The sequence below is a fragment of the Symphalangus syndactylus genome, chromosome 5 (assembly GCF_028878055.3).
Source record: "Symphalangus syndactylus isolate Jambi chromosome 5, NHGRI_mSymSyn1-v2.1_pri, whole genome shotgun sequence".
Lineage (NCBI taxonomy): Eukaryota > Metazoa > Chordata > Mammalia > Primates > Hylobatidae > Symphalangus > Symphalangus syndactylus.
Window position 1 is genome coordinate 146446757 of NC_072427.2, and position 125553 is coordinate 146572309.

General features: G+C 42.6%; 3 protein-coding genes and 1 pseudogene across 11 annotated transcripts; 1 reads left to right on the forward strand and 3 right to left on the reverse strand.

Annotated features, from left to right (window-relative positions):
* Nucleotides 1-588: 588 nt before the first annotated feature.
* Nucleotides 589-22571, reverse strand: KLRG1 (killer cell lectin like receptor G1). Its single transcript, XM_055280743.1, has 6 exons — nt 22490-22571; nt 19923-20027; nt 16968-17137; nt 1516-1616; nt 1067-1166; nt 589-591 (listed from the first exon to the last, which is right to left on the reverse strand). Exons 1-6 carry the CDS (start codon nt 22569-22571, stop codon nt 589-591), a joined length of 561 nt encoding a protein of 186 aa, XP_055136718.1.
* Nucleotides 22572-52895: 30324 nt separating this feature from the next.
* Nucleotides 52896-62492, forward strand: M6PR (mannose-6-phosphate receptor, cation dependent). Of its 2 annotated transcripts, XM_055280741.2 has the most exons (8): nt 52932-53380; nt 56042-56150; nt 56460-56642; nt 57264-57430; nt 58939-59048; nt 59314-59444; nt 60309-60435; nt 60914-62492. In XM_055280741.2, exons 3-8 carry the CDS (start codon nt 56461-56463, stop codon nt 61034-61036), a joined length of 840 nt encoding a protein of 279 aa, XP_055136716.2. In that variant the 5' UTR covers nt 52932-53380; nt 56042-56150; nt 56460; the 3' UTR covers nt 61037-62492. The 2 variants fall into 2 exon arrangements, with proteins under 2 accessions (XP_055136714.2, XP_055136716.2); XM_055280739.2 differs by lacking the exon at nt 56042-56150 and having other exon boundaries at nt 52896-53733.
* Nucleotides 62493-62539: 47 nt separating this feature from the next.
* PHC1 (polyhomeotic homolog 1) lies at nt 62540-88908 on the reverse strand. Of its 8 annotated transcripts, XM_055280737.2 has the most exons (16): nt 87639-87801; nt 85914-86071; nt 83834-83944; nt 82622-82702; nt 81935-82084; nt 80900-81055; nt 72112-72373; nt 71881-72033; nt 69468-70255; nt 68800-68947; nt 68325-68536; nt 67561-67675; nt 65828-65936; nt 65467-65617; nt 64784-65015; nt 62540-63540 (listed from the first exon to the last, which is right to left on the reverse strand). In XM_055280737.2, exons 1-16 carry the CDS (start codon nt 87640-87642, stop codon nt 63386-63388), a joined length of 2985 nt encoding a protein of 994 aa, XP_055136712.1. In that variant the 5' UTR covers nt 87643-87801; the 3' UTR covers nt 62540-63385. The 8 variants fall into 8 exon arrangements, with proteins under 8 accessions (XP_055136712.1, XP_055136710.1, XP_055136711.1 ...); XM_055280735.2 differs by lacking the exon at nt 87639-87801 and adding an exon at nt 88185-88509 and having other exon boundaries at nt 71881-72373; XM_055280736.2 differs by lacking the exon at nt 87639-87801 and adding an exon at nt 87809-88175 and having other exon boundaries at nt 71881-72373.
* Nucleotides 88909-111867: 22959 nt separating this feature from the next.
* LOC129483405 (proline-rich protein 13-like) lies at nt 111868-112782 on the reverse strand (annotated as a pseudogene).
* Nucleotides 112783-125553: the final 12771 nt, after the last annotated feature.

Genomic DNA, 125553 nt, shown 5'->3' on the forward strand with positions numbered 1-125553 from the left:
ATGGTCTCCTTCATTACTGTACCTTCTGTCCTTCTGTATGTCCAAACTCTACTAAGGAGAAATAATAAAGTTTTTCTTATTTTTGAGGCCTTGGTACCTAAGATAATTTGGTGATCCAACCACATAAACTGTTTCTGTAAACTTTCCTCTATGAAAATGCCTTATCGAATTGACTGCTATCTTGAAATTAATATACAGGTCAAACAGTCACAGAATGGAAAAGATACAGTCACACATTGGTTCATTCAACCACATCTATGCATACTCAGAATAAAAACAAAATCAATTAAGACCAGGTTTTTGCATTACGTGTGAAGAGCTCAGAAGGAGGGAAGTACCACCTTGCCCTCACTCACTTCCCACAATTTATATTCTCACATTAGCATTTTTTTTTCTTTTTTTTAGAGATGGAGTCTTGCTCTATCTCCCAGGCTGGAGTACAGTGGCACAATCATAGCTCACTGCAGCCTCAAACTCCTGGGCTCAAGTGACCCTCCCACTTCAGCTTCCCAAATAGCTAGGACTACAGGTACACACCAGCATGCCAGCTAGGTTTATTCTTTAGAATAAAGCTTGATCTGCAAAGGGTCACTGTTAGGATAGAAATATACCATCAGGGATCAGTAATGTACAAGAGGAGTACAGCAATAATATACTTCTCTAATACATAAGCAATAGTATATATTGGCATAGATTTTATCAGATTAGTTCAGAATATAATATGAAAAAGGTATATTTTTGACAGAGATGGTTGGGATGGGGATGAGAGTGGCAGCATTAATTGCCATACTGAGAAATACAAAAAACAAACATCTATTTCAAAAATTTGCTTAGATCTGGTCTTTAAATTGCTCACATAATATCTAAATAGTCTCAAAGAGAATCCATCAGTTAGGCATCAATCCCTAGGAGGTTGTCTTGCATCTAATGCCATATCTGAGAAAGTTCAGTATTTGCTAACTATATACTCATGGCTTTCCCAACAGCCAGTGGCCAGCTCCCTCCTTTTAGGGATACATGACAGATCTGAGGGTCAGGACAGAGTGGTCACCCATCAAGGTCTGACCTTCTTACACACCCACTGTAAAGGAACTTCACAGCTTGAGGCTTGAAGACCATTTTTGTTGATGGCACCGCATGTCTGCACCAAGCTGTTAGAAGAAATCCTGTAAGAAATCAGAAAAGTCAATCACTTAAGGCCGCATGCACAGAAAAGGAGTTGAAAGGCATGAAGGGATAAAAATTAAGCAAATTATTTTTCCCTATTCAGGCCCCTAATTCCCCCGAACAGCAGAAGAATTAAAATTGTTCAACAGCATCTCTTTAAAATGTTATCCCTTTTTTTTTTTTTTTGCCCTTACCCATTGTTCATTCCCTTCCTTGTTCCCTATTTCCTCTCCTTTTCACTCTTTCCTCTCCGCTCCATCTGCTCTTCTTAATCTATTCCCCAAGTATCATAATTTGGCTTTCCTTTTTCCTCTCTCTCCTTTTTTGCATTCCTTTGAAGCCCCTTACCTTGAGAAGTTTAGAGGTGATCCGTCTTCCCACCTCCAGCCAGAATTGTTCCTCAGACCAATCCAACGAAAGGACTCACTGAGGAAAACTTGGAGCAGGCTCTAAGGGAGAGGTTGAAAACCAAAAAAGGGACCTAATGTCACAGTCAAACAATTATTCCTTTCCACATTGGATTCCTAATACTAAGTTAAGTAATTAATTAAAAGACAAACTAGCATTCCTTACACCCTCCATCATCACCACTCTTAAGGACTGAATGCTTCCTAAAATCGATATGTTGAACCCCTAACCCCTAATGTGATGGTATCTGCTGGTGGAGCCTTTAGCAAGTAATTAGGTGTAGATGAGGCCATGAGGGTGGGGCCTCCATGATGCAATTAGTGTCCTTATAAGAGGAGGAAGAGATCAAAACACTCTCTCTGCCAAATGAGGATATAACAAAAAGGCAGCCATGTGCAAGCCAGAAGTAGGTCCTCACCAGGAGCCAGAGAACCTTGATGTTGGATTTTCCAGCCTTCAGAACTGAGAGAGAGAAACATCTGTTGTTCAAGCCATCCAGTCTATGGTATTTTGTTACAGCAGCCCAAGCTAAGACAATTATTCACTCTAAATAACTAATTTATCATTTAACATCTAATTCTAAAGATGTGTTAACTGTAGAGAGGAGCAGCATCCTAGAATTGACCTTTCTGTCCATAATTGGATCCTTATAATGTAGCAAATAAGATAATATTACATCTCTACCTTCCATTGCAATTTTCTCCTTAATTAAAGGGAGCACCTGATAGGTATTCAGATTATTTCAAAAGAAAGAAGCTAAACATTTGCTGCAGAAGTGGTCATCTTTCCCATCATCCTTAAGTACATAAATTATGATTAAGCCTATAGCAATATTCTTGGTTTTTTTCCCCACTGAAGTCTCATTTTCCATGTCCTCGTCAATCTTGTATATGGCAAGAAAAAAACAGTTCTTAAGGGAACAAGTTTAAGGTAAAGGTAAATTGGCTACACCACTTATGTGTGCCATGTTACCCAACAGAACAGAGATAAAAGATGATTTGATCTGCAAAGTCTGACATTCAAATGAAGAAGTTTATATCCTAAGAGAATTGGCTCTATAAATAAAATAAAATGTTAAAGATTAAAATAGATTAAAATAAAAGGTTAAAAAGATAATCCAAGGTAATTTTGTTGTAGGATTTAGTGTTGGTGTAATTAACAATTATACTTTCAATATTTTCTAATGACAGCTTAATTGGTTAAATACTTTTGGAATAAAATATTCTTTTTTATCTAGAAACTACTAAGAAAGCAATACAATTTCAACTGCCTATGGTGATTATGATACTACCAGATGTCCCATTTCGATGTTGTTTTTATTCCACTCCTGAAAGACGGTTGCTGAAGAGTAAACATTTATGGGCTCTGCTCTTTTTTTTTTTTTTTTTATTATACTTTAGGTTTTAGGGTACATGTGCACAATGTGCAGGTTTGTTACATATGTATCCATGTGCCATGTTGATTTCCTGCACCCATTAACTCGTCATTTAGCATTAGGTATATCTCCTAATGCTGTCTCTTTCCCCTCCCCCAACCCCACAACAGTCCCCGGAGCATGATGTTCCCCTTCCTGTGTCCATGAGTTCTCATTGTTCAATTCCCACCTATGAGTGAGAACATGCTGTGTTTGGTTTTTTGTCCTTGCGATAGTTTACTGAGAATGATGTTTTCCAGTTTCATCCATGTCCCTACAAAGGACATGAACTCATCATTTTTTATGGCTGCATAGTATTCCATGGTATATATGTGCCACATTTACTTAATCCAGTCTATCGTTGTTGGACATTTGGGTTGGTTCCAAGTCTTTGCTATTGTGAATAGTGCCGCAGTAAACATACGTGTGCATGTGTCTTTATAGCAGCATGATTTATAGTCCTTTGGGTTATATACCCAGTAATGGGATGGCTGGGTCAAATGGTATTTCTAGTTCTAGATCCCTGAGGAATCGCCACACTGACTTCCACAATGGTTGAACTAGTTTACAGTCCCACCAACAGTGTAAAAGTGTTCCTATTTCTCTACATCCTCTCCAGCACCTGTTGTTTCCTGATTTTTTAATGATGGCCATTCTAACTGGTGTGAGATGGTATCTCACTGTAGTTTTGATTTGCATTTCTCTGATGGCCAGTGATGATGAGCATTTCTTCATGTGTTTTTTGGCTGCATAAATGTCTTCTTTTGAGAAGTGTCTGTTCATGTCCTTTGCCCAATTTTTGATGGGGTTGTTTGTTTTTTTCTTGTAAATTTGTTCGAGTTCATTGTAGATTCTGGATATTAGCCCTTTGTCAGACGAGTAGGTTGCAAAAATGTTCTCCCATTCTGTAGGTTGCCTGTTCACTCTGATGGTAGTTTCTTTTGCTGTGCAGAAGCTCTTTAGTTTAATTAGATCCCATGTGTCAATTTTGGCTTTTGTTGCCATTGCTTTTGGTGTTTTAGACATGAAGTCCTTGCCCACGCCTATGTCCTGAATGGTATTGCCTAGGTTTTCTTCTAGGGTTTTTATGGTTTTAGGTCTAACATTTAAGTCTTTAATCCATCTTGAATTAATTTTTGTATAAGGTGTAAGGAAGGGATCCAGTTTCAGCTTTCTACATATGGCTAGCCAGTTTTCCCAGCACCATTTATTAAATACGGAATCCTTTCCCCATTTCTTGTTTTTGTCAGGTTTGTCAAAGATCAGATAGTTGTAGATATGCGGCATCATTTCTGAGGGCTCTGTTCTGTTCCATTGATCTATGTCTCTGTTTTGGTACCAGTACCATGCTGTTTTGGTTACTGTAGCCTTGTAGTATAGTTTGAAGTCAGGTAGCGTGATGCCTCCAGCTTTGTTCTTTTGGCTTAGGACTGACTTGGCGATGCGGGCTCTTTTTTGGTTCCATATGAACTTTAAAGTAGTTTTTTCCAATTCTGTGAAGAAAGTCATTGGTAGCTTGATGGGGATGGCATTGAATCTATAAATTACCTTGGGCAGTATGGCCATTTTCACGATATTGATTCTTCCAACCCATGAGCATGGAATGTTCTCCGCAAGGCTGGTTCAACATACGCAAATCAATAAATGTAATCCAGCATATAAACAGAACCAAAGACAAAAACCACATGATTATCTCAATAGATGCAGAAAAGGCCTTTGACAAAATTCAACACCCCTTCATGCTAAAAACTCTCAATAAATTAGGTATTGATGGGACGTATCTCAAAATAATAAGAGCTATCTACCACAAACCCACAGCCAATATCATACTGAATGGGCAAAAACTGGAAGCATTCCCTCTGAAAACTGGCACAAGACAGGGATGCCCTCTCTCACCGCTCCTATTCAACATAGTGCTGGAAGTTCTGGCCAGAGCAATCAGGCAGGAGAAGGAAATAAAGGGTATTCAGTTAGGAAAAGAGGAAGTCAAATTGTCCCTGTTTGCAGATGACATGATTGTATATCTAGAAAACCCCATTGTCTCAGCCCAAAATCTCCTTAAGCTGATTAGCAACTTCAGCAAAGTCTCAGGATACAAAATCAATGTACAAAAATCACAAGCATTCTTGTACACCAATAACAGACAAACAGAGAGCCAAATCATGAGTGAACTCCCATTCACAATTGCTTCAAAGAGAATAAAATACCTAGGAATCCAACTTACAAGGGATGTGAAGGACCTCTTCAAGAACTACAAACCACTGCTCAATGAAATAAAAGAGGATACAAACAAATGGGCTCTGCTCTTAACTGTCTCTTTGCCTACTTGGATCCTGCATCAGCACAAATAAAGAGTTGCTCTTCTAAAGTTAAGGGAGGGCCAGGCACAATGGCTCACACCTGTGATCCCAGCACTTAGGGAGGCCAAGGCTAGTGGATCACTTGAGGTCAGAAGTTTGAGACCAGCCTGGTGAATGTGGTACAAAAACCCCATCTCTAATAAAAATAAAAAATAAAAAAATAAATTAGGCGTGGTGGCGGGCACCTGTAATCTCAGCTACTTGGGAGACTGAGGCATGAGAATCGCTTGATCCCAGGAGGCAGAGATTGCAGTGAGCCGAGATGGCACCACTGCACTCCAGCCTGGGTGACGGAGTGAGACTCTGTCTCAAAAAAGCAGAATAAAATAAAGTTAAGAAAGGCAAAAAGCCTCTTTGCACTTCTAGTAGAGAGACTACAGGAGAGAAAAGGAGTCTTTTGTGCTGTTTCTCATGGTCAGAATAACCTCTATTTTCTCTTCACTGGGTTTCAGTCCTGTTTCCATTCAGGACACGACTGTGGTGGCTCCTAGACGAAGCATTTGAAAAATCAGTACAACTTGTTTATCAATGCTTTTCTTCCCAAATAACCTATTCCTTATGAAAACTTTGTCTCTCAGAGCCCAGTATCCTGAAAACAATTATCTCTTACATTTGTATTGTACTCTAAGGTTTGCAAAGTCCCTTTGCGTTCATTCCCAATATCGTTTGAAATACTGGATATGCAGTATGGCATTTAGGAAAACAAAACAGAAACAAAATTCTGGAGCCTCCTAGACCTGTCCTCCTAGCTGAAGATGAGCAGGTGGTTTAATCTGGCTGAGCGTCAACTTCTTTATGAGGATTTAGCTTAGATATTTTCTAGGATTCTTTCCAGTTATGAAATTCTTGACAGTCTTGGAAGGTAGGCAACTATTATTATCCTCACCTTTAGAGATGAGAAGACAAGGTCATATGGGTGAAAGAATTCACCCAAGTCTCCTTATCAAATAATCATCCAAGTTTTCTCTCCCAGTGCTAAACTTTTAATCACTCTGTGCCCCTGATTAATGTCCTCCAGTAGTCTCACTTATCACACAGAATACAATCTAAAATCCTTACTGTGTATGCACAGTCCTACATAATCTAGCCCCTGCTAACCATTTACTCACTTCCTAGATTCCAGCCACGTGAGCCTTCTTTCTTTTCCTTTAACATGCCAAGGTCATTCTTGCTTTAGGGTCTTTACATAGTTTTTCCCTCTGCCTGGAATATCTTACCCGAGATTTCTATATGGCTGTCAATCAGGTCTAGATATCAACTCAAATGTTCCCCCCACAAAGAGGCTTTCCTTAACTAATCAATCTAAAATAGTATTCACAGTTACTATTATATCATACTGTTTCATTTTCTTTAAAGCACATATCACCATATTCATTTGTTTAGTTTCGTCTGTCTCTTCCGAAGAAAATGAAAGCACACGTAACATGTATGCAATGTGTAATGATCAGAGCAGGATAATTAGCCTATCACTTCAAACATTTACCATTGCTTTGTGTTGGGAACATTCAAAATCCTCTCTTCTAGCTATTTGAAAATTACAATAAATGGTTGTTAACTATAGGTTACCCTGCAGTGCTATAGAACAAGGGTCCCCAACCCCCAGGCCATGCAAGGTGCCGGTCTGTGGCCTATTAGGAACTGGGCTGCACAGCAGGAGGTGACTGGCTAGGGGAGCCAGCATTACTGCCTGAGTTCTGTCTCCTGTCAGATCAGCGGATCAGTGGCGGCATTGGATTCTCATAGGAGTACAAACCCTATCGTGAACTGCGCATGTGAGGGATCTAGGTTGCCTGCTCCTTATGAGAATCTAACTAATGCCTGATGATCTGAGGTGGAACAGTTTCATCCTGAAACCATCCCCCAACAACGGTCCATGGAAAAATTGTCTTCCACGAAACTGGTGCCTGGTGCTAAAAATGTTGGAGACCACTGCTATAGAACATTAGAACTTATTCTGCCTATCTAGCTGTAATTTTGTATCCTTTAACATAAGTCTCCCTAACCTCCCCTTCTCCAGCCTTTCCCAGCTTCTTCTATCCTCTGTTCTGAGGTCAACATTTTTTTTAGTTTTCACATAAGCGAGAACATGCAGTGTTTAACTTTCTGTTCCTGGTTTATTTCACTTAACACCGTGTCCTCTAGTTCCATCCATTTTGCTATGAATGACAGGATTTCTTTATTTTCTACGACTGATTAGTATTCTATTGTGTATACATACCACATTTTCTTTATTTCATCTTTCATTATTATACTTTAAGTTTCGGGGTACATGTGCAGAATGTGCAGTTTTGTTACATAGGTATACACGTGCCATGGTGGATTACTGCACCCATCAACTAGTCACCTACATTAGGTATTTCTCCTAATGCTATCCCTCCCCTTGCCCCCCACCCTCCACAGGCCCGGTGTGTGATGTTCCCCTCCCTGCATCCATGTGTTCTCATTGTTCAACTCCTACTTATGAGTGAGAACATGCGGTGTTTGGTTTTCTGTTCCTGTGTTGTTTTCTTTATCCATTTATTTGTTGTTGAACATTTAGGTTGATTTCATATCTTGGCTATTGTCAATATTGCTACAATACATATGAGAGTGAAGATATCTCTTCAACACACTGATTTTATTTCCTTCGGATAAATACCCTATATATATAATTATTATGTGTCAATTTAAAAAATGTTAATAACAAAATTAAATTTAAAATATCATTTTCCTTTAAAATAATAAGTAAACATTATAATAGCAACAACTCTTGACTACCATATCCCTAGCACCTAGAAAAAGATATAAAATTATACTCAATAAATGCAGACCAGGCACAGTGGCTCATGCCTGTAATACCAGCAATTTGGGAGGCCAAGGTGAGAGGATTACTTGAGGCCAGGAGTTTGGGACCAGCCTGGACAACATAGTAACACTCTATCTTTACAAAAAGTAAAAAATGTAGCCAACCAGGCATGGTGGCATGTGCTTGTAGTTTCAGCTACTTGGGAGGCAGAGGCAGGAAGGAGGATCAATTGAGCCCAGGAGTTTGAGGCTAAAGTGAGCTGTGATCATGCCATTGCTCTCCAGCCTGGGTAACAGAGCAAGATCCCATCTCTTTTTTAAAAAATTATGTTTAATAAGTATTTATAGAAATAAAGAACACACAATCAGGCATTATGCTGCAAGAAGTTAAAACCCTCTGAACACAAACTCTGTATTTTTTACTTTCTGTCTGTGGAACACTTAACTGTGCATGCTGGGGGTAAGGAGGTAGACCGGAGAGTGAATGAAGTATACGACAGATGAAATGACACTGTAATTTTCAAGATAGCTTAAAAGTTTTGCATTTCTTTAACCAACTTGTTTAAAGAATTATTTAAATTAGGAAAAAAAGAATGGATTTTTTAAAAATATTTTCACAAAATTGGTGTGGTAACGATAGCCATGATCTAAAAGATTCAAAAATAAATGTTACTGCATTCAAGGTATATAAAATTTGAGTATATTCAAATCAAAAATTGTAAGCTAAATATTTGAAAAAATAAATAAAATTAACAAAAGGAAAAAAAAGAGTGATTCCCCATTTCTCCACTGATATTATGAGAAAAATAGTCCATTTCTGTTTCTTTCATTTCAAGAGGAGGAACGGCAGCTAATGAAGCACAGAAATTGATAAAGATTTGCTCAGAAATTTCAATTAGAATCTGAAGAGCTAGGATTAGCTAATGCCCATGTACAAACCCCAATCCTGTGCTCATTTACTACCCTCAAGACCCATAGAATTCTAAGTCACTTGATCAGTCGGTCCTTCTACAACTTCTCATTGGTGAGGCTGGATATTAAAAATGTTTATTATGGCACTTTCACTCAAAAACCTTCCCACTTGGAAGAGGCCTTCAAAACCATAGTGCAATAACCTTATGTTCTATGTACTCATGGATAATGTGTGTGTGTGTGTGTGTGTGTGTGTGTATTAGAGAAAGAGAGAGAATATAGAAGCAGCATGAAAGTACAAATTGGTCTGGTGCAGTGGCTCACATCTGTACTTCCATCACTTTGAGAGGCCAAGGCAGGAAAATCTCCTGAGCCCAGGAGTTTGAGACCAGCCTGGGTAACATGGCGAAACCCCATTAATACAAAAAATATGAAAATTAGCTGGGCATGGTGGCACATGCCTGTAGTCCCGGCTACTTGGGAGGCTGAGATAGGAGGATCATTTGAGCCTAGGAGGCGGAGGTTGCAGGAGGATCATCTGAGCCTAGGAGGCAGAGGTTGCAGTGAGATGAGATTGTGTCATTGCACTCCAGCCTGGGTGAGAGTCTCAAACAACAACAACAACAGAAGTATAGGTAAAGGTGGTAACTGAGAACTCTTGTCACCCAGAGAGGGTGTGAGCTAGAACGCTTAGGTGTTATGTCACTTAGAGTTTGTAATGTTTGCTTATATTTTAGAAAAAATGCAAACCCTAAAAGCAAAGTGAAGATAAAACCCAAACAAATAAAATCAGGTGCACTTTTTCTTTTCTTTTCCTTTTTTTGCTTTTTTAGTTCAACATTTATACCTTCCACACACACTTCTGTATGTAGTATTTTTAACTGAAACTAAAATATCATTAAGGCACAAAGCATACCCCTTAAACTTCCAAATTAACATGGTTTACAGAATGTATGTAAGTGATTTCAACCCATATTAATAAAAACTAATAATACATCAAAACTATAAAATCATATCTTTTGATTAGCCAACTTAATTTTAGGGAATATAATGTAAATAAATAACTGCAAGCAAAATGATTTCTATAAATATGCTCATAGCTCATGACAATTGAAAATAAGGAGAATTTTATCTAAGAATATGAAAAAATTTAAGCAATAGTGGAACGATGCAGGATGTGTAAAAATAATTCTTAAAACTAAATAAAAAATAAAATCTGGTTGCAACTTTTTGTTACCTGGAAATAATTTAATGCTTAGCAAAAACCAAGAATGAAATAATGCTGTTTGATAAAAGCAGAATATAAAATAATGGGTTCCAAAACACCTAAAAACATAGGGTAAGTGTATTTTTAGGCAGTATATCTCTGTTTTGTCCCACCAAATCCATGGCTGAAATCATCCCAAAAGCAGCGACGGGAATTCCCACAAGGGAGAACCCCAAATCATCATGAGATGGGGTTGGTTGGGACCCATAGAATAAAGCACTAAACGTCAAGGTGATCTGTGCAAAGCATCTATTAGGGGAACTTACAGAAGGCTGCAGCAACACTCACGATGGACAGCCAGAGAAAAGCAGCATTTGACCTACGTATGTCCACAGCCAGGGGGATGAGAGATGGAGATTTTATGAGGGTTTAAGGAATCTGACTTAGGGCTGGGGCTAGTTTATTTCAGTGTTTTGAGTGGCAACCTAAATACCTTTATCAGTGACTGGAAATGTTCAAGGCCGGGGTTTGGGTGGAGCCTGCAGGGGAAAAACCTGTAGCTGGGTGGGTCACAGAGCAGTCAAGGCCCTCTGCGATTTTCAGCCAATACACAGAAAGAAAGCCAGGCACTGGGGAACCCTACAGTCTCATATTTTCAAATATCATTAATATGTTTTTCTTCAGACACTTTTCCAGGTGAAGTGTTTAAAGCAAAGGATGTAATTACTAATTTGAAAAAATTACACTACAGAGTACTCATAAGGTCTAAAAATAATTATATCTATTGCTTTAAATTTAGATATGTTTCACTTGAAAACATGTCTCAAGATTGAGTAAAAATATAGAGCATATTACTTGAAACTGTAACTAACATACTGTTTAAAAATAAGTTTAGCCTGTTTCCAGACTTTTCAGATATCCTATAATATGAACACATTAATTACCATCATCTAAAAACATGCAAATAACATTAAGAAATTTCAAAGGAAAATTTGACAGGTTACAAATTACTAGAGCTTAATATCAATAAGAATTTTCCCTATAATTTTGTGTAAGTACACAACGCTAAAAGTCAATAAGCCCTGCTCTGTAAACCATCATTTGCTCCTCTTTTTAAAAGCTTGTGGAAACAGTGTTTGTCAACAGATGGATATCCAAGTTCACAGCAGCCTTACTCTCAACAGTCAAAAGGTGGCAGCATCCCAGGTATCCACTGATGAATAAATGGACAAACAAAATGTAGTATATCCATATAATAGAATGTTATTCAGCCATAACTTTGATACATGCTACAACACGGAAGAACCTTGAAAACAGTATTCTAAGTGAATAAGCTAGACACTAAAGGACAGAGTAGGCAAATTCATAGATATGGTAAGTAGAATAGTGATTACCAGGGGCTAGAGGGAGGGGAGTTACTGTTTAAGAGGTACAGAGCTTCAGTTGGGGATGATGAAAAAGTTCTGGAGATGATGGTAGTGATGGTTGTACAACAATGTGAATGTCCTTAATGCCACTGAATTGCACACTTGAAAATGGTTAAAATAGTACATTTTATGTTATGCATATTTTCCCACAATTTTTTAAGTTAAAAAATAGTGGAAATATCCTAGCTTATCATGCCCATCCCTTGTTATGCAGTTCACACTAGCTGCTTAATCTGATTATAAAGAAGCATGACAAAAGACACACATTACCCGACTGTGAAGACCTCCAGAGTAAAATAATTCCCCTGCCATCTATGCTGTGTTTCCAGCCATTTCTTTGAATCTTCTGACATATCATCTCAGATTTCCTCATAAACAAAATACTTAATTTAACAAGTCATAATTTACTCTGTGATGCATATTTTACTGAAATTGTATGTCTTGGGACACAGAAGAGTAAAGTAAAAAGTTATTTTTGGCTCTAGGCTTTATATTGTTTTTTGAGTTTTTTGTGTTTTTGAGACAGAGTATCACTCTGTCTCCCAGGCTGGAGTGCAGTGGCCTGATCTCGGCTCACTGTGACCTCTGCCTCCAGGGCTCAAGTGATTCTCCTGCCTCAGCCTCCTGAGTAGCTGGGATTACAGACACGCACCACCACACCCAGCTAATTTTTGTATTTTTAGTATAGATGGGGTTTCACCATATTGGCCAGGTCTTGAACTTCTGACCTCAAATCATTCACCCACCTCGGCCTCCCAAAGTGCTGGAATTACAGGCGTGAGCCACCGCGCCCGGACAGTCTAGAAAGTTTTATCTTCACTTTGTACATGAGGAAACTGAGAGTCAAAAAGGTTAAGAAAGTTGCTGAAGTTTGCATAGCTAGTAAGAAATATAGTAAAAGCACACTCATGACTGTCTGAAAGAGACCAAGCTGTTTTCATTACCTGATTAAAAATATACAGAAAAGTGACCATGTTACCATAGTGTTTGCATTGCTGCACCCAAAGAAGGAAACCTTGGGTATTATTAGATGTAAATCCTAAGTATGTGAGAAGCCAATGTCAAAAGTTCGGGGAATCCCAAGGTCAGGAAGACAGGTAAAGTTGAATGAGAGGTTGTTGCAACAGTAAATCTGGATCATATAATTCCAAATTATGATAATGAGGAAGAGAGATATTACAGGGCAAGGAGCATCAGAATAGATTTAAAGAAATCAAAGCAGTTTCACTGGGAACTCACTAACAAATGCATACTTTAAAATAACATACCAATAACTATAAGGAACCAGGGCTAACAACATCCAGGATGAACTGAGCTTGATGGGGGAAAAATGGCAAGAAAAATCAAGAATTTGAATACATCCAAACATCTAAAGATATACTCAAAGGGCAAGAAGAAGCAAGGGCTGACACCATAATGTTAACACAAAAATGAGAAAATAACAGAGCAATTTAATTTCCATTTTATTTTCTCTATCAAGAATAATCTTGAAGTCCCAGATAGAAAAAAAAAAGAGATAATAAGAAAACATCTCACTATTTTAAATATATTTAAGCCTATAATCCCAGCACTTTGGGAGACCAAGGCGGGAGGATCACTTGAGCCCAGGAGTTCAAGACCAGCCTGGGCAACATAGTGAGACCTCATCACAATAAATAAATTTAAATATCCACAGTCATACAATGTACATTCTGTATGTCAATTCAAAAAAGTTTTAAAATATGTATAGAAAAGAAACCAGAAGACAATTAGTAGAAAAAGTTATCTTGTTGAACATGTGCAAAATGGATTCTGGAAGCTGTCAAATACAATATTTCTATAAGTGACTTTGAAGGTGAGTTGATGTGGATTTTTTTTTTTTTGAGACAGAGTCTCGCTCTGTTGCCCAGGCTGGAGTGCAGTGGTGTGATCACGGCTAACTGCAGCCTCGACTTCCTGGGTTCAGCGGATTCTCCCACCTCAGCCTCCTGAGTAGCTGGGACCACAGGTGCGCGCCACCACACCCAGCTAATTTCTGTATTTTTTTGTAGAGGCAGAGTCTCCCCATGTTGCCCAGGCTGTTCTTGAATTCTGGGTTCAAGCAATCCACCTGCCATGGCCTCGCAAAGTGCTAGGATTACAGGCGTGAACCACCGTGCCCACTGGAGTAGAATTTAAAATTTGGCTCTGCCAGATTTGTAGCCTTAGACTTATACTCATTAATTCTCCAAGTTGTTTTTTTTTTTTTTTTTTTTGAGACAGCGTCTCACTCTGCTGCCTAAGCTGGCGTGCAGTGGTGCAGTCTCAGCTCACTGCAGCCTCCACCTCCTGGGTTCAAATGATTCGGGTGCCTTAGCCTCCCAAGAAGCTGGGATTACAGGTGCACAACAGCACACCCAGCTAATTTTTATATTTTTAGCAGAGACGGGGTTTCACCATGTTATCCAGGCTGGTCTTGAACTCCTGACCTCAAGTGATCCACCCACCTCAGCCTCTCAAAAGTGCTGGGATTACAGGCAGGAGCCACTACGCGCAGCAAATTCCTCTGAATTGTATTCATTCACCAACAAAATGGGGATGTTGAACTCTACTTTTTAGAATTGCTGTGACGATTAAGAATAGTATACATAAAGGCCAGGCATGGAGGCAGGCGCCTGTAACCCCAGCTACTCGGGAGGCTAAGGCAGGAGAATTGCTTGAACCCCAGAGGCAGAGGTTGCAGTGAGCCGAGATTGTGCCACTGCACTTCAGCCTGGGCAACAAGAGCAAAACTCCATCTCAAAAAGAAAAAAAAAAAGAATACTATACATAAAACATCTGGCAAAAAGCAAGTGCCCAATCCATGGTAGCATCTGTTACTATTGTACACTTTGCCATAAGTGATCTAAGATAGGAGGTGAACTCTACTTAAGTATCTCACTGAAAGATGACCGTTTAACAGCATGAGAGGGATATTTTCCATAAGCCTGTAGATTCTACATATAGCAACAAAATTCTCTAGCTGCACTCTCCACCAATGGAATGTCAGTTTGAAAAACTTCAGTTTTAATAGATCCATAGAGCTCTCTTTTTTATTTTTACTTCTTGCTTTTTTGGTAGTGGCTCAGACCCCAGTATGATACTAGAAACATTGTATCAAAATAGTATGTAAATCTCGTCCTGAGAACAAAAGAATAATAACACTAGAACAAGAGACGCAGCAGGGCATGTAAAAGTCAATTTGGTTCTACAGAATCTGGCAAAAGCCGGAGCAAGAAAAAGAATTAAACTAGAGAATCAAGTAAGATTCCACAGGAATGTTAAAAGTAAAACTTAACGACATCTAGCAGGGACATTCCGCCGTCTCCAGCACTGACTTGGCCCCAAGGAGCCTTAGGAGAAAATAAACTCAATTTGGAAATGCAGTTGAGTGTAACTCTGCTGGTTTTACTCAACAATAGTCTCAGGGATGGGGGCATGTCAGGAAACAAAGGAAGGACAAAATCCCTCTAATGATCCTGCCCTTCCTCTGGGTACCTCAGAGAAACAGAAATATTGCCATTTTCCCAGATACTCTATGCCCTTCATCCTGTCCCTCCTCATCGCTCATGATCACACTGTGAAATTTATAGTAGCTGCTACACCACAATTTTCTGTGGCAGTGTCTTGTGCTATGACTCACGACTCTTGTTTATCAGTTTTGCCCTCAATGTTTCAAGTTCATGGCTCACTTCTGCTACTGACTTTAGTCAGTTCAAATCCTCGGAGCCACTGTATCAGAATGAGAATAGGAGTTGCTACAACAAGGTCCAGAAAGCAAGGCTATATTGCTGGAGGCCATAAAACTAAGAACACATGTTTAATGAATACAGCTCAATGCATTCTGCCACCTCCCTTACAGAAGGCTTTAAAAAAAAATGTTAGTCACAAATGTGGAATGATTTAGAGTTTAGATTCTATGTGGAATTCCAAAGGAGTAAGTGTTCCTTTGACAGAAAACAAGAATCTGTATGCTTTATATAGATAGTTATATAGGTAGCTATAAAATTTAGGAACTATATGTTCTCCCCAACTGCTTTAGAGTAACCTCTGGATTTTTCCCAAAGTAAGTTAATATAGTTTAATTCTCAATAAACTGTTCTCTGTGACTAGATTCTACCCAAAAAAAGAAAACAGAAAACAATAGCAAAACACAAAAATCAGTATCAAATTAGCACTAAACACGAAACTAAGATTTCTTGTTTTCCTTATAGATGTTATTTATGTTGACAAATTAGAATTTGATTGATTTTTATGCTAGGCAACCTCAGTATGTCAATTCCTTGTATTGCCTTGAGATGGTCTAGGACTAATAGCAAGCTCTTTTCCAAGAGATTACTGGGTGGATAGGAAGGATCTGAGGGGCCTGAAGGAAGTGGAGGCCAACACACACACACACACACACACACACATGCGTGCATGTGTGTTTTCTTCCTTATATCCCAACTTTCTCGACATTGCAGTCTGGAACTTACTGGATTCCAGTGAATTAAGGGAAAACTTTGTAAAAGAAGGCATTTAAGCCCTTGCCATAATCACTGTCCCCGTGATCTCTATCTTTCCCTCCCTCCCAAGTTCCACTATATAAGGCCTGGCACAGTGGCTCACGCCTGTAATCCCAGCACTTTGGGAGGCCGAGGCGGGCAGATCACAAGGTCAGGAGATCGAGACCATCCTGGCTAACATGGTGAAATCCCGTCTCTACTAAAAATACAAAAAATTAGCTGGGCATGGTGGCACGCGCCTGTAGTTCCAGCTACTTGGGAGGCTGAGGCAGGAGAATCACTTGAACCTGGGAGGCGGAAGTTGCAGTGAGCCAAGATCGCGCCACTGTGCTCCAGCCTGGATGACAGAGGGAGACTCCATCAAAAAAAAAAAAAAAAAAAAAAAAAATCTGCTGCCTTGTTGTTGGACCTGTATGTTTCTGGACCTAAGACTTCTTTTAACTAGACCTGTATTTCAGGTCTCATTCCTCTCCAAAACATTCACCATCCTTCTGCCTCCTTGCCCCACATATGCACTTACATCCTATACAAGCATCTGGGTTGCTGTAACTGAGGTTTGTTGGGTCAGACAGCATAAGGGTAAAGAGTGGGGAGGGAAAGGGAAGAAGGCAGAAGTAGAAGAGGAAAGAAAAGAAGAGGGAAGGGGAAGAATATAGTATCCCCCCCAAATCACAGATTCCTTCTGTTCCTCAAAAGAGGATACATGATACATTTAAATAGCAGTTTAAAAAAAAAACAAAAACAAACAAAACAAAAACCCTACATTTTCTAAATGTTTGCATTTACCATTTCTTGTTTGTCCGTTATCACAAGGAGGTGTGAGTCTCTGGCTAGGCAGAATTCCAGACTAGAATTCCAGTCCTTTTTCTCCACTGAGAAATAATAACAATGGTTACCATATTTCATCCAGTGGTCTGGGCAGCTAGGACAGCTGGCACAAGTGGAGTAGTTGGAGCCTAGGAAAGAAGAGGACCTGGTTCACATCTTTATGGACCACTCAGTCTTGGAAATGAAATGGGAGATAAAATGGAAGATGGCAGCCCAGGGTCTTCCCTGCTCCACCACTTTTCAGATTAAGGGTTAGAGAAGTGTGTAACAATGCATGGTGTCAATTTGAATACCTCATAATGTCCAACCCCATCATCTACTAAGTATATATTCCACTACACAAGAATATTACTATAACTGAAGGAACAAAGAAGAAAGCATACAACAGTCTGCCTGAAAACTCTGGAGCAAGTACTTCACTTGTGCTAGAGATCTCTGTGCACATGTAATATACACACAACAGATAACTGTGAATTTGTATAATATGCATCTGTGTACTGTCTTTGCTCAGTGTATCTATTGCATAATTGCATAATGTATATTGCTTAAATCAGGCAGAATCATTCAGAATGCCCAACCGAAAATGCCAAAAATAAATTACGAAAAGCAAACTTAACTAGAATGAAAGGTTTTGCTTTTTTATTATCACAGATGTAACTGTCTCTCACCATTGAAAAATGGAAAAAAACACTTATACCTCAGCAAAAAGAACTTACTTTGATATTTTTTCAAGAGTTTTCTGGCAGAGAAGCATAACAGGTGCTAAGGTGAAAAGTGATAGAAAGCCCTAACCGAGCTCTTTGAAATACAGAAGATCTGCATTCCTTTAAAATGGTTGGCTCACAGTTCTGTCGAGATGAAAGGGAACTGGCCAGGTATGGTGGCTCACTCTTGTAATCCCAGCACTTCGGGAGGCCGAGGCAGGTGGCTCACATGAGGCCAGGAGTTCAAGATCAGCCTGGCCAACATGGTGAAACCTCATCTCTACTAAAAATACAAAAAAATCAGCCAGGCATGGTGGCACCCGCCTGTAATCCCAGCTACTTACGAGCTGAGGCATGAGAATCACTTGAACCCAGGAGGCAAAGGTGGCAGTGAGCCAAGATCACGCCACTGCACTCCAGCCTGGGCAACAGAGAAAGACACTGTCTCAAAAACAAACAAAGATGAAAGGGAACTGAATATGCTTTCAAGGTAATTCCAACCAAGATTCCAAAATTCTATTGATTTTCTACTTCAGTTTCAATACTTAAACATATGTGCATAAACTCGCCGTAAGTACAATTCTACAGTGAGCAAGTATGAGCCATTATACTCCATGAGCACGTGTGTAGATATATAATTGCAGAATAGAGTATACATCTACTCTAGATTTGGGAGTTACAAAGTGGGGAAACTAGTACTTTTCATATAAATATTAGATAATTGTTCTCTAGGAAGGCCTGGCATACACCAATATAAGTTCTGGAGATCAAGCTGTTAAATTGGCACCTTATAGATTTGTGCTTTTTCCATAGAACTGTGACATTACTCAGCCTGGATTAGAAATTCCCAACTTCCCTAGGAGTTCCTTTTTGTCAAAGGTCGGAACTGGATCTGAGGTAGAAGCCCTGGAGCTGAACTCTTAGAACCCTAATAAATTGGCAGAGCACGGTGGCTCACTCCTGTAATCTCAGCACTTTGGGAGGCCAAGGCAGGCAGATCACGAGGTCAGGAGTTCGAGGCCAACTTGGCCAATATAGTGAAACCCCGTTTCTAATAAAAATACAAAAACTTAGCCAGGCATGGTGGTGGGTGCCTGTAATCCCAGCTACTTGGGAGGCTAAGGCACAAGAATCGCTTGAACCTGGGAGGCAGAGGTTGCAGTGAGCTGAGATCACACCATTGCACTTCAGTCCAGGCAACATTGCGAGACTCTGTCTCAAAAAAAAATTTTTTTTAATTAAAAAAAAGGATCCTAATAAATCACTGCTGTGTAATCTGTCACTATCATCCCCTAAAAACATAAACCTAAGCTAGGACTCTAGACTGTAAAACAACAAACTGAGAGTCCTCTAGATCACTAGATTTAAGGACCTAGAAGAACTAAACTTAGAAAAATTAGTTTTAGAAAATGTGAAAGCACCCGAATGGCAAAAAAAAAAAAAAAATCAGACTATGTTTAATTACATTATGGTATATCTATTATGTGAAAAGTTAAACATCATTAATATTATAACTCAATCATCACAATAAATATGGCAGTAAGGAAATGTTTCTGGCAACATAAAATTAAAAAGCAATATACAAAATTATGAGCATACTACGATAAGAACTACTCTCAGCCTTGCATTAAAAGAAAGGTGGGAGAAATTTTAAGAGGACTTGACTGCAGTTCTATTAAGAAAATATGATCAGGTGCAGTGGCTCACACCTATAATCCCAGCACTTTGGGAGGCCAAGAAGGGCAAATGGCTTGAGCCCACGAGTTTGAGATCAGCCTGGGCAACATGGTGAAATATCTCTACAAAAAAAAAAATAATAATAATACAAAAATCAGCCAGGCATGGTGGTATGTGCCTGTGGTCCCAGCTACTCGAGAGGCTGAGGTGGATCACTTGAGCCTAAGGAGGTCAAGGCTGCAGTGAGCTGTGATTGTACAGTGGCACAGGATCCACTGGTATAGCAGCACACAAATCTGTCACCCACAGCCTGGCTGATAGAGGAAGACCCTGTCTTAAAAAACAAAAAGAAAAAAGAAAATACATGCTTATACAAATGCACGTGGTCAAAGGCTATACCCAGGAAATAGTTGTATACAGATGGAGATTTATTTTGTTTGAATTATTTTTTGATTTTTCAAAGCTTCTGCTATGTTATATTGCTTTTATAATATAAAATGAAAGATTAATTTTGGTTTAAGTTTGCACTTACCCTGGCACAGGATCCACTGGTATAGCAGCACACTCATAAGAACTGCAGTCAGAAGCCCCAGAGCTATTGCCACAAGGCAAGAACAAGAAGGCCTGGAAGAGGAAGCTGCAACAACAGAGTCAAAGCACACTCCTGAGTCAGAAGACAGGTTGAAAGAAAAGAGAAAGTCAGGGAAGGATAGCGCATCTTAAAGCAATTTGGCCTGATGGGAACTGAGATCCAGGCCATAAAGATTCCTTTTCTAGATGTGTCAGGAACTTGCTCTAAAGTCTAAGGTAACCACCAACACCTGTATCAGAGAACTTACTCTATTTATCAAGATAAAGAGAATGCTTTTTTCCTTTGAAATTGTGACTTACACTGTCTCATACTTAGGTGGTGAGAATATAAATTGGTACCTCTTCAGAGGACAATTTGGCAATATCTACCAAAATGGCAAAGGCATGTATCCTTTGACCTAGAAATTTCTCCTTAAGAAATTTTTCCTGCAGATACTCACAGGTGCAAAATGTCATATTTATTCATGGCAGCAATATTTGTAGGAGGAGAAGACTGAATACAATCTACATTCTATCAGTAAAAGGCCAGTCAAATACATTTTTGATACATCCATAAAGTGAATATATAGCTTCTAATAAAGACTGGCTTTTTTTTTTTAACTGATATGGAATATTTTGTAAGTTATATAGTCAAGACAAAGAAACGATTCTGCAGAACAAGATATACAAATATCTCTGCAAGCACACCCAAGAATCTGATAACATTGTTTGCCTCTGGAATGGAAAAAACAGTCACTGGAGACAAAATAGGAAAAAGACTTTTTACCTTACTTTCTTTTGTACCTTTTGAATTTTGAACCATGTAAACATATTATCTACTCAAAATTTAAATACATAAAATTTAAATAAAAATAATCTACATTTCAGAAGTGCTTTGTAAACTGTTGTTACTAAAAGAGCAGTAAGTTTAAGTTGATGCCAAGTTTAAGAATAGGATGCTACCTCATGTTAGCTATGTTGCATACAACCTAAATCTAAATTTTAAATTTGAAAAATGGAAGTATTTTCAGCAAATCTTTATTTTAAAATCAAAGGTATCTCATAGTGCAATAGTGTAGAAATTACGTGTAACGAGCAAAAGTTCTAATTTTGATTCCTTTGCTTAATAACATTTAATTAGGAAATTAAACTTGCCTATTTGGACTTCAATTTTCTGTTTAAATTTTAGATAAATTATTCTATATATGTGTGTATCTATGGAGTATTCTGAACTTCTTAAAGAAAAAAATTTATGAGAGATGCCTTCATAAAGAGAGAATTCTGCATAATAAATATTTGGACTGATGAATCCAAAAGCATTAGATTTCTAGTAAAACTTTTAAAAATACATTTGCATCACAAGAGAACATTTAATGAAATACACAAATGTTCATTTTTGTGTTATGCTAAATTTTAAAAAGATATCAAACCATAATTGAATTTGTGTAACCACAAGCCAATTCAAAAAGTAAAGTAAATTTTTAAAATTTACTTTAAGTATATATTGAAAGCCTCTAAATAGTTCCAACTAGGTTCCAATTTATCACCAGTTGTGTGTGTGACCTTGAACATATACTTTGAGGTATACATTACTTCTAACTTAATATTTCTATTCCTTAGAAATTAACATAGATATGATGCAAAAATAGGAAAAGATTACACAAATAAAGATGTCCAATGCTGTATAATTTATAGTAATAGAAATAGGTCTAAATATCCCAAGTATACTAGAATGATTTAGCAAATTAAGGCAACACTCTCAAAAGACATTAAAAATTATAATAGTAAAACTATGTCATAAAAAGAAAGCTTAGGGAACTACCCTAAAGAATATACCTCGTGAGAGTTTACTGCCTATGATACAAAATCAAGGATTAATTTTGGCATTTACACTATTACCTGTCTGTCTCAGATAATATTCTCTCAAGGCTCTATGTAAAAATGGCTCTTTTGCCTTCAAATCCTCAGTCACAGAGACTATTATCTGTAGTGTTCTTGATACTTTTTCTTCCCTGTCACCTTTCTAGTGCAACACTGTGAAGTTAAAAGAAAAAAAAAAAATCTAGATATGTAAATCAGTTTCTTTCCTGACAAAAATCTTACTAGTATCCACCAGCAAAACTATTGGTGTCCTCCTCATTCCATAGTCAGAAAAACAGCCATACCTAGAATTTAAACAGCTGGTCCAAGGTTACTCCGAATACAACTAAAGAGATAAAGTTCTCCCAACAAAGTTCCCGCTTTAGCTAGGAGCAAGAAGGAATAACAGCAGTGCCCTAGGTTGGGTTTCTAAGATGCGATTAAAGAAGTGAACGGTTAGAAAAGAGTTTACCTGAGACCTAAGATCAGATCCTGTACCATACACCAACTTTCCATATTCCAACTCTGGACTTTAAACTGAACCAAAAGTATTTCCTCAAATTATCCTTGATTCTTCTGCACCCTCTGCTTTAAACTTACTCTACTCCCCATTCATCCATAGCCTACTGTCACTATGCATTGTCTTCCATGCTACCTTGGTTAACTCACATTTTTGCTGTGGTCCGTGGTCATTCTGGGCTTGGGTTGCCGTAGGCAACTCTAACATGGAATAAATAACACTGTCAGTCATCTTCAGCTAAGATCTTTCACATGCAGTTGAGAGAGTTAAGTTATAGAAGTGTGAAGGGATATGTATCAGTGAGGAAACAGCCCAATCTCTAAATTGCTAGCAGGAAACTTGACAAAAGCAGAAGTAATTTTTCAGGAAATGATTCAAATTTGGGGGCTGCCTATAGAAATTAATATTTTAAGTTGCTATTTTTTTGCCCCATGACACTCTAGATGCTCATTAAATATATATTAAATTGATTCCCCATCTCACCTAATTCTGTTGAGCAAGGAAAAATTGCTCTCAAGTCCAGCAATTTCAGTTATGGAAACTAAAAGTGAGAGGGGTTACTAGCTATGAATTTCTCTCAGAATTTTTTCTCTGCTTTGTTTTCTTCTGAAAAAGTAGATGTATGCCAAATGAGACTGACTTCATCGTTTCTTGGAACTTTTGGGTAGTGATAAACAATAACGAAATGGACTGTTGGGTGCGTATGCCTGGAATCGTGGGAGAAATGGACTATTGCCCAGATATGTTTTGTGAATATGACATAACGACATCTTCCCCAAAACATTGTCCAAATTGTGCTATGGTCTTTACCCTTCACAGTATCAGAAATTCCATTAAATTTTTTCTCTTTGTTGTCTTTTTTTTATTATTATACTTCATGCAAAGATAACTAAAAAGAAGAGCAAAGTAAACAAATACATTCTAACGTCTTAGTAATTTATTTTTAGTGGGTGAAAAGTGAATGAAAAGTTAATAAAAAGTTAAAGTAGGCCGGGCGTGGTGGCTCACACCTGTAATCCCAGCACTTTGGGAGGCCGAGGCGAGTGGATCACCTGAGGTCAGGAATTCAAGACCAGCCTGGCCAACATGGTGAAACCCTGTCTCTATTAAAAATACAAAAAAATTAGCCAGGTGTGGTGGTGGGTGCCTGTAATCTCAGCTACTCAGGAGGCTGAGACAGGAGAATGGCTTGAAACTGGGAGGCGGAGGTTGCAGTGAGCCGAGATTGCACCATTGTACTCCAGCCTGGGCAACAAGAGTGAAACTCCGTCTAAAAAAATACAAAAGTTAAAGTAAGGAAAACAGAAAGGGTACTGAAACTCTTAAGAGTGGATAAGATCATCAAGATAGACTGCATAAGGATAAAAGAAACAGGGAGTGCATATTAATAAAAACAAATATATTTCTGCTTCCAGCCATGACAGAATGGCATTAGACTTACTCTCCAATCAAAATATACCACATGGCAAAATACACGAGGCAGCTATTTTCAGGAACACACAGGCAACATTGTGATCCTTGAGAGAACACAAAGTTGAGTGCAATGATCATTCTAGCTTTCTATCTAGGACCACTTTCTAGTACAGGGCACAAAAATGAATCCTAAACAGAACAGCAGTCTTACTAAAGTGAGGAGGCAGAGATTGGAGTTTTGAGCTGCTTAAATGGCTGGAATTTGCAGGACAGGGAAATTCACAAGAGAGAGGCACCCTTAAGACTGTGTGGGAATTCACTGTATGTCTGTGGCTAAGTTCTAGACTGTGTAGACATAGGACAAAACTCTGCCAAGTCCAAGCTGAGATAGTTCCTGCAGGGCCAAGAGCTGAACAGAGAGAACAGAGGTGATGCATTGCCTAGTAGCACCAACCAAAAACAAAACAAAACTTAAAATCGCCAAAAAGAGTCACCAGTAGTTTAGCTGCCTCTGAGAACAAATTTTCACGCCCTTAATATAAAGGCAAAACAAACAAAATGTGGTCTATACATACAATGGAATATTAGTCTTAGAAAGGAAATCCTGTCATACTTTACAACACTGATGAACCTTGAAAATATTATACTAAGTGAAATGAACTGATCACAAAATGACAAATACGGTGTGATTCCACTTATATGAGGAATCTAAAGTAGTCAAACCCATAGACAAAGAAAGAAGAACGGTTACTGAAAGAAGTTTGGAGGGAAAAGGAAAAGGAAGTTGCTTAATGGGTACAGGGTTTCAGTTTTGCAGTGTGACTAAGTTCTGGAGATAGGGTACGCAACAATGTGAATATTCTTGTATTCACTTGCTTGGACTATCACAACAAAATACCATAGACTAGGTGACTTAAACAACAGAAATTTATTTATATTTTCATCATTCCACAGACTGAAAGTCTAAGATCAAGATGCCAGCAGAGGTGGTGTTTGGAGAGTGCTTCCCCTGTGGGTTGCAGACTTCTCACTATATCCTCACGTGGCCTTTCCTCAGTGTGTGCACAAGGGAAGAAAGAGAGTGGGCTCTGGTCTCTCTCTTTTTTTTTTTTTTTTTTCTTTTTGAGATGGAGTCTCGCTCTGTCACCCAGGCTGGAGTGCAGTGGCGCGATCTCTGCTCACTGCAAGCTCCGCCTTCCGGGTTCACGCCATTCTCCTGCCTCAGCCTCCCGAGTAGCTGGGACTACAGGCGCCCGCCACCACAGCCGGCTAATTTTTTGTATTTTTTTTTTTTTTTTTGAGACGGAGTCTCGCTCTGTCGCCCAGGCTGGAGTGCAGTGGCGCAGTCTCGGCTCACTGCAAGCTCCGCCTCCCGGGTTCACGCCATTCTCCCGTCTCAGCCTCTCCGAGTAGCTGGGACTACAGGCGCCTGCCACCACGCCCGGCTAATTTTTTGTATTTTTAGTAGAGACGGGGTTTCACCGTGTTAGCCAGGATGGTCTCGATCTCCTGACCTCGTGATCCGCCCGCCTCGGCCTCCCAAAGTGCTGGGATTACAAGCGTGAGCCACCGCGCCCGGCTAGTCCTTTCTTATAATGTTGAGTGTGTCAGGCCTCAAGGGGAAGGCCTCTGGCCCTCTCCTGCCCTCCTTTCATCTGCCTCAAGGCAGGACTCTAATTTTCCCCTGGCTTTCTGATTGTGGGTCTTAAAACCTTCCCCAGAGAGGGTCCTGCCCTTTACTGGGGTGATGAGGGGGAGGGGGTCAGGGGCAAGAATGCTGATGTGCTGAAGCTTCCATAAAAACCCAAGAGAACTGGCCGGGTGCGGTGGCTCACGCTTGTAATCCCAGCACTTTGGGAGGCCGAGGCGGGTGGATCACGAGGTCAGGAGATCGAGACCACGGTGAAACCCCGTCTCTACTAAAAATACAAAAAATTAGCCGGGCGTGGTGGCGGGCGCCTGTAGTCCCAGCTAGTCGGAGAGGCTGAGGCAGGAGAATGGCGTGAACCCGGGAGGCGGAGCTTGCAGTGAGCCGAGATCGTGCCACTGCACTCCAGCCTGGGCGACAGAGCAAGACTCTGTCTCAAAAAAAAAAAAAAAAAAAACCAAGAGAACTGTGTCAGAATGCTTCCAGATGACTGAATCTGTGGAGATTTCTGGAGAGCAGCCTTCCCAGGGAGGTCATGGAAGCTCCGCACCCCTTTCCCCATACCCTGCCCTACAGTTCTCTTCATCTGTATCTTTTGTAATATCCTTTTTAATAAACCGATAAACATAAGGGTTTGCCTGAGTTCTGTGAGCTGCTCCAGCAAATTAATTGAACTCAAAGGGGAAGTTGTGGAAATCCCGACTTGAAGCTTATTGGTCAGATGTTCCAGAGGCCCGGACTTGTGACTGGTGTCTGCGGGTGTAGGGCGCAATCTTGCATATTGAACCCCTGAACTGTAAGATCTGACACTATCTCCAGGTAGATAATGTTGGAATTGAATTAAAGATACCCAGCTGGTGTCTGCTAATTGGTATGTGGGGAACACCCCTACCACATTTGGTCACACAAGTCTTCTTCTGTGTTGATAATTGTGGTAGTGGTGGTGTGAAAGCAGAAGAAAAACACAGTTGAAGAAAGTTTTCCCCTACACATTCAATCTAAATATGCAGAAAAAAATCAAATAATTATAAACTGAGTGGTACTCTTAAATATCTGACCAATACTCTTAAAATATATCAAGTTCATGAAAAATAAAGAAACACTGAGAAACTGTCATAGACCAGAGGAAAACAATAAATATGACAACTAGATGTAATGTGGTATCCTGGACTGGATCCTGGAACAGAAAAAAGGGCATTAATGGAAAACTGGTAAAATTCAAACAATGTAGCAATATTCATTTCTTACATTTGAGAAATGTGCCATGATTTTTAAAGATGCTAACATTAGGGGAAATGGGGTGAAAAGTATAAAGAAATGTTCTGTGCTATCTTAAAAACATTTCTGTAAATCTGAAATTATTCCCCAATAAAACTTTTCTTCAAAAAAGAGGATACATAACACAGATTAGCCATAATGCATCATATTTAATGTCTAGCATACAATAAAATATTATTAGAATCCAAAGAAATAAGAATATATGGGCCATGCATCAAAGAAAAGTCAGTAAGTAGAAAAGAAACTTATGTGACATAGATGCTGGAACTAGCAAACAAGGACTTTAATATCTACATAACTATGTTCAAAGACTTAGAAGAAAATATAGTCATAATGAATAAAAATGTGAAGAATCTCAGAGAAGTAGAAACTACAAAAAAGAATCAAGTGACTATTCTAGAATAGAACAGCATTCACAATTTTTAAAAATAACTGAATGGGGGCCAGGCACGGTGGCTCACACCTGTAATCCCAGCATTTTGGGAGTGGGGGGCAGGTGGATCATTTGAGGTCAGGAGTTTGAGACCAGCCTGGCCAGCATGGTGAAACCGTGCCTCTACTAAAAATATAAAACATTAGCCTGGCCTGGCAGCGCATGCCTATAGTCCCAGCTGCTCAGGAGGCTGAGGCAGGAGAATCACTTGAACCCAGGAGGCAGAGGTTGCAGTGAACTGAGATTGCACTACGGCACTCCAGCCTAGGTGACAGAGCGAGACTCCATCTCAATAATAATAATAATAATAATAATAGCTGAATTAGATTAATAGCAAATAGAAGAGGGCAGATAAAAAGGTCAGTAAACATGAAGACAGATTGCTAAAAATAATCCAATGTGAAGAATAGAGGAAAAAAATGGGAGAAAAAAATGAACAGAACCTCAGTGACCTATGAACAATGCCAAATAGTATAACAAAAGTGAAACTGAAGTCCCCCAGAATAAAGGGGACATATAATGAAATTGGAAAGGAATTTGAAAAAGTAATGGTCACATACTCCCCAAATTTGGGATACAACTTACAGGTATAAGAAACTCACTGAATCCGCATCAAGATAAACATAAGGAAAATCACTCCTAAGAACATAATCTAAAACTGATAAAAACCAAAGATAAAAAGAAAATACAGAAAACAGCCAGAGGAAAATAAATAACACAATAATGGGAAACAACAACATGAATGACAGCTAAATTCTCATCAGAAACAAGGAGAAAGGCAATGAGATGCCATCTTTAAAATGGTAAACTTGGCCAGGCACAGTGGCTCACACTTGTAATCCCACCACTTTAGGAGAACAAGGCAGATGGATCACCTGAGCTCAGGAGTTCGAGACCAGCCTGGCCAACATGGTGAAACCCCGTCTCTACTAAAAATACAAAAATTAGCTGGGTGTGGTGGCAGGCGCCTGTAATCCCAGCTACTCTGGAGGCTGAAGCAGGAGAATCGCTTGAACCCAGGAGGCAGAGGTTGCAGTGAGCTGAGATCGCACCGTTACACTCCAGCCTGGGCAACAAGAGCAAAACTCTGTCTCAAAAAAAAAAAAAAAGGTAAAATGGTGAGACTGCCAATACAGAATTCTATATCCAGAAAAAGTATCCAATAGAAATGAAGAGGAAGTAAAAATATTTTCAGAGCAGAGAAAATAGAAAATTTGTCATGAGCGGGCCAGCACTACAAGAAATGCTAAAAGAAGTTCTTAGAAAATAAGTATCACCAGATAAAAACATAGATATACAGAAAACATTGAAGAGCAACAGAAATTGTAAATATGTAAGTACATATAAAGAATTATATTTATTTTCTTTTCCCATCTTAATTTCTTTAAAAAAAAAAACAAAGTAAAACATAACGCAAATCATTTTAAAAAACAGAAAAATGATAAAGCCAATCTTGTCAATAATTGAATTCATCATAAATGGACTGCTGCACCAAATAAATGGCACAAATTGTAAGACTAGAAGAAAAAGCAAGAACCAATAAGATATTGTCTGTTCTGGCTAGGCATGGTGGCTCACACCTGTAATCCCAGAACTTTGGGAGGCTGAGGCGGGCAAATCACCTGAGGTCATGAGTTCAAGACCAGCCTGGCCAACATGGGGAAACACTATCTCTACTAAAAATACAAAAAATAGCCAGGCGTGGTGGCAGGTGCCTGTAATCCCAGCTATTTGGGAGGCTGAGGCAGGAGAATCACTTGAACCCAGAAGGCTGAGGTTGCAGCGAGCCAAGATCGCACCATTGCACTCCAGCCTGGACAACAAGAATGAAACTCCATCTCAAAAAACAAAAAAGATATTGTCTGTTCTGGCTGTCAGATATGTACTTTAAATATAATGACAGATTAGAAGAAAGGTATACAAAATATATACAATGTGCAAACCAATATACACATTACAGTAAGCACCTGGAGTGCTTATCACTGCTGTGACACATTACCTAACACAAACTTAGTGACTTAAAATAACATATATTTATTTTCTTAAAGTTTTGTAGGTCAGAAGTCCAAAATCAAGGTTTTGGCAGAACTGATTTCCTTCTGGGAAAGTCAAGGAAATGTTCTCCTCTAAAGCCTCCAGAAGGAAATCAGTTTTGCCAAATTTCAAATTTCTTGTCTTGTGGATTCTTCTGCCACCTTTGAAGTATATAATTCCAACCTTTGCTTTTATTGTTACATCTCTGTTTTCTAACTTTGACTCTACTCCTTCCCTCTTATAAGGACTCTCATAATTACACTGAACCCACATGAACAAACCAGCATGATCTCTCCATCTCAAGATTATTAGCTTAATCCTATCTACAAAGTATCTGTCATATAAGGTAACATAATTATAGGCTCAAAGGATTAGGATTTAACATATTTGAGGTGGGGAGAGACATTATTCAGCCTTCCACAAGTGGTCATACTAATATAAGACAAAAATGGGTGAGTATAAAGAGGTACATTTCACAATTACATGAGTCACTGATTGCATCAAGCATATATAACAACTATAAATAAGTATGCACCTAATTTTGAACTTCAAAACATATGAACAGAAGTAAAAGCTGAGTTAAAGAAAAATAAACATCAATACTCATAGTTGGATATTTTAAAAACCTTTTCTCAGTAACTGATAAGACTATTAAACAAAATTCAGTAATAATACAAAAAAATCTCAACACCACCATCAACCACCTTGACCAAATTAAATTAACCCAACAAAATGACATTCACCAATTAAAGAATACACGTTTTTAGGTGTAAATAAAATGTTCGCAAAGATATATTACATACTCAGCCATAATATAATACATCTCAAAATATTAAAATCTTAGAGATATATTTTATAACCACAATGAAATCAATAACAAGAAAAAAATCTACATAATTCCTAAATATTTGGAAATTAAAACACACACTTCGAAAAATAACCCATGGGTATCGCTTCTCGGCCTTTTGGCTAAGATCAAGTGAAAAATAACCCATGGGTAAAAGAAAAAAAAATAATTTTAAAAATTTAAATATTTTACATTAAATGATTATGAAAATAGAATATGAAAATGTATAGAACACAGCTAAAACAGTCTTACAGTGAATACTGTAGTTTTAAATGAATAGAAAAGAAAAAATTAATAAATAATCCAAGTTTATAATTTATGAAGGTTAAAAAAAGAAGAGTAAATTAGAACCAATGTAAGTAGAAGACAGAATTTTAAAATGGAAAATTAATAAAATCATGAAACAAAAACTAGAAAAATTAACAAAGCCAAAATTTGGTTCTTTGACAAGATTAAGACTGATAAACTTCTAATAAGATCGAGCAAGAGGACTAACACAGCAAGAGAGCAGACTAGGATATACTAGTCCTTATATATCCACAAAAGCAACAATTTAGCAATTATCCACAGATGAAAATAGCTCTGGGAGAGTTCTAGAGTGCAATTAAAAAGCTGCTGCAACTCAGTGAAACAGAAAAACTGAGGATGGTCATGCAGAAAAGTGTAGAAAGCACTTTACCTGTGTAACCCCATTCCCCAGGCTGGCACAGATCAAAGCCAAGAGGAATACCATCAGCTGTGACTTTCTCACAAGGTGAAAAGGAGAGCAGGAAAACCCATGCAACCTTTGCCACTCAGGACTCTAGCAGCCATCCCCACTGCCACAAATACCCACAGCCTTAACTGCCAAGGACCCCCACAGTCTTCAAGAATGCTGACGCCAGCCAATGGAGCTGCCCAGAACTCACACTGCTGCACACCCCTCCAAAGCCAGAGCCTCAGCCACATCCTCTAGAACCAGGGTGAATGCTGCTTATTCACCCCAAGCCCAGCATTGCATGTGTGCACTCATCTATCAGACCCAATGCCATGACACACCCTTTAGAACTGGTGCCCATATGTGCCCCACAAGTCTCCAGTCCCATGCTGACCCAGTGCACCATGCACCTCACCCAGCCACTACCCTTGCAGGCAGTAAGAGGTAACTGCTCTTTCAAACGCATTGACACCACTGCAAGCCTATAAGGAACATAAAAAATTAAGAAAATATGACATCACCAAAAAACGCAATAAATTTCCAGTAACCAAACCCAAAGAAATGGAGATCTATGAATTGCCCGACAAAGAATTCAAAGTTAAAGTGTTTTGAAGAGGCTGAGTAAGCTAAAGATAATATAGATTGACAACTTAGTGATATCAGACAAAATGTATTAACAAAACTAGAAGTTCAACAGAGAGCTAGAAATCATTTAAAAAAAAAAAAAAAAAAACAGGGCCAGGCATGGTGGCTCACACCTGTAATCCCAGTAATCCCAGCACTTTGAGAGGCTGAGGTGGGCAGATCACCTGAGGTCAGGAGTTTGAGACCAGCCTGACTAACATGGTGAAACCCTGTCTCTACTAAAAATACAAAAATTAGCCAGGCATGGTGGCAGGCCACTGTAACCCCAGCCACTTGGGAGTCTGAGGCACAACAATCATTTAAACCCAGGAGGCAGAGGTTGCAGTGAGCCGAGATTGCACTACTGCACTCCAGCCTGGGCAACAGAGTGAAACTCCAACTCAAACAAAAAACAAAAACAAAAAAGGCAGAAATTATGGTGCTGAAGAATACATCAGTAAAATAAAAAATACAGTAGAGAGCTTCAACAGCAGACTTGATCAAACAGAAGAAAGATTCAGCAACCTCAAACACAGATTATTTGAAATTATCCAGTCAGAGGAGAAAAAAAAAGAATGAAAAAGAAAGCCTCCAGGATTTGGGGGACATGAATGTGCAAACCAATATACACATCATAGAAGTCCCACAAGGAGAATAAAGAAAGAAGCAGAAAACATATGTAACAAAATAATAATTGAAAACTATCCAAACTGAGGGAAGAACATAGACATCCAGATTCAGGAATCCTAAAAGATTCCAAATAGGTTAAACATAAAGAAGTCGGCCAGGCACGGTGGCTCACACCTGTAATCCCAGCACTTTGGGAGGCCAAGGCAGGTGGATCACGAGGTCAGGAGATCGAGACCATCCTGGCTAACACGGTGAAACCCCGTCTCTACTAAAAAAAAAATACAAAAAAATTAGCCGGGCATGGTTGCAGGCACCTGTAGTCCCAGCTACTCGGGAGGCTGAGGCAGGAGAATGGTGTGAACCTGGGAGGTGGAGCTTGCAGTGAGCCAAGATAGCGCCACTGCACTCCAGCCTGGGCGAAAGAGTGAGACTCCTTCTCAAAAAAAAAAAAAACCATAAAGAAGTCTATACCTAGACACATTATAATTAAATTGTTAAAGGTCAGACAAAGAGAATTTTTAAAGTAGCACAAGAAAAATGACTCATCACATATAAGACTATCAGTAGATTTCTCAGCAGAAACCTTATATGCCAGGAGGATGGAATGATATATTCAAAGCACTGAAAGAGAAAACAGCCAAACCAAGAATACTATACTTGGAAAAATTATCTTTTAAAAATGAAGGACAGGCTGGGTTCAGTGGCTCACACCTGTAATCCCAGCACTTTGGGAGACCGAGGCAGATGGATCACCTGAGGTCAGGAGTTCGAGGCCAGCTTGGCCAACATGGTGAAACACTGTCTCTACTAAAAATACAAAAAAAATTACCCAGGCATTGTGATGGGCACCTGTAATCCCAGCTACTTGGGAGGCTGAGGCAGGAGAATTGCTTGAATCCAGGAGGCAGAGGCTGCAGAGAGCTGAGATTGCACCATTGCACTCCAGCCCTGGGTGACAGAGCAAGACTTATCAAAAAAAAAAAAAAAAAAAAAAAGACAGGCCAGGTGAAGTGGCTCACACCTGTAATTCCAGCACTTTGGGAGGCTGAGGCAGGTGGATCACTTGAGGTCAGGAGTTCAAGACAAGCCTGGCCAACATGGTGAAACCCTGTCTCCCTTAAAACTACAAAAATTAGCCCAGTGCAGTGGCACATACCTGTAGCCCCAGGTACTCAGGAGGCTGAAGTGGGAGGATCGTTTGAGCCCAGGAGGCAGAGGTTTCAGTGAGCCAGGAATGTGCCACTGCACTCCAGCCTGGGTGACGGAGAGAGACTCCAAAAAAAAAGAAAGAAAGAAGAAAGAGAGAGAGAAAAAGGAAGGAAGGAAGAAAGGAAGGAAGGCTCTCACATATAAGACTATCGGTAGATTTCTCAGCCTAAACCTCATAGACCAAGAGGAAGGGATAAAATATTCAAAGTACTGAAAGAGAAAACAGCCAACCAAGGTATACCTAGAAAAATTATTGTTTAAAAATGAAGGACAGGCTAGGTGCAGTGGTTCATGTCTGTAATCCCAGGACTTTGGGAGACCAAGGCAGTAGGATCATTTGAGCCCCATATCTGGGCAACATAGTGAGAATTCATCTCTACTAAAAATGTAAAAATAATTATAACATTTTCAAAAATTTTTAATGAAGGACAAATTACATTTTTCTGGATAAACAAAACTTGAGGGAGTTCATCACCACTAGACCTGCCTTACAAGAGATGCTCAAGGAAGTTCTTCAAGTTGAAACATGCTAAACAGCAACATGAAGTATGCTAACTAGCAATGTGAAAGCCTAAATCTCCTGGTGAAGGTATATAGACAAACACAGATTCATATGACACTGTAATAGTGGTACATATAGTTTTAATCCTAACATAAAAGTTAAAAAAAAATAAAGATTTGTTAACCAATGCACACTATGAAAAGAATGAAACTCTTAATACAAAAATTAGCCAGGCATGGTGGTGCACACCTGTAATCCCAGCTACTCAGGTGGCTGAGGCAGGAGAATCGCTTGAACCCAAGAGGCAGAGCCTGCAGTGAGCTGAGATGGGGCCACTGCACTCCAGCCTGGGCAACAAAGTGAGACCCTGTCTCAAAAGAATGAGAATGAAACAATACAGAAACACAAAATTCAGGCAGAGGAAGTAACATTGTACAGATTTGTATGCAATTAAATTATCAACTGAAAATAGATTATTTTAACTACAAGTTATTTTATTCAAGACTCAAAGTAACCACTAAGTGTTACAGAAAAGAATCAAAGCAACTCACTATAAAAATCATCAAATAAAAAAAAAAGGAAGACAGCAAGAGAGGAAGAGAAGAACAAAAGAACTATAAAACAAAAAACAACAAAATGGCAATAGTAAGTCCTCACTTACCAAGAGTTACTTTAAATGTAAATAAAATCCCCAGTCAGGCATACAGGCTGATTAGATTTAAAAATTCAAGATCTAGGCTGGGTGTGGTGGCTCACTCCTGTAATCCCAGCACTTTGGGAGGCCGAGGCAGGTGGATCACTTGAGGTCAGGAGTTCGAGACCAGCCTGGCCAACATGGTGAAACCCCGTCTCTACTAAAAATACAAAAATTAGCCAGGTGTGGTGGCACATGTCTGTAATCCCAGCTACTTGGGAGGCTGAGGCAGGAGAATCGCTTGAACCTGGGGGTTGTGGGTGGGGTGGTGGGGGGGTTGTAGTGAGCTGCTGCACTCCAGCCTGGGCAACAGAGCAAGAATCTGTCTCAAAAAAATAAATTAATTAAAAATAACAAAGAGAAAAACACAAATTACCAATATCAAGAATGGAGAGGCTATATTGCTGAAGATTTTAAAGACATTAAACGTATAATAAGGTAATATTATGTCATGATCTTTATGTCAATAAGGTAATCTTTATGTCAATAAATTTAACAAGTTAGATTAAGTAGACGAATTCTTTATGAAAAATAAACAGAATTTCACAAATGGACACAAAAAGAAATAAAGTTTTGAATAGCTCTTTACCACTAAAAAAAAAAAAAGAATTGGTTAATACAAACTTACCCACAAAGAAAACTTCGTGCTCAGGTGACTTCAATAGCATACTACATTAAACTTGAAGAAATAAATAACATGGCTCCTTCAAAAAACAGAAAATGTAAGTACACTCTCCCAATTTGGTTTAGGAGGCCATTACGACTCTGATACCAAACCTGACAAAAAATTGCAAGAAAAGAAAATTACAGACACTCCGCCTTCAATATTATAGACATGAAAATCTTTAACAAAATATCTATGACAAGTTGATGGGTGCAGCACACCAACATGGCACATGTATACATATGTAACTAACCTGCATGTTGTGCACATGTACCCTAAAACTTAAAGTATAATAAGATATATATATATATATAATAAATAAATCATGACAAAGTACAGTTTATCCCAGAAATGTACAATGTTGGTTTAACATTCTAAAAGCAATGTACTTTGCCATATTAACATAATGAAAAAGAAAAAAGATATAGATCACGTGAACTGAAGCAGAAAGAAGCATGAAAAAAAAATTCAACACCCACTCAGAATAAATAAGGTCTGCAAAAGAACAGAAGGAAACTTTCTCAATGTGATAATGGCTTCTACATAAAACCTACAACTAACCAAAGGCCGGGCACTGTGGCTCACGCTTGTAATCCCAGCACTTTGGGAGGCCGAGGCGGGCGGATCACGAGGTCAGCAGATCGAGACCACGGTGAAACCCCGTCTCTACTAAAAATACAAACAAAAATTAGCCGGGCGTGGTGGCGGGCGCCTGTAGTCCCAGCTACTCGGAGAGGCTGAGGCAGGAGAATGGCCGGAACCTGGGAGGCGGAGCTTGCAGTGAGCTGAGATCGCGCCACTGCACTCCAGCCTGGGCGACAGAGCGAGACTCCATCTCAAAAAAAAAAAACAAACAAAAAAACCAAAAAAAACCTACAACTAACCTAACACACTTAAGGTGAAATATTGAATGTTATCTCAGTAAGATTAAGAACAAGGCAAGGATGTCTTATTTCAGCAACTCCATGAAACACTGTACTGAAATCCTAGAGAAAACTAAATAAATAAAAGATGAAAAGGAAGAAGTGGAATTTACCAGTGAAGCCATCTGGGCCCAAAGCTTTCATTGTGGGAAAACTTTAACCATAAATTCAATTTTTTCAGTGGATAGGGGAATATACAGGCTGTTTCCTTGAGTGACTCTGGTAGTTAGTGTCTGTCAATGAATTTGTTCTTTTCATCTAAGGCAGGGGTCAGCAAACTTTTTCTGTAAGAAGCCACATAGTAAATATTTCAGGCTTTTCTGGCAATGTGGTCTCCCATAACTACTCACTTCTGCCACTATAGTACAAAAGCAGCCATAGATAAAATGTAAATAGTTGTGTCTGTGTTCCAATAAAACTTTACTCACAAAAGAGATGGCAAGCCAGATTATGCACACAGGCCAGATTTTACCACTTATTATCATGGTTTTTTTGTTTTGTTTTGTTTTTTGGGGTTTTTGTTTTGTTTTGTTTTGAGACAAGGTCTCCCTCTGTAGCCCAGACTGGTGGAGAATGGCACAATCACAGCTCACTGCAGCCTCAACCTCCCAGGCTCAGGCAATCCTCCCACCTCAGCCTCCAGAGTAGCTGAGACCACAGGCATGCACCACCATACCTGGCTAACTTTGGTATTTTTTGTAGAGATGGGGTTTTACCATGTTGCCCAGTCTGGTCTCAAACTCCTGGGCTCAAGCAATCCACCTGCCTTGGCCTCCCAAAGTGTTGAGATTACAGGCATGAGCCCCACCATGCCCAGCCCTTAGTATCCTTTTCATGGCTTAGAATCTGTAGTGATTTTACCTCCCTGATTCCTGATATTGGAAATGTGTGCCTTTCCTCTAGTCATTTTGTCAACATTTTATCAATTTTATTGATCACTTTAAAAAACTAGATTTTGGCTTCATTTTCTCTGTTGTTTTTCTATTTTCTACTCCACTGATGTCTTGTGCCTCTTTATTAGATTCTTCCTTTTGCTTACTTTAAGTGTAATTTCCTCCTCTTCCTCTCATTCCTCAATGTGAAAGCTTAGATCATTGATTTGAGACTTTTTTTAAACTAAAATAAGAGAGCTCAATCAGAAGTTCCACACTTTCACCTGCTACGGTAGCCAGCCCACTGCCAAGGAGAAGCCTGCAACCTCAGAGCTGGAATGCCTTCAAATCCATGACACTGGGCTCTTCCCCCAGAACCCCTGAGAATGGCTGACTGCACTGAGCAACAGCCTGGGAGCCCAAAGAACCACCCAATGGCAACTTCCAGAAAGAGGTGTGAGTACCACGCCGGACTGGCCACTGCATGTAAACATCTCACTATTTTCACACTCCACTTTGGAACTAGCTAGAAGCCAGTGCACCCTCCTCTTTCCCAAGGCCTGGGCAGGGAGGCACAGAGGACTCAGCCTGGCTGGAGAAGCCAGACACGGTTTTGCCTGGAAGCCCAGGGCCCTTACTTGTTTCTCAGAGGCCCCTCAGCCATTGGAGCCACATCTTAGCCCCCGCCTTTTCTACCCTGTCCGAGGCTGGAGATGGGAGAGGAGAGCTTTGTTGAGGACAAACTTCACTCTATGGAAATAAAAAATAACAATGCTATAAATTTTAGCATAATGCTAAAATTTTAATGCTATGAATTTCCCTGTAAGCGCTGCTTTAGCTGCATCCCTTGATGTTGATAATGTTTTCATTTTTGTTCAATTCAAAATATTTGATAATTTAATTTATTATTTCTTCTTTGACCCATGGGTTATAGAAAAACTGTTAATTTTCAAATATTTGGGGATTTTCCAGGTATTGTTTTATTAATGATGTCTAGTTTAATTCTGTTTTGGTCAACTATACTTTGCATGATTTCAATCCTTTTAAATGTATTAAAACTTGTTTTATGGCCAGAATATGTGCTATCTTGGTAAAAGTCTGTGTGCACTGGAAAAGAATGTACATTATTCATTTGTCGAACTGTTATATTAATGTCAATTAAACAGTTTAACTGATATGCTGTTCAAGGCTCCTATATCACCACAGATTTTCTGTTAATTACATGGGGTGGGGGTGTTAAAACCTCCAACTATAATTATAGATCTGTCTTTTTCTCTCAAGTTCGCTTAGATTTTGCTTTATGTATTTTGAAGCTCTGTTATTAGGTGCAAACACATGTTCTCCTGATTATCTGACCCTTTTATCCTTATAAAATTATCACTCCTTATCCCTTATAAAATTGTCACTCTATTTTAGAGCAAGGCTTAGTAATATTTCTTGTTCTGAAATCTACTTTGTCTGATTAAGATAGGCACTCCAACTCTCTTTGCATAGCATAGCTTTTTCTATTATTTCAGTGTGTGTTTTTTTTTGTTTTAGATAGCATACACTTGGACCTTTTTAAAAAATCTAATCTGACAACCCGTTTTAATTGGAGAATTTTGGCCATTTAGATAATGTGATTTTCATTTTACTTGAGTTTATGTCTACTACCTTGCATTTATCTTCTGTATGTTCTCTTTATTTTCTGCTCATTTTTCTTTCTTCTTTTTTAAACCAAATGTCTTTCATGATTCTACTTTATCTTTATTATTGCTTATTATTTATCTTTCCCTTTCTTTATTCTCTCCCTCCTCCTTCCTCCCCTTTCCTTAATTTTCTTTCTTTCTTTTCTCCCTTCCTTCCTTCTTTCTTTCTTTCTGTTATGATTGCTCTAGGTTCTCCATTGTACATCTTTAATCACATTCTGCTCTCAAATAATACTATACTACTTCATGTATATGAAGTGAACTTTACAATAGTATACCCATCTCCCTTTCCCTGGCTGTTTTCATACATTTTACTTCTATTGTTATAAATTCCAAAATAAATTATTTTTTCTTTTTTTTTTTTTTGAGACAAGGTCCAGCTCTGTTGGCCAGGCTGGAGTGCAGAAAATACATGGAACCATTGTTCCATATATTGAGCCTTGAACTCCTAGGCTCAAGAAATCTCCCATCTCAGCCTTCAAGCAGCTGAGACTACAAGCATGCACCACCACGCCTGGCTAATTTTTTAATTTTTTGTAGAGACGGAGTCTTGCTATGTTGCCACGGCTGGTCTCAAACTCCTGGGCTCAGAGGATCCTCCTGCCTCAGCTTCCCAAAGTGCTGGGATTACAGGTGTCAGCCACCTGGCCCAGCCTGGTTATTAATTTTTTAGAGATATCTTTAAAAATTTGAACACGTGTCTTTTACACTTATACACATATTTAACATTTCTAAATGTTCTACATTACCTTGTATAAACCTAACTTTTCCCTTGGTGTTATTTTCCTTCATGCAGAAGAAATTCCTTTAATATATCTTTTAGTGGTCTGTTTGCAATGAATTATCCTAGCATATGTTAATGTGGAAAAAAATTAGTTTGCCTTCATTTCTGAAAGGTATTTTTGAATGCATAAAACTCTAGGTTGACAGGGTTTTCCATGTTCACCCCAGTGTTTTAAATATATCTAACTTTTTCCAGCTTGCATAGTTTCTGATGCAAAGAAACTATGCCATCGTGTATTTTTTTCTCTGGCTGCTTTTAACATGTTCTCTGTCATTGACTTTCAACAGCTTAATAATGTAGCTTGGTATATATAATTTTTCATGTTTCTTCTGCCTAAAATCTATTGAGCATCTTTGATCTATGAGTTTTTAGTTTTTACCTCATCTGGAAAAATTTGGGCCAAATTTGTCCTCTTTCTGAAACCCTAATTATACATGTTAGATTGACTGACGTAGTACCATAGGTCACTGAAGCTCTGATCTTTTCAGAGTTGGGGGAGGTATCTTCTGCTTTCCCTTTGTGTTTATTTTGTTTGTTTCCTTTACTTCTTTTTTTCTTTTTTTTTTTTTGGGGGGGAAACAGGGTCTGGCTCTGTCACCCAGGCTGGAGTGCAGTGGTGTGATCTCAGCTCACTGCAACCTCCACCTCCTGGGCTCAAGCTATCCTCCCACCTCAGCCCACTGAGTAGCTGGGACTACAGGTGTTCACCACCACGCCCAGCTAATTTTTGTATTTTTTTGGTAGAGATGGGGTTTTGCCATGTTGCCCAGGCTGATCTTGAACTCCTGGGCTCAAGTGATCCATTCACCTCAGCCTCCCAAAGTTCTGGAAATACAGGTGTGAGCCACCACTCCTGGCCTCCATGTATTTATTTTGGATATGTTCTGATAATACGTTTTCAAGTCAGCTAATCTTTCCTTTGGCAGTTTCTAATCACTGTTGATCCCATCCATCATATATTCATCTTACCATTTCAGATATTACACTTCTCATTTCTAGAAGATATTATTTGAATATCTTCCATTTTTCTCTTCACCGTGTTCAATTTTCCTCTATTCTCTGAACATATGGAGTGTATTTATAATACCTGATTTATCATCCTTGCTGATAATTCTATCAGCTTTGTGATTTCTGGGTCTCTTTCTATTAATTTTTTTCCTCCTCGTTATGGATCACATTTACCTCCTTCTTAGCAAGCCTGGCAAGAGACGGGGTCTCACTCTGTTGCATATGTTGCATAGGCTGGAGTGCAGTGGAAGGATCATAGCTCACTATAACCTCCACCTCCTGGCCTCAAACAATTCTCCCACCTCAGCCTCCTGTGTAGCTGGGACTACAGGTGCGTACCAGCATGCCTGGCTAATTTTTAAATTTTTTGTAGAGATGGGGTCTTCCCATGTTATCCAGGTTGGTCTCAAACTCTTGGCCTCATGTGATCCTCCCACTTTGGACACTCAATGCACTGGGATTACAGACAACAGCCACCACACCTGGCTTGTGTGGCAATTTTTACCTGGATGCCAGACATTGTGAATTGTATGCTACGGAGTGCCAGATATCGTTGTGTTCTTTTAAAAATTGCCACCACAGGCGGTAGCTCACACCTTAAATCTCAGTTTGGGAGGCCAAGGCAGATGGATCACCTGAGGTCAGGAGTTCAAGGCCAGCCTGGCCAACATGGTGAAACTCTGTCTCTACTAAAAAAAAAAAATACAAAAATTAGCTGAGCATGGTGGTGGGTGCCTGTAACTGTAACCCCAGCTACTCAGGAGGCTGAGGCAGGAGAATCACTTGAACCTGGGAGACAGAGGTTGCAGTGAGCTGAGATCGCACCATTGCACTCCAGTCTGGGCAACAAGAGTAAAACTCCATCTCTAAAAATAAATAAATAAATAAATAAGTAAAAATTGCCATCTTTTTTTATGGGACACAGTTACCTGTTATCAGTTTGATCCTTTTGAGGCCTGCTTTTTATCTAGAACTGTGAAGAATCAGAGATTTTATGCTACTTCTGAGCAAACACATTAACTTGCCAAGTTTCACAAATATTAGCTAAAGACAAAAAACTCCTGGCTCAAAGGCAAAGGACATTACTATTTACAGTATAGCAAGCAACATGAGATTCCTGTTTGCATTGGTTTTTCTTGCCTCCCAAGTCTCAAAGCAGCAATATGGAAAAGGCCAGATGGATGCTGTGCAACCAGTGGGTCTACATCACAGCTTGAGCAGTTTAATGTCTGTGAACCTCAGTTTCCTTATGTAAAATAGAAATAATAATGAAACCTAACTTGCTAAGTTGGTACAGGGATTAAAGGAGATGACTCTTGGTATCTTTGATAATCAGGGAAGAAATGTTCTTTTTCTCCTCTTCTTTGCCATCTGCTACACCTTGTCCCCTCAAATAACCTAACTACCAGAAAACATTGAGTGGGTCAAATGAAAGAAGACCTTAGGGAATCTCCCTTGAGCTTAGGGAATCTGAATTTTTATAATGTGCTACAAGCAGTACTATATTTTGTCCCAAAAGAATACATGACCTTTATTATACTGGACAATAAACAAATCTGCCCTTGGCCCCAGAAGGAGACTATTTCTGTATTCTAAGGCTGTTCACTATTCAGATATCCTTGAAAAGATAGTCCGGAACAAAAGGTCAGTTAGTGCCTCTGCTTGCAAGACATGCAAAAATGTGAGCAATCCATGGATCCATGCTTCCCACCATATTAAAGCTTTATCAGGGCTTTATATAAGTCTAGAACTAATTTGAACATGCTAATGAGTCAAAAGTCTTCTCAGAACTTTACTGAAAATCCCCTATTAAGAACATCTTTCCACTCTGGCAGGTGAAAACACTATTCTAGCCCTGTGTGAGATCTAGGAGTTGTTCTGCCTACTCCTTTCAAGTGGTTCAGCTCAGAACTCAACCAAAGGCTTGAGAGGATTCCTCTGTAGTTATCTAGAGCTCACTCTTTGCGCATCTCTCTTTTCTCTGGTACTCTGACCCACAAATCTTAGCTGCCTTAGTCTTCTCAAACTCCACACTCTCTCCCTCCAAAGCTCAGTGAAACTGCCAGGCTCTGTCTGGGTTCCCCCTTCTGTACTGCACCTTGGATAGTCTCTCCATGCATTAAGCAGGGGGAATTGTGGGGCTCACCTAACTTATTCCCCTCCTCTCAGGAATCACTGTCTTGTGTTACCTGTTGTCCAATATCAGGAAGCCATTGTTCCATATATTTTCCCAGTTTGCCAGTTGTTTAAGATAGAAGAATAAATCCAGTCCCAGTTATACCATCATGAACAGAATCCAGAAGTCTGAAAATAGATATTAAACTAGCAGACAAATTTATTGTCTAAATATAAAATCCTAACAAATCTAAAAAGCAACTGCCAAAATAAGTGGCAAGCTAACAGAATACAGTTACAAATACAAAAACCAATTGTGTTTCTACATACTACCAGTAAACATTCACGAAATAAATTTTTCACAATCACTTCAGTTATAAAAGCATCAAAAAATAAAGCACTTCAGGACAAATGTAACAAAAGACATGTAAGTCCTCTACACTGAAAACTGTAAAACATTGCTGAAAAAAATTAAGGCCTACATAAATAGAGTCATATCCTATTTGTCATAGCCCGAGGAGTTCTTCTTGCCTGCTGCCCTGAAAAAAACAATGAGAACAGCAGGTGTTGCAGCAAAGAGTTTAACAACTGCAGGGCCAGCCAAGTGAGGAGAAGGACAGACACTTTTCAAACCCAACCCCCAAGAATTCAGCGGCTAGGGTTTTTTAACTACTACTTTGGCAGGCAGGGGGCTGGAGAACTGAAACAACTGATTGGCTGGGGATGAAATTGCAGAGGTGTCTAAAACTGTATTCACACAGCCAAGTCATTTCCTGGGAAGGGGTCTCAGGACCAGGTGGTATCTCTTGGTCTCCTGAAATGCTAAATCTGAAAAATGTCTCAAAGACCAGTTCTTTAGGTTTTACAACAGTAATATTACCCACAGGAGAAGTTGGAGAAGCTCTAAATCTTGTGACCTCAGATACATGACTCTGGGGCAGTAAGCAACTTATATAACAAAAACAAGCTAAGCAATGGCAGGTCATTGTTCAACTATGCCTATTCTTTAGCAAAGTTCAAGCCCCTACCATAATTTTAACTTTGTCTTATGAATGTGGCTTCAATCTCTGAACAAAATTGGGGTGAGTTTTCTTTGTCTCAAAGTTTAACTGTAAACTAAATTCCTCTTACAGTTATCTTGGCCCCCACATTAGATGAACAAAAAAACAATTTAACCTGTGAGGTTAGAAGCAAGATGGAGTCAACCATATTAGACTTCTCTCATTACTTATAGTTCTGCAAAGTTGGTTTCATATTCATGAATTATAAGACTAAACATTAAGATGTCAATTTTCCCCAAATTTATCTACAGATTCATATCAACCCCAACTGTAACCTCAGCAAGATTTTTTTTTTTTTTTGATACAGGGTATCACTCTGTTGCCCAGGCTAGAGTACAGTGGTGCAACCACGGCTCTCTGAAGCCTTGACCTCCTGGGCTCAAGAGATCCTCCCACTTTAGCCTCCCAAGTAGCTGGGACCATAGGCACACGCCACCACGCTCAGCTAATTTTTAGGGTTTTTTGTAAAGACAGAGTCTCGCCATGTTGCCCAGGCTGGTTTGAACTCCTGAGCCCAAGTGATCTTCCCATCTCAGCCTCCGAAAGTGCTGAGATTACACGTGTGAGCCACTATGCCTTGCCCAGCAGGATTTTTTAACAGAAATTGACAGGTTGCTTTTAAAGTGTATATGGAAATGCAAAGGACCTAGAATAGCCAAAACAATCTTGAAAAGACAAGAAAGACTTATAATACCTTTCTTCAAGACTTAATATAAAACTAGAAGAATCAGGAGTGTGTTATTAGCATAATAAAGATATCAATTAAACAGAATTAAATCCAGAAACAGAACTACATTTATACAATCAATTGATTCTCAACAAATCTCTGAAGCAATTAAGAGAGGAAAAAATCGTCAAATAATGTTATAGGAAGTCATTATATATCCATATGGGGAAAAAAAGGAACCTCAGTCCTACCTCAACCATACACAAAAATTAACTCAAAATAGATCACAGGCCGGGCACACTGGTTCATGCTTGCTAATCCCAACACTTTGGGAGGCCATGTTGGGAGAATCACCTGAGGCCAGGAATTTAAGACCAGCCTGGACACTATAGCAAGAGCCTGTCTCTAAAAAATTTTAAAAATAAATTACAGACATAAACATAAAACTATAAGGCTTCTTAGAAGAAAATACAGATGGAACCCAAATGCCCATCAAAAGAGGAATGAATAAGATGAGAAATACAATGGTTCCCCACCCTTATCTGCAGTTGTGCTTTCTACAACTTCAGTTACCAGTGGTAAGCCAAGGTCTGAAAATATCAGATGAAAAATTGCAGAAATAAACTACTCATAAGTTTTAAATTGCATGCTGTTCTGAGTACTGTGATAAAATCTTGCACTTTCCTGCTCCATCCCACCTAGGACATGAATCACCCCTTCGTCCAGTGGAAACACGCTGTGGACACTCCCTGCCCGTTAGCGTCCCTCTCAGTTATCAGATTGACTGCCGCAGTATCACAGTGCAAGTAACTCATTTTACTTAATAATGGCCACAAAGCGCAAGAGTAGTAATGCTGGCTATGCAGACATGCCAAAGAGAAGTGTAAAGTGCTTCCTTTCAATAAAAAGGTGAAGGTTCTTGACTTACTAAACAAAACAAAACAAAACAAAACAAAAACATGTATTCTGAGGTTGCTAACATCTATGGTAAGAATAAATCCTCTACTTGTTAAATTGTGAAGAAGGGAAAAGAATGTGTGCTAGTTTTGCTGTTGCAACTCAAACTGCAAAAGTTACTACCATGGGTCATGCGTGGTAAGTGCTTCATTAAGATGGAAAAGGAAGGCATTAAATTTGTGGGTGGAAGATATGAACGAAACGTATTCTCATTGAAGGCAACTGGGTTAGATGCTGTCCACACCAGGGGCCTTGGAACATGTCCCCTGAGGAGAAGGGAGGGCTACTGTATTCATAAAATGTAATACTACCCCACCAAAACACAAAACAAAACCTACTACTGAAACATACAATTTCAGAGATATTACAGTTAAAGAAATCAAACAAATGCAAAAGGAACATGCTATTGACACAGGATTTTTTGGCGTTGCTCCACAGCCAGAGACCTCCACGGCCAGGGGGGCCCTGCTCAAGATCAAGATTCACTCGTGACTACTGGGCTGGCTCCACCCAATGGGCTTGGCAGGCTATACTTGGCTCTTGGCTAGCGCTACTGGCCCAGATCTCACACCCACCAAGGGCAAGCCAGGCATGCTAGCTGCTACAGCAGGGCATCACCTCCAGGCATCAGCTTCATGTGAGGCTGTGGCTGGATCAGGTATACTGCAAGCAGCTTCTCTGCCTTGGGCACTGGTGTATAAACGAAGGGAACGCAGTGGTGCCCAAAAAACTCAGAGACACCAGCAACTGCGGAAACTCAAAGGCCAGGTGCAGTGGCTCATGCCTGTAATCCCCACACTTTGGGAGCCTGAGGTGGGAGAATCACTTGAGGTCAGGAGTTCGAGACCAGCTGGGCCAACATGGCGAAACCCCGTCTTTACTAAAAATACAAAAAATTAGCCGGAAGTGGTGGCAGGCACCTGTAATCTCAGTTACTCAGGAGGCTGAGGCAGGAGAATCACTTGAACCTGGGAGGCAGAGGTTGCAGTGAACCACGATCACATCACTGCACTCCAGTCTGGGTGATACAGGGAGACTCTGTCTCAAAAGAAAAAGAAAAAAAAATGCGGTGGAGGGTGTTACAGCATGTTACAGCTCTGGCTTGGGGAATCCCAAGGTCTGCACCCCCAAGAGTCTCAGCTCGTTTGTGTTACAGTTCATTCATTCCTGCCGTCTGCAAGTTTTGCCAAACGGGGGCATGTCCCAACTTGTTCAGTCCCACCAGCCCACGGCTCCTGGGCTGGCCTGGCCCCACCACCACTTCCCATAACATGGGGTGGCCGCCTGGTGCCAGGAGAAGGCAGGAGGGCTACAGCCTTGCAGCTTCTTTTGCACCCGCTGTTCAGCAGGTCCTGAGTTCTTGTCCTGCGTCCAAGAAGAATGAGGTTACACTGACAACTGCAGAGTGACCAACGCAGAGAGGACGTTTATAGAGCAACAGAACAGCTCCCAGCAGAGAGGGGACTCAAAGGTGGGTAGTCCCACTGTGTAGCTGAGTCCGGGAGTTTTTATGGGCTCAGAATGGGGGAGTGTGTGCTGACTGGTCCACAGGCAGCCTGGAAAAAGCACCATGTGATTGGCTAAAAGGCATTGCGGGAGTTCTCACTTGGGTCTTGGATTCTACCCAGAACTGGCAGGTGAGTTTTCAGGCTTCAGGCGGTCTTTGACTCAAAGGTCGGTTTTCACCAGGGACCCGCCCGTATCTGCCTAGGAATTTGTCTGCTTCCCACCACTATCAGTATCTGTCCGTTTATACTAAGTTCTAAAATAGGCAAAATTAATCTATAATTTAAAAAAAAGAAAAATTCAAAAGACCAGGCTTGATGGCTCATGCCTGTAATCAGCACTTCGGGAGGCTGAGGTGGAAAGATTACTTGAACCCAGGAATTCAAGACCAGCTTGGGAAAAATAAGGAAACCTCATCTCTACAAAAAATAAAAAAATTATCCTAGCATGGTAGCACACTCCTGTGCTCCCAGCTACTCCACAGGCTAGCTGGGAGGATCATTTGAGCCTGGGAGGTCGAAGCTGCAGTGAGCCATGTTTGCACCATCACACTCCAGCCTGAGTGATAGAGACTCTATCTCAAAAAATAAAAAATAAAAAAAATCAGAGCAATAGTTGCCTCTAGGACTAGGAGAAAATGACTGGATAGGAGCATGAGGAAATTTTCTTGGATGATGAAAATCTTCTAAATATTTTGATTACAGAGGGGTAACAGTTATGATGCATTTGTCAAAATAAATTGAATTGTATCCTTAAGAGTTGTACATTTCAGCCAGGTGCGGTGGCTCGCGCCTGTAATCCCAGCACTTTGGGAGGCCGAGGTGGGCAGCACAAGGTCAGGAGTTCGAGACCAGCCTGGCCAACATGGTGAAACCCCATCTCTACTAAAAATACAAAAATTAGCCGGACATGATGGCAGGCGCCTGTAGTCCTAGCTACTCAGGAGGCTGAGGCAGGAGAATAGCTTGAACCCGGACGGCAGAGGTTGCAGTGAGCCGAGATCACGCCATTGCACTCCAGCCTGGGTGACAGATCGAGACTCCGTCTCAAAAAAAAAAAAGAAAAAAAAAGAGTTGTACATTTCATGATTTATATATTTTGCCTTAACAAGAGAAAACAGAACTTTAAACAAATATGGAACTCTTACTAGTAGGCTTGCTTCACACATCGTATGGCTTATCAGTTAAAAAACCACTTCCTGTGTTTTCTTGTATGTGAATAAATGTATATATACAATGAATATAATGGGAACTTGGTTCGCTCTTGGAAATAAACAATCTCCTAGCTCTGTCTGCTGACACTGAAGCAGTGACACACAAGTAACAACAAACACAACTCGTAATCACATCTTGGTTTCTCAATACCATTTTCCACTAAAAGAACCAAGACCCCTTGGTGAAATGACTGATTCTAGGATAAGGGTAAGAGAACCACAAAACTTTGTAAAAATATACATTTGAGGCATACAAGATATTTTGATTGATACACATATACATAGTGAAGTGATTACTTCAGTCAAGCAAATTAACATATTCATCATCTCATGTAGTTATTTATTTTTTTTGGTGGTAAGAGTACCTAAAATCTACTCTCCTGGCAAAGTACCAGTATACAATACAATATTAACTATAGTCCTTATGTTACACATTAGAACATTAGAATCCAACCGCAACTTTGTACCTTTTGACCTACATCTTCCCATTTCCCCTACCCCGCCCCTGGTAACCATCTTCCTACACTGTTTCTATGGTGATTTTTTTTAAGACTCTACATACAACCGATATCATATCGCATTTTTCTTTCTGTGTGTGTCTTATTTCACTCAGCATGATGTCCTCCAGGTCCATTCATGCTGAATGCTGCAAGATAAACACGGAACATCTTATGTGCCTGAAAGTAAAGAATTCCTCAAAAAATCATATGGACATGTCAAAAGGATAAAGGAGGCACCATTAAAAGGCTCCCACTGGCTGCTCAACAGAGGCCCACACCCTCCAGCAACTTCTCAGCCTCATCAGTGGGTGGGCTGCATGTTCCTGTGGTAGGAAACACACCCGCCCCTCAGAGATCTGAATCTCTAATCTTGCAAGTGGGGAAGGGAGCATTTCCTTTAACTTAAGTAACTCCTTTACTAACTCTTCTTCAGCCCTAGAAGTAACAGCTCCTTTTTGTAGCTGCTACTTCTGTATCATAGAGTCCTCTTTTAGTAACTGATCATCTTTTACTAGAAAATAATCCTTTAAATTTTTCCTGTTAAAATCACCAATACGATAACTGTTTCTGAATGGACCCTGATTGATATAAAAACATATCACTTCCCTTGCATTTCTATCCAAAAAAAATGCAAACTTAAATATAATCATGAGGAAATGATAGCGGCAGGAGGCAGACAAATGCCTAGGCAGATCCCCAGTGAAACCCCATCTCCAAGCTGAAGACAGTTTAAAGCCTGAAAGCCAAGCTACAAGTCAAATCCATGGACTGGATTAAAAATCCGTCTTCCCATTTGGCACAATTTTCTTTGATTGATCCTCACCTTTCACCCATTTTATATACACCTACCCTTTCCTAATTGGTTTTCTTTTTTTTTTTTGAGACGGAGTCTCGCTCTGTCGCCCAGGCTGGAGTGCAGTGGCGCAATCTCGGCTCACTGCAAGCTCGGCCTCCCGGGTTCACGCCATTCTCCTGCCTCAGCCTCTCCAAGTAGCTGGGACTACAGGCGCCCACCACCACGCCCGGCTAATTTTTTGTATTTTTAGTAGAGACGGGGTTTCACCGTGGTCTCGATCTCCTGACCTTGTGATCCGCCCGCCTCGGCCTCCCAAAGTGCTGGGATTACAAGCATGAGCCACTGCGCCCGGCCTCCTAATTGGTTTTCTACACTGTTGTGCCTACCTTTGAGTGGTGTCTTCGCTTTAACTTTTTTTGCATATTCACAAACCAATCAGCACGCACTTCCCATTCTGAATCCATAAATGCCCAGACCCAGTCACATTGGGTGAGAAACCACCTGACTGCAGGGGTGGGGGACCACCTCCATCTACCGCATCCCCTCTCCGCTGAGAGCTGTTCCATCGCTCAATAAAATTCGTCTCCATCCTTCTCATCCTTCAGATTGTCAGCATATCCTCATTCTTCTTGGATGTGGGACAAGAGTTCAGGAACCACCGAACGCAGGTACAAACTATAACACAAGCAGCGGGTCAAGTGAGGCCTGGGAGTTTTGGGGGGGAGTGTCACTAGCTATGGAGGGGTCCCTGGTTGGCAAAGTAACCAAGAAAAATCCTACGTCAGATATATCAAACAAAACCAAAATGAAAGACATTCTACAAAACAAGTGGCCAGTACCTATCAAAATTTCAAAGTTAAGTAAGATCAATGACAACTAATTACAATGGGTGACTCTGGCTTGGCTCCTGTGATTGTCGGGAAACGGGAAGTAACTATACAGGGCATCTATTGAAACACGTGATAAAATTTTGAATACAGACTATGGATTTGGTAATATTGTATTAATACTGTAGTTCCTGATTTTGATAAGAGGATGTCCTTGTTTCTAGGAAATACACACTAACATACTTAGTGGTAATGGAAGTTTACTCTCAACGTGTTCAAAATAAACTAATGTATATGGAGGGGAAAGAGATGAGTTTAGGTAAAATGTGTACCAGAGTTCTTTGTATTATCCTTGCATCTTCTCTATAAATGATAAATTATATTAAAATTGAAAGTTACCAAAAACTATATTTAGTCCTTGAAATATGGTAAACATGATCATTTTGAAAAGCATCTGAGCCGGACTCAGTGGCTCACACCTGTAATCCCAGCACTTTGGGTGGCTGAGGCAGGCAGATTATTTGAGTTTAGGAGTTCAAGACAAGCCTGGGCAAAAATGTGAGACCCTGTCTCTACGAAAAATACAAAAATTAGCTGGGCATGGTGGCTTGCACCTGTGGTCCCTCAGCTACTTGGGAAGCTGAGGTTCTAGGACTGTTAGTTACCTTCCTCTCTTATGATTATACGGAACAGGAGGCATCCTTCCCATTTGATTTCAGAACAACAATCCTAGAACTGCTTTCTAAACAAGGTGAACAATTTACCTTGTGTGGGAGAAGGCAGTGTGAGTGTAGGTTTATTGTGGGGAGTGTGCTTGTTAATAATGAGGCTAGAAAGGAGGCAGGCCAGAAATGCAAACAAAATGAAACAAAAAAAAAACCTGCTCATTTCAATTTTTGCCCCAGCAAGAACCTTCAGCTCAGTTCTCAGAGGTGAGAGTTCTAACACAGAAAGCACCCAGAAAGGGCACTGAGGTCTGAGAAGCAAGGAAGTGACCCAGTTTGTTTGCCTCTGGTTGGAAAGGGAAACTACCCCTGCTTCCACTCTGACAGCAGACAAGTTAGTCAACCTACTCAATTGCATTTCTGGCCCATTCCCCATTTCCAACATGAACACTTCCTCCCCTCCAGCCCAATGCTACCCTAAGCAGTCACTAAGAGGCAAGATTTCTGAAATCAAAACTTGAATTAACCAACAAAGGAACATCAATTCTAGAATGGATTGTAACAGGGATTTTTGTCTTTCTTCTCTGCTGTATCCCCAAGACCTATATTATATATTGTGTGGTTTTGGCACATAGTAATTGCTCAGTAAAGCTGTGTTGAGTTACTTGATAAAAAGTAAGTCAGTAAAAATAAATGCTCAACATTAATGTCATTGGTTAAGTAGCAATGCACAGAACTAAATATTATGGTATTAAAAAGTTTATTTGTAAGGTCAAGGATATGGAAAAATATTTGATATATACATATATTTTTGAGATAGGTTCTCACTCTATCACCAAGACTGGAGGGTAGTGGCATGATCACAGCTCACTGCAGCCTCCAAATCTCAGGCTCAAGCAATCTTCCAGCCTCAGGCTCCCAAGCAGCTGGGACTACAGGTGTGCACCACCAAGCCCAGCTAATTTTTTTTTTGAAAGAAGGTGTCTCACTATGTTGCCCAGGCTAGTCTTGAATTCCTGACCTCAAGTGATCCTCCTGCCTCGGAATCCCAAAGTGCTGGGATTATGGGCATGAGCCACAGTGTGGGACTGATACATTTTTGAAAAAAGGAAACAACATATATTCATGAAGGAAATACACACCCTCCTGGTGAGTTAATGTATGATTTTTGTTTTGTTGTTTTCTGTGTTATCTGATCACAAATTAATTTTCAGAAAGAAAAAAATTTAAATTTTATTTTTTTATTGGGGCAACATCCAACCCAGATATGATTACTACCTAGCCTGAACTGAATGTATTACTAATAAAGAAATGCAGAATGGCGTACAGTAGGTACAGCGTAGTGCTTGAGAGCATGGATTATGAAGACTATTTAAATACTGGCTCCATAACTTAATAGCTGTGGGACTCACGGTGTTACTTAGCTTCTATCTACTTTAATTTACTCATCTGTAAACTTAGGATAAGATACTTCCTCATAAGGTTGGTGTGAAGACCAAGTGAATTAACTATCGTTTAAAGCACTTACAAAAGTGCCGGGCACCACCGAGATATGCATCCGTTAGCTTTTATTATTATTAGACTCAAAACACTGTAGTAATTCTAATGAGAGGGGTAAGAATCAAAAATCCAGGCACCTGCATAGAGCCAGAGAGGCACACATAAAAGCAACGTAAGAGTGGAAGTGGAATGAAAACATGCTAAAGCCAGGTACAAGCCACAAGCGAGGGTCCACAGGAAGAAATGGTTAATTCTGAAGAGAGTGAACGCAGGAAGTTACAGGAGCAATAACATTTTAACAGAGTTTAAGAACGAGCAGGACTTCAACAAGTGGCTAGTAAGACATAAGGAACCTACAAAACATCTTAGCAAAGGCGCAAAGATTACCATCGTGTTGCTCGTTTCTTCCTACTTTGCAGAAGTAACCTCTGGCGAACAGAGATGGTTGCAGAGCATGCTTATCAAGCAAAATACCACGAGGCAGTAAGGAACGACAGAGATAACAGTAACAATAATAATTCACCCCAAGGTACTCAACTGGAAAAAGGAAATACAGAGGAGAGGTGTCGTTAAGAAAGCCAGGACGCACATCACGGCCCCGTCGCTGCACTACTCTCGTCTAGGGGTCAACAGTGGAGTCGAGACTCGAAGCTTGCACGCGGCGGAACAGCGTCCCTCTCAGGCGGCGAATGGTCTAGGGAAGCGCCCGGAGGAGACCTAGCGTGAGAACTACAACTCCCGCGGAGCCCGAGGGCGAGCTGCCTGCGTAACTTCCGCTTCCGCCGCCTGCCCCTCGCACCCTCTTCAATCGAACCCTACCCAGGAGCGGTCAGGCGCGTGACCCCGCGTGACCGGGGCGCGCGAGCCGAGAGGCCCTGGAAACGGGACTCTGGGACCCCACTGAAAGAAAGGCAACCAGAAAAGGCGAAACGACAACCTCGATAGTGATTGGAGCTGATGGAACGAGGGCGGAGCTAAAGTTCCAGAATACTGGCCAATCAGAGTTTAAGATTATCAGGGAGCCCGGGAAGGGGAAAGGGGCGAAATGGTTCTATGGTCACATGCCGCGGGGTCTGGTGGGAGGAGCGGTTGCCCAGCGGCCTCTTGGCGCTTCCTGTTTCCGGTTCCCAGAGTGGGGCACGGCGAGGCGCTGGGGAACGCTGGCCTCTGAAACTAGCTCTGGGACTGGGGTCTGCGGCCGGCCCCTAGCTGGCCCCGTCTCCCATCCCCAGAAGGGTATTCACTGGGGATTCTGAGCTTTGGCTGCTCCAGTTTCCCACGACACGTGAGTATGAGGGGCGTGGAGGAGAAGGCGGGCTGGGGTGCGCTCACACTTAAGCGTCTATGACAGGAGCCGGAATCGCAGTCTCCCTTGACCATGGTTCTAGCTAAAGATCTGGCTGAGGAGCCCTAAGGGTAGAATGGAGGCGGAGGCGTAAGAGCGGAGAGCCACGGAGTTCCGAAAGGTGTGAGGGAGAAAGGACTTCCAAGACCAGAGAGGGGATTTACCATATTTAGAAAGCAGGGAAAGGAAGATACCCCAAGTATGGAGTCCGTTGGAGGTGTTCGTGGATTTATTTGTAGGAAGAATTTTGGCCTGCATCACGGTGGGAGGTCAAGTGGCATCATTTGGAGAAGGTACGGCTACAAGCGCTTGGAAAGTCGGGACACTAGACAGAGCGAGAATTTCTGGCACCCTGGGAGAGGTTTGAGGGGGATACGACTATGGTGTGGATAAGAATGGCTGATGGACGGATTATCTTGTGCTCCTCGTTGTGGGGAGCTTCCGCTCTTGGGACATAGCCGCTACTTCTCTGAGGCTCCTTCTCTCTTGAGTTCTTTCAGCATTAGGCCTTTTAGCCAATTGAGGCTGCTTTTCTAAACATGTAGGCTGCTGGAGAAAAAGGGATAAGGACTGCTACATCAGAAAGGAGCCAGCGGGTAGACAGTAGAAATTCCACTGGAAAATGGCCATGGCTGTCTTAACAGATGGGGAAGTGAGTGCTACAGAGGCCCAGTGGTGTAAGCTGCTTCCCAATTGCTGGCTTAGTCATTGGCCACCCTAATAAAGGGTAATTTTTAGCATTGCCAAATAAAATAGATCTGTCGTTAGAGAATAAGAAAATTGAAAGATTTTTCAAGATCATAAATCCTGCTCCTTATTTCCAAAGTATATAGACAAACTCTTGTACCTTGAGAATCTAATCGTAGCATATTAAAAGGGGGCTACCCAGCCCTTCCATTTCGTTCTCTTCCTGATTGTTGCACCCCTGTAAGTTTTCCAGCAGTTATCTTTATGCCACGAATCGTCTAAATTGCCCCAGTGACTTCACACACATTTAATATCTGTGTAATGTACAGCAAGTAATTTAACAAGTAATTCTGTAAAGCATCAGTTTTCTCATCTTTAAAGTATGAAAAATTATACCTATTTTTCTGGGTTGTGAAGATTAATGAACATAATCTAGGGAAAACATTTAGCACATATGCCACTGAATCAAAGAGAAGCAGTTTAAATTTAAAGACAAGCCTTAAGCAGGAAAGAAGAATACAGTACAAATTTATTATCCTAACTTTTTGAATAATAAGCAAATGAAAGATAGTTCAACTCAGCTAATGGCTGAGGTGTTAACTTTTCATCCCTTCCTAATTTTGTGAGATTCCTTGTTCTAATTTAGGAAATCATCAACTGTCGGTTTTTAATTAGGTCCTGAGAGACTGTAAAGGAAAATGGCAGGCTAAGTCAGTCTAGAAGAAGGAGTCTCCATTTCTTTTTAGTGAGTCAGCTGGTCAAGTTGTGTGTTGAGCAGTGGGTTAACTTAGGGAAGGTCGGAGTTGGAGGTCTGAGTTCTTTATTTCACCTCCTATTCAGTCAACTGTGTGAGGAATCACTTCCCCTTCACTTCTTAGTAGAAAAAAAAAAAAAAAACCCACAGTTTTGGCTGCCTACTCTCATCTCCAAAAAATTATTATACACATAGTGGAAATATACATGTAGTGGTTAAACACAGACCATGAGCTCTGGAGCCAGACTCTCTGGCTCACTCCACTAGCTATGTCTCAGTTTTCTTACTGGTAAAATAGCAACAATAATTGTATTTACTCATAAGGTTGTGAGGATTAATTAGTTAATTAATATATGTTAAGTGCTTCGAACAGCACCTGGCCCAAGGCAGTAGTCTATTGTTTCCTGCTGTTGTGTGGTTTCAGTGCATTAAATGTGTTATGAGGGCCTCGGACCTCTTGCTTAGCTATGATTATTCTATGGAAACTACCATAATATTACAGTAGTGAATTGATGTTTGGGGTACAGGAAGTCAGGTAGATAATTTCCCGGAATTTTTTGCTTTTCTATTTTTTGGGAAATAGAAGGTCAGATATTAGGTTGTTTAGGGGAATGGGGAAAGTGCATTCAGGGTCAAGGTTGGAACTTCCATTTTCCCATCTTCAAACTCATTTAGTACCCATGAAAATTCTGCCTGTTTCAAGTTTTATATTTTAAAAATGCGGTGGAGTAAGTGGACCCGCATGAAAAAGAACTAGAGAACTTTAAAGAATATCCAAACCAAAGTCCAGACTTGCAGCGTTTTATTTTAAGTGAGAAAAGTTTAGAAGAGTTAAATCAGGAAATTGTCCGTGATACCCTTGGAATAAACAAGTAGCAATGGCCTGAGGGATCATTAACAGATACCAGAGTGAAGTGTTTTGCAAGGGTAAATCAGTCTGTCCTGGGTATGAAGATGGATAAGAGAAAAGAAAATGTTAGGTTTTGGTGGGGTTTTTTTTTTGCCAAAACCACAATGAACTTTGCACCAACCTAGTAAGTTTGGGAAAGAGAGCTGTCTGTGTGTTTTCATTCCTAGAGCAGTACAAGCAGCAGGTGAATTGAATTTAGTCAATTGTAAAATGGCTTGGTGATCCCCAATTTGTTGTCATTGATTTGTAGCGTAAAAGACAACTGTACTTATTGGAAGTCTAGAAACCCTTGAGATTTGTGATCTGTAGAGGCCGAAGAGGTTTCAGAAGACTACATCAAGCCATCAAACAGTAAAGAGGCAAGGATGGCTCCACCCAAGCTGTCATCATTCTTTTTTAAGTTCTTTCATTTCCCTCTTCCCAACTTTGTAGTTTGTTCTGAAAGACTCACCTATACATTAGACTAAAAGTTAAATATAAATGAGTTTTCTGCTGCAGATGCTCTTGTTACAGAGATATTAAAATGTACTATGTGTTGCATATGCCAGAGAATCTTGTACTTTCTGGATAATCAAAATACCATCCGTTTATTACACATTCATATGCTTTCTCTCTTCCCCTCTCTCCTGATCCTACCTGCCCTCCCCAACACACACTCTCTCCCAAAGGATGTTCCCTTTCTACAGCTGCTGGAGGACTGGACTGCTGCTACTACTACTACTCCTGGCTGTGGCAGTGAGAGAATCCCGGCAGACAGAAGAAAAAACTTGCGACTTGGTAGGAGAAAAGGGTAAAGAGTCAGAGAAAGAGTTGGCTCTAGTGAAGAGACTGAAACCACTGTTTAATAAAAGGTAAGTGAGAAGAACCTTAAAGAGCTTGAGAAAATATTTATGTTAAAGTCTTCTTACTGATTTTATTTCATAATGTGCTCTCTTTTATGATATAGAGCAAATTCTCAGCCCAGTTTTTAGTTGCCCTGTGCAGTTTTCCCATCTTTCACAGAAGTGTAGCTATTTCCAAGACTGGATCCAAGAGACCAGCTTGTAGAAATTTAAGCATTATTTCACACCTACATATAATAGGACTTTAGAAATATCAGATAAACATACTTAGGCCGACACATGTCATTATAAGTGTCAGGAACCTTCAGAAATATAAATCTGAAGTTGGTCCCTAAGAAATGAGACTATCCCATGAACATGGGCCCTTATTCATTGGAACATGGTTACTAACAGGCATTCTAAAAATAACTAGAATATTGAGCTATCTTGGGTGGTGTGTTTTAATAATTCATCATCAGCAATAAGGATGGTCAAGGTTATAAATATCTTAAAATTAAACAAATACTCAGCCATGACCTCAGATAAGTAAATCGAGCACGTTGTTTGTTTTGTTTTAATTAAGGAAAGGGATGCTGTTATTCCTGAGGCTGATAGCTAGTAACTCTCCTTTCTTCCCACTTCTCTTTACAGCTTTGAGAGCACTGTGGGCCAGGGTTCAGACACATACATGTACATCTTCAGGGTGTGCCGGGAAGCTGGCAACCACACTTCTGGGGCAGGCCTGGTGCAAATCAACAAAAGTAATGGGAAGGAGACAGTGGTAGGGAGACTGAACGAGACTCACATCTTCAACGGAAGTAAGAAAACTCCCCTTCCTACCATTGATTGACTAATTGATCCTAAGTCAATCCCTCTGACAATCCTGTATGTCTTGGCCTTTTCTAGCGTCTTCAGCATATCATACGTGTGGTTCGGCACACCTGAGACTGTAATACACCACAGGATGTCTAATTCCACAGCTCCTCTGTAAGCCACAGCTCAGGACAATTGTGCATTAAAATTAGTGAAAAACTTATGCAAAATGAAGACTCTAGCCAGCATTTTTTTGTTTTGTTTTGAGACGGAGTCTCTCTCTGTCACCCAGCCTGGAATGCAGTGGCACAATCTCGGCTCACTGCAACCTCAGCCTCCTGGGTTCAAGCGATTCTCCAGCCCCCGCCTCCTGAGTAGCTGGGACTACAGGTGTGTGCCATCACGCCCAGCTAATTTTTGTATTTTTAGCAGAGACAGGGTTTCACAATGTTGACCACGATGGTCTCGATCTTTGACCTCGTGATCTGCCATCAACGGCCTCCCAAGGTGCTGGGATTACAGGCATGAACCACCGCGCCCAGCCAACTCTAGCCAGAATTCTGTAGCCTAGAGTCCTTTTATTCACCCAAATACTTTTAATGAGTTTCACACTAGACTTAAAAATACCAACCACCACCACCACTTTTCATCAAATTAATTAAAGTTTACCAGTTAAATTTTAAGAGCTCAAACTTTTTTTTGCAAACGACTCATTCTGCAAAACTTTACCCACTAACTTTTGTGCTATGGTGGTGATGTTTCTTAAAAGTCATATTGCTGGAGCAGACCATGTGAGCACCTATGGTCCAATTCCCTCCCATACAGATAAATAACTAAGTTATACAGGGTAGCTATTTACTCCTGGTAAATAATACAGTAAAAAAGTAACAAAAGGGTTTGGGGCTAGGGATCATGTGACCAGGTTCTCCTCCTATTTCCTGTTCCTGTGACTGGAAAGTCGTGTCACCTTTTGACCTTGTTTTCTCATATGCAAAACTAGGAGCAGAATCTTTACCTTACTCACCTCACAATTACTGAATCAAATGATATTTTGCAAAAGAACTGAACACAGTAAATACTAAAGAAGAGATATGCATTCCAATCTTAAATATCACTTTGAATTTATCAGGCTAAGTTGAAATCTTAGATGGGCTTACCCCTGTAGCTCAGCAATTGTATGGAACCTCTTTTTTTGCTTTTAGAAGGTATTCAGAAAATGAATCAGTGTTAAGGTATGGATCATAATTGGTTTTGCATTGTCAGTTGCCTACCTTTAATGTTAAAAATTAAGATTATTCTTAAATGAGTATCTGATTCTTGTCTTAAGGGAACACAAGTCTTTGTAAGCAAACAAGTTTAGCTTGGCATTTCTGGTATACCGAGTTCGTACTGATGAGTGTTGTTTAGTTATAACCTATTGCAATGAATTACTCAATTCCACTCCGCCATACCACCCAGATCTGCCTCTGCTTTTCCCACACCCCATAGCTCCATTTTCCTTGTCCCTCCTCAGGTAATTGGATCATGCTGATCTATAAAGGGGGTGATGAATATGACAACCACTGTGGCAAGGAGCAGCGTCGTGCAGTGGTGATGATCTCCTGCAATCGACACACCCTAGCGGTGAGGCACCCTGCGTTGTATAAGCTGAGGGAGGAGACTGAAAGGACTGACCTGAGGTTGGGGAGAATATCCAGAGGGGACACGATACATTGGGATGGACATTAGAAAACTAGGAGCTCAGTTTCTCTCTGTGTCAGACATGCATCTTCCATGGAAAATAGGCTGCTGAACCAGGAAGGAGCAGATGTTTTTTGGGTTTTTTATTTTGTTGGATAGGAGTCAAAACACTTAACCACCTAAATGTGTTATGCCTTCTCATCATCAGGACAATTTTAATCCTGTGTCTGAGGAGCGTGGCAAAGTCCAAGATTGTTTCTACCTCTTTGAGATGGATAGCAGCCTGGCCTGTTCCCCAGAGAGCTCCCACCTCAGTGTGGGTTCTATCTTACTTGTCACGTGAGTATGCCTTCCTTTATCAGAACAGAACTTCCTTTTGTTTTTAAGGTCAGTAACTATATGGTGGTACATAAGCACAAATTGTATGTGTGTATGTTATACTGTAATTGATGGGGATGACTTTTTAAATCCTCTGGCTATAAAATAATTCTGCCAGGACACAGGGCTCACGCCTGTAATCCCAGCACTTTGGGAAGCCAAGGCAGGTGGATCACCTAAGGTCAGGAGTTTGAGACCAGCCTGACCAATATGATGAAACTCCGTCTCTACCAAAAATACAAAATTAGCCAGCACAGTGGCACATGCCTGTAATCCCAGCTACTTGGGAGGCTGAGGCAGTAGAATCACTTGAACCTGGGTGGTGGGGGTTGCAGTGAGCTGAGGTCGCACCATTGCACTCCAGCCTGGGCAACAAGGGCAAAATTCCGTCTCAAAAAAAAAAAAAAAAAAAATCTGACTATGCAAGTTTTTGAAAAATGAGATTTAATGTTTAGTTGCCGGTACAGATTTGCGTTTGGAGGTGCTTTTTTCCTCTACTGGAGGACTAGGCAATTTTTATATTATTTCATTAGATTATGGAACTTTTAGAGAAATGGAATCATATACTTAATGGGGATTATTCTTGGCCATAGTCAGAATCACATGCTGTCACATTTTGTCTGGGCCTTTGCTTCTCTTGGACGGACAGCACTCTAACTGGTTTTGTAAGAGTTACCAGCCCCCTTTTTCATTTAGTATCACTACTCATTTTTCCTTTTCAGGGAATGTATCTTAGGAAACAGCTGACAATAAATACAGAGGTTATCCTATCTGAGTTTTACTATTTCTCAGTTCTTAAGTATAGATGTCTTTCCTTCTCTACAGGTTTGCATCACTGGTTGCTGTTTATGTTGTTGGGGGGTTCCTATACCAGCGACTGGTGGTGGGAGCCAAAGGAATGGAGCAGTTTCCCCACTTAGCCTTCTGGCAGGACCTTGGCAATCTGGTAGCAGTAAGTAACAGGGCAGCTGGTTGAATTTGTAGCCTGCAAACAAGGTTGGGTGACCAACCATCCTGGTTTGCTCACATTCAGGGGGTTCCTGGGACACAGGACATTGAGTGCTAAAACCACTAAAGTCCCAGCAAACAAGACAGTTGCCCTAGTACAAAGTAGCAAGTGGCGCAGCATCCGTTTCTGGCCTTGGTAAGACGTTGCTGAAAGAGCAACACTGTTGATGACCAGGTGGGCTCTTCTAAATCTGATTGAGCTTTTAAGAGGGCCTGGGTGGGAAGAAGGTGAGGCCTAATAAGCAGAAACTTTTTCTCCTGTTGCCCCAAATTGAATTTAGGCTGATTGTCAGATCTTTTAGGTTTTCTCATTATCCCTGTAGAAAACCAATTCTTGCCACATTCCTAGACCATAAGTACACTTTCTCATATCCTAAAGTTGGATGCTGCGAATTATTTCCTTCTTTTTTTTCCCCCTACAGGATGGCTGTGACTTTGTCTGCCGTTCTAAACCTCGAAATGTGCCTGCAGCATATCGTGGTGTGGGGAATGACCAGCTGGGGGAGGAGTCAGAAGAAAGGGATGACCATTTATTACCAATGTAGATTGCACTTTATATGTCCAGCCTCTTCCTCAGTCCCCCAAACCAAAGCTACACAGCCAGATTTCTCAAGCAGTCTCAACTCCAGTCCCTCATCTCACCCTTACTATTGCTCTTGCTTTCCAGTTTGCTTTTGATTTGCATCTTCTCACTAGTAAAACTGCCTTCCCTTTGTTCCTTATTTTCTGTTTTTTCTCTAGAGGGGTACAGTTGTAAGTCAGAGTTGATATAATAGGAACTGTGAAAACAGAGGCTTTTGCACTGTCTCTTGACATCAGAAGGTACAATAGGCATATGGGCAAAATGGTGTGGCAGGCTCACTGGCCCTTTGTTTTTTAAACACATTTTCACAAATTTTTGAGACACTGGATTTCTTTAATTTAAAAAAAATGCCAAGAAACATTATTTATACAGGTTTGATTGCTTTCATGTTATTCTGTACCCTATAGTAGTCTCCATGAGAATCTGGTATTTCTTGCTGCTTGGAACTACTTTGCAGTGATTACTTGGTTGCAGTCCAAGTACTCTCATTTAGTCTGAGCCTGGAGATATTCTAGACTTGCTTCTCCCACCTCTGGGATTAGGACAGGAAAAATGTGCAATTTCCCAATTACAGGATTATACCGTACCATCACATGATTTGTGGAAACTGGGGTGACTGTATAGCTGGGATTGGGCTAAAGATTGTGGTCTTATCTGTCCACATACAGCCAAAATGCCTATCCTGAAATCCAGTCCGTTGGAAAGGAAAATTGGAACTCCTGTGCCACAGGGGTTCCAGAAAAGGGAAGTCACTTTACCTTGCGGTGGTGGGATCCTGATGTCTCTCATCCATTTGTAGTAAAAGCTGGTAAAGCTTTTCTTACCCCTGGTTCCCTATACCAGTATTTCTAAACATATGTCGCACTTTCTCCACAGGCATGTGGTTTTGACCTTTTTTTCAATCTAGAAAGGGAACGGAAGCAGAAGTGGGACATCGAGGGCTCTGCTGTCCTCTGCGCTGGGTGTGGAATGCTGCTGCACCTGTCCCTTCTGCTGGCTCAGGGAAGTGTCTTCTTGCCCACATTTCTGTGGGGAAAGGTTTTTAATCCTCTGATGCTTCCATCTTCCTGTTTAGGCCATGTGCCCAGAAACCTGGACTGATCTTTCTTTAATAGTGAACCCCTGGGCCACTGAAGAGTAACATGGCTCCACTGGACACAAAAGAGGGATGGAATCAGCAGGCAGGGGGCCTTTTATAAGCCTTAGGAAAAGAAAATGAAACTTTCATCTTTGGACTTTTCAGTACTATTGGAGTGATTTTCTTCTTTCTAAACAGGGAAAATAATGTTACAAAAGCATCTTTTTTGTTATTTGTTTGCATCCCTCCCCCACACCCTGGTGTTTTAAAATGAAGAAAATACCATCACTTTTTGTACAAAAACTCTTAATGATTAAAAAACAAAACATTGGCCTTGTCATTTGTGTGAAAGTGGGCAAAGACTGGAATAGAGTAAGACAACTGAAACCAATTTTCATCCTTTTACTGAGGAAAAAAATATTTAATATTTTTGTTATATAAGGAATAGTGCCTAAGGCAGGTACTTATACTCCTGACCTCAGCCCCACGCACTCTGGTTTTATAAAGCTATAGGACAGAGCAGAGTTGGAACTGAAAAATAGGGTAGAAAATAACATAAATTGGAGGGGAACAGTGGGATGCAGAAAGAATGACAACAGCCACATGTGCCCCAGTCAAAAACTTAAGTCCCTGCAGCATAAGAAAGATGCCAACCAAGTCTCTGTGCTGGCTGGGGATCCTGCCATGGATGCAGGAGAAAAAAATTCAATCACAAGGGAGTAAGTGACAACAAAGAGAAAACTCTGAGCCACAGCTACACTGGGAGGGGGAGTACCAGATTTTGCTACTTCTGTCACACAAGCTAGAAAAACCCTACCTCTCCCATTGGGCAGGCAACCTGACATTCCACCCAGTTCCTTGCCTTACCATACTATGTATTCGTCCTCTTGGAGAATTACGACCTGGGCTAAATGCTCCACTCCAGGATAAGGCTGAGCAGTCCTAGTTCTCTAGACTGCCTCTTTTATAAAGATTGGACTAAGGTAGGTGAAATGGTGAGAATTATAAAGATTTTACAAAATAAAGTAGAACCCAGAGAAAATGTCAAAGCTGCCGCCACGTAGCACCAGCAACCAATTCTTGCACTTCTCTTCCCTGTCTCAGTAATCCCCTACAGAAGGTTTACATGATTGGAACAACTCTTCCTTCCCTGCAAAGTCTCTGCTGGTGCCAGGTTATAACCTGGACAGTGGGGAGTGTCTGCCTTAGGCTGGTTTGTGCAAGTGGGCCACCTTAGGTCTCCTTGAGGACGTTTATCTTGGCGCAGATCTTGAGAGCAGGGCCCAGCTTGATGTTCATGGCACTCATAAGATGTTCTTCTTTAAGTAATAAAAGGGCCTGTCCATCAATCTCCTGTGAGCGAAATTCCTCTGCAATCTCTTGGCAGCCTAGAAGAAACGGTGAGAACATGTAGGTAGTGCCATATGATAGGAGGAGGGAAACTAAATGAAACTGAGGTCTAGCAGTGATTAATTCCAAAGTACTTGTCCTAAATTCAGTAGTATGAAGTCAGATGGCAAGCTTTAAAAGCAAAATGAAATTAGAAAGCAACTGGTATTTAAAAAATGGCTAGGTGCAGAGGCTCACGCCTGTAATCCCAGCATTTTAGGAGACCAGAGCAGGCAGATCACTTGAGCCCAGGAGTTCAAGACCATCCTGGGCAACATGGTAAAACCTTGACTCTAAAAAACACAAAAATTAGCTGGGCATGGTGGTGCATGCCTATAGTCCCAGCTACTTGGGAAGCTGAGGTATGAGGATCATTTGAGCCCAGGATGCGGAGGTTGCAGTGTGCCAAAATTCATGCCACAGCACTCCAGCCTGGGCAACAGAGTAAGACTCTGTCTCAAAACAACAACAACAAAACCAAGGTCCAAGACCAAGAAAGGAAAAGCAACTAAATTGTTCAACCACAGAAATCATTCAAATAGGTTAGAGACAGGGGAAAGGGAGAGAACAAAAATAAAAGCATGTTTTCTTTTATACTGGCAAAAAGATTCTTTGTGATATTTTTGTTTAAGGGCCCAGAATTCAGACAAATAGCAAGAAGGGTAGGGTGATTTTCATTTCTAGAGAAAACGCTTTGTCAAAATTGCATACAGGCTGAGTGCAGTGGCTCACACCTGTAATCCCAGCACTTTGGGAGGCCGAGGCAGAAGGATCTCTTGAGCCCAGGACTCTAAGACCAGCCTGGGCAACATAGGGAAACCCTGTCTCTGTTTAAAAAAAAAAAACAAAAACAAAAAAACTAGCAAACAAGCCCTCTTTGAAGAGTGGGGCAACCATGGCCACTTAGTTTCTAATACCCTGCTCCACTGACAAAAAAAATTTTTTCTCCATGGGAGGTATCATAGTTAATTACACAAAAATATTTTATCCAAAAATTTAGTGAGAAATGCAGTTACATCATAAAATGAGAATCAAACACTGTAAAATTGCTGACACTATAGAAGATAATATCAACCCAGAAAAAAATCAGGAAGTCAACTTGAATAAATATTAGGAGTAGAGCCTCTATATCAGCATTCAAGCTCCTACTGCTTAAAAGTCAATTACTTTCCCTCTTATCAAGGCCCCTGTGGGATGACGTAAGGAAAACAACCTGGGTTCTGTTGAAGAGAGGGTCAGTACCTTGGAGAGAAGCAATAAACTCGTACACCTCCTCTACACTCCAACGGCTGGGATTACTGGACAGGAACACAGGGTTGATGCCATGTAATTCCGGTGTAGGTGGAGCTGTATTGGGATTCCCCAGGTCACGTTCTCCATGCCCAGCTCTTACTGATAAAGGCCCAGGAGATGTTGGAGAGAGTGCTTCATCATAACTGGAATTATCTGAACCCCGGCTAGAGTCTTCTTGACCCTACAGGGAAAATAGCAAACCAATGAGGTCAGTGTCAAAGGTTTATTCCTCTCTCTTTCTTCCAAAACCACCCTGGGTTGGGCGTAGAAGAAAAACTAATCTTATCACATGTGAAATAAGCAGCACTTTATTTGCAAATTCCCAAAATCTACTCTCAAAGTCTTTCAAATAGAAACTGTATCACTTCCTTGATTCTCCCCATGACCTAACAATTGATCTAGATTTTCTCTACTCAAGTACAGTGTAAGGATTAATGGATACATGAACCAGTAGTTAGGTAAGAGGTCCAGAGACAAAGGGGGTCAGGATCTCTTGGAATTTGGAGTAATGCAATCAATGGGAAACCAGAGTTCTCATCTCACACCCTCTTACCTGGGCAAATGAATTGCCCTGCAGGGAAAGAAAAAAAGACCCAGTTTAAAAGCATCTGGCTCTGCAACAAGCAGCTCACCCGGTGGCACTTGCCCTGAATCTTGGCACGGGCAATGTCAGAGGAGCTGCGGCGGGGTCCACGCCTGCGAACGCGAGCATAGTTGGCTTCTTGAAACTCTTTCATTTTTTTCCTCTTCAGCCGGAACTGATGGCTACAGCTCACATTGTACCTACAGGACAGGGCATATATAGGATGTCAAAGTGCCACAGAAGACTACTCTGCTCTAAATGTGAATTACTGCTTATGAGCTGATTTGGGGAAGGGAATAAAAGCAAGGAGGGAGACATAAAATATCAACTATGAGACGATCCTGGGGAAGGGGTGTAACATTAGATGGAGATATCAGTGCTGAGGGCAAGGAGGAGGGTGCCCAGAGTACCTCTTAGCGCAAGTCATGGAGCAGAACCTCTTAGAGCCACGAAACTGCTCTGCGGGGGCGTACTTCCCACAGTACTCGCACTTCAGGAGATTCGCCTTCTTATCTAACTCTAAAAAACAAGGCATTGCTGGACAGTCACCATGGGTTTCTGCTGCCCCTCAGGCAATCATCAGGCTCAGAGCTGGATTCTAAAATTATTCTCAGGGTTTACCCCCAAACACCTACACAACCTAGTTGAGAATCCCTGAAACACAAAGTTCGAAAACTAAAATCATGAAGACTTGTCCCTTGAGAACTTTATGACATCTTCCTAACCTTAAGCCAAACTCTTTCCATTTTAGATGTCTTACTAATTTTATCCTAATTCATACTCTTAGATTTCAGATATGATTCAATTTCTGAGGAGAGAGGAACTACTAATGCCTAGAAAGATATAAGATCCTTCTACCACAAAGATTTCCAAAAGCAGGGGGAAAATGTAAGTAAGAGTCCTTAAGATAGATTATAAAATCTAGAATAAGGAGAACTGGAAATTAAAGATATAAATGTCCTATTTTAGATCATCTTTTGAAAAAAAAAAATTTTTTTGAGACAGTCTCACTCTGTCACCCGGGCTGGAGTGCCACGGTGCTATCTTGGATTGCTGCAAACTCCACCTCCCGGGCTCAAGCGATCCTCCCACTTTGGCCTCCCAAGTAGCTGGGACTACAGGCATGCGCCACAATGCCCAGTTAATTTTTATATTTTTTTGTAGAGACAAGGTTTCACTATGTTGCTCAGCCTTGTCTCAAACTCCTGAGCTCAAGAAATCCACCGGCCTTGGCCTCCCAAAGTGCTGGAATTATAGGCGAGAGTCATCACACTCGGCCAAAAAATACATCCATAGATTAAAGACTAATTCAAGGGCCAGGTGTGGTGGCTCATGCCTGTAATCCTAGCACTTTGGGAGGCCAAGGCGGGCGGATCACCTGAGGTCGGGAGTTGGTGACTACTAGCCTGACCAACATGCAGAAACCCCGTCTCTACTAAAAATACAAAAATTAGCTGGGCGTGGTGGCACATGCCTGTAATCCCAGTTACTCAGGAGGCTGAGGCAGGAGAATCACTTGAACCCAGGAGGTGCTGGTTGCGGTGAACCAAGATCGCACCATTGCACTCCAGCCTGGGCAACAAGAGCGAAACTCCGTCTTAAAAAATGTAATAATAATTCAAAAGGTTACTTTGGCTGGATAAATTCCCCTCACCTTATATAACTCCTTTTCCACAATTCTACATACTCTGATATATAATATGGTTTCTATATGTAGATGGACTTTATTTTATTCCTACTTTTTTTTTTTTGAGACAGAGTCTTGCTCTGTCGCCCAGGCTGGAGTGCAGTGGCACGATCTCAGCTCACTTGACTGCAACCTCCGCCTCCCAGGTTCAAGTGGTTCTCCCACCTCAGCCTCCCGAGTAGCTGGGACTATAGAAGCACGCTGCCACACCAGGCTAATTTTTGTATTTGTAGTAGAGACAGGGTTTCACTATGTTGGCCAGACTGCTCTCGAACTCCTGACCTCAGGTGATGTGCCTGCCTTGGCCTCCCAAAGTGTTGGGATTACAGGCATGAGCCACCGTGCCAGGCCTCATTTCTACTTTAAATAAATAGGTAACTACTATTTTACACTGAGTCCTCAAACACATCTCCACGAGTCTCCTTCCCCCAAATGGGTCTCTAAATAAATGCTCACCGGCAGATGGGCTGTCCACTCCCAAAGGGCCACCTGACTGATTCTCAGTCAGCCCTGTCGGAAGGCCAGTCTGTAGTGGTTTCTCAGACTCCTTCAGTAACTGAGAACAACCCACCTGTCCCAGAAAACATTGAGAGTTAAGTTAGCCTGATCCACTTCTGCTTCTCTCTAGCTTTCCCCAACATTTCCCAATCAATATTATGTCTTTGCTTGGATCTCTGTGTTAATGACCAAGTCTGGTTCAGAGAGAATCACTTTCAATATGGTAATCAAGAGTAGTAACTGGTCTCTATACAATGTTTGGAAGTGAGAAAAAAAAAAAAGTAGTAACTGGCTTTTTTTTTGCAGATAAGCCATTGGAGAACAGGTTCCTACGCTGGCTCCCTATTATGTCCTTTTCCTTCCTGTGGTGCAGAGAATGCACCAAGGAGTCAAGACACCTCAGCTCTAGTCCTGGTTCTGCAAACCCTAGGAAAGCTCCTTAACTTCACTACTATAATTTTATTCATTATAAAACAAATTAGTTTATCTGACTAAACATTACAGTTTTAAAGGTTACATTCTTCCTTTTTTGCTCCCCTTCCTAACATTTTCATTTTATGGTCCACACACTCCTTTTCCTTTCCTTCTTTATAACTAAATAGCATAATTGAACCATTCTTTAATTAAATAGTTCTGTGCCTTTTACTTTTACTGGAGTTTGAAAAGACAACAATCAGACCAAGTCCCCACTTCAAAGTCCCACCTTATGGCCCTGCCCTCACCGGGAAAGGTTCTGCTCCTTCCTGGATAACAAAGCCTTCAATGATGTGGGTGAGGATCTGGGGCTTCACGATGGCCTGTGGGGGTTTTGAGTCACCCATTTGTCTAGACACCATGGCTAGTGTAGGAGGCGGTACTGATGGGGCGGGGGTCAAGGCTACTAGTTCACTGCTTGGGGTATTAGCATTCACATTAGCCACCGATTCAGCTTTTTCTGGAAAACAAACACAGATTAAGCAACAGACATGAGATGACATATTGATCCATCTATTAGCTGAGCGAGCATGAGGCAGCATGATCTTCCATAATAATCTATGTTCACCCTTGACAATTCACCCTGGATTCCCTGTTTTTGGATCTATTCATTTGTTCACCAACTTCTGGCTCATTTTCTACTCAACCAGATTTATCTTTTAGCTCACTCTGAACATTTCTCTACTCTGTGTGCACTCCAACAGCATTTTAGAAGTCAGTTACCTCCAAGACTGCTCTTCTCGTCCATGACTTTTGGGCTCTCTGCTACTGGAGATGCCTTGGCAGGAAGCATTGAACCCAATGTGGACACATCATCTCTCTCCTCCTCAGAGTCAGCCTTGCGTTTGACAGCCAGTGTCTGGGGTTTACCCTATACCGTAAAGAATAGGAAAGAAACAAAGATGTACAAATGAAGGATAATAAGGAACCACAATTATTACCATACTTTCAAATAAAATTTTCTTAGTTCCAGATTTCCCAATTTATCTACTTCCCATGGTACACTAAAATTCCTGGTCATTCCTAATAACTTTACATCAGGACAAAAGAAAATGTAACCTGATTTAGTCCTGACCTAGGTCTTGAGACCCTGTATTCATGTAGACCAACCAAGAACTGTTGTTTTTTCAAAGACTGATTTGGTTAAGGCTATCTTGATCTAACTTATTACATACCCAAAAACCCAGAATAGTATCAGCAACAAATTTAGGAGTATAAAGTTCAGATATTATATACATTAATGTGTCACTCTCTTACAGAAGAAGCAGATAAATACCAATATTAACCCTCTTAACTCTTTATTCCCCTATTCAATTAAGCTCTATTTCCACTCTGCCCCAGGTCCACCCTCATGCATAACAGCGCCCTCAAAACCGTGAGACATCACTCACCGGCAAGTGCACAGACTGCATATAGAAGGCAGCAGGGACCTGGGCTACAACAGGTGAGGAGGTGGTAGCCCCACCCTTTACCACATGTGCTGTCCCCTGCACAGGAGCAAGGGTCATCCCAGGGGCCAATGTGGGAGGGCACTCTTGCAGTGCACCAGGAGCCTGGGATGAAGGTGGCGAGGAGGCCAAATGGGCCTGACCAGACTGCACTGTACCTGGCATCCCCCGGGAAGTAGGTACAGCAGCTGCCAGCTGTGCCAACCCCAAAGCCTGTGCCTGGGCTGTACCTGGCTGTCGAGTGCCTACAACTTGCACAGGGATATGGGGTGGTGGTTGCTGGGTAGCTGACATCTTAGCAGCCCCTAACTGAGGTGGCTTGATAGGTGCTACAGGTGGTTTGGATTGGATGGGAATTGGTGGCTTAGGGGCTGCATCAGGTGGAACAGACAAGGGTGAAGACTGAAGCATGGGCTGAACGACCAGGGTTTGGGCTTGCTGCTGGGACTGGGAAGGTGGGACCTGCTGAGTAGGTGGGACCTGTGGTGGCTGAGGGGCAGTGAGGGTGGTGGCTTGCGGCTGCTGCTGTTGTTGCTGTTGCTGTTGTTGCTGCTGCTGCTGCTGCGCCAACTGGAGGTGTGTAGCTGTGTGAAGGAGCTGGGACTGCCGGTGCTGGAACTGCTGCTGGTGGTGGATGGCAATCTGCTGCTGGATCACCACCTGTTTCTGCTGGAGGTGGATCTGTTGCTGTTGCTGAATCAGTGAATGGGGCTGGATCTGTGTGTAGGTGGCTGTAGGAACAATCCCAGAATAGAACAAAGAGAAAAAAGGGCAGAGAAAAATAATCATTGTAAATTAAAAGTAAATTCATTTTTCCAAGGTATACCTAGTTTTGGAATTATGCAGTGAAAAGAAATCTAGTCAGTATGAAACTTGGACATCACTTCATCCATACTCTTTCCACTGAATCAGACATTACCAACTACCACTAGTCTTAAAGATCTCAGAGAAAGAACTCCCTAGCTCAGTCATTTCAGATCCTCAGTAATTTCTTGTGTCTCTTATCTTTGCCATACTTAAATATTGTATTCTTTTACTCTGTACTCAGCAAAGAAGAATGGTTAGCCCCTCCTCCATTAGACTTGGAGTTTCTCAAAGGCTGAATCCATGTTTTATTCATTTTCACATCCCTAAAACACAGCCCAGGGCCTGACACTGCAGAAGCACTTAATATTCACTGAAAGAATAGATACCTACAGAGTTAAAGATACCAACATATTCCCACAAATGACTTGGATTTTACAAATCATCAGCTTAGATCACCATCTAAGTCTTAACAGTCAGCACCTGTCAGCTCTGACCTAACTCAGTTTCCTCCACTGTAAACTGGGATTGACAAACTCTGCTTCTCCATATTGTACCAGATTGTCCAGAGATCAAAGCATGTGATGATAAAGCACTTTAGAAATAGAACTGCTAGAGTATATAAATACCAAGTATAGTAATAACTAACTCTTAATTTTTTTGTGAGTAAATTATCTAAATATATCAACAACTAAGGTGCTAGAAACAAAAAGGCAAAAATCAACATGACCAAATAAGATACACACATCTAACTACATCTTACCCGCAGTCTGAAAGCAAGTATAAACTATCAGAGTCTTGCCCTGTTACCCAGGCTGGAGTGCAGTGGTGTGATCCCAGCTCACTGCAACCTCTGCCAACCGGGTTCAAGCTACTCTCCTGCTTCAGCCTCCCGAGTAGCTGGGACTACAGGCGTACACCACTATGCCCGGCTAATTTTTGTATTTTTAGTAGAGACAAGGTTTCACCATGATGGCCAGGCTAGGCTCAAACTCTGACCTCAAGTGATCCACCTGCCTCGGCCTTCCAAAGTGCTGGGATTCCAGGAGTGAGCCACCGCACCCCACCTCTCCATTAGTCTTAAGTGCTCTAAGGCATTTGTACTGTATCTGCTATACACTGGATCAAGTAACCACATTAAACAGTGAGGAGGGAATTCATCCCTTATAGTAAATGCTAAGTTACATGAAGACAGGGAATCTGCTTTTCAAAAATGTATCCCCAGTAGTTCCTAGAAAACGGTAAGCAATTCAGTAAGGTGTGATAAATGAATAGACAGAGTGATAAAACTGAAGAACTCACAGCCTAAGAAAGCGGACAGGGCAGCTTGTAAGCTGACTACTGCCTGGTAAAAACAGGTAAAATCTATATCTGTCACTTGTCCTCCTGACCCTGAACTAACATGTTCAAGGCTGATATGATTCCCATTCCTTCCACTATTCAAGAACCAACAGAAGTGGGGAAAAAACAAAAAGGCAAAGAAAAAAAGGCAAAAAAAGGAAAATTTCACATGAATTCTGAGAGAATAATGACATGAGGAGTGACAATTTACCTGAGCTAATAAGTGTCTGGCTGGGCGCAGGTGTGGCTGTCCGTGTCAGGTTCATGCCCACATTCTGCTGGCCACTCCCATCTGCTTCTGCCTTCTTGGCTGCTGCACTTTCTGCCTCTGTCTGGCTGCCCTGGCTCACAGTCACTGTTTGGGCTGCAGGCAAGGGCTGTACCACTCCTGTGCCCTTCCTGGGACAGCTCCCACCACCCATTCCTGAGGAAGGCAACTGACCCAAACCACCATGTGCCTGGCCACCTCCACCTGGACCCATGGACCCTGGGATGCTATTCCCACTGCCTCCACCAGCTTGACTAAGGTTGAGGGACTGGTTTGTGGCCCCAGAGGAAGCCTGTGCCACCGCCAGGGCCTGGCTAGAGGCCTGGGAGAGGCTAGAGACAGGGGAGGCTCCTGGAGGAATGGCCTTCTGAGTGGAGCCTTGCATTTGAGGTCCTTGAGCTGAGGCCTGTTGATTCCTTACTGCCAAGTTCTGCACCTGAAAGATATGAAAAAACAGATTGAGAAAAGGAGGACTGGAGGCATTAAAGATTCAAAAGCAGCCAGGATAGCTACTGTGTCATATTCCACAGAATACCTCAGTTTATATCTCTGCCTTTACCATATACTTTAAGGCCTTCCTACCTCCTAAGGAGGAACTCTGGAACCATATCTGATTTTTCAGCCACCTTCACTCACTAGCAAGTTTATCATCAAGTGTGGTCTTTTATTCCTTCAAAATATCTCTTCAATTATCCCTTTCCTCGCCATTCAATCATTCAGCACCTCCCAAAAACCTACTATGCTTCAGGTACTACACTGTGTACTGGAAATGCAGAGGAAAGACACAGTCTCTGCTCTTAATGATTACTTTCTACTAGAGAAGACAAGAAAATTATCACTTGTGATATAATAAGATGTATAGATATGCACCCAGTACCATAGGAGTACAGAGAAGGAAGATCAACTAAGACTAGAGAGATCAAGGAAGCGCTTCCTAAAACAAGTGATACTGATCTGACACTCAGTAGGTAATGGTGAAGGTGGGGGTTTAAAGATACTGATAGCAGCATTTGCAAGGCCAGAACCAAAAAAGGATTATTATTTAGGCCGGGCGCTACGACTCATGCTGTAATCCCAACGCTTTGGGAGGCCAAGACGGACAGACTGCTTGAGTTCAGGAGTTTGAGAACAGCCTGGGCAACACTGCCTCTACAAAAAAAAATACAGAAAATTAGCCAGATATGGTGGCAAACACCTGTAGTCCCAGCTACTCAGGAGGCCAAGGTGAAAGGATCACTTGAGCCTGGGAGGCAGAGATTGCAGTGAGCAGAGATCATGCCACTGCACTCCAGCCTGGGTAACAGAGTGAGACCCTGTCTGGGGAAAAAAAAAAAGACATTATTTTTAAATATTATTAAAAAAATGTATAATTTCTAAAAAGACTGTATTTTTAGAAATTATAAATATTTCCTTATGTTTGGGGTGAGTTACAAGGAATGGAAAGAAATGAAGCTAGGAAGGCAGGCTGTGGATAAGGAGGTAGGAAGGTGCTGGGCCAGTAAGGGCCTGGTGTGTTGAAATAAGGAGTCTGAACTTTAGTTTGGGAACAGCAAGTTTATCTGTCTTATTGATTGTTATATTCCTAGCACCTTCATAGTTCTGATACATAGTTAGTACTCCAAAATATGGATAAAGGGAAAGAATGATGTCTGCTTAACTGATTATAGGAAGTCAATAAAGGTTATTAATCAAAATAAACATTCATTTATACACATGTATACATTTCTTTTTTTTTTTTTTTTTTTTTCGAGACGGAGTCTCGCTCTGTCACCCAGGCTGGAGTGCAGTGGCGCAATCTCGGCTCACTGCAAGCTCCGCCTCCCGGGTTCACGCCATTCTCCTGCCTCAGCCTCTCCGAGTAGCTGGGACTACAGGCGCCCACCACCACGCCCGGCTAATTTTTTGTATTTTTAGTAGAGACGGGGTTTCACTGTGGTCTCAATCTCTTGACCTCGTGATCCGCCCGCCTCAGCCTCCCAAAGTGCTGGGATTACAAGCGTGAGCCACTGCGCCCGGCCTCATTTATACACTTCTGATTGAAGTATAAATCAATACACTTCCTATTTTAGAAAATATTTGTTATCATATCCAAAAGTTGAACATTCACACATCCTCTAACCCAGGAATTCCACAAGAGAAACTCTTGCCATGTACCACAGGAGGCATGTATAGGAATGTTCATGGTGGCATTATTCATTAGCAACCACGACCTGGAATCAACCCAAAGGGCCATCTACAGAAGAGAAGATGAATAAACTATAGTATATTCATACAATGGAATAGTATATAGAAACTACAATTAATAAACTACAATGACTGCAACAAAACAAATGGATCGTGACAATGTTATTAAGAAAGCACTCTCCAAAAGTGTACATACAGCATGAGTACCTTATACATTTCAATACAATTAAAATACACATATGGTGTCTGGGGTTTGCTTCAAAATATTCCACAGGCAGAGAAGGGCCTGAATGCATTGGCCATGTGTTGATAATTGTTGAAGCTGGATGGTAAGTACATAGGAATTCATACTTTTTCTGTTTTTGTGTATGTTTTAAATTTTCTATAATAAAAAGGGCATTTTAGAAATATAGAGAGATGCAATAAAACTATATGAAAAAGGACCCAAGGGAAGAATGGACTTAGAAATCAGAAGGCTCATTACTGTGGGTAACGGAAGGCAGCAGATGGAACTGCACACTGCTTATTACATTATTAAAAATCACTGAGTAAATGAATTGTAACAGGTTACGACGAGACCAACAGTGAGAGAGTGTCATGACCCAAGGATTATAATTTTATCAAATTCTGTGTACCAGAAGTACAATTAAAAAATTAGTAATAACAACATATATTTTCTTATTTTAAAAAAAGTAGTAAAAGTTTCCTGATAGTAATGTGGAAAAGAACTACAAGTAGGTAAGACTGAAGTCAAGAAGACCATTTAGAAATCTAGTACAATAGGCCGGTGCAGTGGCTCACGCCTATAATCCTAGCACTTTGGGAGACCAAGGTGGGCAGACTGCCTGAGCTCAGGAGTTCCAGACCAGCAGGAGCAACATGGAGAAACCCCGTCTTCTACTAAAAATACAAAACATTAGCTGGGCATAGTGGCACGCGCCTATAATCCAGCTACTCAGGAGGCTGAGGTACAAGAATAGCTTGAACCCAGGATGCAGAAGGTACAGTAAGCCGAGATCACACCACAGCACTCCAGCCTGAGCAACAGAGAGACTCTGTCTCGAAAAAAAAGAAAGAAAGAAAACTAGTACAGTACAGGTTAAAATAACAAAAACCTGAATTCAGGCAGGAGCAGTAAAGAAGAGTTGAGTTGATGGCTTTTGAGAGATATTGACAAGAATCATCAGGATTGGCTGCTACAGCACATAATATTATCTGGCAATCATTAATATACAGTTTTTCCAATCAGCTTCATTTCCATAATGGCTATTTCAAACTTTCCCACTCTCTCCCTATACCTCAGACTACCTTCTCTTTCTCCTCCTACTCTTCACCTCTTCGGAGAAAACAAAAACCATTATATGAGCGTTACTTCATCAGTTCCACCATATCTATACATTTATCTGCATACACACCCATCATTTCCCCCTTCTCTCCTCCTTCCTATCAAAAGGCAATCGGTCCTTCTCTGCACTCTATATTCCGCCTCCTCCTGCCATCTCAAGAAGCATATAATATCCACTGTCTCCTCTTCCACTTCTCCTTCTCCACTGGCTCCCTCATCACCATGTATGAACTGCACATTCCCCTCCCCAGTTCCACCTTCCTTTCCTGGTGCTGCTAAACTCTTAATAGCTGTTTACAGTCACTGTATTCATTCCCACCAGCCATTCACACCCCTCAAACTCATACTACTTTGGATTCACCACCCCCCAAACTCAACTGAAACAACTCTCCCTTCCTGTTAATAAAACCATCTTTCTTTCTCTCTCTACATTAGAAAGAGATGCCCCCTGCCCACGCACGCGCGCATGCACACATGCACATCTTGTAACATTTGGTTCCCTTGCCTTCGTGACACTACAGTCCAGATTTTCCTATCTGCTGCTCTTTCCCATTCCCCTCTGTCGGCCCATTACCCTCTATCGACCTTGAACTGCTTTCATCCTACCTCAGGGCCCCATATTAAACGTTCCTCTCCTCAACCTGTACTATCTCCCCAAACACTTTTTTTTTTGAAGATGGAGTTTCGCCCTTGTTGCCCAGGCTGGAGTACAATGGCGCGATCTTGGCTCACTGCAACCTCCGCCTCCCAGGTTCAAGTGATTCTCCTGCCTCAGCCTCCCAAGTAACTGGGATTACAGGGATGCGCCACCACGCCCGGCTAATGTTTGTTATTTTTAGTAGAGACGGGGTTTCACCATGTTGATCAGGCTAGATGGTCTCAAACTCCTGACCTTGGGTGATCCACCCGCCTCAGTCTCCCAAAGTGCTGGGATTACAGGCGTGAGCCACAGCACCGGCCTTTTTTTTAAGATGGAGTCTCCTCTGTTGACCAGGCTGGAGTGCAGTGGCGCAATCTTGGCTCACGGCAACCTCCACCTCCCAGATTCAAGTGATTCTCCTGCCTCAGCCTCCCAAGTAACTGGGGCCATGGACATGCACCACCACACCCAGCTAATTTTTTTTGTATGTTTAGTAGAGACGGAGTTTGACTATGTTGCCCAGGTTGGTCTCAAACTCCTGATCTCAGGTGATCTGCCCACCTTGGCCTCCCAAAGTGCTGGGATTATAGGCATGAGCCACTGTGCCTGGGCTCCCCAGGCAATTTTAAACACTGAGGAGAGTAAACTAATTTAGTAGATGGGGGACTTCAATTATCATCTATATGCCTACTACTCTCAAATGTTTATCTCCAACCCAGACCTCTCCTCTGAGCTCAAGAACCACATAATCAAACTGCAGTCTCAGTATCTCCTCATGGATGGCTCACACACACTTCTAATTAGGTCTGCATGTCCAAAACTGAACGTCACTCTAAACACACTTCCACATTCTTCGTCTCATGAACAGCACCACCAGCCACCCCACAGATTTCATATCTGGCATCTCCTTTAATTCCCCCATCTACTAAATTAGTTCACCCTCTTCAATGATTCTTCTAAGTTATCCTCAAATCTATGCATTTCTGTCCATCTCCATTGCTACCCCCCAATACAAACATCATCTTTCCCTTAAACTGTTAGAACAGTTATTCTCCCTACAGTCACACTCAGACCATATCCGTTTAGTCTCCAAAGAGGAAATCAACATGGTATTTAAAAAGCAAAACAAAACAAAAATACATCCAAATCTCTCTATGACACTTCCATATTTAAAATCCTTCTATAGCTTTCAATTGCTTTTTATAAAAAGCCCAAAATCCTAAACACAGCCCCCAAGGCCCTGCAAGATAAGGTTCCTCCTACCCGTCTAGCCCCACTTTGCCAAACTCCAAGAATACAAGACTTTTAATTCCTCAAACAAATCAAGTTCCTGCCCTCCTCAGGACCTTTGGACACACTGTTCTCCTGCTTCCAACACTCTCCTTCCACATCCTTATCTGGCTAACTTCTACACACCCCAAGTTAAATGTCACCTCCTTGACTTTTACACCCCATGCCAAAGCTAAATTAGATCCCTTTCTAAATTCTCAGAACACTCGGTACTTTCTCAATTATTTCTCCATTCAGGTGACTATCAGTTTAATGTCTGGTGTTTCAATGGTCTGTGAGCTCCATAAATGCAGTGATCATGACTTTCTTGGGCATCCAAGGCTACGGAATGTTTGATATATTAATAACAGTAGTTTTTCCTAAACACTCACTACGTCCAGGCACTCCTCAAGTAGTCAAACGCAGCAACTCATTTAGTCCTCACAACACATCCTGAGGTAGGTATATTACAATACCTATTTTACAGATGAAAAAAACAATAACAGAAAGATGTCAGATCATTTGCACAGGGTCACACAGTAAGTGGTGGAGCTGGAATCTGACCCATCAGATGCGTATTTTTAACTACTGCCCTCTGTTCCTCCACATATTGACAATCAAATATCTGATGAATGAATGAGTGGATAAATCAAAGAACTGGATATGGAAATGGAACCAACCTCACTCGTGGCTCCCACTGCTATCACCATAGGCTAAAACAAAGACTTGCCTTACAGCTAGATGACCCCAAGAGTTTCTTAGCAAGTTCCCTAACTTCTCTTCTCCAGGAACTGTTAGAACGGTTATTCTCCCTATAGTTCTTCCTAAGTACTTTCCTCATCCTGTTAATCTGCTGTTCAATAGCTAGCAACGATCCCTGTGACCTATGAAGTTAACTACAACCTCCTTTACTTGGCTTTTACGCTCCACCCTAGCAATGACCTCTTCTATCATCAGGCCTGTTGATTCTATTTTATTTATCCCCTCATCTCCAACGCCCACCACACATACTCATATTTAAATATATGACTATACTCTTACACTTGCTGTTCTTTCTCTAGTTTTCTTCTCACTCCAAATCAAATCCACTCATCCAAGCCTCTGCTCAAGTATCCCAATAACGCATTGCACAAAGTAATGTAACCAATTCTTTTCCAAACTCATGTGTCACTCAAAGTTAGCACCATTTAGTTTAGCACTTTCTTTTTGTTTTTGAGACAGAGTCTCACTCTGTCTCCCAGGCTGGAGTGCAGTGGCACGATCTCAGCTCACTGCAACCTCCGCCTCCCAGATTCAAGCAATTCTCCTGTCTCAACCTCCCAAGTAGCTGGAACTACAGGCGCACACCACCACGCATGGCTAATTTTTGTATTTTTAGTATAGATAGGGTTTCACCATATTGGTCAGGCTGGTCTTGAACTCCTGACCTCAGGTGATCCACCCTCCTCAGCCTCCCAAAGTGCTAAGATTACAAGAGTGAGCCACCATGCCCAGCCTAGTTTAGCACTTTCATTGTCTAAGCTCTTTGAAGACCTGACTCACATTTCTTTTTTTTTTTTTTTTTTTTTGAGAAGGAGTCTCGCTCTTTCACCCAGGCTGGAGTGCAGTGGCGCGATCTGGGCTCACTGCAGGCTCCGCCCCCCAGGGTTCACGCCATTCTCCTGCCTCAGCCTCCTGCGTAGGTGGGACTACAGGCGCCCGCCACCTCGCCCGGCTAATTTTTTGTATTTTTAGTAGAGATGGGATTTCACCGTGTTAGCCAGGATGGTCTCGATCTCCTGACCTCGTGATCCGCCCGCCTTGGCCTCCCAAAGTGCTGGGATTACAGGCGTGAGCCACCACGCCCGGCCCTCACATTTCTTTTTTAATCCTGCAAAATTTCTAATACAATTGTTCCTTGGTATCCACAGGGGATTAGTTCCAGGCTCATGGACATCAAAATCTGAGGACATTCAAGTCCCTTTTATAAAACAGAGCAGTGTTTGCATATCATCTGTGCACATAGCACATCTTCCCATATACTTTAAATCACCTCTATTACTTATAATATCTAATACAACATAAGTACTATGTAAATGGTTACACTATGCTGTATTTTTGTATTATTTTTGGTTCTTGTATTGTTATTTTTAATTTTTTTTTGCCCAAATATTTTCTTTTTTTTTTTTTGAGACAGAGTCTCGCTCTGTCACCCAGGCTGGAGTGCAGTGGCGTGATCTCGGCTTACTGCAAGCTCCACCTCCCGGGTTCATGCCATTCTCGGGCCTCAGCCTCCCAAGTAGCTGGGACTACAAGCGCCTGCCACCACGCCTGGCTAATTTTTTGTATTTTTTTAGTAGAGACGGGGTTTCACCACGTTAGCCAGGATGGTCTCGATCTCCTGACCTCGTGATCCACCCGCTTTGGCCTCCCAAAGTGCTGGGATTACAGGCGTGAGCCACCGCGCCCAGCCTTTCCCAAATATTTTCAATCTGCAGTTGGTTGTATCTGCGGATGTGGAAGCCAGAGATGCAGAACCTGCAGGTATGAAACCCACAAACAGGGAGGGCCAAAAGTATACGAAGGAAGAACTCAACATTTACCAGCTTACTGATAAATAAACTAAAAGGATGAAATAATTATCGTAAGATCCTAGGTTGTGTCCCATCCATAAGAAGCTAAAATTCCAGGCTCAAAAATACATGTATTTTGGGAATAAGTCACGAGAAGTAATGGTGAGGAAGACCTTACTGGGAAAAACAGTGAACAGAAAGAGAAGACTGAAAGTTGAGAACTAGAGTAACTCACAAACAGAAACAACCAAACATTCCTCCAGTAACTCAGCCAGGTCAGCTTTACATCTAACTAACAGAAGAATTCTCTCAACAATCTCTTCTCTTCTGACAGTACTAGGAGAGAATTAAGACTCTCCGAATAGGCCAGGCGCGGTGGCTCACGCCTGTAATCCCAGCACTTTGGGAGGCCGAGGCGGGCGGATCACGAGGTCAGGAGATCGAGACCATCCTGGCTAACACGGTGAAACCCCGTCTCTACTAAAAAAAAATACAAAAAATTAGCCCGGCGAGGTGGCAGGCGCCTGTAGTCCCAGCTACGCAGGAGGCTGAGGCAGGAGAATGGCGTGAACCCCGGGGGGCGGAGCCTGCAGTGAGCCGAGATCGCGCCACTGCACTCCAGCCTGGGTGAAAGAGCGAGACTCCGTCTCAAAAAAAAAAAAGACTCTCCGAATAAAACAAACCCACAGAGGACTAGAAGGATAGTGAGGAAATTTACCCTATCTTGAAAATAAGACTTCCCAGATCCACAAGACTATTTTCAGGCAAATCTCCTTGTCTTTCTAACTCAAATTAACTCAAAGGTTTTACAGGATTCAAGTTCTATGGTGATTAAGGGAAGGAAAAACAAAACACAAAAAATAAGAATTCTGAAAAGTGTAATGGGGCAGAAGGGTGGACCCAGGTCCGTCCCGTGGTCACTCCCTTCATCCTGCCCAGTGCCCACCCACAGGTAAAGTCATCGCCACTAACCTGATCTGCATCTGCATGAACTCCAGGAGACTGAGCAGATGGCACTTCCTGCTGGACTGCAGCCACTGCCCCATTAGGCATCAGGATGAGTTGGGAGGCTAGAGGCACATTCCGACCCAGGGTTCGGTTTACCTGCAATAGGTTTCCCAGCTGTGGCTGGCAAGGACAGGAAGAGAAAGAGCAAAGAGGACAAGAGGGAAAGAAGAGACAGAAGAGATGGAAAGGAAGGACCACAAGACAAAATAAACAGAAGATATTAAATAGCTGAGCCCTGCCTGTTCCACACCAACCCAGAAGTCTCATATTCTCCACATGTAATGAACCATCCAGAAGAAAACCTAGAATGCATAGAAAACTACAGATTGATGTCAAAGAGTCACACGTCAAAGAAATAGAGAAAATTAGGATTTTAGAACAAGTACTTATATATAGAAAGTAGGTAGGCTGAGCGATAACACAGAATTTGTATACTTGAGCCACAGGTTTAAAGGTTGACTGTATCTAACACTAATTTAGTCAAATGTTAAGCCAGTATTTTCTAGCATAATATCTCAATTTAATCTATAGGCTACCTGTGAACACAGAACATCACTTCTAGGTTAAGTATGGGAAGTAGGTCTCAGCTTCTCTCAAGACATCAGGGTTACCATGGTTTAAAAAAATGGCTTTTGGCTGGGCGCGGTGGTTCACGCCTATAATCCTAGCACTTTGGGAGGCTGAGGCAGGTGGATCACCTGAGGTCAGGAGTTCCAGACCAGCCTGGCCAACATGGTGAAACCCCGTCTCTACTAAAAATACAAAAATTAGCCAGGTATAGTGGTGCATGCCTGTAATCCCAGCTATCTGGGAGGCTGAGGCAGGAGAATCGCTGGAACCCGGGAGGCAGAGGCTGCAGTGAGCCAATACTGTGCCACTGCACTCCAGCCTGGGTGACATAGCGAGATTCTGTCTCAAAAAAAAAAGCTTTCACTCAAGTCTTTGCCAGGGCCAGACAATTATGCCTCTGGGGCAATGGTGACTGCATCTGTGGCTTACCCGTAGATACATCTGGGCCTGAGACTGGTTGAGGGGTGGGGAGGTGGTGTTCCCCAGTAGCACAGATTGGGTCAAGGTGGTAGCACTGGGAGAGCTCACACTCTGGGATCGGCTGATGAGCTGGGCGGCCGATGTGGTGGCCAGATTGATCTGTGTGGTACAGAAAGGAACCAGGACTAAGGATTTGGGAGAAGTAAAAGGAAATGTACATGACTGACAAATTCAGAGTCACACAGTCAAGAACAGAATATTTCACTTTCATGGAGCCAGGGGAAATGAATAACGTCCTCATATCCAAGACTGTCATCCTGGCTACTTTAGGGTTATTACCGAAGTGAAAAAAAAACCAACAGTCTCTAACCACTAGTGTTAACAGTTGAGAAGACAAAAGATTGAAACAGAACAGATTTTACTCCTCATTGAAGAGTCCAGGGATTAGTCCCTTTCTTTGTTATCTCCTCTTCTTCCCCAGGATTTTCTTTTCTCTCTTCCTTAGACTTCCTCTTTAGAGACTCCAATATAGACTAATGTTGGTTACTTTCCCCTTGTACTACTATTCTCTACTTAAAAGCAGTAACTATCCACTGACGGCTCAATAAACACTCTCAGATCAGCGGCACAAAGTAATTTAACCCAGAGACAAAGACCCAGGTAAAGAAGCCTGTCAGTGGGAGAGGGCGTACTCACCGAGGCCTGGGTGGTGGTAGTCTGCTGCTGTGTAGTGCTGGTGTTTGGGGAGCTGGCCTGCCGACTGGCAGCAATTGTGGCCTGTTAAAGGGGAAGGGAAACAAGAAATAGCAAAGACAGTGAAGGAAAAAGCTCTCAGTCTTCTAGTAATAAATCACAAGCACAAAACATAGAGATTTCATGTTATAAACAGGGAGATTCCACTTTAGGGTAAAGAAAAGTATATTCACTAGTCCAGTAATCCTCACATTACGACATATGCTAACCCATTAGCCCCACATAACCCTCCTGGGGCAGAGAGGCAACTTGTCCTCCAGCTCCCACTCTCTTTTAGGTGGAAAAAGATTTTTTTTTTTTTTTTTTTTTGAGGAGTCTCGCTCTTTCACCCAGGCTGGTGTGCAGTGGCATGATCTCGGCTCACTGCAACCTCCGCCTCCCAGGTTTGAGCGATTCTCCTGCCTCAGCCTCCAGAGTAGCTAGGATCACAGGCGCACACCACCACGCCCAGCTAATTTTTGTATTTTTAGTAGAGAGGGAGTTTCACCATATAGGCCAGGCTGGTCTTGAACTCCTGACCTCAAGTGATCCACCTGCCTTGGCCTCCCAAAATGCTAGCATTACAGGCATGAGCCACCACGCCCAGCTAGAAAAAGATCTTTTGGTCAGGTCATATCATGAGTCAGTAAAAGTCTAGTCCAGAGGTATCCAATATAAATGTAATGTGAACCACATATATAATTTTCTACTATGCAAATTTTTTAAAAGTAAAACAGGAAAAGTTAACTTTCATAATTTATTTTATTTAGCCCAATATAAAATAACACTTCACATGTAATTAATATTTTTAAATTACTGACATTTTATCTTTTTTTGTACTAAGTAGTCTAACTCTAAAATTTTATAGGACGTCTCCATTTAGACTAGCCACATTTCAAGCACTCAATAGCGATATGTGGCTAGTGACTACGTTATTCGACAATGCAGGTCTAGAACACAGCCACTCTACACCTAAAAAGTGATTTTATAGTTCTTACTGCAACCCCAGAAGCTAAGATGCATCCATCCTCCCACAGGAGGACAGGAGGACAGGAGGTGGAGGAGGCTGTCTGCAGCCTGGCTTAGTATAGGATGCTATATGCCCAAAAAATCTCCCCTACCCACCTGTAGTGCCTGTCCCCTCCCTCTCCGGCCAGCTGGCTGCTGACCTCTCACCTGCTGGACGGCAGCCAGGCTATGCAGCTGGGCATTACTGAGCTGCTGCTGGAGCATGAACTGGTGGAAATACTGAGCTGCATTGGGCTGCCGCTGCAGTGCCTGCAGAGCCTGGGAAAAGAGAGGATAAAACATTTAGAATGGACCACTCCTAGCTCCTATTCTATGTAAATCACTGTATTTGTGTGAAAGGGGACCATGGGAAGAACAGAAACCAGAGGAGATGGGAGTTTGGGCTAAATCGTCAATGGCTGATTTTCCTTCATTTTTTTAGAGCAAAGTCAACTTGCTCTATCACCAGGCTGGAGCACAGTGGTGTGATCACAGTTTACTGTAACCTCAAACTCCTAGGCTCAAACAATCCTCCTGACTGCCTCAGCCTCCCAAGTAGCTAGGACTACAGGTATGCACCACCATGTCCAGCTACTTTTTTTTATTTTTAGAGATGGGGTCTTGCTATGTTACCCAGGCTGGTCTTGAACTCCTGGCCTCAAGAGATCCTTCTGAGCCAGGCGCAGTGGCTCCTGCCTGTAATCCCAGCACTCTGGGAGGCCTAGGAGGGTGGATCACCTGAGGTCAGGAGTTCAAGACCAGCCTGGCCAACATGGTGAAACTCCGCCTCTACTAAAAATACAAAAAATTAGCTGGGCGTGGTGGTGAGCGCCTGTAATCCCAACTACTAGGGAGGCTGAGGCAGGAGAATTGCTTGAACCTGGGAGGCAGAGGTTGCAGTGAGCTGAGATTGTGCCACTGCACTCCAGCCTGGGCAACAAGAGTGAAACTCCATCTCAAAAAAAAAAAGAGATCCTTCTGCCTCAGTTAAGTCTATATAGTCCTTTAAAAACTGGAAAAAACAATTACAGTCGTGCACCACATAACCACTATTTGGTCAATGGCAGACCACACAGACAAGAGCGGTCACAGCAATAGCCTATACTGTATAACCTAGGTATAGAGTAGGCTATATAATCTGGGTTTGTGTAAGTGCACCCTATGACAGTCACACAATTACAAAATTGCCCAACAATACATTTCTCAGAACACATTCCTGTCATTAAGTGATGCATGAATGTAATTCTATGGTTTATTCTCCATAGAATGTAAGAAAAGTAAAGCAGTGCAATTTACACAAACTTATTTTTCCAATTGGGAGCTGGAAATATATGCCATAGCAAAGACTAGATTGTATGAAAATAAACAAGATGCTGATTAATGTAAAGAAAATAAGAAAAAAAGCTGGGCATGGTGGCGTGTGCCTATAGTCCCAGCTAGTCAGGAGGATAAGTTAGAACTGGGAGTCTGAGGCAGCAGTGAGCCCTGATGGCACCACTGCACTCCAGCCTGGACAACGGAGCTAGACCTTGTCTCAAAAAAAAAAAAAAGGAGAAAATGTAAAAGTATATTTTAGGTATACAGTAAAGGTAATACAGCCCTAATGGGTTGGAAATAATGAAAAAATAAATAGTGGCTTCTAAAAGATTCCTTCAGGTAAAATTTTCAACGAATTCAACTAATTGGCATTTTTACATATCTACAGTAGGCTAATACAGATTTATAAAATGAAAATAGTAGTTTGGTTTTAGTGCTAACAGGACTTTCCTGTATTCTTATTCTTTAATAATTAGAATTATTTTTATGATATGTATAGTTATTCTAGTAACCAAAATATTTGCTAAAAGACCTCATTTCCTAACAGAATTAATAAAAACATGGAATTTGCTGTTTGTTTAAAAACAAATCTCTAAAGAGTTCCATGATACTTCTATTACTCAAGGGGATTTACAAGAATGGCCAAAGATTAAAAACCTGGCAATCCAGGATGAAAAAGGGTTAGTTAGAACCTAGCTAGATGGACTGAATGTTGTTTTTAAATCCTTATTTGAAAGACCGGATTTCAATGTTTGCTTGCCCAAACATTTGTAAACTCCTAAGATTCTCAGAGCTGGAAGACAGCTTAATCATCATCTAACCCAACTCTCCCCAATTTGTTGAAAAAGAACTGAGTACAGTTATTTTCCAGCATCACTGCCTACCACAAGCCAAGACTCACAGACCATGGCCCCTCAGAGCTGAGTCTCACCTGCACTGCTTGGCGTTCATATAGTGACATTTGAGCTATCTGGGGCCGAGAGCTGCCCCCTGAGCTGGAACTCCCATTGGTGGAGTTGGAGTTCTGCTCGCTCTCAGTCTCCATGATAGTGGTCCAGGGTCCCCAAGGCTGGTGCTCTGACTCAAGACCTAAAGGGAAGCAGTAAAAGGTTAAAATTTATATCTTGATCCCAAGCTGTTATCTCATGTTATTATTCAAGAACACAGGAAATCCATAAGTATCTAAGAATCTTCCTCCTCTTTCATAAGCCATGATTTCTCATCTTAAAACTCCCAAATCTTCAATACACTCGTGCAACCATGTCTTCCCAATACTACCATCTTTTGAAGCTATGCAGTCTCAAAAGAAACAACCTTTACGTATTCCCTCATGGCTGTCATTAAATAAAATGGCCAGAATATGAGATGGCACCTTACAATACCAAAGCTACCTTACATTCCCATAGCATTTTTTAACAGTTTAAAATCTTTCCACTTAAAAGTTTTGGTTATCTCATTTTTGTGTCCATCTGCATTGTTATCATCCAAATGAGTCACCATATACTAGGGAGCCACTAGTTGCCTCCTTTCACTGGGCTAGGCACTTCACCTATATACTCTCTCTCACAGCAGTGCTGTAAAGTAAACACTGTTATCCTCATTTTACAATTTGAGAAATAAGGTTTTCTGAGGTTAAAGAAGTTGCTCTAGTAAGTGTCAAGTCTTTAGACTAACACATGCTTCTTCAAACTAAACTGTAATTAAGGCAGTGTCATTCACTATGATAGTGAGTACTGTTATCCTCATTTTATGGAGGAGGACCTTAAGATACAGACACACTTAGTGGGTCATGGAAGGTCATAAAACTAGGAAGCAGAAGAGCTCACCTACAGCCCACACAGCCCAAATAGCTGCCTGGTTCCAGCTCAGGCTACTAATAACACCTCAGGCATGTCGCTTTCCCTCCTTATACCTGTTTCCTTACTGCAAAGAAGACTTCATACTGAATGTAATATATCATTTTAAGAAATGACTCCGGGGTATGAAACATAGAAATACACACAATGAAAATCTTCAAGAAAGTAAGATGCAACTTTATAGTCTACTAACATATCAGAATTTACCCACTGGGGACTACACTTACATTTGCAAAAAGACACATATGAAAACATTGCTAAGAACCAAGCAAAGAGACAGGAGATGAGAAGGAATATTCTTCCAAAGCAGCACTAAATGACAATAAGGTTTTTACTCATTCTTTTTTTTTGTTTTTCTTTTTTGTTAAGCTACACACTATTTTCTCTACTTCTGAGGCACTGGGCCACTAGAAGTATCAGGTCACCAAAATATTATTTGGCTTAGGAATATAAACATCAAACCAGAATTTCTGCTAAGCGTTGTCAACAGTTTCATTAGGGTGAATGGATTGGTCATAGGGATTGCATCCAAAACAAGCAAGCAAAGTAAATAAAATCAAACCTCTTGGCCTTAGCAATAAAGCTGAGGATATTTCTTATTATCTCATTCCCAGTATCATCCGATCACACCATTATCCCCCCCCAAATCTTTAGTTTCATTTAGGACTAGCAAATGTCACTGCAAACATGTATATTACCCAAAAAGTACATAGGAAAAATCATATCAGCTTCAGCTTCAACTAGTCTACCTTCTCCCCACATCTTTTGCCAAAATATCAAAGCACTAAACAGATACAGACCCATGAATCCTCATTATCAGCATGTGAAGAAAAAAAGTGGGTAAGGATTAGAGGCAGCACGGCACAGTTTTATAGATTACTGGATTTAGTTCACTGGACTCAAGAGACATGAGACCCCTTTGCTAAGTATAGAGACTATAATTCCTACATTCACATGTGAAAATACTCACAAAATGTATGACCCCTCGTCTCCCCAAAACTGAATTCTTATTAATAATGTTTTCTGGATTGTGAACTAGAAATAAAAATGTAAAGGGACCAACTTAAAGGCTCAATAAAATCAAGGGAAATTGCCACCAAAACCAGGATTCCTGGATCCCGGGCACATAAATGTATTAATTTGTAATCAACATTATGACTACAAGATTAAATATAAAAAATGGAGACAACAAACAGTTTGGGAAGCACCAGGAATCAAAATTTTCAAAATTAAACTGGAAGAGAGTGAAAAGCTCATCCACAGATGTCCCCAGAGTAGCTAACCCACGGTCATCTTAAAAGGTAGCATGTGGGTATACATGGGGTTGGGTAGGCGTACAGACCTACCGAAGGGAGCTAGAATGGGACATTGAGGTGGACTTAGTATTGAGACGAGAGTTGGAGAAAGTCAATATCCCTAAGCACGAAACTCTTATCATGTAGAAAGGATGGGACATAGGAAGGGGGACGGGAGAAGGGGGTGGTTCAGGGAAGACTGTGCCAAAGACACGGTAATAATCAAGAGAACAGGGAGAGTAGACGCCCAAGGGTCCTCGTTCTATATAGAACCTTGATGAAAATGATGTTTCAAAGAGAAATCGAATACACTAGGGGAAGGGGGTGGATCCAGTGGTGCGCCCGGAATGAACTGACCCAAGTGAGCTGGGACATGTGCATACAGAGAGCAGGGAGACAGGCAGAAGTCAAGGAACTAGAGGCTGAGGAACCCAGCGGACCACGAAAGCAGGGAGATAACTAGACAGCATGCTCGGCTGGAAGGACCAAAGTCAGAGAAGGGAAAATGAATAAGAAAATGAGCAGTCAGAGGCAGTTAGGGTGACGGACAGACAGCATGAAGCGCAGCAGAATGAATAGCCAGAAGACTCGGACAGGCAGAGCCGAAGGACCGCAGAGCTCAGCGCCGGAGGTAGGCAGGGAAAGCAACTGGGGGAGGTACCTGGGGCGTTACACAGATGGAGGTGGCTGAGGAAACATCCCCGCGCAGCCAAGCCCCCAGAGGTCCTGCCCCTCCCCGGCCCTCGGTCACCCGGTTACCTTCTCGCCTGGCTCTGCACCCAAGTCCTCCCCGGGGGCGTCCACCTCATGTGCCGGGGTCCCCAGTCGCCAGGCTGGGCTGGGGGCTCGCTCGGCCTCCGCGGCGGGCTCCCCTCGCCTCCTCCCCTTCCTGGAGGGGCGGGGGCGCCGAGGGCGGGGTGGGAGGTGCCCGGCGCGGCCGCGGCTCCCCGCCCCTCCCGCCGCTCCGGGTGCGGGCCCGGCCGCGGCTCAGCCAGGCCTCCGGGGCTCGCTCCGGGCCTGTCACTTCCTGCCCGGCCGAGAAGGTGGGGGCCGCAGGCCGGGGGCTGCGGGCCGGGCTGGAGGAGGGGGCTGCGGGGAGGTGCTTCCGGGGCAGCCGGACCCCTCCCCCGTCCCTCCGCCTCCCCTCGGCGCCCTCCGCCCCCTCCCTCCCGCGAGTCCCTCGTTTCCTGCCGGCGCCCGTTGCCATGGCGACGCAGCTCTCGGGCCTCTGCGCTCCAGGCCCCAGGGTTTTTTCCTCTCTCGCTCTCTTTCTCCTCTTTTTTACCCCCTTCTTTCTCTCCGAGTTCTGCTCGCCGGTTGGAAGGACGAAACTAAGAAAGTGCTGGCCTCTAGTGGGGAACGCACCTCTCGGAGACGAAAGGGAGATGGGAGAAGGGAGGGAAGTGACGTGAGACGGGGAGAAAGAAGGTATTTTCTGGAGCTGCTGGGAATAAGGGGTAGAAAGAAAGGATCAAAGGGACCAACAGACAAGAGAGGGAGAAAGAGCAAAGCAACGACCCCTAGAGAAACGATAGACTGGGAAAGGAAATGAAGCAAAGGAAAGGAGAGAAAAGGCGAGAAAAACTTTGAGAATGAGAGAAAGGAGAGAGAAGGTTGATTGTTTAATCCCTCACCTCAACTCCAAGAAGGCGGGAAAGAATGCTGCAGAAACAGCTAACCCATTAGGAGTTGACTTCATTTTCAAAGCAGCAACCTAATATAACTTCCTTTGGATAACATTTCAGTTTGTCATTTCGGGGATTTATGTGTGCTTCGATTTCAATATGTATATGAGTTCGAATGACAAAAACGGGAAAAGGCCAGAGTATAAAGAGATGTAGAACAATGGGGCTGTTTCTGGGAACACTAAACATTTGATAGGGGAGCCTTTGTCGTCGTATTTATGATATCAACTTACCGGTTTTTAATTATTCTCTCATCGTTCAGTAAATATTTACATTCAGTAAATATTTATAGAGCGCCTACCATGTGCTAAACCGTGGAAGCTTGGATTGCATCAGTGCACAAAACAAAGATAACTGCCTTACTGCCTTCATTAACCTTTACAGAGGGTCTGGGGGATGCCTCGTGTATTAACAACTGGGATTGATGCCTTTTCTCTTGCTCTCACAGTCTTTTCCTAACCTCTATCCTAAACAGTTATTTTGTCTGTCAATCCACTCTTCTTTCTCTCCTTTAAAAGCCCATGCATGGTTTGTTTATAGAGAAAAAAACAGAAGTGTTATCTTTGCTTATAAATTATATCCATTTAGATTTTGCTTTGAGAGAGGAGTATTTGGACTCCAAGCTCTTAATTTGTGGCAGCCAGATTAAAATCGGAGAACAATCTCTGCCAGGCTTCTAGGAACTAGTCAGACAGGTATGTGAGGGAAGAAACCGGAGGGCAGCCAAAGGACTGGAAAAGCGAAGACACGGGTATGAGGAGGTGAAAGGGTGTGTTGCCAGGCCGTGGATGACAGGCATTGGCTGAGGATGAGTTGAAAAGATTCTGACTGGTAGAACTAGTGGTGAAAACGAGGTAAAGCATTCGTTGTTTAATTCACACCTGGATTTTTGGCATGTCAAAGGAGTTAAAGCTTTCTTGCAGGAGTTTAGAAATGGATATTGAGTGAGCCTAAGCGGAATTTTCTAGCACCAATGGAAAAAAAAGCATCTATAGATAATTTTCAGATTATACAACATTAAAGTCAAGAAATATGACTCATGCTTCCTTAGTTTCCCTAGGAGAATTATCACTGTTAAGTGTCTAAAGAAGATTTGTAAGCTATAACAAGAATAAGGAATGCAGATATCAGAGGCTATGCACTTGTTTTTCTATAGCCTATGGAACTTGTGTACCAAGAGGGTACATGACCATATCGCATTTCGCCCTCCTTACAAATGGAGCAGAATTACTGCTACTGCATATAGTTACATTCCACCCCTAAAGATTTTTTTTGTGTGTGCTTACTGGGTCACCGGCTCCTACAGCTACTAGATAATGTTACGGGATAAGCGATGAATACTTTTGTTGAGTGCCTGCTATAAATTTAGCCTGAGAATAATCTATCATGAGGCAACTATATTGATTATGGGCCAGTAGTTTAATTTTGATATGTAAAGGTGTGTGCTCCATATATCACAAGATTCTTTTCAAGTTCATTTTTCTCCAAGTCAGGCCAGTATTCTAAGGTCATAGGTCTAAACAGTTTCCACCAAAAAAGATTTAGTATAAAAAAGAAATTTATCAACAGCAAAGTAAAGTTGGAGGAAAACCTCCACACATAAGAAAGTCATTTTCATAGACTAAACCAGCTTGAGAGCAGGCAGTGAAGAACTTACCTTGGTCTAAACAGCAAAACAATTTGTGTTCCCTAGATAATACTCAACTTTTTTTTTTTTAATTTTTCTAAAGTTTCTCATTTTCATTTAATGACTGCTGGAATTAGACTTTTCTTTTTCAAACAAAATGGTTCTTCTGAATGGAGGCTACAGAATGTCTTTACTCTGCATAACACTGAAGGCCATTAGCCTAAACAGGTGAGAAGGAAAAGCATTTAATCCGGTGTATGGAAATGGAAGCCCTCCTGCAAACTTCTCTAAATAAGGAAGGATCCTGATTTGAAAGGCTGTCGATGTTTGGCAGCAACTAAAGCAAATAGACTAGAAAGTAAGCTAATAAAACTTTTCATATCAACTGAACATTGCTTAAGCATTCCTCAAGCTTCTCCTGTAAACCCAGCATTCTGCAATAAATTGTGAAGGAAGAGATGTCCTTTACCCTAAAAGTGTTAGTATCTTTGGAATGTGTCTTTCTACAAGTAATCAAGTAAGAATGTGTGGCCATGTTTTTATGCAAATATGGATAGGAAGAAGTAGAGAAAAAAGGAAATCATAGCCTTTACTCTACCCACCACCAATGGTGGCTGTGAACCACCATACACAGCCCACCTGTGGCTCACTATAATTCTGCATGCCACTTTAAGGTCTAGTTGGGAGAAACTGAAGATTGAGTGGATTTATAGGCTCTTAGATATTTAAAGGAAAAAAAAAAGAACTTTAAAACTAAGACCCTCAGTTTTCAGTGAAGAAAATTAAAGTCTAAATGATAAATGTAGAAGAGAGATATTTCATAATCCCTGGAAAATAGAAAATGTCCAATAAATATTAGTTAACTGAATTAATTTCCTAGATTCTTGCCCTTCTCTCGTAGGAAAAGAATATGAAATTAAAAGATATAAGGATACCTCTCATCTCTCACCAATACCTAGCATAGATCCTTTCTTCAAGCAGAAGTTTAAAATTAACATACTAATTGGTTCAGCCCAATATTCCATCCATCATTGCCGGCAAAAGATACAGAAGTACCCCCATATCCTTTAGGAGCATAAGACTGACAACATACTCTTCATTAGTATTGACAGTTATAATGATGGCAAGTTATGCACCTTTCCTTAACTTTGGTTTGCTTTCAGTAAAACAGGGATAACACCTGGTAGTTGGTAGAAATAAGTGAGATGTTTGTAAAGCACTTCACATTGGGACCTGACACATAGCACAAGCTTTTATTAATTTTCCTTAGTAACCAATATATTTTTGTGATCACCAAATAGAACTAAACCACTCTTTATGTTTTATTCAGTTTACATCACAACCTTATTAACTCACAATTTAGTTGAGTTTATGCATTAATTAGTTTAGTGAACTTACTATTATTTTATATCACAAAGAGTATTCCCTTCCTTGTATACTAAATTTACCTCTTTCAGGCTTCAAGTGTGTCTTCTTGTCTACTATTTCAGTATTTAGGGAGCAAAACCATGTTGGGACCAAGCACTAGATTTATACCCTCTGGGATTATGTGTCCTAGGCCCAGAGAGCCAGGTACCTGGGAAAACGTCTAAAGGGAAAAACAATTCAAAATATACTTAGAGCCTCTGCTCATGGCCTCACATGCATTATTGCATTCAACTCAATAACCTTTTCTGCTAGCTGTTTTTAATCCTTAATTTACAGATGAGGAAATTAAAGCTCTGGAAGATTAGGCAAATTGCTCAAGGTTCATAGGGGTAATTAGTAATGGAGTCAGAATTTAAATTCAAGTCTGTCCATCTTCAAAGCTCGTAACTACATTATATCCTTCACAGTGTGAAAATAGAGTGATGCAAAAGATCTATTTAAAATGCTTAGCACACACATAAACGTTTGCACAAAGAAGCTTGGCATTTGCCATAGTAAATACCTGCAATGGAAGGCCACTCTGCCTTTGTTAACTAGAGAAATAGCTCTAGTTATCAGTCTGTAAAGACACTGTGGACATGTCTCAGCAGAAAATAGAGATGTATATATTATTTCCCTAAATTATCTGTTTTCTCTCTTGTCTGCTGATAAACTGTGGTAAGCAGAACAATGTCCCCCCACCAAGGATGTCCCCATCTGTGAAATCTGTGAATATGTTATGCTCCATGGCAAAAAGAAATGAAAGTTGCAATTGGAATTAAAGTTGTTAATCAGTTGACCTTAAAATAGGGAGATTATCATGGATTACCTTGGCAAACCCAGTGTAATCACAAGCGTCCTTAAAAGTGGACGAGGGAGGCAGGAAAGACAGGTTGAGTGATGTGACATGAGAAGTATTTAACCTGTCATTTCTGTCTTTGACACTGGAAGGGGGCCACAAGCCACGTAATGTGGGAAGCCTTCAGAAGCCAGAAAAAGCAAGGAAATGGATCCTCCCCAGAGCTTCCAGAAAAGAACACAGACAGCCCTGCTGACACCTCGATTTTCACCCAGTGAGAGGCATGTCAGACTTTTCTTTTTTCCTTGTTATTTATTTATTTATTTTAATTTTTATTATGTTCTTTTTGAGACTCTTTTTGAGTCTCACTCTGTCACCCAGGCTGGAGTGCAGTGGCATGACCTCAGCTCACTGCAGCCTCGACCTCCCAGATTCAAGTGATTCTCATGCCTCAAGTAGCTGGGATTGCAGGCGCCTGCCACAACACCCTGCCCAGCCTATTTTTGTATTTTTAGTAGAGACGGGGGTTTTTTTTGTTTGTTTGTTTTTTGGTTTTTTTTGAGATGGAGTCTCACTCTGTCGCCCAGGCTGGAGTGCAGTGGCATGATCTCAGCTCAATGCAACCCCCACCTCCCAGGTTCAAGAGATTCTCCTGCCTCAGCCTCCAGAGCTCAGACAATCCACCCGCCTTGGCCTCCCAAAGTGCTACGATTACAGGCCTGAGCCACCACGGCTGGCCTTTTTTCTTTTTCTTTCTTTCTTTTTTTTTTTTTTTGAGACGGAGTTTCCGTCTTGTTGCCCAGGCAGGAGTGCAATGGCACGATCTCGGCTCACCGCAATCTCCGCCTCCCGGGTTCAAGCAATTCTCCTGCCTAAGTCTCCTGAGTAGCTGGGATTACAGGCATGCACCACCAGGCCCAGCTAATTTTGTATTTTTAGTGGAAACGGGGTTTCTCCATGTTGGTCAGACTGGTCTCAAAATCCTGACCTCAGGTGATCCGCCCTCCTCTGCCTCCCAAAGTGTTGGGATTTGGGAGGCGTTAGCCACCGCCACATGTCAGACTTCTGACCTACAGAACTGTAAAATAATACATTTGTATTGTTTTAAGCCACTAAATTTGTGGCTTATCGTTGTGTCCCAAATCATTACCAGTGGCAACAGAAAACTAACATGCAACCTAGTGTAGGAGAGGAAAACTTCCTTCTACTCTCTTAGGTTCTGCAGCTGGTTTAAGAATTAAACTGACAAGCCAGGCGCTGTGGCTCACGCTTGTAATCCCAGCACTTTGGGAGGCCGAGGCGGGCGGATCACGAGGTCAGGAGATCGAGACCATGGTGAAACCCCGTCTCTACTAAAAATACAAAAAATTAGCCGGGCGTTGTGGCAGGCACCTGTAGTCCCAGCTACTCGGAGAGGCTGAGGCAGGAGAATGGCGTGAACCCGTGAGGCAGAGCTTGCAGTGAGCCGAGATCACACCACTGCACTCCAGCCTGGGCGACAGAGCGAGACTCTGTCTCAAAAAAAAAAAAAAAAAAAAAAAAAAAATTAAACTGACAAATTAGCTAATCCCAGCTACTCGGGAGGCTGAGAACCCAAGAGGCGCGGAGGTTGCAGTGAACCAGAGTCATGATAAAATAGATTAAGGCCGGGCGCAGTGGGTCATATCTGTAATCCCAGCACATTGGGAAGCCAAGGCAGTGGATCACCTGAGGTCAGGAGTTGAAGACCAGCCTGGGCAACACTGTGAAACCCTGTTTCTACTAAAAATACAAAAATTAGCTGGGTGTGTTGGCGCTTGCCTGTAGTTCCAGCTACTCGGGAGGCTGAAGCAGGAGAATCTCTTGAACCAGGGAGGCAGAGGTTGCAGTGAGCCAAGATTGTGTCACTGCACTCCAGCCTGGGCAACAGAGTGAGACTCCATCACACACAGAGAAAAGAAAAAAACAGGCTGGGCGCGGTGGCTCACTCCTGTAGTCACAACACTTTGGGAGGCCGAGGTGGGTGGATCACGAGGTCAGGAGTTCGAGACCAGCCTGGCCAACATGGTGAAACCCCATCTCTACTAAAAATACAAAAATTAGCTGGGCATGGTTGCGGGCACCTGTAATCCCAGCTGCTTGGGAGGCTGAGGCAGGAGAATCGCTTGAGCCCCGGAGGTGGAGGTTGCAGTGAGCTGAGATCGCGCCATTGCACTCCAGCCTGGGCAACAGAGCAAGACCCCGTCTCAAAATAATAATAATCATAATAATAAACAAAATAACAGATTAACAAGAAAAAAGGATACAAATGCATTTAATATATTTACATGTACATGGGAGACTTCAGAAGGAAAATGGAAGACCCAAAGAGGCCGGAGCAGTGGCTCACACCTATAATCCTGGCACTTTGGGAGGCCAAGGCGGGTGGATCACCTGAGGTCAGGACTTAGAGACCAACCTGGCCAACATGGTGAAACCCCATCTCTACTAAAAATACAAAAATTAGCTGGGCACGGTTGTTCACGCCTGTGATCCCAGTTACTCAGGAGGCTGAGGCAGGAGAATCACCTGAACCTGGGAGATGGAGGTTGCAGTCAGCTGAGATTGCGCTGAGGCAGGAAAATAGGGTCTGGAGATGGAGCATAAGGCCAATTCACACTTAAGCTATAACAGGAAATATCCTCTCCATATAGCGTTTGCCATAAATGACTTTGTAACTTTATCCTCTTCATTCACATAGGACGTACCCCTAGTAGAGGGTATTTAAACTTAGAAAAACTCTGTAACAGTGCCTGAGTCCCTCTGCTCAGGCCCTTTCCCATACTGTGGAGAGTACTTTCATTTTCAATAAAACCTTTCATTCCTTCCTTGCTTTGTTTGTGCATTTTGTCCAATTCTTTGTTCAAGACGCCAAGAACCTGGATATCCTCCACCGTTAACATATTTTGGCAAGCCAGCCAGGAGGGAGAGGGAAGCCCACAGTTTGGGATTCATTCTCCCTTTCCTTCCTGCTCCATCCATGGAGCAGACTTGGGACTTTCCAACTTGGGACGCTTGGTGGACAGTGCCTAAACATGGAAGCAACTGCAGGTTTCTGGCCGTGGCCAGTGAAACCAAGGGGTTTCCATGTGGAGAAGCCTAACCGCCACTGCCCAGATCACTTAAGGAATCTGGGTCTTTATTTATTTATGTTTTTTTCTTCTCTTTCAGTCTTACAGTGACTGTTTCTTAGTAGCTCCTTGAAATTGAGGGCAACTGTCTGGGGTCACTCCCTGGTACTGCCTGAAGGCCGAGGAGTGAATGGGAATAATTGCCCCTGCCCCAAAGGGGGAAGGACTTTTTAAAAAAAAAATATTTTCCACACATGGTCCATGATCTCTACCTGCTGTGCAGCTCAGAGCAAACTTGCACATATTTCAGGCAACTTACACCTTCTTTTCATATGCTAAATTCTTCCCAGGTCGTATTCTACTGGCTAAGGAACAAAAGTCTCACCCAGCATCCAGTTCTCATTACGGTTCTTGAATATTCTTATAAATCTCATAGTATGCTTTGGAGGGGAAACCTCCAAACCTGCATTTGATGCACCCACCTAAGGCCAGAATCTGGAATCTGGAACTCTAAGATTGGATTCCACAGGAGGATGCTCTGTGGGTTCTGCGGACCTCAAACTCTCCAAAGAGGAAGGTGTTGGCAGAGGTTCTGAGGTCTAGTATTAAACCCTCCTTAGAATTTTCTCTTGCAGACCGGGCACGGTGGCTCATGCCTGTAATCCCAGCACTTTAGGAGGCCAAGGCAGGCGGATCATTTGAGGTCAGGAGTTTGAGACCAGACTGACCAACATGGTGAAACCCGTGTCTACTAAAAATGCAAAAAACTCAGCCTGGCGTAGTGGCGCATGCCTGTAGTCCCAGCTGCTCGGGAGACTGAGGCAAGAGAATCGCTCAAACCTGAGAGGCAGAGGTTGCAGTGAGCCGAGATCGTGCCACTGCACTCCAGCCTGGGTGACAGAGCCAAACTCGGTCTCAAAAAAGAAAAAAAAATTTCTCACAGTTGTGATGCTGCTTGGCCCCAAAATTGTTTAGAATCTGAAATTTACTGTCTAATCGGAAAGTGGGATGGCATTGCATGTATCCAGGCTTTTGTGCTGCTGTTCTAAGCAGGGGTCCTGGTTAACATGTGACGCTCTCCTTTGGTACTGTTTGGCCCCAGTGCTCCTTGAAGTCTAGGGAGACTGGGAGGCTTAGCCTTTCAATATCAAACTGCCATGGAGACTGCTTTACCTGAAATTTTGGTTCAGAGCCTTCCTTGTATTTTCTGTTAGGTTGAAGTAAAACCACAAGCTTGTATTGCTATCTCTTGGCTAAGGTTCCAAGGTATTGGATCTTCGTTGATGTGTGTGTATACATGTCTAGATGTGTTTGTTTGTACACTTACTGTTATATGTTGTGTCTACCAAATTGGCTTATAAGTAAAAGTGCGCTCATAAATCAAGTAAATAAGTCTAAGCAATTTTCAAGTTCACGTGACTTAAAGTGTAACTTAACAAGCTAGCTTTAAAATTATTGGCAGAATAAAAATAGAAATGCCTTCAGAATTGTCAGCATACCTTCCACCGTTAACAGCGCCACTGCATTCCAGCCTGGAGGACAGAGAGAGACTGTGTCTCAAGAAAAAAATAAAATAAAAGACCCAAAGAGGCAATTGCTTAAACCTGGGAGGTGGAGGTTGCGGTGAGGCGGAGGTTGCGATGAGCCGAGATCGCGCCATTGCACTCCAGCCTGGGCAACAAGAGTGAAAATCCATCTCAAAAAAAAAAAAAAGAAAAGAAAAGAAAGAAGAAATACAAATGTATAAAAAACCAATTCAGTATAACAACAACTTACGCAGCATTTACATTATATTAGGTATAAGTGATCTAGAGATGATGTGAAGTATACAGGAGGGCCAGGTGCAGTGACTCATGCCTATAATCCCAGCACTTTGGGAGGCCAAGGCAGGCGGATTGCTTAAGCCCAGGAGTTCAAGACCAGCCTAGCCAACTGGTGAAACCCCGCCTCTACTAAAAATACAAAAATTAGCCACGTGTGGTAATGCACACCTGCAATCCCAGCTACAGGCTGAGGAACAAGAATCGCTGGAACCCAGGAGACAGAAGTTGCAGTGAGCCAAGGTCACACCACTGCAATCCAGCCTGGGTGACAGCAAGACCCTCTCTCAAAAAAATAAGATAAAAAAAGTATACAGGAAGATGTGCATAGCTTATATGCAAATACTATGTCATTTTATATGAGACTTGGACATCCTCAGATTTTTGTATATGCAGGGGGTGGCAACTAGAACCAATACCCTGTGGATACCAAGGAACTACTGTATACCTTTTTACACAAAGAATTATAAATTATGGGGATGTGACAAGACAAAGGGGCTTGGTGTAATGGCAGTAAATTGTGGGACAGTGACTAGGAAATATAAAGGGGGAACTAGTGGAAGTTAAAGGTTATTTTAGTAAGACTGTTTGCATAGATCTATTTCAGTGTCAGTTCCCTTTCTATGGTGATAAGAATGTTCTCTTCCTTGTACACAGAGGGCATGTTTCTCATAGAAAATTGTATGACCTGCTTTCAGGTAGAAAGGGAGAATCAGAGAGCTTTTCCTGCATCAGCTGTTTCTCCAGTGTCTTCAGCTCAAATGAATATGCCAAAACAACATATTTTGGGGTGGCATATTCTGAAGCCCTTTATTTATTTTTCAAAAAGCAGCAAGCAGCTAAATGTTCTCTGCTGCCTGAAGTTTAGCCGGTTGCCAACTGTATTAGCGCGCTGGCAACAGGGAAATTCATGTTGTCACAAGGTTGGACTAATCAATGAATAAGTGCTCAGGTATCATTTTGAGTGGCAGCATTTTAGTTCTGTAAAAGTGATATTAAAATATAATTTTCAAAAACCTAGAATCATAACTCATGCAAATATAAAATGAACACATGTCAAAGATTTTATATAACTTATTAATTAATGAAAGAATCTGGAAGATATCAAAATCAGTTCAAAGTGCATTTGAGAAGCATGGGGTTTCTAGGCAATTTAACAAAGGAATGTTCGTAAGATTGCTGTATTGGATACACAAATGGTTAATGTCCTATAGGACTGTGAAACATAACCTTCAGGATTATCCTTTCCACCACCAGACAGCAGCCAGTTGCAGCTATGAGTTCATCTCTGCCTCTTCTGACTTGTGAAGTAACTGAATTGATGGGAATCAATCAAAGACACAAGCCCAGGATTGAACTGAAAGAACACCTAGTAACCTCTTCCTTTTCCAACTTTCAGAGAATATTTGGGGCAACTATAAATCTGACTAAGGAAACTGTTAGAATTGCCAGAGTCCGAGAGAATGGATCACCCCATCAGTGCACTCTGCCTCAGTTCTTTTTCTTGACGACACCGGAGATAGCCAGTCATCACACCTTCAGCAAACCTGCTCCTCCCTTAGACTTCCCTGATTTGGAAAGTGGCAATCCCAATTGCCCAAGCAAAAAACGTCGAAGTCATTCTTGACCCTTCTCTTTAGATCACCCCCTACATCTGAGTCATCCATTTATTCAATATTCAACAAAAATACATTGAGGGCCTCCCCTAAGACAGTCACTTTTTTTTCTGTCGTGAGTGGCCATCGGTAGACAAAACAGACAAAATGTTTACCCTCATGGAGTTCACACTGTAGTGGGGGAGAAAACAAACAAATCAGTAAAATCTAAAATCCATAGGAATTCAGATGATGAGCACTGCTATGGGAACTTTTTTTTAACGGAAAAATGTCAGGAGAATTGGGAGATGGGGCTTAGAATTTTAACAGGGTGGTCAGGGAAGACTTCACAGAGCAAGTGGCATTTATGAAGAGAGGTAAAGGGAACAAGAGAGGGCGCATGTGCGTATCTGCACCAGGCGGAGGATTGTGTGCCCATTGTGTTAGAACAGCAAGCAGAGTGTGCCTGGACCAGAGTGAGTGAGATGGTTTAGCAGTGTCCCCACCCAAATCTCAACTTGCATTGTATCTTCCAGAATTCCCACGTGTGGGCTGGGCGTGGTGGCTCACACCTGTAATCCCAACACATTGGTAGGCCAAAGCGGGTGGATCAGCTGAGGTCAGGAGTTTGAGACCAGCCTGGCCAACATGGTGAAACCCCATCTCTACTAAAAATACAAAAAAAAACAAAAAACAAAAAAATTAGCAGGGTGTGGCCGGGTGCAGTGGCTCACGCTTGTAATCCCAGCACTTTGGGAGGCCGAGGCGGGCGGATCACAAGGTCAGGAGATCGAGACCACGGTGAAACCCCGTCTCTACTAAAAATACAAAAAAAAAAAATTAGCCGGGCGTAGTGGCAGGCGCCTGTAGTCTCAGCCTGAGGCAGGAGAATGGCGTGAACCCGAGAGGCGGAGCTTGCAGTGAGCCGAGATTGTGCCACTGCACTCCAGCCTGGGTGACAGAGCGAAACTCCATCTCAAAAAAAAAAAAAAAAAAAAAAAAAAACAAAATTAGCAGGGTGTGGTGGCAGGTGCCTGTAATTCCAGCTACTCAGGAGGCTGAGGAAGGGGAATTGCTTGAACCCAGGAGGTGGAGGTTGCAGTGAACCAAGATTGCGCCATTGCACTCCAGCCTGGGCAACAAGAGCAAAACTAAAACTCCATTTCAAGAAAAACAACAAACAAACAAAAAACAGAATTCCCACTTGTTGTGGGAGGGACACAAGGGGAAGTGATTGAATCATGGGGGCCCGTCTTTCCCATGATATTCTCGTGATAGTGAATAAGTCTCAGAGGATCTGATGGGTTTATAAAGGGTTTCCGCTTTTGCTTCTTCCTCATTTTCTCTTCCACTGCCATATAAGGAGTGCCTTTTGTCTCCCGCCATGATTCTGAGGCCTCCCCAGCCAAGTGGAACTGTAAGTCCAATTAAACCTCTTTTTCTTCCCAGTCTCAGGTATGTCTTTATCAGCAGCATGAAAACAGACTAACACAGTAAATTGATACCAATAGAATGGGGCATTGCTGAAAAAGATACCTGAAAATTTGGAAGTGACTTGGGAACTGGGTAACAAGCAGAGATTGGAACAGTTTGAAGGGCTCAGAAGAAGACAGGAAAATGTGGGAAAGTTTGGAACTTCCTAAAGACTTGTTGAATAGCTTTGCCCCAAAATGCTGATAGTGATATAGGCAATAAAATCCAGGCTGAGGCCGGATGCAGTGGCTCACGGCTGTAATCCCAGCACTTCGGGAGGCCCAGGCAGACAGATCACTGAGGTCGGGAGCTCAAGACCAGCCTGACCAACGTGAAGAAACCCCATCTCTACTAAAAATGCAAAATTACCTGGGCATGGTGGCACATGCCTGTAATCCCAGCTACTTGAGAGGCTGAGGCAGGAGAATTGCTTGAATCCAGGAGGCAGAGGTTGCGGTGAGCCAAGATCGTGCCATTTCACTCCAGCCTGGGCAACAAGAGTGAAACTCCACCTCAAAAAATAAAAAAAACAAAAAAAAATCCATGCTGAAGTGGTCTCAGATGGAGATGAGGAACTTGCTGGGAACTGGAACAAAGGTGATTCTTGTTATGTTTTAGCAAAGAGATGGGCAGCATTTTGCCCCTGCCCTAGAGATCTGTGGAATTTTGAACTTGAGAGAGATGATTTAGGGTATCTGACAGAAGAAATTTCTAAGCAGCAAAGCATCCAAGAGGTGACTTGGGTGCACTTAAAGGCATTCAATTTTATAAGGGAAGCAGAGCATAAAAGTTTGGAAAATTTGCAGCCTGACTATGTGATAGAAAAGAAAAACCCAAGCCAGCTGCAGAAATTTGCATAAGTAGCAAGGAGCCTAATGTTCATCCCCAAGACCCCGGGGAAAATGCCTCCAGGCCATGTCAGAGACCTTCACGGCAGCCCCTCCCAGCACAGGTCCAGAGGCCCAGGAGGAAAAAGTGGTTTTGTGGGCCAGGTGCAGGGTTCCCATGCTGTGTGCAGCCTAGGGACTCAGTGCACTGTGTCCCAGCTGCTCCAGCCGTGGCTGAAAGGGGCCAACGTACAGCTCAGGCTGTGGCTTCAGAGGGTGGAACCCCCAAGCCTTGGCAGCTTCCATGTGGTGTTGAGCCTGCAGGTGCACAGAAGTCAAGAATTGAGGTTTGGGGGCCGGGCACAGTGGCTCACGCCTGTAATCCCAGTGCTTTGGGAGGCTGAGGCAGGCAGATCATGAGGTCAGGAGTTTGAGACCAGCCTGGCCAATATGGTGAAACCCTGTCTCTACTAAAAATACAAAAATTAGCTGGGCATGGTGGCACATGCCTGTAGTCCCAGCTACTCGGGAGCTGAGACAGAAGACCTGCTTGAACCCAGGAGGCAGAGGTTGCAGTGAGCTATTGCGCCACTGCACTCCAGCCTGGGTGACACAGCGACACTCCATCTCAGAAAAAAAAAAAAGAAAAGAATTGAGGTTTGGGAACCTCTGCCTAGATTTCAGAAGATGTATGGAAATGCCTGGATGCCCAGGCAAAAGTTTGCTGCAGGGGTGGGCCCTCATGGAGAACCTCTGCTAGGGCAGTGTGGAAGGGAAATGTGGGGTTAGAGCCCCCACACAGAGTCCTTACTGGGACACCACCTAGTGGAGGTGTGAGAAGAGGGCCACTGTCCTCCAGACCCCAGAATGGTAGTTCCACCAACAGCTTGCACCATGCACATGGCAAAGTTGCAGACACTTAATGCCAGCTTGTGAAAGCAGCCAGGAGGGAGGCTGTACCCTGCAAAGCCACAGGAGCAGAGCTGCCCAAGACCGTGAGAACCCACCTCTTGCATCAGCATGACCTGGATATGAGACCTGGAGTCAAAGGAGATCATTTTTGGGGCTTTAAAATTTGACTCCTCCACTGGATTTTGGACTTGCATGGGCCCTGTAACCCCTTTGTTTTGGCCAGTTTCTCCCATTTGGAACAGCTGTATTTACCCAATACCTGTATCCCAGTTGTATCTAGAAAGTAACTAGTTTGCTTTTGATTTTACAGACTCACAGGCAGAAGGGACTTGCCTTGTCTCAGATGACACTTCGGACTGTGGACTTTGGGGTTAATGCTGAAATGAGTTAAGATTTTGAGGGACTGTTGGGAAGGCAGGATTGGTTTTGAAATGTGAGGACATGAGATTTGGAGGGGCCAGGGGCAGGATGATATGGGATTTTGCTGTGTCCCCACCCAAATATCAACTTGAATTGTATCTCCCAGAATTCCCACGTGTTGTGGGAGGCACCCAGGGGGAGGTAATTGAATCATGGGGGCCCATCTTTCCCATGGTATTCTGATGATGGTGAATAAGTCTCATGAGATCTGATGGGTTTATCAAGGGGTTCTGCTTTTGCTTCTTCCTCATTTTTCTCTTCCACTGCCATGTAGGAAGTGCATTTTGCCTCTTGTCATGATTTTGAGGCCTCCCCAGCCATGCGGAACTGTAAGTCCATTTAAACCTCTTTTTCTTCCAGTCTCAGGTATGTCTTTATCAGCAGCGTGAAAATGGGCAAATACAGTGAGCCAGGAATAGAGGAGCTGGAAGTAAGTTCAGAGTTGTCACAAAGTGCGGGAGTGCCAGGGGAGAAGAGAATGGGGAGAAAGAGAGCAAATAACAATTATAAAAACTGACTTTAGCTGTGTTGGAGGTCAGAAAATGATACCCCAAAGTATGGCGCTTTGGCATGCTGAGTACTTTAGAGATTAAAAAGCCTCAGAAGCAAAGTCTCTCTGACCTTCTCCTGCCCTCCTGTCTCTCACCTCTCTTTCTCCCCTGAGGAGTCACAGAAACCAAAATTCCTCTTCCCCAAGGTTGGTCAGAGAAACTAGAACTTCTCTCTCCACAGACAAGCCATAAAACCTAGAAAGGTCACTCTCTCTGTTCTCCGTTGAAGACCCTCATTCCAGAAGGGTCCTGCCCCAAACCCAGGAGGAAGGAATGCTGCACAGAGAAGCCAAGAAGGATCTGAACAGAGGGGCCTTGCTGGGTTTCCCCGCTTGGTCCATTACCATTAGATCATACCCTTTTGTCCAATCACATTCCTGCACCGCTGCCCATTCTTCATCAGACCTAAGCACAGAAACACAGTTTTCTCTGGGTCTTTTAAGACTCTGGTGTCACCTAAAACTTTGATGAGGTACATTTGTTATGCTTTTCTCTTATTAACCTGTATTTTATTATAGGAGTGCCAGCCACGACCCTTATGATGGGTGAGGAAATGTATCATACTTTTTTACCTTTACAGCTTTGATTGTGACTGGGAACTGTTGGAAGGATTTCAATAGAGTAGTAATGTGGTTTGCCTTACAATTTAACATCATCACTGTGGCTGCTGTGTTAAGAATAGGCCTGAGAGACAAGGATGGAAGCAAGTGAATGTTAGGAGGCTGTTGCAGTAGACCAGAGGACTAACAATAGAAGTGGTGAGAAGTAGTTGGATTCTGAATATATTTTGAAGCTAGAGTCAACAGGATTTGGAGACACAGTTGATGTGGGATGTGAGAAAAAGAGAAAAAACAGGGTGCCTACAAAGTTTTTGGCCTAAGAATAAACTTTACACATTATCCTATAAGAGGATATCTAGAGCTATCATACTCTTTTTTTTTTTTTTTTTTTGAGATGGAATTTCACTCTTGTCGCCCAGGCTGGAGTACAATGGTGCAATCTAGGCTCACTGCAACTCCCGCCTCCTAGGTTCAAGCGATTCTCCTGCCTCAGCCTCCCGAGTAGCTGGGATTACAGGCATGTACCACCACGCCCGGCTAATTTTATATTTTTAGGAGAGACAGGGTTTCCCCATGTTGGCCAGGATGGTCTCAATCTCTTGACCTTGTGATCTGCCCACCTCAGTTTCCCAAAGTGCTGGGATTACAGGCGTGAGCCACCACACCCGGTGAGGCAGAGTATTACTCTGTCACCCAGGCTGGAATGCCATGGCACGATCTCGGCTCAATGCAACCTCTGCCTGCTGGGTTCAAGCGATTCCACTGCCTCCGTCTCCCGAGTAGCTGTGATTACAGGCATGTGCCAGCCACCATGACTGACTAATTTTGTATTTTTAGTAGAGAGGGGGTTTCACCATGTTGGCCAGGCTGGTCTCAAACTCCTGAACTCGGTAGTAGAATAGGAGGCATATGGCCTCCCAAAGTGCTGGGATTACAGGCACGAGCCACTGCGCCCGGCCAGTGTTAGATGACTTATTGTGTAACCCTTAAAATTTTTATAGTTGTCTTTTTCTTTTAAAATTCTTATTTTTAAAAAATTGGTTTTGTTTTGTTTTTGAGACAGGGTCTCGCCCTATTGTCCAGGGCACGATCTTGGCTCACTGCAGCCTCTACCTCCCAAGTTCAAGCAATCCTCCCACCTCAGCATCCCTAGTAGTTGGGGTACAGGCATGCACCACCACACCTGGCTAATCTTTTTTTTATTTTTTGTAGGGATAGGGTTTCACTATGTTGCCCAGGCTGCTCCTGAACCCCTGGGCTCAAGGGATCTTCCCAGGCTGGCCTCCCAAAGTGCTGGGATTACAGATGTGAGCCACCATGCCTGGTCTCCATCTTGGTTCTCACCTCCAAGCTGCCCTTCTTAATCCCTGGGTGTAGGTTGAGCTAACTTTGGGAGGAACTTAGTTTATAGTTTAACTGTGTGTGACTACTTGAGACTGAAACATGACTTCTAAGCACTTAGTCTCCTACAGGCAATGAGCAAGCTGTCAACCCTGCTCGGCAGTTCAGTCTCCTGCAGGAAAGAACTGCCACTCTGGCATAAGAATTATTGTGAGCCGAAAGCAATTCAGAAAAACCAAACACAGGACAAGCTCCCTACCCTCCCTATATGAAAACAGTGCATATATTCTCCTTGTGCAGGTGACCGCCCACTTTCCCGTATCAGGAAGGGAAGAACAGCCCTTATCACCAGAGATGGAAATGGCAAGAGAGAGATGACGTAAGTGTCTACATGAATAAACCTTACTAACTAGCCCTAATCTCCCATTAGTATTTCCCATATATTTTCCTCCTCACAATTTACTACCTCCTAGAACTAGAAAGTTAGAGACCCCTTTCCTTTGCCTTGTTACTTCTCTATAAATGTATTGTCCTTCCTCTAAATGGCATAAAAACCCCCAAGCCTCGCTGCCTCTTCGGGGAGTTTCTCTTCTCTATGGATCACCCCCACATTTTGCCACATTAAACTTATAAAATAAAACCTGGGGCCGGGCATGGTGGCTCATGCCTGTAATCCCAGCTCTTTGGGAGGCCGGGGCGGGTGGATCACCTGAGGTCAGGAGTTAGGCCAACACAGCAAAACCCTAGTAAAGGAGAGGAAAAACCTTTTTCCTCCTCAGCAACCCTCTTTATATATGACCAAGGAAGATCTTCCAGAGGGAGAAGTGATAAGCACAGAGAACACCAACTGGTGAACCCTTCCTGGGGGACAAATTGGGATCTGATTAGGAAATTCCTCATCCCTAGGTTAAGAAACCCTCTGCTCATTTGTCTAGAATTTCAACAGAATGCTTTGTATTTTCCTTTCCTAATGGAAGGGTTTTCCTGGCCCCATTCCACCATTGTACATTGATGGAAGACGGGGCACAGATATCTTGTCTTTTTAGTTCGTACATCTCCAGATCAAAAACAGCCACATCTGAACGTGGTGCAAGCACTGCCTCGCATCATTCCCAAATATAGGGGCTATCACACATCACCTAGAGATTCTGAACTTTGAGCTTAATCTTGTAACTAGACAGGATTTGGTGGTTGTCTCTCTTTGTTGGGTATTTTGCATATGGAAAGGAGAGAGAAACTAATATGGATGGTGATAAATAAATAAAAGTGGGCTGGGCGTGGTGGCTTACATCTGTAATCCCAGCACTTTGGGAGGCTGAGGTGGGCGGATCACCTGAGGTCAGGAGTTCGAGACCAGCCTGATGAACATGGTGAAAACTCGTCTCTACTAAAAGTACAATAACTAGCTGGGTATGGTGGCGGGCGCCTGTAATCTCAGCTAGTCTAGAGGCTGAGGCAGGAGAATCACTTGAACCTGGGAGGCAGAGATTGCAGTGAGCCAAGATCGTGCCATTGCACTCCAGCCTGGGCAAAAAGAGCAAAACTCAGTCTCAAAAAAAAAAAAAAAAAGATAAAAGTGATAATATAGGTATTAGATAGATATTTATCAGATTGATAAAAGTGATTAAACAGGCCAGGCGCCGTGGCTCATGCCTATAATTCCAGCACTTTGGGAAGCTGAGGCGGGTGGATCACTTGAGTTCAGGAGTTCAAGACCAGCCTGGTCAACATGGTGAAACCCTGTCTCTACTAAAAATTCAAAAAAAAAAATTAGCTGGGCATGATGGCCTGCACCTGTAGTCCCAGCTACTTGGGAGGCTGAGGCATAAGAATCACTTGAACTCAGGAGGCAGAGGTTGCTGTGAGCCAAGATTGTGCCACTAGACTCCAGCCTGGATGACAGAACAAGAGTCTGTCTAAATAAATAAATAAAACCTCTGAAAGATAATACAGAAAACTATCTTCATGATCTTGGAGTAAGCAAGGAGTTCTTAAGCAAGTCATTAAATATACTAACAATAAAGGAAAAGATTCTTGTTTTGAGCATTAAAGTTGAAAACATTATTTATTAAGGCACCATTAAAGGACAAGCTACAAATTTCAATCAAAACCACAATGAGATTCCTCCTTACACCAACTAGGATGTCTAGAATCAAAAAGACAAAAAATAACAAGTGTTGGTGAGGATGTGGATTAATCAGGACTGTCATATACTGCTGGTAGGAATTTAAAATGGAAGCGTGGCCATGGAAAACATTTTGAGTTTTGCTTTGTGGCAAGCCACAAAGTAGGAAAAAAAAAATATTTGTGTAAGTCATGTAACCCAAAGAAGCTCATATCTAGAATATATAAGAACTCCTAGGCCAGGTGCAATGGCTCACGCCTGTAATCCCAGGATTTTGGGATGCCAAGGTGGGCAGATCACCTGAGGTTGGGAGTTCGAGACCAGCCTGGCCAACATAGTGAAACCCCATCTGTACTAAAAACACAAAAATTAGCGGGGTGTGGTCGTGGGCGCCTGTAATCCCAGCTACAGGCTGAGGCATGAGAATTGCTTGAACCCGGGAGGCGGAGATTGCAGTGAGCCGAGATTGCGCCACTGCACTCCAGCCTGGGTGACAGAGTGACAGAGTGAGACTCTGTTTCAAAAAAAAAAAAAAAAGAAAAAAAGAAAAGAAAAAAAATCAAAGAACCCAAAAGAAAAATGGGCAAAGGATTCAAGCAAAATATGATATCCAAAGAGCCAAAAATGTAGAAAAATCCCTCAACCTCATTAGTAATCAAATTAGGTAGAAGTGCAAATAAAAACATAATGAAATATAATACCATTACACATGTTCCAAATTAGCTGAAATTTTAAAATGTGATAGTTAAAAGCATTTGACATTATCTAGTAAAATTTAAGATTCAACTATTTGTGACCCAGTCATCTCACTCTTATGAACGTGTGCTTGTGTCCACTTGGAGTCACGTACAAGGATGTTCCCAGCAGCAACTATTTATCAACAATAAAATGGCTACAGTGTCATCTGTTCATACAATACTAAAAATTTGACACTATAGTGAAAATAAATGAAGTATAGCTACAGGCAACAATATATATGAATCTCAAAAACCTAATATTAAGTAATGGAAGCCCAGACAAAAGAATACATGCTGTCTGAAATACTTGTTCATTTATATCAAGTTCAAAGCCAGACAGAACTAAACTTCGATGTTTGGAAAGGCATACAAGGGTATTATAACCAGAAAGTAAAGCAAGGAAGTTATTATTGCTAATGTCAATGTAGTAGTTTCCTCTGGGGGCTGGGAAGGGGGTTTGACTGGGAGTTGGTACATATGAGCTCTGGGTTGCTGGCAATCTATTTCTAGATCTAGGGAGTGGCTACACTCTTTATATTAACCTAAATTAATGTTTAAACGCTCTTCCTTTAATAAATGGTTTTCTAAAGTAATCTAAAAAACCCAAAACAACAAAAAACTTCCCAGCAAGGAAAGCCAGAGTTAGAAATTATGGCTGTGAGTGATAAATCTGCTGCTTAGCACAGACATTTGTGTAGGTCTCTTGTCTATTTGTTGACATTTTTGTGGTCACAATGGGAAAGAGAGAGAGCTAAGTAAATGTCATCCATTTCTACAGCATCTCTATGTTTTAAGATGAAGCTTTGTGGTTTATAATGTATTTCCCCTAAAGGAAATAAAATTTTAAGAGTTAACATGAGAATTCAGAGAATCACCATTTGCAAAATTAATTTTTTAATATTAAAGTGTATATCAAAATAAAATACTTTAAATGTGCCCCTTATATATTTTTAAGTTGACATCTAAAATTTTACATCATAGGCCGGGCACAGTGGCTCACGCCTGTAATCCCAGCACTTTGGGAGGCCGAGGCGGGCGGATCATGAGGTCAGGAGATCGAGACCATCCTGGCTAACAGGGTGAAACCCCGTCTCTACTAAAAATACAAAAAAATTAGCCAGGCGTGGTGCCGGGGGCCTGTAGTCCCGGCTACTCCGGAGGCTGAGGCAGGAGAATGGCGTGAACCCCGCCACAAAACCTCGCCCACAAACCCTGGGCGACAGAGTGAGACTCTGTCTCAAAAAATAAAATAAAAATAAAAATAAAATTTGACATCATAAATGTAAATAGTTACAAAGCATGTAATATGTGGCAGATTTGTAAAAAAAGATTCATTTTAAATTAAACATCATTCTTTTTTTTTTTTTTTTTTTTTTTGGAAACAGAGTCTCTGTTGTCCAGGCTGGAGTACAATGGCGTGATCTCGGCTCACTGCAACCTCCGCCTCCCAGGTTCAAGCAATTCTCCTGCCTCAGCCTCCCGAGTAGCTGGGATTACAGGTGCACACCACCATACCCAACTAATTTTTGTGTTTCTTTTTCGAGATACAGTCTCGCTCTGTCACCTAGGCTGAAGTGCAATGGCGCGATCTCGGCTCACCACAACCTCCGCCTCCCAGGTTCAAGTGATTCTCCTGCCTCAGCCTCCTAAGTAGCTGGGATTACAGGCATGTGCCACCACTCCAGGCTAATTTTGTATTTTTAGTAGAGACAGGGTTTCTCCATGTTGGTCAGGCTGGTCTTGAACTCCCAACCTCAGGTGATCCGCCCGCCTCGGCCTCCCAAAGTGCTGGGATTACAGGCGTGAGCCACTGCACCCGGCCTGAACATCATTCATATAAATATATTCACTAGAATACATGTAAAAGTCAGAGGCCAGAGGCTATCACCTAATTAAAAAATACATGGAAAAGTATTTATTTATTTGGTTGTTTGTTTTTCTGGGTTGGGCAGTGGCTCGCCATGTTGTCCAGGCTGGTCTTGAACTCCTGGGCTCAAGCAATCCTCCCACCTCAAGACTCCCAAAGTGCTGGGATTACAGTCGCAAGACACCACAGCAGCTAAAAAGGTCTTTATTTTAATCAAAGTGTTGTTTTTTAGCATTAAAATTTTGTCATTTTTCCTCCTTGATCTAGTATTTACATTCCACTTTTCTCACAGATTTTATCATGATCTATTTTATGCTTGGATTGATCACCTTTTCCCCTAGAGCCTAAGGAGGGTGTAGCCCTGCCAACAACTTGTTTTCAGCCCAATGAAACCCATTTCAGACTTCTGACCTGCAAAACTAGAAACTAAACTGAAACTACATCCATAAATTTTTTTTTCCAGGAGAAATAACTTTATTTGGACTGAGAGCTGAAGAATGAGAATAGGACCTGAGACAGCATATTGGGCTAAGGAGGGGAGGTGAGGTTCCAAAACAGCAGTCAAAGCTCATCGACCAAACAGATTCTACTTCCCAGCAACCTTGCAGTTAGTGCAACCAACAAAAGGCCTGCTGGGGAATGTATTTGCCGCTAAATTCCCCACGTATGCCAACATTACAAAAAAGATAGAGGTTTTACATCATAATTAAATTTCCACAAACCTTCCCAACCACAAGTATCATAAGCAGAAGTAAAAAATCACATTTTACAGATCTCAAACTTGTCTTCAACATTTAGTTCATCACCTTCAAAAAATAGTTCCCTTGCTAAACTCATTAGCTATATGATCTATCCAAGCAGCAAGAAGATGGCCAGGCCATAGCAATTCTCTTCCCATTTTCCCTAGCCGCTCAGGGCTGAACAGCAGGGTGAGGCTCAGGTGGGGGTAGGGGTGGGGAGCACAAGAGCTACTCTCCCCCAGTACAACATGGCATCTGCAGCTTGATGGGAGAGCAGAACTGGTGAGACTTGAGGGAAGGGTCCAGGGCCTGTATTCAGTCAGAATCACTGATGGAAGAGGAGGAGGAAGAGGAGGAGGAATGCTTGCCATGCTTGTAGTGCTTGTGCATCTTTTTATGAGCTTTCTTCATTTTCTTCTGCATCTTGTCCACTACCATTGCTGGTCCGACCATGCCAGGAGCCAAGGGATTCACAGGAGGCATTCCAGGGGCAGGTGGTGGGGATGGAGAAGGTAGGGACCTGAGGGTTGGCATCCTGGATACCCTGGCTGTGGCACAGGTTGAGGGCGCCTACCTGGGGGGAAAGCTGGATTGCCCTGGGGAGCTCCTTGGGGAGGAGGACAGGGGCCTGGGGGAAAGGGTAGATTGATAAGTGGTGGGTGGGCAGGATTGGAACCTCCAGGGTACCCGATGATGGGGGGATATGGATTTGGCCCTGGCTGCCAGGCATTGAAATTCCACATGTTTAGGTGTGTCCTCCAGCCTGCAGAACCACCACGACTTCCACATGAGAAATATCTCTTTTCTGGCCGGATGAGGGGCTCACGCCTGTAATCCCAGCACTTTGGGAGGCCGAGGCGGGTGGATCATGAGGTCAGGAGTTCAAGACCATCCTGGCCAAGATGTTGAAACCCTGTCTCTTTCCACCGCCGCCTGGGCTTGATGCGTTCTCCCCATAAAATATGTTTTTTAAAAAAGAAATCACGGCCGGGCACAGTGATTCACACCTGTAATCCCAGCACTTTGTGAGGCCGAGGTGGGCAGATCACTTGAGGTCAAGAGTTCGAGACCATCCTGACCAACATGGTGAAAGCCCATCTCTACTAAAAATACAAAAATTAGCCAGCCGTGGTGGCACATGCCTGTAATCCCAGCTACTTGGGAGGCTGAGGCAGGACAATTGCTTGAACCTGGGAGGCAGAGGTTGCAGTGAGCTGAGATGAGATCGCACCATTGCACTCCAGCCTGGGCAACAAGAAAGAAACTCCATCTCAAAAAAAAAAAAAAAAGAAAAGAAAAGAAATCACTTGTCATCCTAAAGGTCTTGACAGCACATTCCAGACTCAGTAATCATTACAATTATTAATGGTACCTAATTAGGTGAAAACAATAATGATGAAAATTTTGATAAATTATTATTAGACAAAAAAGGAAATGAAGCTCAATTAAATGGATGTCATGTAGAAGTCTTTTTTTTCTTTTTCTTTTTCTTTTTTTTTCTGAGACAAAGTCTCACTCTCTTGCCCAGACTGGAGTGCAGTGGTGCAATCTTGGCTCACTGCAACCTCCACCTCCCAGGTTCAACTAGTTCTCCTGCCTCAGCCTCCCAAATAGCTGGGATTACCTGCACGCACCACCATGCCCAGCTAATTTTTGTATTTTTAGTAGAGGCGGAGTTTCACCGTGTTAACCAGGCTGGTCTCAAACTCCTGATCTTGTGATCCACCCGCCTCAGCCTCCCAAAGTGCTGGGATTACAGGTGTGAGCCACAGCACCTGGTCTTTTTTCTTTTCTTCTTATAATTAGTTCATATATGCAAGGTTGAATAGTTAGAATTTATTGCTAGGATGGGCTAGGATTCATATCAATTATATTCCTGTCTTTTTGTCTAATAGGTATAAGTGACATATATGAATAAGTAGATAGAGATTGGGGTGGGTGCAGTGGCTCACGGCCTGTAATCCCAGCACTTTGGGAGGCCAAGGCAGGTGGATTGTTTGAGCCCAGGAGTTCAAGACCAGCCTGGCCAACATGGCAAAACCCTGTCTCTACAAAAAAAATACAGAAATTAGCCGGGCGTAGTGGTGGGCACCTGTAGTCCCCCCACTTGGGAGACTGAGGCAGAAGGATAACTTGAGTCCAGGAGGTGGAGGCTGCAGTGAGCTGTGATTGTGTCCCACACTCTAGCCTGAGCAACAGAGTAAGACCTTGTATCAAGAAAAGAAAAAGTAGATAGAAAGGGAAAAGTTCTCGTTATAGTAATTTCACTGAATTTTTTTTTTTTTTTTTGAGTCTCACTCTGTCACCTAGGTTGGAGTGCAGTGGTGAAATCTCGGCTGACTGCGCACTCCACCTCCCAGGTTCAAGAGATTCTGCTGCCTCAGCCTCCTGAGTAGCTGGGATTGTAGGCAATGAGCCACCATTGCCCGGCCAATTTTTTTATTTTTAGTAGAGACAGGGTTTCACCATGCTGGCCAGGCTGGTCTCAAACTCCTGAATTCGTGATCCCCTGCCTTGGCCTCCCAAAGTGCTGGGATTACAGGCTTGAGCCCAGCTGGAGGCAAGCCTTTCTTTCGCAAAGCTTGAGGAGGCAATTGTGAAAGGGGAGGTGAAAAGGAAGAAACAACCTACAACCTGACTGCTTCACTCTCTTCACGCCCAGGGGCAGTTTTGGGAAAATGCCTTTGGAAGTTGAGTTTATGAATTATTTTCCTTAAAATTATTCATGCCGGCCGGGCGCAGTGGCTCACGCCTGTAATCCCAGCACTTTAGAAGGCTGAGGAGGGTGGATCACGAGGTCAGGAGTTCGAGACGAGCCTGACCAACCTGGTGAAACCCCATCTCTACTGAAAATACAAAAATTAGCTGGGCGTGGTGGCGCATGCCTGTAATCCCAGCTACTCGGGAGGCTGAGGCAGGAGAACTGGTTGAACCCGAGAGCAGAAGGTTGAGGTGAGCTGAGATCGTGCCATTGCACTCCAGCCTGGGCAACAAAAGCGAAACTCCATCTCAAAAAAAAAAAAAAAATCCATGCCAGGCCAGGTGTGGTGGCTCATGCCTGAAATCCCAGCACTTGGGGAGACTGAGGTGGGTGGATCATTTAGGGTCAGGAATTTGAAACCAGCCCTGGCCAACATGGTGAAACCCATCTCTACCAAAAATACAAAAATTAGCCGGGCATGGTGGTGAGCACCTGTAATGCCAGCTACTTGGGAGACTGAGGCAGGAGAATCTCTTGAACCTGGGAGGTGGAGCCGAGATCTTGCCACTGCACTCCAGCCTAGGCAACAGAGTGAGACTCTATCTCAAAGAAAAAAAAATCCATGCCATTGTGGTAGGCTGAATAATCATCCCCAAGTTGTCCACATCCTAATCCCATTAATGTTACTTTATGTGGCAGAAGAAACTTTGCATACATGATTAAATTAAGGATCTCGAGATGGGTGGGAGATTATCCTGGATTGTCTGTATGGGCTCAGTGTAATTAATCACAGAGTCCTTATAAGAGGGAGGCAGGAGATCAGAGGGACACAGTGTGATGTGCTGATGGAGGCAGAGAAATTTATAGATGCGTTGCTGTGGCCTTCAGAGAGGAAAGAGGAGGCCGTGAGCCAAGGAAAGCAAGGAGTGCAGCTCTGAAAACTAGAAAAGACAGGAACAGGATTCTTCTCTAAGCTTCCAGAGGCAGCATGGGCATGCCAGCACCCTGGCTGCTGCCCGGTGAAACCTATTTCAGACTTCCAACCTCCAGAACCGTAAAGTCATAAATGTGTGGTTTTTTTTGTTTGTTTGTTTGTTTGTTTTTGAGACAGAGTCTCGCTCTGTCGCCCAGGCTGGAGTGCAGTGGCGCGATCTCGGCTCACTGAAAGCTCTGCCTCCCGGGTTCACGCCATTCTCCTGCCTCAGCCTCCCGAGTAGCTGGGACTACAGGCGCCCGCCAACACGCCTGGCTAATTTTTTGTATTTTTTTTTTAGTAGAGACGGGGTTTCACCGTGTTAGCCAGGATGGTCTCGATCTCCTGACCTCGTGATCCGCCTGCCTTGGCCTCCCAAAGTGCTGGGATTACAGGCTTGAGCCACCGCGCCCAGCCTAAATGTGTGTTGTTTAAAGCTACCAAGATTGTGGTAATGTGTTACAGCAGCAATAAGAATTTAATACTCCCATTTCTCTCTTGGGAAGTCTTTTTGTACTTACGTTAACATAGACAATAACACATCTGTTAATACAGGCAATATGGAACCCACTGTTCTGTTTGTAAAGTGACCATTTTTCCAGTTTAAAAAAAAAAAAAAATCTAGGATACCTCATCCTTTTTTTTTTCTTTTGAGACAGGGTCTTGCTTTGTCATCCAGGCTGGAGTGTAGTAGCTCCATCACGGCTCACTACAGCCTCACCCTCTCCATACTCAGGTGATTCTCCCACCTTAGCCTCCCAAGTAGCTGGGACTATAGGCATGAACCACCATGCCTGATTAATTTTTGTTTTTTGTTTGTTTTTTTTTTTGAGATGGAGTTTTGCTCTTGTCACCCAGGTTGGAGTGCAATGGCGCAATCTCGGCTCACCACAACCTCCGCCTCCTGGATTCAAGCGATTCTCCTGCCTCAGCCTCCCGAGTAGCTGGGATTACAGGCAATTTTCATATTTTTTTGTAGAGATAGCATTTCATCATGTTGGTCAGGATGGTCTCTAACTCCTGGGCTCAAGCAATCCACCCACCTCGGCCTCCGAAAATGCTGGCCTTACAGGGGCAAGCCGCTGCACCCAGCTACTTTATCCTTTCTTTCAAATCGTCCCCACCTCCCACACATCCCAGAAGGCTAATGAGGAGAGAGACGTTTGATCAGCACATCTGATTTTCTGCAAGATTACAACCTGTTCAGTTTCTGTAACCCTCGGGTCTTCTGGATATTATAAAACATTCTGTACTGTGGGGCCCCACAAGGTGATCCACTCCTATAATGCTAATACTTTGGGAAACTGAGGTAGAAGAAATGCTTGAGGCCAGGAGTTTGAGGCTACAGTTAGCCACGATCACACCTTCCACTCCAGCCTGGAAGACAGGGCGAGTCTCTGTCTCTTAAAATATATATATATATAGCTGGCCGCACTGGCTCACACCTGTAATCCCAAGATTTTGAGAGGCAGAGGCAAGCAGATCACTTGAGGTCAGGAGTTTGAGACCAGCCTGGCCAACATGGTGAAAACCCATCTCTACTAAAAATACAAAAATTAGCCAGGCGTGGTGGCGCATGCCTGTAATCCCAGCTACTCAGGAGGCTGAGGCAGGAGAATCATTTGAACCCAGGAGGCGGAGGTTTCAGTGAGCTGAGATCGAGCCACTGTGCTCCAGCCTGGGCAGCAAGTGCAGAACTCCATCTCAAAAAAAAAAAAAAAATAGGCCTGGCGTGGTGGCTCACACCTGTAATCCCAGCACTTTGGGAGGCCTAGGCAGGTGGATCACTTGAGGTCAGGAGTTCAAGACCAGCCTGGCCAACATGGTGAAACCCTGTCTCTACTAAAAATACAAAAAAATTAGCTGGGCGTGGTGGTGTGCACCTGTAATCCCAGCTACTCGGGAGGCTGAGGCAGGAGAATCTCTTGAAGCCAGGAGGTGGAGGTTGCAGTGAGCTGAGATCACACCATTGTACTCCAGCCTGGGCAACAAGAAGGAAACTCCATCTCAAAAAAAATAATAATAATAATAACAATTTTAAAATAATTAACATTTTTAGAAAGGAATTCTGCACTTTGGGTCTTATTTTCCTCATTTTTCAGTTGAAGAGACCTGATTGCATGATTTCTAAAGACATTTCCAATTCTAAGAAATTATAATTCTATTTTCTGCCAATGATGGGCATTTCTTGAACTTTATCAAAAATGCAGAAAATAGTCTTCACTCCATCTCCTGAGAACTAAAAAAGGTACAGGGTCCTCTCTCCCTAGGACCACTAACACGAGAGGCTCTCGCTGATGAGGGACTTTAGTCATAGGATGGATTCTTATGTATTTAGGATGGTGACTTCCTCACTTGGAAAGTCTATGTGTACATTCCTATTCAAAATATCTGGAAAGCAGACCACAAGATGTATGGAACACATGGCGGAACACAGAAACCAGAAACACGGAGAAAAGTAATCTCAGTTCCAGAGAAGGCATAGGCTATCCCCTCTTACTAGAACAATCCTCCCACACCGCACCCCTCACCTGTCTCATTCCTGCTTATTCTTCAGCTTGCAACTTGAATGTCACTTCTGGGAATTCTTAATTCAGCCCAAAGATTAGGTTAGGTTCCCACAACCTGACTGTGCTTTGTCACATTCACCCCCTAATGAAGGGCAGGCAGTGTTGCTCTCCCTCACTAAGCTGCAAGCCTGGGAAGGGCAGGGAGTGTGGTTGTCACATTCATCCTGTTCCCAGCGCAGGGCCTGCCACTCAGTGGGTGCCCTACAGATTCGCATTTAATGAAGGCCCCTCTGCTGGCCTTCAGATTTCAGTGCTTATAGAATAATTATTTCTGTCCCCTGCCACTCAGCCCTGTACTCTGCTTTGTGATGGAAAAGAGGAAACCAGGAATAAGAAAATGTGCCCCACAGATTTTGCCAAAACCATAATCTGTTAGATAAATTGCTGAGAGGGAAAACACTAGAATACTTCAAACAGGAATTCCATTCAACACAAAATACTTAAATATACATACTCTGGGAAAGTACATCACGTATCACCACAGAGCAAATGCTGTTGGATCGCCATTATTTAAGGAATATCTCATACTCAGTTTCTGGATTTCTGCAACAACTGGTAAAGGGGAAAATATCACATTTCTTAAATTTATACATGTATAGGCTGGGTGTAGTGGCTCACACCTGTAATCCCAGGACTTTGGGAGGCCGAGAGGGGAGGATCACTTGAGGTCGGGAGTTTGAGACCAGCCTGGCCAACATGGTGAAACCCCGTCTCTACTAAAAATACAAAAAAATTAGCCGGGCTTGGTGGCGGGAGCCTATAATCCCAACTACTTGGGAGGCTGACACAAGAGAATCACTTGAACCTGGGGGGCGGAGGTTGCATTGAGCCGAGATTGTGCCACTGCACTCCAGCCCGGGTGACAGAGCAAGACTCTGTCTCAAAAAAAAAATAAAAAGATAAAAATAATAATAAAAGAAATTTATACATGTATAATTGAATAAGCACAGAATATCTCTGAAAAGATATACCAGAAACTGAGAATTAGCCAAGCCACACCCACACACTTTACTGTCTACATTAGCTTGACTTTGCTATTCCACTGTCTTTACCAACAAGACTTTAGTATTTCAGGAAACCCTTGCCCCAAAAATAAAAGCTGTAATGGGAATGTTTAATGGGTACAAAAAAATGGAATGAATAAAATGTAGTATTTGATAGCACAACAGCATGACTCTAATCAATAATAATTTAGTGTGCATTTTAAAATAACTAAAAGTACAATTGTATTATAATTATTTTTTCTTGAAACAGAGTCTCACTCTGTCACCCAGGCTAGAGTGCAGTGGCTCAGTCTTGGCTCAATGCAATCTCCACCTCCCAGGTTCATGCAATTCTCCTGCCTCAGCCTCCTGAGTAGCTGAAATTACAGGCTCCCGCCACCACGCCCGGCTAATTTTTGTATTTTCAGTAGAGATGGGGTTTTGCCATGTTGGCCAGGCTGGTCTCCAACTCCTGACCTCAAGTGATCCACCCACCTCAGCCTCCCAAAAGTCCTGGGATTACAGGTGTGAGCCACTGTGCCTGGCCTAATTGTATTGTTTGTAACACAAAGGATAAATGCTTGAGGTCATAGATATCCCATTTACCCTGATGTGATTATTACTGAAAGGGTGACTCTGCAGGCTCAGACTCAGACCACGCCACACCGGTTGCAATCAAGAGATCTTTATTGGAGGAGTCTGAGGGAGAGCAGAAGCGGAAGAAGAAAGAGAGCAAGGGCTCTGCAGCCTCCGTCTTTTATGCCTAGGGACGTTACGTGGGGGTCGCTGGTTGGCTGAGGGGCTGGGTCTAGGCTGAGGCGGGAAGGCGTGACCTCTGATTGGCTCCTTTTGGCGGGCCTGTGTTGGGGAGGAAGAAGAACCCGGAACCAGTGCCATTAGGGTGCTCCTGTTACCTAACATTCCTCCCTTTTTTGTTTTTTAAGAAGTGGGGAGGTGGGCGTCGCTGTTCATCTGGCTACTTCCTGCTGAACGGGGGCGTCGTGGGGAAGGGATATTGGAGGACCGTAGGGGCAGAGCAGCAGCAGGAGGCTAAAGAAGACGGCGCTGAAGGTGAACACTTCCTGGGGTGTGAAGTCTAAAAATGTCATCTATGGACGCGAGCCATCCGTATGGCAGGGAAGGATCTGCTATGAGCCACGTATCTTCTTGGAGGGCCTGGAGGAAATCTAAGAAATTACAGGTCCTGGAGTTGGAGGCCATGGGTAGGTGAGTCCTGGTCGTCTTCTTCGGTTGCCAGGAGTTGGTAGTGCCTAATGAGAAGCTGGTGAAAAGTCTGGTTAGATAAGGAGGAGATTTGTTGTCGCATGAACTTTATTAGGCAAGGGAGGAGAATACACAAGGCCGCTATGCCTAAGAGGGGTCTGAGAAACGGTAGGACCCAAGCTAAAAGGGGCATTTTTAGAGTGTCCCAGGAGAAGGAACGAGAATCTGAGATGCGTTGTCTGATCTCAGAAGCCTTGTCCTGTATACGCTGGGCAGCATCTCGCACTATCCCTGACTGATTAGTGTAAAAACAACACTCTTCCCCTAAGAAGATGCAGAGTCCTCCTTTTTCAGCAGTGAGGAGGTCTAGGCCTCGGCGGTTTTGGAGAGTCACTGCTGCTAAAGAGTCTATTTGAGATTGCAAAGTAAGAATAGATTTTGTTATTTCCTGTAAACTGTCTGAGAAATCTTTTGAGAGTGTGTGGTAGTAGGATAATGACGTGGACAAGCTGGCTATTCCAGTCCCTGTGGCAGTGGCTATTTCTAATCCTATAAGTAGGGGTATTAGTTGCACGGCTCTTTGCTGACGGACTTGAGCTTTGAGGGGTACTGATAAGGTCTGATTCCCTGGGGCAATGTCAATGTGGGGGCTTAGAAAGACTAAGGTGCAGGTGCCTGTCCAGTTAGTGGGGAGGCAGATATAGGTTGACATTCCACATAAGAAGAATATGCCTTGGCTGGGTAGACAGAACTCGTTATGTATGTTAAAAAGGTGTGTGAGTTTGTTGTTTTCATTCTCCCATACTCCTAGAGTACTTGCTAAGGTGGCTCCAGTGAGCGGCTGGAAAGGGGTGTTGGGAGTAAACTGAGTGGCTCCCTGTGTTTTATTTTCCCATTGGAGGAAAAAACGTTTTGTATCTACTAGGAGCCATTCGAGAGAGCGATTGAAAGAGGGGATGAGAAGGCACTCACTAGTGGTGGGGGCACTGCTGCAGGGAGTCCAGGGGTGAATGGTCATGCAGGGAGTATGTCTGCCATTATAGAACCCGGACTGTTTGTTGAGTAGGGAGGAGGTGATGATTTTGGGGGGCCCAGAGAAGTGGACAGGCTGGTTGAATGGAGCTGTTTGGGTGACTTGAAAGCTAGCATGATCCATTGGGGCTTGAAGTTGTAAGGTGTAATTACACTGATGTTGTGGTAGGTGCCCTAGAGGCAGGCCAGATGACAGGTTGCATTGTATGCATAAAGGGGCTTGGAAAGTTAAAATAGCATTTGTGGTTACAGGGCCGTGTATGGGCTTTTTTTTTAGATGGAGTCTCGCTCTGTTGCCCAGGCTGGAGTGCAGTGGCGCAATCTCGGCTCACTGTAAGCTCCGCCTCCCGGGTTCATGCCATTCTCCTGCCTCAGCCTCTCCGAGTAGCTGGGACTACAGGTGCCCGCCACCACGCCCGGCTAATTTTTTTTTGTATTTTTAGTAGAGACGGGGTTTCACCGTGGTCTCGATCTCCTGACCTCGTGATCCGCCCGCCTCGGCCTCCCAAAGTGCTGGGATTACAAGCGTGAGCCACTGCGCCCGGCCTGGGCTTTTTATTGTTTGTGTAACGGGTGATGTTGGAAATGTAAGAAAGCAAAAGTTGGGTTGCACGTCCTGTCATGGTATTTTTGGTCGTATCAGAGATGGGGAAGTCGGCTAATGACTGCATGTTTAGAAGTTGGAAAGGGTCTTTTCCTTCATAACGAGGGTGGTAGGTCAAGTTGGTGAAGATCTAGTTTTTTTGCGGGAATGGGAGTGGCAACATAGCCAGAGGTTGATAGAGAGATACACAGCCAACAGTCATTTGCCAGGGAAGGATTGGACTGGTTTAACAGTGTGAGTTAAGTTGAGAGTCTTGTAGAGGTAATTAGGAGCTAGTGGAAGGGGAGAGGTGGTTGTATGAGGTGTTGAAGGAAGTAGGAGGGACACATAGGCAAAGAGTAAAAAGGAAGGTAAAGAGGGTGCTCTGGAAAACGAGACCATTTTATCTAGTATGAGTTCTTTCACTGATCTTTTTAAGGAGGAAACGGTCGTTCCTCAGGATTAGTGATAGGAGCCTTTTAGTCTGGGATGTTTCTTTCTGAAATAGGAGGTGCAAGTCCTCTAATTGTTCACAGGTGTCTTGGGATTCCTGAGCTGATGATCCCTGACTATGAGAGGGCCAGAGGTGGAGACAGCACCCCAATACTCCTGCAGAACCGAGAAAGTAGCTCCGGTATTAAGGAGGAAAATGACGAGACGCCCATCAACTGTAAGAGGCACCCTGGGCTCCTGCGTAGTGATGGTGTGTGTCGGGGAAGAGGTCCTAGGGCCCCGTCAGTCATAGGCTGCTAACCTAATGAGATCGGCTTCAGGACGGGGGTCTGGCCCAGCTCCCCTGAGGGAGCTGGGGCAGTCGGTCGCCCAGTGGCCGGATTGTTGGCACTTGGGGCACGGTCTTTTGGGTGGCCTGGGATTAGGACACTCACGAGCCCAATGACCTTTGTTCCCACATTTAAAGCAGGGTCCAGGGGGTTGGCGGTGAGTGGTGGACATAGAGGCATGGCGTCTGATAGGCTGGGTTGGGGCCTTGAAGGCCTGAGCCAACATCTGGCACTTTTGCCTCCTTGCCTGCTCATAACGGTTGTGGTAGACTTTGAATGCGGTGGCAAGGATCTCGGTCTGCGGGGTAAAGGGACCTCTGTCTAGCTTTTTTAGTTTGGCCCGAATGTCTGGGAAGCTTTGTGCGAAGAAATGGGACATGAGAAGTTGCCTGCTGTTGGGGGCTTCGGGGTCTATGTTGGTGTATTGTTGGAGTGCCTGTGTAAGGTGGGCGAGGAAGGCGGATGGGTTTTCATGTTTTTCCTGAATGATTTCGTGAAGTTTTTCAAAAGTGACTGCCTTTTGGGCTGCCTTGCAGAGACCTGTTATTAAACAGGTGGTGAAGTGGTCTCGGGCCAAGACACCGTTCTGGGAGTTATAGTTCCAGCCAGGGTTGTGTTCGGGGACTGCCTGCACCCCGATGGGTAGGGTTGGGGTTGTTTGGTGAACCTGATCTGCATAAGTATGGGCCTGCTCCCAGACTCGCCTACGTTCCTCAGGGAGGAGGGTGTTGGAAAGAATCATATAAATATCATGGAAGGTAAGACTGTAGGCTTGGATAAGGTATTGGAATTCTTTGATGTATGAAGCTGAATTGGAGGTGTATGAGCCTAGGCGTCTTTCGATCTGTGAAAGATCTGCCATGGAGAAGGGCACATGGACGTGAACAATACCCTTGGCACCTGCAACTTCCCTGAGGGGAGCTAGGATGGGGAGATGGGACCGGGAGCGGGTGGCCGGGGGGCTGGGCAGCGGAGCAGACGGGGGTTTAGGGGAAGTCGGAGGAGCCGGGGAGGAAGTGGGGGCGGGGATCATTGACGGTGGCGCGGTGGCGGAAGGGCGAGGTTGGGGATGGTGATATGGCAGCGGCTCGTCAGCAGGATCAAAATCGGAAGTAGAGGGAAGGGGAGAGGGTTGGGAAAGGCCTTTGGAGCGGAGGGCAGCCACGACATGTCGGGGTTGGGGTCGAGAGGACACATAGAGGTGAGGCTTATCCTTTAATAGGAAAAAGCCAGAAATATAGGGGATCTCTGCCCATTTTCCCGTGCGCTCACAATATTTGTAAAGATCCGAGTCACGGCACCAATGAAAGGGTGACTCTGTAGGCTCAGACTCAGACCACGCCACACCGGTTGCAGTCAAGAGATCTTTATTGGAGGAGTCCGAGGGAGAGCCGAAGCGGAAGAAGAAAGAGAGCAAGGGCTCTGCAGCCTCTGTCTTTTATGCCTAGAGACGTTACGTGGGGGTCGCTGGTTGGCTGAGGGGCTGGGTCTAGGCTGAGGTGGGAAGGCGTGACCTCTGATTGGCTCCTTTTGGCGGGCCTGTGTTGGGGAGGAAGAACCCGGAACCAGCGCCATTAGGGTGCTCCTATTACCTAACAATTACACATCGCATGCCTGTATCAAAATATCTCATGTATCCCATATACCTACTCTGCACTCACAAAATAAAATTTTTTTAAAACTTTATTTCCATAGGTTATTGGGGCACAACTGGTATTTGGTTACACGAGTAAGTTCTGTAGTGGTGATCTGTGAGATTTTGGTGCACCCATCACTCGAGCAGTATACACTGAACCCAATTTGTAGTTTTTTATTCCTCTCTCCCTTCCCACCCTTTCCCCCCAAGTCCCCAAAGTCCTTTGTATCATACTTATGCCTTTAATTGTTTTTTAATTTAAAAAACTTTTTAAAATAAAACTTTTAAATAATGTTATTGTTCATTTCAGGAATATCCAGACAACGTATTTTAAATTGCTTAGCTTTCCAGTACACAGTTATCAAATGATTATTCATGCTCGAAAACTTTTTTAAGCCCTCACCTTGCTAAATCATGATCCGTACCCAAACTTAATCAGAGCCCTTCACTGAAAGACCCACCTTAATCCAACCTAGAACCTCATAAATATCCTCCCTTTGCCCTCCCCTCCCAGATGCTGCTCAAGTTCCGCAAGGCAGTGTGCTCCCTTGCTGTGACATGAATAAACTCAGCTTTGCCTGTCTGTGAGATTTCGGGTGGTATATTTCAGGGCGCTGAGATTTGGCAAAAGTAATAGTATAGGTTCATCTGAGGAGGGAACTGAGAGAAGAAGTGTGGAAGGTGTCTTTTTGGACCTTTGAATTTTTACATGGGCATGTATTGTCTATTTGAAAATAAATGCTAAAACAAAACAAAAAGTTTAAACGCAGGACACCATTGTGTAAGCTCCTTTCTGACCAGAAGGTGTCGCCTCCACCTTTCCTGGGGCTGGGGAAGGGGAAAACTGTAGAGAAGAGAGACAGGTCCCAGTGAAACAGCAGGGGCCTAGATTGAGAGTGGAAATTTTACCTCCTGGCAAGAAAGGTCCAGAATCTCTCTTCACAATAATAGCTAATATTTATTGAATACATATTAAATGCCAATTAAGATTTTTAAAACAGGCCAGGCACAGAGGCTCAAGCCTGTAATCCCAGAACTTTGGAAGGCTGCGACCAGTGGACAGCTTAAGTCTAGGAGTTTGAGAAAAGCCTGGGCAATATGGTGAAACCCTGTCCCTATTTTTTAAAAATAAAAAATGAAAGATTTTAAAACAGCATTCTTCTTTTTTTCTTTTTTTTTTTTTTTTTTTGAGACGGAGTCTCGCTTTTTTACCCAGTCTGGAGTGCAGTGGCGTGATCTCGGCTCACTGCAACCCCCACCTCCCAGGTTCAAGCAAACCTCCTGCCTCCCAAGTAGCTGAGATTACAGGTGTGCGCCACCACTCCTGGCTAATTTTTATATTTTTAGTAGAGATGGGGTTT

What these genes read in the sequence shown, in the direction of transcription:
- M6PR (XM_055280739.2), top strand. Translation starts at nt 53,642, where the DNA reads ATGGAGTCCGTTGGAGGTGTTCGTGGATTTATTTGTAGGAAGAATTTT. An exon ending in GCAATCGACACACCCTAGCG is followed by an intron (nt 59,049 to 59,313) that starts GTGAGGCACCCT and finishes TCTCATCATCAG; the next exon opens with GACAATTTTAATCCTGTGTC. An exon ending in GGTTCTATCTTACTTGTCAC is followed by an intron (nt 59,445 to 60,308) that starts GTGAGTATGCCT and finishes CCTTCTCTACAG; the next exon opens with GTTTGCATCACTGGTTGCTG.
- KLRG1 (XM_055280743.1), bottom strand. Translation starts at nt 22,571, where the DNA reads ATGACTGACAGTGTTATTTATTCCATGTTAGAGTTGCCTACGGCAACC. An exon ending in CCAGTGGATCCTGTGCCAGG is followed by an intron (nt 17,138 to 19,922) that starts GTAAGTGCAAAC and finishes CTTCTTTCCTAG; the next exon opens with GCTCCAACTACTCCACTTGT. An exon ending in TAACGGACAAACAAGAAATG is followed by an intron (nt 1,617 to 16,967) that starts GTAAATGCAAAC and finishes CCTCTCCCTTAG; the next exon opens with AGCCTGCTCCAAGTTTTCCT.
- PHC1 (XM_055280732.2), bottom strand. An exon ending in CTACCACCACCCAGGCCTCG is followed by an intron (nt 82,085 to 82,621) that starts GTGAGTACGCCC and finishes TGTACCACACAG; the next exon opens with ATCAATCTGGCCACCACATC. An exon ending in AGGCCCAGATGTATCTACGG is followed by an intron (nt 81,056 to 81,934) that starts GTAAGCCACAGA and finishes TGTCCTTGCCAG; the next exon opens with CCACAGCTGGGAAACCTATT.